At 50.2% G+C, this 143320-nt stretch overlaps 2 protein-coding genes across 6 annotated transcripts; one reads left to right on the forward strand and one right to left on the reverse strand.

Annotated features, from left to right (window-relative positions):
- Positions 1 to 1487: 1487 nt before the first annotated feature.
- On the reverse strand, positions 1488 to 114731 carry INSYN1 (inhibitory synaptic factor 1). Of its 5 annotated transcripts, none has more exons than XM_042851576.2 (4): positions 113860 to 114731; positions 112372 to 113320; positions 2803 to 9624; positions 1488 to 2138 (listed from the first exon to the last, which is right to left on the reverse strand). In XM_042851576.2, exons 2-3 carry the CDS (start codon positions 112648 to 112650, stop codon positions 8929 to 8931), a joined length of 975 nt encoding a protein of 324 aa, XP_042707510.2. In that variant the 5' UTR covers positions 112651 to 113320; positions 113860 to 114731; the 3' UTR covers positions 1488 to 2138; positions 2803 to 8928. The 5 variants fall into 5 exon arrangements, with proteins under 5 accessions (XP_042707510.2, XP_005312729.1, XP_065414675.1 ...); XM_005312672.4 differs by having other exon boundaries at positions 112492 to 113320; positions 113860 to 114693; XM_065558603.1 differs by lacking the exons at positions 1488 to 2138; positions 2803 to 9624; positions 113860 to 114731 and adding an exon at positions 39683 to 54087 and having other exon boundaries at positions 112492 to 112631.
- LOC135973784 (PAX-interacting protein 1-like) lies at positions 37890 to 39540 on the forward strand. The gene is made up of 2 exons (XM_065558606.1): positions 37890 to 38430; positions 39038 to 39540. The coding sequence occupies exons 1-2, from the start codon at positions 37890 to 37892 to the stop codon at positions 39538 to 39540; spliced, it is 1044 nt and encodes a 347-aa protein (XP_065414678.1).
- Positions 114732 to 143320: the final 28589 nt, after the last annotated feature.

Below are 143320 nucleotides of genomic sequence, written 5' to 3' on the forward strand. Positions count from 1 at the left end.
CATTCTGGGTCCTGTCCCAACGCCCCATGATGCATCGCTTCGCATCCCAGCAATCTCTGTGCTTCCGTCCACGTTTGGCGCTATCTTTCAATGTTTTTTGTACTGCACGCTCTGTCTTCCCTTTTGGTCTGCGGGAATGGAGCCCGAAGTGCTGAGGAATATGCTGATGAGTCTCAGCAGCACGTCATGTTTGGCAGTTGAGTTACTCCTTAAGCTACAAACTGACAGTGAGGAGTCCGACGATGATGTCAACTCACGTAACGCATATGACACGAGATTGCTTGTGGCATTCATGGACATGCTCACCACCATGGAACGCCGCTTTTGGGCTTGGGAAACAAGCACTGAGTGGTGGTATCGCATCGTTATGCAAGTCTAAGATGACAAGCAATGGCTGGAGAACGTTCGTATGAGAAAAGCCACTTTCATGGGACTGTGTGCTGAGCTTGCCCCCAAGGAGAAGGACACAAGATTGAGAGCTGCCCTGCCAGTGGAGAAGCGGGTGGCTATTGCAATCTGGAAGCTGGCAACGCAGGACAGCTACCGATCAGTCGCTAACCAGTTTGGAGTGGGAAAGTCGCCTGTTAGAATCGTGTTGATGCAAGTTTTCAGGACCATTAATCACATCCTGCTCAGAAGAACCATGACTCTGGGTAACGTGCATGAAATTGTGGTTGGCTTTGCACAAATGGGTTTCCCTAACTGCCGAGGGGTGATAGATGGGACAGATATTCCAATTCTGGCACCAGCCCACCTAGCCTCCGAGTACGTTAATCGGAAGGGGTATTTCTCTATGGTTCTCCAGGGGCTTGTGGATCACCGTGGGCATTTCATTGACATTAACACAGGCTGGCCCAGAAAGGTGCATGACGCACACACCTTTCAGAACACTGGCCTGTTCAGGAAGCTGCAATCCGGGACTTTCTTCCCAGACCAGAAGATCACCGTAAGGGAAATTGAAATGCCCATTGTGACCCTTGGAGACCCCGCTTACCCTTTAATGCCGTGGCTCATGAAACCCTACACAGGGAGCCTTGACAGCAGCAAGGAGCATTTCAACAACAGGCTGAGTCGGTGCAGAATGACTGTGGAGTGTTCCTTTAACCGTTTAAAGGGCCGCTGGTGCTGTCTGTATAGGAAGCTGGACCTGGCCGATGACAACATCCCCACGGTTATTTCTGTGTGCTGTACCCTCAATAACATTTGTGAAGGAAGGGTAAAAGATTCACTCAGACATGGAACTTGGAAGTTCAACACCTGGAGGCTGAATTTGAACAGCCAAAGAGCAGGGCTATTAGAGGGGCCCAGCGCGGGGCTGCAAGGAGCAATTTGAGGCTGAAAGCCACCAGTAATGTTTGGTGCCCTGCACGGGAGTGAAGAGTGGTGGTTCCAATGTTAGTAGGAATCTGTGTTTGCTACATTGACTTGCAGTGCCTGTTGCTTTCCTGGGCTAAGGTATCTTTTACTTAATGCAATAATAAAGAATGTTTTCAAAGCCAAAAAATCCATTTATTTAAAAGAAAATTCATTTATTGAAAAGAAACACAACTGCTTGGGAAACAGAAAGGGCAAGGGGGTGGAGTGGGGAACAGTTCAATCACAGATTTGGGTATGTCCTGTTATCATACTCTGCCTTCCTGTCTGGAGTGCTGTGCAATGAGTGCTGCACTTCAGGCTGGCTAAAATGCATGGTGATTGGGGTTGAGTGCAGTGGGTAAGGGTTGTAGTTTGCAGGTGAAGCTACAGGTGTTGGAGGCAGCTGGTGGCGATAAGAACCTGGATGTGGGGGAAAGTGGGTTGGAGGTGACATGGCGGCACAAGGGAAAGAGTTTTGGGACAAGGGCTGCAGGGGGAAGGGCGGGCGTGGTAGTGCTCCACCTGCATGGCTACGAGCACCTGTATCGAGTCCGCTTGGCATAATGCTTAGCAGCTGCTCTGTGCTTTGGTGCCGATGATCCGCATTCTTCTGGCAGATCCTCCTTTCACTCTCCTGCCACTCCTGTGCTTTTTGATTTTCATTAAGGGACTGCTGCATTACTTCATGCAGCATGTCCTCTTTGCTTGTACGTGGCCTCTTCCAATCCTTTGGAGTCTTTCGGCCGGTGATAACATGGATGGCTGAGATCTCAAGGTTGCATCTGTAAAGGCAAAATGCAACACTTAACAGAGGCAGCATTGTTCACACTATACAGAGCAATGATTCACCTGTACTTAAAGACAAGCACAGTCTACACAATAGCAGAATTTGCCATCCCAAAGCAAGCGTACATAAGCCACAGGAGCACCAAAATGGTGAGTAAGCACAGGGGCAAGGGGACTGATTGTTTCACAGCTGTACTGTCCTCTGGGGTTCTGTGCCTTGGAGAGAGCTAACAGCTGCAGGGGGCCCCTATACTGAACACTGTCCCCACATTTTCCACAGGAGTTCCACCTGGAAGATATCTCGCTGCTGAGGGTGACCTGGGAACCAAGGGAGGGTCTTCTACTGCAATGTGGCTTCTGCCCTGGGCCATATGCAGCTTGCCTGTGTGCAGCAATGGTCCCCCCACCCCTCACGGCACAGTGGCACAGACGTGTTAGCCTTACTGGGACAAGAAGCATGGTAGCTCTGCCAAGGAACCTGCACAAGCGCATTGCCCAGCTTCTGCATGAGACTTTTGAAGAGATCACTGAAGCCGATTACCGCGATGTGAGAGAGCACATCAATGCCTATTCCGCATCTAGGCATGCATGCAGCCCTAAACCTCCTTGCCCCAAGAGCCTGCACCGAACAACTTCCTTCCCAAAATAAAAGCCGCTTACCGGGCACCTCCTCTGGTGTTTTTCCTTCCCCAAGCACTGGCTGCTGCGACTGGCTACCGTCCTCCTGGCTTGAGAACAGCTCCTGGATGCATGCATCTAGGGATGCCGGGGTGTCTCCCTCCTCCTCAGCACCCTCGCTCCCTCTTTCCTCCTCCTCCTCCTCCTCCAGCCTTGTTGAATTAGGCTCTGAAGTGTCCATGGTGGTCCTCGGAGCAGAGGTGGGGTCACCCCCAAGTATTGCGTTCAGCTCTTTGTAGAAACAGCAGGTCGCGGGAGCAGCACCGGAGCGGCAGATTGCCTCGCAGGCTTTGTGGTAGGCATTCCGCAGCTCCTTCACTTTAACCCTGCACTGCAGTGCGTCCCGGTCATGGCCCCTTTCCATCATGTCCCTTGATATCTGCTCAAAGGTATCATAATTCCTATGGCTGAAGTGCAGCTGGGACTGGACAGCTACCTCCCCCCAAACACTGATGAGGTCCAGCACCTTGCCATTGCTCCATACTGGGGCTTGCCTGGTGCATGGAGGCATGGTCACCTGGAAAGATTCGCTGAGAACACTCCACGCCTTGCTGAGCAAACAGGAAGGGGATTTTCAAAATTCCCAGAGAATTTAAAGGGCAAGTCTTACGGTTGGTCACCTGAGGGCAGGGCAGTAGAGTTCAAAGTGATGACCAGAGTGGCTAGAACAGGCATTGTGGGACACTTCTGGAGGCTGATCAGAGCGCATTAACAGACCAGGGTGTCCACACTGGTGCTGCGGTGCTCCAGCCGGGGTGCAGCAAGCATTATGCCTCTGGTCGGGGTGGATTACCAGAAGCGCTCCAGCCGTGGAGTCGGGGCGCTCTACGTGCCTTTCCAGTGTGGATGCGTCGTGAGTTAGGGCACCCGGGGCTGCTTTAATGTGCTCTAACTCGCAAGTGTAGCCAAGCCCATAGTTTAGATGGCTGGCTGGGAAGGGCCCATTCAGCTTAAAGGGCCATTAGGAGAAAACAATAGTCCTTATAAGAAGCTTATCTCCTACCGGGGGTGGGGACGGGGTGTTCCTGAGGATGCTCCAAACAGCCAGTCGGCAATGGCTGCAGTGATACTACAGGGACATGTGACCAGGTCACCTGGTGCTGGATTCCATCTTGGGATACCAGTGTTTTTCCACTGACTGGTGTGCGAACCAAGCTTTGAAACAAAGGGTTCCCACCATATGCAAGAGCTATATAAGGCAGTGGAATGACATCATTGAAGTTCTTCCCTGACTCCCCACCCGAAGAGACTCCTGGGAACAACTGAGGAACAAAGGCTGAACCAGGGGAAGTGCTGGACCCAGGCTTAAGAGATTTTTAGCATGTGAATGAAACACCTGGGGATTTTAAGCTGTAAAACAGCATAGCTTGCCCCTTAAGAGCCTGAAGCCTGCTTCCACCAGCATTTAGGGTGAGAATTTGCTATTCATATCCAATCTATGTAGTATATTAAGCTTAGTTTCCGTGTTTTGTTTATTTGCAAGGTAATCTGCTTTGATCTGTTTGCTATTACTTATAATCACTTAAAATCTATCTTTTGTAGTTAGTAAATTTGTTTTTACTTTGTCTAAAACCAGTGTGTATGTAAATCATAACTAGGGGCAGAAAGCTATTGCATATCCTTCTCCACATTAAGGGAGAGGGCGAATTTCATGAGCTTACACTGTACAGTTCTTTGTGCAGTGCAAGATAGTATAATTTTGGGTTTACATTCCAGAGAGGAGGTGTGTGCCTTAGGAATTGGGAGGTGCCCTAACTGTGCCTCCCCGTGCAGAGCTGATCACCACATCTGTGTGTAACTGCAACTGGGTGTGTCCCTATCTGTATGTGTGCTGGTGAAAGTGCAGGCTGGAGCCTGAAAGAGGGATTGGCAGGCTGGTCACAGCAGTATATTAAGAGAGGGAACTCAGGCTGGTGGGTCAGGCAGTCAGGGAACCCTAATTCCAAGGTGGCATCCTGGGGGGAACCCATCCCACTGGGTATCTTAAACATTACAGCAGCAACCAGACAGAAATGTGGACACTTATTGCTTCCTTTCTCTTTTCAGATAGGAGCAGAGGGCCAAACTGGATTCCAAGTGAACAATAAGGGAAGGTCACCCCATGGATCGCCACTACCTCAGGTGGAGGGTGAGAGCAGGGTCACCACCCAAAGATGACATGCTGTTTGGTAGCAGGGGAGGAAAGCAGGGTCCCCAGAGCAGTTCCAGAGCCCCCACACAGATGGCCCAAACCTCCCGCAGAACTCTTGGGATCTGTGGGGTTAGAGTGGCCTGTCTTTTCCGATGTCCTGGAAGTTCTTCTCCCACCAGAGCCCTCATCCTGTGAGAGTGTTCGCTGGAGGAGACGGCCCCCTACCCTGAGAGACGCAGAGGGCCTCCAGCTTCTATTGATGTCAGTGTGAGCAGCTGGTGCTCAACACACCTCAGCCTTCAACTACAGCTCCGAGCCTTTGGAGGCAAGAACTCCCCGGGTCCCACGGCCAGGCCACATGGAGCAGCTGGGCAGCAGGGGATCTCTGGACAGCCACTCAGCTCCAGGCAGCACAACTTAGCCTAAGCACCACAGGATGCCCTTAGTAGTGAAAAAACAGTTTAAGGACTATTTAGAAAAGCTGGACATGCGCAAGTCCATGGGTCCAGATCTAATGCATCTGAGGGTGCTGAGGGAATTGGCTGATGTGATTGCAGAGCAATTGGCCATTATCTTTGAAAACTCATGGTGATCAGGGCAGTTCCCGGATGATTGGAAAAAGGCAAATATAGTGCCCATCTTTAAAAAAGGAAAGAAGGAGAACCCGGTCAGCCTCACCTCAGTCCCTGGAAAAATCATGGAGCAGGTCCTCAAGGCATCCGTTTTGAAGCACTTGGAGAAGAAGAAGGTGATCAGGAACAGTCAACATGGATTCACCAAGGGCAAGTCATGCCTGACAAACTTGACTGCCTTCTATGATGATATAACAGGCTCTGTGAATATGGGGAAAGCAGTGGATGTGATATATCTTGACTTTAGCAAAGCTTTTGATACAGTCTCCCACAGTATTCTTGCCAGCAAGTTAAAAAAGTATGGATTGGATGAATGGACTATAAGGTGGATAGAAAGCCGGCTAGATTGTTGGCTCCACGAGTAGTGATCAATGGCTCGATGTCTAGTTGGAAACTGATATCAAGCGGAGTGCCCCAGGGGTCGGTCCTGGGTCCGGTTTTGTTCAAAATCTTTATTAATGATCTGGATGATTGGATGAATTGCATCCTCAGTAAGTTTGCAGATAACACTAAGCTGGGGGGAGAGGTAGATACACTGAAGGGTAGGGATAGGGTCCAGAGTGACCTAGACAAATTGGAGGATTGGGCCAAAATAAATCTGATGAGGTTCAACAAGGACAAATGCAGAATCCTGCACTTAGGAAGGAAGAATCCCATGAACTGCTACAGGCTAGGGACTGACTGGCTAAGTAGTCAGTTCTGCAGAAAAGGACCTGGTGATTACAGTGGACGAGAAGCTGGATACAAGTCAGCAGTGTGCCATTGTTGCCAAAAAGGCCAATGGCATATTGGGCTGTATTAGTAGCAGCACTGCCAGCAGATCGAGGGAAGTGATTATTCCCCTCTATTCGGCACTGGTAAGGCCACACCTGGAATATTGTGTCCAGTTTTGGTCCCCCCCACTACAGAAGGGATGTGGACAAATTAGAGAGAGTCCAGTGGAGGGCAACAAAAATGATTAGGGGGCTGGGGCACATGATTTACGAGGAGAGGCTGAGGGAACTGGGCTTATTTAGTCCGCAGAAGAGAAGAGTGAGGGAGGTTTTGATAGAAGCCTTCAACTACCTGAAGAGGGGTTGCAAAGAGTATGGAGCTAGGCTGTTCTCAGTGGTGGTAGATGACAGAACAAGAAGCAATGGTCTCAAGTTGCAGTGGGGGAGATCTAGGTTGGATATTAGGAAAAACTATTTCACTAGAATGGTGGTGAAGCACTGGAATGGGTTACCTAGGGAGGTGGTGGAATCTCAATCCTTAGAGGTTTTTCAGGCCCGGCTTCACAAAGCCCTGGCTGGGATGATTTAGTTGGGGATTGGTCCTGCTTTGAGCAGGGGGTTGGACTAGATGATCTCCTGAGGTCTCTTCCAGCCCTAATATTCTATGATTCTAGGATTCAAGCAGACAGCCTCCAGCCCCTTCATCACAGCTTGTTGCGCTTCTTTCCAATTCCTGAAATTTAGCACCATACTCCTCGCACAGAGGTAGACATACTGGCAACATGGTTTATACACCCCAGGCCACATGCAATACAACAAACGAAAGCACATTGGCTTTTCTTGTTGTTGTTAAAGTGCATATACCAAGCTTTATTGTGCTGGGTAGCTAGTAATAGCTTTGCCAGTTCATCATTAACAAGATTAGTGTTTAACAAGATACTTGTTTTGGGGCTATGTTCGGTCAGGAGCCCAGGCTTCAGACAGGATTAAAAGAGCAGCTGGCTAAAGGTTAAGAACAGTTTTTTTTCCTTGTTTATTTCTTGGTTGGGAATGGACCACCAAGGTCATCCAGCTCATTCCCTGTGTTGTGATAGTTCAGAACCAGCTTGAGAAAGTGCTCTCATGCCACAAGGGGTCAGATTCTTGCTGCTAATGGCCACATTTTCACAAACCAAGGGGCTAAGTTGTGCTTGTCAGCTCTGCACAGAAAGCCCAGACAGGTGTGGCTGCAAACAGGTGACGGTGTGCAGCTGAAAACTCCGCACAATCACCAGTGTGCATGTGCCCCGGGGGCAGTGTAGGCACCTCTGTGTGAAAATTAAACCCCATGGACTAAATCCTGATGTCAGTTATCCCCTGTGTAAAGCTGGAGTGATGCCGTGAAAGTCTCCAGAACAACTCCAGATTTACACTGGTGTAATTGGATCATAATCTGGCCCTTCTAGGCCTGAGTTCAAGAAAGCACTTCAGCATGTGCTTAACTTTAAACACCTGCTTGGAATCAATGGGACTTAAGGATGTGCTTAAAATGAAGCCTGGGCTTCAGGAATTTCCTGATCAGAGCTGGGCTCCTGGCCTTAGATGCCAGGGTTTTGGTTGGAACTTTACTGAAATGCAAGGCCTGATTCTCTTCTCATTCCCCTGGGTGTAAATCAGGAATAGCACCATGGGAGTCAACTGGCATATTTTATACTGGTGTACAATTGGTGTGAGATGAGAATCAGGCACGAAGAATCAAAACCATTCCAGACATGTCTGGCAGTCAATCCTCCAATGCTATTTTCTTGCCGTAGCCACACCCATTCTGACTCTAGTCCCATTTGACCAAATGACTAGGAAAATCTAACCAGCATGAGTGGCATTTGACTGATGGAAAAGGAATCACTTGCTGACCCATGGCCGAAGACAAAAAAACATTGATTGGCCTAGAGAACTGATTTGCTCAGAGGTCCAGCCAATCTGAAACCAATTTGTTCATAAAAATAGAGCATACAAAAATTCATTGTTCTTTAATGAACAAGCAAGTTTCTAATTGGCTGATTTCTTTCAGAAGAGGGGTGAGGGCATGATCAAAACCCAGAGGTGGATCCAAATTCTGGGGCTCGGCCCCATCTCTGGAACATTGCGGGGAGGTGTAGGATACCAGCAGCACAAGGGGTTGACCTGACTTCCTTTTCCAGAGAGCTCTTTCAGTCTTATTTCACTTGGGCTCTCCCCCTGCCCCCCGAGCCTCATTTCCCCACAATCCCTATTTGGGGGAGACCCAAACGCCATCCACCCACAGACCAAGTTAGTGAACTGAGGTGCTCGGCTGGCATTTGGGGATGCCCCTGACCACATCTCTCTCCCATCCTCTGCTTCAGAGGTGGGGTCTATATGTATAGATATTATTTCCCTTGTTCCGCATGGTTATTTGATCTCTTTTGTTCAGTAAATAATTTCAAATTCCCTGAGCCTCAAAAATGATAGTTAGGTAGCTGGACATTATTGTTATTAGTTTTCCACCTTTTTTTTGTTTTTATTAGTAGTATTTTGATTTATTTAAATATATATATATATATATATATTTCTGCCCCTCCCCCTGCTCTGATCAGTCCCCATTGCTCCGATTCCTCCCCACCCCCTCCCCTGCTCAGTTTTTGCCTTTGATTTTCTGCTTGGCCGATACATAGGGAAGCACCGTCTGGGTGCTTTTGTCCGACACGGTCTGTGTGCTGCTGTTCCTCATCAGTTTCCGTTGCTGAGTGGCACTCAGGTGAGGAGAGTGCCGCTGCGGCGGCGGCAGATTGGCAGTGGGTCGAGCCGGCGGCTTGTGCCCCGCCTCGATGGGCTCCTCCGGTAGGTCCTCGGGCAGCGGCACCCTACCAGTGCCTTCCTGGCTGTTCCCGTCGTCATCGTCACAACACAAGGCGTGGTAGAGCACCTTGTCACTGAAGCGGACCCGCTCCCTTATGCCCGGCGTCCTCTGGTGCTGGGCTTTCAGGTTGGGGCCGGAGCTGAAGGCCTCCTCGCTGGAAGAGTCGGGCGTCTCCACCCGGGGTCCATTAGGGGTCAGCACCCCGCCGTTCATCAGCCGGTAGTCTGGCTGGCGGCCTGGCTGCTGCTCCGAGCCGTCCCCAGAGTCTGACGGGGTGGAAACCTCCAGGAAGGAGCAGAACTCCCAGCTGTCAGAGAGGATGTCTGAGGTCATGAAATCCAGCTGGCCGAGGTCAAACGTGCCACCCCCTTTCTCGCTGCTGGATGTGCTGCTCACTGTGGCTGTGGTCCAGTCGTCCGGCTCTAGCTCAAACTCAAAATCCGATGTCAGCTTGTCAATCTGGCTCACTACCTGCATGAAGACAGAGTGAGAGAGCAATCAGGGGGATGGCGGGACCACTCCACAGCAAGCAAGTGGGCCAGCCTTAATGTAACGCAGTCCCACTGGGTGGGCCAGCCCTAGGAGGGCTTGAACCTGGTGTGACGTTGCACTCCATATGTGTTATGGAAATATGCTTATAAGTGTGAATATAATGTAACTGGAATATGCTTTATGCAAAAGGTCTCTTGTAAGGTATCATTACAGAGCTTATAATCTACTAAGTGTGTTCATCCTATTTGTATGAATGTATCATTCTTGTATCTGAAGCTAGAAATATGAAGTATTACTCTGAAGTCCTATTGTAACTATGCAAAGTGTGGGCCATTAATGGTGGTTTAGAATCTTGATGGCGCCCATTAACCAGGACAATTGGTTGTAAATGGCTCTGTTTACTTGTAAGCCTTCCTGTGTTTATGTGAGTCAGGCTGGAACGAATGGAGGTTTGGGGTCTCACAGGACATGTGACCATGTCACCTGGTACTGGAATCCATCTTAAACCTGGTTCTTTTCCATTTAGAAGGAAGGATGGGAACCCAGAGAGAGACAAAGGATTCCCGCCTTGTGCCAAAGATATAAAAGGGGGTGAAACAGAACAAAGGGGGCTGCAGTCATGAGAAATCCCCTAGTTGCCACCTGAACTGTACCAGGGGAAAGGATTGGGCCTAGACTAAGAAGGAGTCTAGTCTGTGAAAGAAGCTTATTGGAACATCTCTGAGGGTGAGATTTACCTGTATTCAGTTTCTTAAACGTATTAGGCTTCGACTTGCGTGCTTTGTTTTATTTTGCTTGGTAATTATGTTCTGTCTGTTATTACTTGATACCACTTAAATCCTACTTTTGATATTTAATAAAGTCACTTTTGTTTATTAATTAACCCAGAGTAAGTGATTAATACCTGGGGGAGCAAACAGCTGTGCATATCTCTCTATCAGTATTATAGAGGGCGGACAATTTATGATTTTACTCTGTATAAGCTTTATACAGGGTAAAATGGATTTATTTGGGGTTTGGATCCCATTGGGTGCTGGGTGTCTGGGTGCTGGAGACAGGAGTACTTGTTGAGTGTTTTTTGGTTAAAGTCTGCAGCTTTGGGGGTGTGGACTAGACCTGGGTCTGTGTTGCAGCAGACTAGCGTGTCTGGCTCAACAAGACAGGGTTCTGGAGTCCCAAACTGGCAGGGAAAATGGGCTCAGCATGTCAGGTGACAGTCCCAAGGTGGTCTCTGTGCCCGAACCCGTCACACCTGGGACCATTGGATCTGAAAGCGAGAGACTCCATTGCCTGAGCTAAAAGACTCTGTGCTCTTAAAGCCATCAGCAGACTCAAACTGCTCTTTCTCCTGGCCCCGAGAGGGAGACAGAGCAGCACTGTGCAGGTGTGCGATGCACTGGCATTTCCTCTCCATCGCAGAGCTAGGTTTGTGCTGGATTGGAGGCCACAGGTGAGATGAATTTTGGTGGGACTCAGCCTAGTTTTTAGCAAAGGTGGGCAAAATGGGTCAGGAACTAATCTGCACACACCCTCAACTGTCAAACCCAAATAGAAATGTCACTGAAATTCCTGAAAGCTTCCAGCTAGTATTTTCAGCTGTCAGGCTGGGCCTGAAAGTATTGACATGCTAGGAACAAGGCAGTTCTCCAGGCTGTTTCCACTGGCCCAAGAGGCCTGTGTCATTAGAGAAGCTCCAGCTAATCAGCTGAATCATGCTTCTGCAACACTCCCCAGACTTGTTTGTGGCTCCCCCAGCATCTGCCTTCGGGGAAGGTTGCTCACATCCAGTTGAGCATGCAGGAGGAACTTTGCTTAGGCAAAGGCTCTGGGACTGGAAGGACACATGGTAGGGCAGCTTCTGATGGGCTGCAGCCACCTCTGAGTGGTAACGGGAGTCAGGAGAGAAAGTCAGTGGCAGATGCCCCTAAGTCCCTGACTGGCAGGGGCTGGAGGAGAGCTGCAGAGCAGGAGTGTGGCACATTGGAAGACCTTTTTCTGTAGAGCTTCACATATGCTGGGGGTCCAGAGCTCCCAGTGGTGTCCCGGTAGCAAGTTCCCACTGCCTAGGCTGGGGGTGGGGTTTATACTAGTGGGTGTGAACAGTGCTGCCTCCAGTACAAGTAATAAGACACGCCAGGGCGCTGCATCAGGGTGTGGGAATCCTGCTTGGTGTTTCCTTTGACGTGCCAATAATAGATGCTAACAACCACGCATCTCATGCTAAGCGTGTCTCTCCACCATACGGCACTACCCAGTGTGGTATAGGCAGAGTTAGGAGATTGCATGGGTCAAACTACTTCCTGTTCTGCTTCCCACTGGCACAAGGCCCCTGGCTGCCTCCCATGACTGTATCCAGGTCTGGCTGTTTCCCTTGCTCTGAGATACACTTAATTCCCCTGTTTCTCCCTCGCTGTCTTATGCTCTCCTACAATGGTTTTCTCTTCCGCTTGCATTCGTCTATCGGCTGCTCTCTGCCCCCTTGCTCCCAGTGTCTCTTCCTCTTTCCTCCAGCTCTCTCCTTCTGGCTCTGCCAGGCCTCACCTCTTTTACTCTCCCTCTCTGCCCCTTGTGGAGGAAGAACAAAGCCCGAGGCATTCAGACAGGTCAGGCTGCTGATTGGGCTGAGACAAGGCTGGGTCAGAAACGGGCAGATCAGAGAACAGCCGGCATGGGGAGACACAAACAGAGTTGCTGGAGGGGTGCGCTAGCCTGGAAGCCACTGTATTTAAACATGCTGGGTCCAATTCGCCTCTCATTTACAACAGTGTATAACTCTCCTGATGCCTGATTTACACCAGCAGCAAAGCCCAGCCTTCTCCTTCTCTCTGTCCTTGAGGAGGATTCCCAAGCCTGGCTGATGCCTACCCGGCATGCACTGCCCTGGCTGCATTCTGGTTAGATTTCTGTACAGGTGTAATCTACAGTCATCCGCTCTCCCTGCAGCTCGCTGCCTGGCTCGCCCTGCTGCTCAGCACGCCGCAGCTCAGCTCTCCCAAGAACCAGCACTTTGTACTGTTAAACTCATCCCGGGCCTGATGGCCATGGGGAGGAGAGCAGGCTGCACTGACAAGGAGCTTTGCTCGGCAGCTTGGCCTGGGTGAACCCAGAGCAACTTCCCGCCAGCTGAGTTGAAGTTCCTCCTCCCAAAAGGGCAGCATGCAGATCCAGTCTAGGGGGGCTCTGCACGCACCCAAACACTTTGCAGATTTACACCCATGGGGCCAGATCCTCACCATAGTTCCATCGGTACTCCGATTTACCCCAGCTGAGGCTCTGCCCAATACATTAATATGTAGGGGGCCCGTTTTACTCCAACCTCCCCAGATTGCAGACTGCTCTGGGGTGTAATGCAAAAGCCATGATGACACCATCTTGGTCCTTTCTTTGCCAGGGATTTTGTCCGGGAGAGGCTTACCTAGTGCAAGTCCCATCTGATAGCAGCCCGACCCATCTGCGCCGAGGCTTGTCACTGGTGCCACACTCCCTGTCCAGCCAAAGCCAGACACTGCACTGATGGAGGACACGAGAGATAGCTGGAGTGGGATGGGGACTTAGCATTTCATCGCCCAAGTGGAGTTTGGCCAGGACATCGTAGAAGCAGTCAGGGCTTCGGAATCCTCCCAAACCCAGCACCCCCAGCAGCACAGTGCCCCCTAGGCCCAGGAAGGAGCACCCAACCCCAAGCCAACTAGAGGTGTCGTGTTCAGGTCAGGTCGGGTATGAAAACCCCTCGGCACTCTGGGCCTCAGGTCAGGTTCCGCCTGGCTGTGGTATAGCAGGGTTTGGGTCAAGCTTTACAATTAGTCCCAAGCAGGAGCAGACTTTAAGCAGCTCCCTAAGGTATAGCCTCTTCGATGCCAGCCTCCCCTCCCCCGGGGGAGTGTGCTGGGAAAGGAGGGGGCCAAGCAGCCCCTCCAAAGGGACTTCCCAGAAGCCCCAGCTGCTGCACTGGCTGGCAGGAAAGGATTCACCTGCCAAGTGCGTCAAAGACCCACAAAGCAGAGTGGTTTCAGAGGAGGAGAGTGAGCCCCATGGCAGAGGGAGTAAGCAGCCCTGCAAATACAGCAGCATCGCACTAGTCCCTCCTGCCCTAGGGGTGCAAATCTTCACCCAACCATCTTCTTTGCAACCAGGGTCTCTGCAGGGGATGCATGGCAGGCACCGGCTCTGTGCACTCCCTAGGTCCTCCCTCTCTGTGCTCTGGCTTTGTGGCTCCATTGCATGTGATTTGCATCTGCCACCAGTGTGCTAATAGAGCACCGGGAGCATTGCAGGGGCCTGAGTTTTCCACCTGACTCGGTTTTGCTATCAGACCCTAACGCCATCACAGCCTGGGATGGGACGGCTTCACAGACCCAGCTCAGCTCTTCCAGCACCAGAGGCTGTCAAAGATTTTGCTCCTTCAAAACAAGGACATATTTTCAATTGAAAACTAAGTCCAGCTCAGGCTCCTCCTTTCCTGCCTGCTGGATCCAGGACCAGAGCCCGTTCCAGGTCGTGGCAGGAATCCACTCCCGGTCCTTCCCTTGGCCCGTGTTCTAAACACATGCATAGCTGCAAGGACTTCTACGTCTGCCTGATACTTGTGCATGCAGCTCCCAAGTCCTGCACATTGGATTCCTGTGTCCCCCAGGACCAGACACTGGCTAATCCCTGGCTTCTCTTTCTTTGGCTGGCAAGGGCCCTGTTAGCATACAGTCAGATAGCGAGGCAGCCCTGGGGCTCGGGGAAGGGGAATCGATACGTTGGTATGTCATCGGGATGCTGTGCCTTTCTCAGGCTACATCTACACTACGGGGGGGGGGGTTCGATTTAAGATACGCAAATTCAGCTACGTGAATAGCGTAGCTGAATTCGACGTATCGCAGCCGACTTACCCCGCTGTGAGGACGGCGGCAAAATCGACCTCTGCGGCTTCCCATCGACGGCGCTTACTCCCACCTCCGCTGGTGGAGTAAGAGCGTCGATTCTGGGATTGATTGTCGCGTCCCGATGGGACGCGATAAATCGATCCCCGAGAGGTCGATTTCTACCCGCCGATTCAGGTGGGTAGTGTAGACCCAGCCTCACAGTGCTTTGCAGACATTAACTGATCACATCCCAGTGACAGACAAAGGTCATTAGCCTCATTTTATGGACAGGGAAACAGAGGCACAGAGTGGGGCAATGACATGTCCAGCAGAGCCAGGAGTACAACCTAATTCTTCCCATTCCTAGTGCTGTACTTTTTCCCCAGCTCATCCTTCCCTAGGGAGGATAAGCAGAGCAGCGTCTCCCAGGACTTTTCCTACAGTCCCTATGCAAAGCAAAATCCTCATGGACTAAAATGGGATTTGTGCCTGTATGAGGACCAGTGTTGGCTGAGAAAGGAGACAGGTCTTAGGGGCTGGTAGAGGGCACTTAGTGGGCAAAGCAGGGAAGCTGGGGGATCAGGGGTCATGCACAGCTGAAAACCAGAAAGGCAGAACCCTTCGAGCTGCACAGGCCCGTGGGGAGACCTGCTGGGGAATGCAGGGCAGAGAGCAAGTCTGTCAGTAGACCCACATGTGCAGCAAGGGTGGCAGAAGGAAACAGCAGTCAGGAGGCGGTTTGCTGTGGCTGGGCTGGTCAGTTGGCCTGATCAGCCCCTGGGTGCGGGGGGACAAAGCTAGCCTGTGCAGGGCCTAAGGAGAAACAGATGCCACAGGCAGCATGCACTGGCTATGCAGGCAAGCAGAACTGATGCAGTGCTGAGTGAAACGGTGCAACCGGGACAAGTCAGCCAAAGCTAGGGGAAGGCAGTGCGGTCTGGAGCTAGGAGATCAGTCAGGAGACCTCAGGGCTACGCCCAGCTGTGCCACTGAGCTGCTGCATGACCATGGGCAAGTCACTTCCCCGCTTTGTGCCTCAGTTTCTCCTCCCATGCTTTGTATGCCTTAGCCTGGCAGCTCTGTGGGGAAGGGTCTATCTCTCACTATGCACTTGTACAGCACCTAGCACAATGGGGCCTACTATTGTGCAATACAGAGCTGCAGTGCAGTACAGAGTGGGGCCAGTGGGGCTGGCTCCTGGGAAGGGAGGGGTCTCAGGATCTGTAGTTATGGGAGAAGCTTGTGACAAAATCTGCCGGCCCCTTTCCCTCCTGCGGGAGGGAGCATGACCTTGCTCTTGTTTGGATCCTGGGCCTGCTGTCTCCTATTGGTTAGCTGAGCCACCTCAGCCCACTTCCTTGGTGCCAGATCATCCCAGGCGTGGCGTGGCCAGGAGGGGAGGCGCAACCACGTGGAGAAGGCAAGGGGAGGGAACAGGGAAGGTTGAGGCATGACTGGCAGGTGCTCCATCTGGCAGAGAGGCGTGGGGTAGAAGAAAATACTGACAACAGAACGAATCAATTTGGCCCATGAGCTTCCCCAGGCCCCCCTGCCTGCCTCACAGCCTCCCCCGCCCCACACACTCCTGTAAAGGAACCCGCTCTGGGATGCAGCCGCCTCCATTGTTTCCATCAAGGGAGCTCTAATGAGGCCCGACTGTGGGCGGCTTTTGTCCCTCTGCTCAGTAAGAAGATGGCTCTCTGTTCAGACACAAGAAGAGCTCTTGAGAAGCACAAAGGGCTGCCGAGGAGCCATCCACGGTGCTCAGAATGGGCTGGGGGCAGTCGTGCAAAATCAGCTGGCACATCCCCCATCCAGACCATTCAGAAACAAAATCCGGGAGTGGGGGCCCCGCGAGAGAAACCTGAGAAGCTGCGGCTGATGCTGAGGCAGAGAATGCGAGCCAGGAGATGTCAGGGAATGGAAAGCTCTGGCTTCGGCTGCCTCCCTCAGCTCGTGGGCTGGGGGTGCGTTTGTTTGTAGCAGCTTGTGGAGAAGATCTCACGGTCTTGTTTGTTTCAGGCATGTGTCTACAGAGGCAGGAGGCTCCGGTGACCTGGAGTGGGCCTCCGGCCTGGGGTCTATTCCTGCCTCTGCCCTGCTAGCTCCCTGGGGCAAATCACATCCCCTCCAACTCTTTGTCTCTCTTGGCTATTCTGGTTATAACCCATCAGACCAGGCACTGTCTCAGTGGCCTTGTGTCCAGAGGGAAGAGACCTTGGTGCAGTTATACAGGTATAGTCAGACAGTACTACCCCCCATGGGGTCTGGTATACGTTGCTTTCTCAGTTTAGCTTAAACTCCTTCCCAAGTGACACCTTCCCAAAAGGCCCTCTTGTCCCAGAGGAGAGCGTATCTAGAGGGGTTATTCACCTCTACCTCGATATAACGCTGTCCTCATGAGCCAAAAAAACTTACAGGTTATAGGTGAAACCGTGTTATATCGAACTTGCTTTGATCCGCCGGAGTGCGCAGCCCTGCCCCCCCGGAGCACTCCTTTACCACGTTATATCCAAATTCGTGTTATATTGGGTCGCGTTATATCAGGGTAGAGGTGTACTGGTGTAATGAGATCGCTTTCGATTCACACCTGAGGTTGTACAGGAATACCTTTCCCATGTGGCCAAGGCCATACTGTGTGTGTGCAGAGCCTAGCACAGTGGGTCCTGGATTGCTAGCTGGTCCTGTAAATACTAGCAAGGAGGAAGAGGTGAGAGGAGTTTAAGTGAAATTCATATCCTCTTGCACTTTTCTAAAGGTAAAGCAATGGGATTAGAGTGAGGACAGATGCTCATGTTGTGTTAGGGAAATTCCCAGCTCTGCCACAGATCCTCTGTGTGACCTTGGCCAAGTCCCTATGTCTTTCTGTATCACAGTTCCCCAGCTGTGAGATTGGATAAAGATACTCCCTGGCTCCCACCTCTTGTTTATTTAGCCTGGAAGGTCTTTGGGCAGGGACTGTCTCTCTGTATGAGTATGTACAACACCTAGTGCAATGGGGCCTCGATCATAACCAGTCACTAGATGCTACCATAATCTAATCCTGCCAATGATAATGGGACAGCTGTGAGGGGTCATAAAAGGAAGGAAGGCCTCAGGAGAGGTCCTGAAAGACTGGAGAAGGGCTAACGTAGTGCCAATCTTTAAAAAGGGAGGAAAGGAGGAGCCGGGGAACGAACTATAGACCAGTCAGCCTGACATCTGTACCTGGGAAGCTACTAGAGCAATGTAAAAAACATCCCATTTGTGAATACCTGGAGGATGGAGGGGTGATCATTACCAGCCAGCATGGATTTACCAAGAACAAATCATGCCAAACTAGCTTGATTTCCTTCTTTTGCAGGGTAACTTGTTTGGTGGATGGGGGAAAGTGGTGGACTAAATATACCTGGACTTCAGCAAGGCTTTTGTCAGTCTGACATGATATTCTGATAAGTAGGTTGGAGAATGCAGGCTCGACAGAACTACCATTAAGTGGATAGTTGGTTAAACAACTGCAAACAAAGAGTAACTGTTAATGGAATGATGTCAGATTGGAGGGAGGTCTCAAGTGACCTGGATGTAGGTATAGAGAGCATACTGATCAGATTTGCAGATGACACAAAGCTGGTGCTAATGCAGAGATATGCACATGTGCACATGACCCGAGAGCACCACAATCCCTCTGAGTGTGAGGCTTTTATGGTGTACTTATTAGGGATATCCATACTCAAAGAGCAGCGAGAATGCATAATGCAGTAGCTGCGTTTTAGGCATTAATAAAACAAGCCTTTTAAAAATTAAAACTAAAAGACCATAATGGCCTAGTTCACATTATGGCCAGAACAGAGCTGGTGGTATTATATTTTAAAATCACTGCGGGCTGAGGAATAAAGAGAAAACCCTGAAACTGATCAATCGATCTTTCTTTCTTTCTTTTCCATTGTAACACATTAGCAGAGTGCGCATCATGTCCCCCTCTAATGGCTGCTCTATTAGACAGTATTGGTCTACTACTGCTGCCAGCGAAGGAAGTGGTGAGATAGATATGGCAATTCCTGCACTATGCTTGGGAGCTCTTACTGAATTAAGTTTAAGTAGCTTTAGAGTCTGTTGTATTATAAATGAAAAATGTATGTCTTATTGTGGGACTGCATGTAACTTCTCTAAGGGGGAGATGTGAGCAATGGAAACCCTGGGAAGGGTTAGGGATGTCCAAGGACCATTTTAACCAGTGTACCAGACAAGAAGGAATTTTTGGGATAGACAAAGTTAGGTTGGGAGGAGGGAAAGGCAGATTCTCACCTCCGGACCCAACCTTTTGAAGCTATTCTCTGAGAAGAAACCTGCTGTCTGCTGATTACCTGTTCCTGGACCCTAAAGCGCAAAGGCCTGAGATGTCTGAAGGAGGGACTCCCAGAGTCAGGGGGGTGCTTGTTCTGAGCTAGCAGCTACTGTGCACTTGTAACCACAGAACCACTCCTTGATGGGGTTGGAAGGATAGTTCACTGCCCCGAGCCCTTGTTGGAGTTGCGGGGTGATCTTTGATCAGTTTAGCAGCAGGCGTGTAGGTTTCTGTATTGTTTTTAATGTGCTTTCTCTGTAATGCTTTCACCTTCAGAATAAATGGGCTTGCTTAGAAAGGGCAGGGTGGTAACTTGTCACTGTGGGTGATTACGTTGTTCAGAGCCTCTGAGGAGAAAGCAACAGGCAGACATAGGCCGTTGAGGCTGACTTGTTTTCAGGGATATCGCAGCATAGGCAGGGAGCTGTGTAGCCTGGAAGAACCCTGCTCAGGAAGGAGAGAGACACCGTCTCCACCCACGAGAGGTGACGGCTGTGGGGCCCTTGCTGGACCACAAGCAGGGAAATCCATGTGCAGTTGCCCTGAACTGTGACTAGCAGTTCCTGTAGTTCAAGCACTAGAGGGTGGTGCTGCGATGCCAAGGGCAAGCCCTGCTGAGGAAGAACCTACCCACATGCTGTGAATAGCCTGCCATGGCGATTGCTTAGGGAATTCATTGTCAAACAGAAAGGGCTTATGCCTGAGCCATGACCGAGACCCGGTGCCCTGCTGGCATTCTAGCACATGGCTTCTAGATCACTCCTGCCGCTTCAAGATGCCTCCTGCAGAGGGCCCAATCCTGCACTCATGGTGCACGCCCCTGAATGCCCATCACTGTCAGGGACAGCTTTAGGCAGGATCGGGGCCCCCACATATCATGCTGTGATGCCAAGGCCCAACGAGGCAGAATGTAGGGGACTGAGGGGAGGGAGTCTTGGCTCTCAATTTCTTCCATCTATGGCCTATGGAGACTTGGACCTCACTTGCCCACTTTCCTCCTGCCCTTTCCGCATATTCCCTCAGCCCAACTCTCTTCCCCACTCCACCAGGCCCATGGAGGGTGGGAGCAAAGGGGCTTCTCCTCAGGTTAGTGGTTCCCACACACTAGGCAGGAGAAGGCCCAGGGGCTTTCCTGGCACTTGCTACAGCAGAGCAGGGTCTGCAGCATGCTCCTGGCTCCAGCTAGTCTAAGGCAGAGCGTTCTGCCTTTACTCACTGCTGCTGAAGCCGAGTGGGCATGGTCCACAATGACAAAGCCCCATGGAGCATGGGAATGTGTCTGGGAGCCAGCTACCTTCCCAGGGAACCTCATGGCCGTGCCCTAGCAAGCTGGATACTATGCAGCTGGGGAAAAGGGACCTAGGTTTCCCTAAAACACAGAGGCTGGGGGGTCCCAAATCCCACCTGAACATAGAGAGAAGCACTGGATTCACCTCTGGAAATGTGGGATCAAATACAGGACAGGTCACCAGTGCCATGGGTTTGGTGGGTCTCACACTAGACCCTGGGGAGATTTGGTGACCTCATCAAACAAACCCACAGTCTAGTCTGATTGACAGTCTGGGCTTGAGAGAGGCTCAGAGGTTTAATAGCAGAAGGCAAAGCTACAAGTGAGGACAGAGGGGCATTGGCAGAGCCCTGAGGGGTCCCGGGCCTGGGAGAGCAGCAGGAGGTTGCAGGGAGGACAGAGGGGCATTGACAGAGCCCTGAGGGGTCCCGGGCCTGGGAGAGCAGCAGGGTGTTGCAGGGAGGATGGAGGGGCACTGGCAGAGCCATGAAGGGTCCCGGGCCTGGGAGAGCAGCAGGAGGTTGAAGGGAGGACGGAGGGGCATTGGCAGAGCCATGAGAGGAAAGCTGGCTCCGCACCGGTTTTGCTCTAAGCAGTGCTAAGAGTCCCATGCTCTCACTGGCCAAAACTACCCACGAGTTCAGTGAGGGCAGCCCCAGCTTCCCCATAGCCCATGGTGCTGGGCTGGCTAGGGTGGGGCAGGGCCTGGAAGAGACCTGCACTCTGCTCCCAGGTGCAAGGGGTGGCAGCCAGCCAGTTGCATCCAGCTGTGTCTCAGGGCAAAAGTGCACTTGTTACGCTGAATAAGTCATGCTGGCTTATATCCTGACACGTCAGGGATGTACGTGCTCCCATCCACTCCCTGTCTTGTTAATAGATAAGGGTGATTCCTCCTTGGGCAGCATGACCTCATGAGACCTCAGTCAGGAATTCCAGCTTTGTCATACGGCCAGGTCAACCAGGGTTGGGGCCATTAATAGATCAACACCAAAAGGTGGGGGCGGGGGAGAGAATGCTCTGCTGGGTTACAGCCTGAGCTCAGGGGAATAGTGGAAATTACAATAGGGCAGTCTGCTTCACCTCTGCAAAGGAGATCAGTTCCTAAGAAAGCTTCCTCTTCCACCTGCTCCTCTTCCTCACTCCACTGCCCCTCCCGCTTGCCCGCTGGGCTACAATCCAGTCTGCTGCTCATTTCCCTGCTGTATTTAAAGCTGCAGTCAGGTTCTGGTATCAGGGCCTTTCACTTGGAAAGCTGGCATGAAAACCTCACGGATCAGCCAATGAGTGTTCAGCCCAGGGAGTGGGAAGTGGGGAGAGGCTTGCTTTCCCTCAACTGCAGGATGGGGAAAGAGGAGAGCTGGCAGTACATTGGAGAGAATGCTCCTAGCTGCCCTGAGATATGGGCCCTGTCGTGTGCTCACTCAGAGAACTATTAACAGCCGTCAGATACCACCTGTGCTGTGTAAAGTGTTCCCCACATTGGCTTTCAGACAGGGTAAAGTGCAGGCGCTCTTCCTAACTGCAAAATCTTTGAGCACAAATCCACCCCATAGGCTGGACAAGGGGCATGCGCAGGATTTTGTTCCCACTGCACTCAGTGGCTGTTTACAAAATGGGATGGTTGTGAAGGCTAGGACTATAACAAGGTTTAAAAGAGAACTGGAGGTTATGTCCATTAATGGCTATTAGCCAGGATGGGTAAGGAGTGATGTCCCTAGCCTCTGTTTGTCAGAGGGTGGAGCCACTGTCGGTAGACAGGATACTGTGCTGGATGGACCTTTGGTCTGACCCAGTACAGCCGTTCTTATGTTCTTATGGGATAGTAGGCGATACTGCAACTCAGGACAAAGGTGCATTGGCAGAGCTGTGTGGAGCCCGAGCCTGGAATTGCAAAAGGGTGGGGAGCAGGACCGAGGTGCATTTTTTTTACTGGGTTGACTCCTCTCTCTACTCCCCTTGCAGGAGCAGCTGCTTAGCAAGCTTTCAACCGACAGTGATTGGCAGGCACTATGGCTAGCGGGGGAGGAGAGGTGATAGCTGCTTTGCCTGAGCAGTTTCTCAGAGTCATAAGACTTTCTTAGATCTGCAGTTGCACTTCCCTATGAAAGTGCCTGGGCCCTGGGGTCAGCTGCAAAACTAACTAGATGAAAAAGGAAATGAAATAACAACAATTTATAAATTAAGGATGTGATTTTCACATGTGCCTAGGGGATTTGGACATCCAGTTCCCACATAGTAAGGGAAGCTGGGTGTTCAGATCCCTTAGGCAGCTTTGAAAGTCTCAACCTATGATAACAATGGGAAGCCAACCTGTTTATACGTTATGCATTCAGACAACCTCACAGCCTTTTGGGCCCTCCCCTTCTCCTCCCCCAGTCTTGTGTCACCTCTCACTACATCTCACCCAGTCCCTCATGTCTTATCTAGATGGCAAGTTCCCAGGGCTGGACTCTGAGCTCAATTGAAGTGGTGCAACTGCAGAATCATTTTAAAGGAAGTAGATGGCATTTACTGTGGGTTGGCAGTGAGATCAGAACCCATCTCAGAAACGCTGTGCACCACTATGGAGGTGAAAAGGGAGGAGGGATGGTTTCATAGAATATCAGGGCTGGAAGGGACCTCAGGAGGTCATCTAGTCCATCCCCCTGCTCAAAGCAGGACCAATCCCCAGAAAGTTTTTTACCCCAGATCCCTCAATGGCCCCCTCAAGGATTAAACTCACAATCCTGGGTTTAACAGGCCAATGCTCAAACCACTGAGCTATCCCGCCCCCTAGTGATTAAACTCCTAGTTTAGGATTTAGGAGGATTCGGGTCAGGTCCCTGGTCTGCCACAAACTTCCTGGGGCACCTTGGGAAGGCCATTAGGTATCCCTGTGCCTCAGCTCCCCATCTGTACTATGGGGATAACAGCAGTGTCCTGCAGAGGATAAATGCATTGAAGTGCATGAGCTGCTCAGATGGGGATAAAAGCTAGGGCCTGTGCTACATAGGAGGATCACAGTGGTCCCATCCGGCCTTGGAATCTCTGAATTCCAGGGAGGGGAGGGTCCCTGACTGAGGTGTTGTGCTTCCACACAAGGGAGGTAAATGCTCCTTGGGGAGCAGGACATGTGGGCGACATCAGTGTGTAGTGAGCCCAGGGCGTGGGCACCGGAGTGGTGGAAGGAAACGGGGCCAATGAGGCCTGAGATCGGGACTCAGTTCCCAGCTCAGCACCTTTGTCCCCCGTGAGCTTGACTAAATCATTTGACCTCTCTGGGTCTCAGTTCCCCATCAGTTCAATGGCGGGAGAACAATCCTTCCTTTCTTCCCCCTCCCCCCCTTTGCTTCTCTTGTCTCGTAGCCTGGCAGCTCTTTGGGGCAGGGACTGTCTCTTACTCTGTGTTTGTACAGCACCCAGCACAGGCCTTTCCCTGGGGGAGAAGAGAAGCAGACATGACAAATACACTCGTGGAAGGTGCTCAGACACTGTGGTGAGGAGGGTAAGAGAAGAACCTGCATAGACTAGAGTAGGCTGCTGATCTCCCCTGGGGCCTTTGGGTGCTACCGTAATGCTGGGATGGCTGTAAGAGCTGGGAATGGGACTGAGCCTTCCAGCTCCATGGGTTGGGGCACAGTGGATAAGCCATGGAATGTCCTGCAGTGGCCAAGGGAAGGGGATGGATGAAACGGTCTTTTCCATTTTGGACGTCTACAGTCCAAGATTGGTTGATGAGAAGAGGGCAAGGTCTCTTCGTGGCTCTGATGCCGATGAAATGAAGCTGCCTGGCTCAGCTAACCAAAGAAATGAGGAATGTCATAAGACAGAGAGATGCAGCACAAGAACAGAGAAAGGCAGAAGCCCAAAGAGTTTGCCAAGCTGGACTCCAGAGCTCACGTCAGTGCTGCTAGCTCAAGGATGAGGACTCTATTTCAGCGCAGATATTTCCCAGTAGGGTCTAGGTGTCCCCCCAAATCCCATCCCCTGTTAGGGACGCCATCTTCCTAGAAGTCTGTGGGGATGGGGAAGGTCTGCAGTGGATGAACCAAAGCCGCTCAGTCTGGAGACTCCACCAGTGGGGTAATGTGGCCGGGCACAGGTGCTTGGTTCCATCAGGAAATGTTTGGATGGAGGGCTCAGGGCACTGTTAATGGGACCTGGTGCCTTTCCCTTATCTACCAGCCATTGCAGCCAATGCAAACCCCCTCCCACACACACACTTCGCTCAGCTCGTCACTGAATCAGGTCCTTGGTCACCAGCCTGACTCTGGCCCTGGCCAGCCGGGACTGACCAGCAGTTTCGTGATCAAATGTGCACAGAGTGGCTGGTCCCAGAGCAGCCTGCTTTACACAAACCACCCCCCAGGTGGCTCCCTCATTGCCAGAGAAACCAAGGGCTGCCTGGGCCTGAACCCGCCTCTCGCACTGCGGGAGGGGCCCTCCAGGGCCAGGCTGAGGCCTGTGAGGGAGGCTGCGCTGTCCAGGACATGCTCTATGTCTGCAGAGACGCCTTTGCTCCCAGGGCCTGCTGACCTGCAACTCATTTCCCCTGAGTATTGAAGTGAAACCACCAAATTCCACCCCCACCTCGCCTTGTGCCACCCAGACTGCAGCCCCTGTGCATATCAGAGAGGAGGCGAGTGGTGTTCGGGGGGAGCTCAGCTCCTCCTCCACGCTAGCCTGCTTCAGGAAAGGCAAGGAGGGTCCAGGGCCTGGCACTTGGCAGAACTGGGTTCTATTCACAGCCCTGCTACTGCCCTGTTGTGTGCCCATGCGCAAGTCCCCTTTGTCTCTTGCCCACCATGTCTGTCTAGATCAGGGGTTGGCAACCTACAGCACACATGCCAAACATGGCACGGAAGCCGATTTTGAGTGGCATGCAGCTCCCTGCCGCGGTCCCGGCCCTCAGCCCCCCTGCCCACTGCTCTCCCCTGCGGGGGCAGGAGGCAGAAGCTTGGTTCTGCGGCAGCCAAGGTTCCCCCCTCCCCCGCTTCTTCCCCCAGCATGGTGCTTTCCTGCCCCTCCTTCTCTCCTTCCCTGCGCCAATCAGCTGATGGCCCTAGCGAGGGGGAGGGGGAAGAGCGGGAGCGTGCACACAGCTCCGTAGAGGACGCAAAGAGAGGTAGGGACGGAGCCTGGGGGAAGGGGGTGGAACAGGGCATATCCCTTCCAGCCCCCTGCCATGAGCCGCTCAGGGCAGGGGGCTGGGAGCACCCCCACAAGCCGAGCACCCCAGCCTTCTGCCCTGCACCCCCCACCACTCTGCCCTGAACCTCCCCACCTCAACACACACCCATCCCTCTGACCTGCACCCCCACAGCCCCATCCCTCTGCCCTGAACCCCCCCCACACTCTCAGCCTTCTGCCCTGAACCCCCCACACCCCAACACACACCCAGCCTTCTGCCCTGCAGCCCCACACCCCCCAGCCCTCTGCCCTGAACCCCCCCACCCCAACACACACCCAGCCTTCTGCCCTGCACCCCCACAGCCCCATCCCTCTGCCCTGAACTCCCACACACACTCAGCCTTCTGCCCTGCACTCCCCATACCCCCAGCCCTCTGTCCTGACCCTTGAACCCCCCCACACCCCCAGCCCTCTGCCCTGACCCTTGAACCCCCCCACACCCAGCCTTCTGCCCTACACCCCCCAACCCTCTGCCCTGATCCCTGAACCCCCCCCCACACACCCCAGCCTTCTGCCCTGAACCCCCTCCCCCAGCCCTCTGCCCTGACCCCTGAAACACCCCCCCCCCGACGTCTGGGGTCCCGGCCATAGGCCCTGCTCAGCCCACTGCAGGCCTAGGTGAACAGAACCCCAGGCTGGCAGCAAGCTGAGCAGGCTGGTTGTGTAAGATCAGCATTTTAATTTAATTTTAAATGACGCTTCTTAAACATTTTGAAAATCTTGTTTACTTTACATACAACAGTTTAGTTATATAATATAGACTTATAGAAAGAGACCTTCTAAAAACGTTAAAATGTATTACCGGCACGCTAAACCTTAAATTAGAATGAATAAATGAAGACTCGGCACACCACTTCTGAAAGGTTGCCGACCCCTGGTCTAGATTGTGAGCTCTTCAGGGCAAGGCCTGCTTGCTACTCTGGGTATGTGGAACACCTGGGCCTTGGGGTTGGCTGAGACCCCTAGGTGCTTGTCCTGTTTCAGTCTCCTTCATCCCACCGGTAGGTTTCCAGACTGAGTTTTTGTCTTCGCTCTGGTTTTGGATCATTGACAGCGTCTCCTCCCTGTTATTTCAGCACAGCTCTGTGTGTGTGGGTGGCATTTCTCTGTCTCCTGGGTGGGAGGCAAAGCATGGAGCAAAATTTAAGATCAGCAGCATTTTTAAGTGCATATTTTTGGCAGGGAGGTTGGATTTCCTTCCCTCCTTCAGAGATCTCGCTGGCGGAGATTGGCAGAGGGCCCGTGGGAAGCCTTCCCTCCACAGAGTGCCCTGTACAACGGAAGGGGAGTTATGCACTGGGGAGGCTCAGATCCCCACACACAGGTGGAGGAAGGGCTCTGGGGTGCCTGGGAATATGCTGGCATGTAAGAAGGGAGTGGCCTGAGGAGAAGGGGCACTGAGGCTGGGACCAGAGGGAGCCTTAGGCAGGAGCCACTCTTCTAAGAGGCACTAGAAGGAGCTCACTGCGGCACTCTGGTCTGTCCTGGGGTAAGAGCTGGATTTTGTTCCTGAATCTCCTGGACTACTCGGCCTTCCTGCAGTTCAACCCATGTGCCCTGGGGAGGGAAGACTAATGTGTGCCATGCTGCCATCTACTGAGTACAATCAGAACTGCTCTGACGTGTGTCACAGGACTTTTAGTGCTAAAAGCTGAGGGAGATTCTCCAACACTCAGAGTGGGGACTCTTGGAGTAAGGAAGAGCCATGTTCTTTCCCTGTTGTTACCATGGGGTTTGGAATGGCACAGCACAGCACCACCCCAGCTAGCCAGGGATTTGCTATGATAGTCAACCACCATTCATAACATGTTGCCGGGGCTCTACCATGGATTCAGGGCAGGGCCGAGCAGGCTCACAAGGTAAATGCGAAGTGATGCTGAGTTGTTTTCCCAGCCAGATCTCTTTCCACCCCAGAAAGCGAGTGGTGGTAACAAGACCCTGGGCTTTGGCAGCAAAGGATCTGACAGTGCTTTCAAAACAGCCAGTGTTTACATGCCTAATTACACTGATGGAACACCTGGGTCTCAGGAACTCGACAAATACTCTGTAATTAGCCCTCCCAACCCCCCAAGATATTAGCATCACTGCTTTTAGAGAGGAGGGGATTGAGGCCCCTAGGCATGCCGTGACTCACCCAGGTGACACTGTGAATCTGTGGAAGAAGCAGGACCAGGATCCAGGTGTCCTGGTTCAGTCCCTTTCTCTAACTCTGGCACCTTGCTGCTGCCTATAGGGCACTATTCACCATGGGTCCTATCCAGCATAAATGTAACTGCACTATTACCAGCTACCACACCAGCCTCATGGCCATACCTTCTCCTGCCATCTGCACCCCAGGGAAGTCTCCCTGCCCACTCCACACACATTTCCTAGGAACCCCCTGCCATAGCCCCCTCCCCTGGGGCCAAGCTCTGGTTAGATCCAAGGAATGACAGCAGCCCTGTACACCCTACATACCAATGTAATAATCTTTGCACAAAATATGACTTGTGAGGTTTCATTTAGTAACTAACAACTTTCTGGTCAACAGTATCATGGTGAAATGTGTGTAGCAACATTACATGCAGAGCTATGAAATCCCCTCTGTGATGTTATGAGCACTTTAAAACCAAACAGCTCTGCCTAGACAAAAGTTGTTAAACGGGTCTGTCTTAATCACAGGAATGTGTGTTTACCTCTATTTACATGTACATAATGTAAACAGCGTACTCAGCCAGTGGGGAGGAGATGGCAAGAGACAAAGTAAATTTGCATTTCAGCAAACATGGGTGGGAAGAAAGAGCATGGAGCCTCTGAAGAATTCACGTGAAAGGTGCACTGGACTATAAAAGAAAGGGGCAGAACCCCAAGTTCTCTCTCTCTTTTACTTAAGAAGACAAAGATGCCAGCATGTTTAGGCTTTCGGGAGAGATCCTGACCAAGGGAAGGGTCAGTCACCATCTGGCTGAAAGAGGGGGGTGAGAAAGGCCATCCTGAACTAAAGCCTTGAACTAAAACTTGCTAGATTAAGTTTTAGGTGCATGTTTTCACTTTCATTTGGTTGTAACCATTTCTGGCTATCTCCTATACTTGAATTCACTTATAATCCTATCTTCTTTTGTTAATATACTTCTTTTATATTTAATCTAAACTAATCCAGTTCTGTGTTTAAATGGAACTGTTTAGTAACTCCAGTTAGAGTAGCAGCCTGTTGAATATTGACTCTTGATGGGGGCAACAAACCTTTAATACCTGGACTGTTCAGGAGAGGGCTGGACAGTGCAGAACACATGTTTTGGGGAGAATCCAGGACTGGGGGCGTGTTGGGGTGACCCTGTGAACAGTAACCAAGGCTGGTGGAAGCCAGAGAGTGGCTCGTCTGTTGCTGACAGGCTGCTGGGGTCAGAGTTGCTGGACCAGAGCTGTGACTATACATAGACACTCAGGTTATGACCTGCATGCTGTTTGGCTGTTTGTGAGCGGCACAGGTTGAGAGCTACAACAGCAAAGCACTGAGGCACCCGAGGCTGCAGGGTATGTGGTGACACAACCCTCCACTGGTCTGGATTGCATGCCAGAATGTGGCAGACCCACAGAGTGGTAGGTGTAATATGCAGAACCCAATAGCAGGTGAACTGAGAAAGCCCCCAATTTCCCCATCCACAGATAAACACATTGAAAACAATGTGATATAAACACTGCATACGATGGACTGGAGGTGAGCGATGTACAGACTCAAAAGGTTCCCACTGGGGGGGCGTGTCTTCTTTCTTGTCAATCTGTCACTCATGACTAGCCCCACCCCTTGATATCAAAGAGTAGGAACTGGTTGGAATGTGTTTGCTAAAACAATTTCCCTCCCCTCTCCCCCTCAAAAAACCAAAAAACCAGCTCTATCCGAAATTAACACATTTTCCTGGGCACATTTTTATTTTGCTCAACATTTTTCCATAAAAATGTTTTTTCTGTGTTCCCCCCTCCCCTTTTTTCTTCTTTTCTAGTGGGATGTGGGGGAGAGAAAGAGAAAAAACAGAAACATTTTCAAAACTTGTTTCATTTAATTTAGACAAAAAACAAAAAAAGGACAAAAATCAAAGGAAATTTTTGAACAAAGTGGACATTTTTTGTTTCTTTCAAAAATTTTCACAGAAAATTCTTATTTTGCAATTGGCCCTAATGAACAGAGCAATTGAATATGTTGTTTCATTGCAGTTTATTTCTCTGTCTATTGATTTCTCTGTCAATAATCTAGTTAGTTCTACTGTCCAACATAAGGGGCAGGATCTATCCTTGATTGTTCTACTGATATCACTTCTTGTGCATGTTGCTCCTAGGCACAAAGCAGCTCTCACAGAGAAACTGTTCTCACACCTGCAGAGTTAACCCAGGCTCTTGCCTGGCTTTTAGCCCTAACCCCATCTATTGACCATACATACACACACAACCCTTTTACCTGGGATTTAACCCAGACTTGCTTACCTGGCTGGCTGTATAGGTTAGACCCTGGGTTTCACTTTAACACAGGCTCTCACCCCCCTACTTTGCAGGGTAGATGCAGGCTGAGATACCCCGTAGAGTTGACTACACTGCAGCTGGGACAGACATGCACTAACTCTGCTTGAACTAGCAGGTTAAAAATATTGTGGCATGGATGATGGCACAGACTAGCCACCCAAGTCCAAGCCCCTTGACCCCTGGGGCCTAAACTCGGGTGGCTTGCTCCCAGCGGCAGTGTACATGTAAGCAGGTGACTTTCCTTTCAGTTCTCCCTCAACAAGAATGTATGACACCCCTCACTCCAATCATGGCCATGAGACCCTTCCCCCCCCCAGCCACTAGGCACCCCACTGCTGGCAGCATGGCTCTACAGCACAGGGATAACCTGGGCCTGGATCTATATAGCCTCATGACAGTTACAGTGTACACCAGTGCTTAATTTTTCCTGGGACTGAGCCCCGGCCCCTTCAGGCCTGGCAGTTCAGAGCCCCGGCCCCTCTGGGCTTGGCGCATCAGTTATGAAAGTAAAAAAAATTGCTTGAGCCCCGGCATCTCTTTCATTACAAATTAAGCACTGGTCAGACCTTATATTTCATTGTAAAAACCTACACTGCTGACAGGCACTGGCTTCCTCCGGGCCCTGGGGGGTGCTCAACCCCCCCGCCCCGCCTCATTCCCCCAAGCCCCTACCCCGCCTCTTCCTGCCCCTGCTTCACCCCCACCCAACTCCACTCCACCCCTTCTCCCAAGCCCCCACCCCCACCTTGCCTCTTCCCGTTCCTGCTCCACCCCTGCCCCATCTCTTCCTGCCCAGTTCCGTCCCCTCCCCTGAGTGCGCCCCATCCCTGCTCCTCCCCTTCCCCCCCACACCTCCTGCACGCTGCAGAACAGCTGATCATGGCAGGTGGGAGGTGCTGAGGGGTGGGGGAGGAGTTAATTGGCGGAGCTGCTGGCGGACGGGAGGCACTGCGGGGGAGGGGAGCTGGCTTCCGGTGGGTGCTCCAGCCCTGGAGCACTCATGGAGTCGGCACCTATGACACTGACATACCTTGGGCTGCGTACGTGAACACAAAGGCCAGAAATTGCAAAGATTCCCCCAGCAACACAGTCCCCACACATTGCACTTAGAGAACATTTTAGACTACCACCTAGACTGGCTTTTCCATAGGCAAATGTGCAACCTTAAAGTTACATTAATGTAATTTATTATCTTTTTATCTCTCTGCATATGCTCATTAGATAGAGCTGCCTACACATGATGCTGCCTGGGGGTGGGCCATCTGCAGGGACTGAACTCAAGGCCACTGGATCTAGAACAAGCCTCTACTGCAGGGGTAGGAAACCTATGGCACTCGTGCCGAATGCGGAACGTGAGCTGATTTTCAATGGCACTCACACTGCCCGGGTCCTGGCCACCTGTCAGGAGGGCTCTGCATTTTAATTTAATTTTAAATGAAGCTTCTTAAACATTTTAAAAACCTTATTTATTTTACATACAACAATAGTTTAGTTATATATTTGACTTATAGAAAGAGACCTTCTAAAAACGTTAAAATGTATTACTGGCACGCGAAACCTTAAATTAGAAATAAAAAAATGAAGACTCGGCACACCACTTCTGAAAGGTTGCCGAACCCTGCTCTACTGCTTCAGCCAAAGGATCAAGTCTTTTGATGTGTTAACAGATTCATAAACTTGTTACCTGGTCCAGACACTACAGGGGACGAAGAGACAGCTGGATAATGTGGGACAGATGAATGAACACATGCACACACTCTCTCTCTCAAGTTTGTTATGTGTCTCAATTATGGGGATATTAAGAATGCCCAAAGGCTTCTAATACAGGGGTCATTGTCAAGTCCAAGACTTTTACTGCAGACCTAAAGAGAGACTCACTTGCCAGATACAAATGGCTTGACCTTTACCTCCCAATAGCCTAGAAAGAACTCATGTCCAGCTACTCGTGCAAACGTGTTGTGTTATCTGACATACGTCATTATACAGCACACACAGAAATTACATAGCGCCATCTGCAGGTCAATTACACCAGTTCCACTGGCTTTAATTAACCACTGCTGATGAACAGATGGGAGACTCCAGCAGAGTGTAAATGGGTTTGGAAGAAGGAGGTGAAGAACTGGATTTTGGAGCCCACATTAACTGGATTCTGAGAGTAGTCACCATTGCAGTGCAGGCTGGATCTTTGAAAGATACCCAACTCTCTGACAATGCCCCTCACCCCAGCCCTGCAGCCCCATCCCTGCTCTTCCAATCCTTCCCCCTCCGGCCGAGCTCTGACAAGACATTGTAAGCTTGTCCTGAAGAACAGTCCTGGGTCCACCAACCACCTCTGCCAATGCTCCCGAGGCTTGCCTGATAGCACCCGTACAGGCCTGACATCCCACACAGCTCTCCTGATAAACTGCAGCCTTGATGGCAGGCACTTCCTGCCATTCCAGTCCTAGCGCCAGATTGCCCACTCCAGATTGTTCCCATGGGGGTCTGGTTGGCTCCCCCCCTCTCCAGCTCCATGCTTACCCTTGCTACCGTCCCTTGGCTCCCCCTGCCAGCAGGCCCCGCCCCATGCCCCATTCAGCTTCAAGATCTGTTGCCTTCTGAAGAAGGCCCCTCTGGCTGCCATTATTACAGTGCCCTTAGAACACCAAAACCCACACTTAGCCTTACCCAGCCTTACCCCATGGAGGGCTCTCCATGGGGCCAACATCCCCAGGGGATACTGGCCCCACTTGTGCATGGGCTCGGGGAGACCCTAGCCTTGAGGGGAGATTGCTATCCATGGCACATTCCACCCCACTCGCTAGACCTGGCGTAACTCATTGCGTGTGTGACCTGTGCTAGGTCTCTTCCCCCACCACGGCTCTCCAAATCCCTTAGTCAGACTCTCCCTGTCATAGAATCATAGAATATCAGGGTTTGAAGAGACCTCAGGAGGTCATCTAGTCCAATCCCCTGCTCAAAGCAGAACCACCACCAACTAAATCATCCCAGCCAGGGCTTTGTCAAGGTGGGCCTGAAAAACCTCTAAGGATGGAGATTCCACCACCTCCCTAGGTAACCCATTCCAGTGCTTTACCACCCTTCTAATGAAACAGTGTTTCCTAATATCCAACCTAGACCTCCCCCACTGCAACTTGAGACCATTGCTTCTTGTTCTGTCATCTTCCACCACTGAGAACAGCCTAGCTCCATTCTCTTTGGAACCCCACTTCAGATAGTTGAAGGTGCTATCAAATCCGCCCTCACTCTTCTCTTCTGCAGACTAAATAAGCCCACTTCCCTCAGCCTCTCCTCGTAAGTCATGTGCCCCAGCCCCCTAACCATTTTCGTTGTCCTCCGCTGGACTCTCTCAAATCTGTCTACATCCCTCCCGTAGTAGAGGGAACAAAACTGGACGCCATATTCCAGGTGTGGCCTCACCAGTGCTGAATAGAGAGGAATAATCAATTCCCTCGATCTGCTGGCAATGCTCCTACTAATATAGCCCAATATGCCATTGGCCTTCTTGGCAACAAGGGCACACTGCTGACTCATATCCAGCTTCTCATCCACTGTAATTCCCAGGTCCTTTTCTGCAGAACTGCTGCTTAGCCAGTCGGTCCCCAGGCTGTAGCGGTGCCTGGGATTCTTCCTTCCTACGTGCAGGACTCTGCACTTGTCCTTGTTGAACCCCATCAGATTTCTTTTAGCCCAATCCTCCAATTTGTCTAGGTCACTCTGGACCCTATCCCTACTCTCCAGGGTTTCTCCCCCCCCCCAGCTTAGTGTCATCTGCGAACTTGCTGAGGGTGCAATTCATCCCATCATCCAGATAATTAATAAAGATGCTGAACAAACTGGCCCCAGGACCGATCCCTGGGGCACTCCGTTTGATACTGGCTTCCAACTAGACATCGAGCCATTGATCACTACCTGTTGAGCCTGATGATCTAGCCAGCTTTCTATCTACCTTATAGTCCATTCATCCAATCCATACTTCTTTAACTTGCTGGCAAGAATACTGCGGGAGACCGTATCAAAAGCTTTGCTAAAGTCAAGGCATATTCACTGCTTTCCCCATATCCACAGAGCCAGTTATCTCATCATAGAAGGCAATCAGGCATGACTTGCCCTTGGTGAATCCATGTTGACTGTTCCTGATCACCTTCCTTTCCTCCAAGTGCTTCAAAATGGATCCCTTGAGTACCCGCTCCATGATTTTGCCAGGGACTGAAGTGAGGCTGACTGGTCTGTAGTTCCCCAGGTTCTCTTTCTTCCCTTTTTAAAATATGGGCGCTATATTTGCCTTTTTCCAATTGTCTGGAACCTCTCCCGATCGCCACAAATTTTCAAAGATAATGGCCAATGGATCTGCAATCACATCCGCAAACTCCCTCAGCACCCTTGAATGCATTAGATCTGGACCCATGGACTTGTGCATGTCCAGCTTTTCTAAATAGTCCTTAACCTGTTCTTTCACCACTGAGGGCTGCTCACTTCCTCCCCATACTGTGTTGCCCAGTGCAGCAGTGTGGGAGCTGACCTTGTCTGTGAAGATCGAGGCAAAAAAAGCATTGAGTACTTCAGCTTTTTCCACATCATCTGGCACTATGTTGCCTCCCCCATTCAGTAAGTGTCCCACACTTTCCCTGACTTTCTTCTTGTTGCTAACATACCTCTAGAAACCCTTCTTGTTACCCTTCACACCCCTTGCTAGCTGCAACTCCAATTGTGCCTTGGTCTTCCTGATTACACCCCTGCATGCTCTAGCAATATTTTTATACTCCTCCCTAGTCATCTGTCCAAATTTCCACTTCTTGTAAGCTTCCTTTTTGAGTTTAAGCTCTCTGAAGATTTCACTGTTACGCCAAGCTGGTCGCCTGCCATATTTGCTCTTCTTTCTGCCCATCTGGATGGTTTGTTCCTGCACCCTCCATAAGGCTTCTTTAAAATACAGCCAGCTCTCCTGGACTCCTTTCCCCCTCATATTAGCCTTCCAGGGGATCCTGCCCATCAGTTCCCTAAGGGAGTCTAAGTCTGCTTTTCTGAAGTCCAGGGTCCATATTTTGCTACTCTCCTTTCTTCCTTTTGTCAGGATCCTGAACTCAAACATCTCATGGACCCCACTGCCTAGGTTGCCACCCACTTCTACTTCCCCTACCAGTTCTTCCCTGTTCGTAAGCAGCAGGTCAAGAGGAGCACGGCCCCTAGTTGGTTCCTCCAGCACTTGTACCAGGAAGTTGTCCCCAACTCTCTCCAAAAACTTCCTGGATTGTCTGTGCACTGCTGTATTGCTCTCCCAGCAGATGTCAGGATGGTTGAAGTCTCCCATTAGAACCAGGGCCTGTGATCTGGAAACTTCAGTTAGTTGTCCGAAGAAAGCGTCGTCTACCTCATCCTTCTGATCTGGTGGTCTATAGCACACGCCCACCACGACATCACCCTTGTTGCTCTCGCCTCTAAACTTAACCCAAAGACTGTCAACAGGCTTTTCTCCAGTTTCATACTGGAGCTCTGAGCAATTATACCACTCTCTTACATACAATGCAACTCCTTCACCTTTCCTCCAGTACCTGTCCTTCCTGAACAGTTTATACCATCCACGACAGTTGTCATAACTATAAAGGGAAGGGTAACAGCTGTCCTGTGTACAGTACTATAAAATCCCTCCTGGCCAGAGACTCCAAAATCCTTTTCCCTGTAAAGGGTTAAGAAGCTCAGGTAACCTGGCTGGCATCTGACCTAAAGGACCAATAAGGGGACAAGATACTTTCAAATCTTGTGGGGGGGAAGGCTTTTGTTTGTGTTCTTTGTTTGTGAGTGTGTTCGCTCTCGGGACTGAGAGGGACCAGACATCAATCCAGGTTCTCCACATCTTTCTAAACAAGTCTCTCGTATTTCAAACTTGTAAGTAAATAGCCAGGCAAGGCGTCTTAGTTTTCCTTTGTTTTCTCAACTTGTAAATGTACCTTTTACTAGAGTGTTTATCTTTGTTTGCTGTACTTTGAACCTAAGACTAGAGGGGAGTCCTCTGAGCTCTTTAAGTTTGATTACCCTGTAAGGTTAATTTCCATACTGATTTTACAGAGATGATTTTTACCTTTTTCTTTAATTAAAAGCCTTCTTTTTAAGAACCTGATTGATTTTTCCTTGTTTTAGATCCAAGGGGGTTGGATCTGTATTCACCAGGAGTTGGTGGGAGAAAGAAGGGGGGATGGTTAATTTCTCCTTGTTTTAAGATCCCAGGGGGGTTGGAACTGTATTCACCAGGAGTTGGTGGGAGGAAGGAGGGGAATGGTTAATTTCTCCTTGTTTTAAGATCCAAGGGGTTTGGATCTGTATTCACCAGGGAATTGGTGAAGGTCTCTCAAGGCTACCCAGGGAAGGAAATTAGCCTTGGGATGGTGGCAGCGGACCAGAGCTAAGCTGGTAGTTAAGCTTAAAAGTTTTCATGCAGGCCCCTACATTTGTACCCTAAAGTTCAAAGTGGGGATACAGCCTTGACAACAGTATTCCAGTCATGTGAACTGCCCCACCAAGTTTCTGTTACTCCTCCTTGTGTTTCCTCCTGGTATTCCACTTCCCCACTTACCTCTGGGCTTAGGTCACCATCCCCCTGCGAACCTAGTTTAAAGCCCTCCTCACTAGGTTAGCAAGCCTGCCTGCGAAGATGTTCTTCCCTCTCTTCATTAGGTGGATCCCATTTCTTCCTAGCAATCCTTCTTCCCAGAACAACATCCCATGGTCAAAGAATCCAAAGCCCTCTCTCCGACACCATCTGCATAACCACACATTCACCTCCACAATTTGATGGTCCCTACCTGTCCTCTAGGGGAAAAGGCCACCGCCACAGCTGTTTGGACAACACTCCCCGGGGAAACCTTGTGTGATTCCTGATCACTGCCATGCTCAATGGTACTTCTTTTCCATCCTGTCAGCCCACCTGTAATTCACACACTGAAGCTCTGACCGCGAACTCCCATCTCTTAGTCCTTTCCATTTTTCTTCTTTAGGACTAGATTTCCTGTTTTGTTAGGGCCCTTCTCATCCCCCTTGCCCAATTTGAGAACAATGGCCGAGCTCACAACTGCTTTGCTTTCGATCTCCAGGGAGAGGCCTGTAATTTGCTATCATCACATCCTATGAGCCAATTTGCTCCTTATCGATTCAAGGAAGATTGCAGCTAGATCGGCTCCTCCTTAATTTATACTGCGGGGGCAGCACTAGCCCAAAGGCTTTGGAACAAATCTCCTCTCAGTATGGTCGTGGATATCAGAGAGTGAGTATTGATCTCTTAAATGGCAGAGATAAAAAGGATGGGTCCTATACCCTCACTAGTGTCTGGTCTACCGGCCAAATTACACAGTGATAGATGGGGGAGAGGGACGAGTTTTATGGTAGATAGCTATCATTATACACTGCATAGAGTTATTAATAATACCTAGCTTTTATAAGTATCAAAGGGGTAGCCGTGTTAGTCTGGATCTGTAAAAGCAGCAAAGAGTCCTATGGCACCTTATATACTAACAGACGTATTGGAGCATGAGCTTTCATGGGTGAATACCCACTTCGTTGGATGCATGTCAAAAGCTCATGCTCCAATACCTCTGTTAGTCTATAAGGTGCCACAGGACTCTTTGTAGCTTTTATAAAGCACTTTAGATCTCAAAGTGCTTTATAAAGGAGGTCAATATCATGATCCCCATTTCACAGACAGGGAAACTGAGGCAAAAGAAGGCAAAGTCACTAGCCTAAGGCCTGGTCTACACTACGGGTTTAGGTCGACTTTAGCAGCGTTAAACCGAATTAAGCCTGGACACGTCCACACAACGAAGCCCTTTCTTTCGACTTAAAGGGTCCTTTAAACCGGTTTCTTTACACCACCTCTGACGAGGGGATTAGCGATAAAACCGGTCTTTGCGGGTCGGAATTGGGGTAGTGTGGACGGAATTCGACGTTATTGGCCTCTGGGAGCTATCCCACAGTGCTTCATTGTGACCGCTCTGGACAGCACTCTCAACTCAGATGCACTGACCAGGTAGACAGGAAAAGACCCGCGAAGGTTTGAATTTCATTTCCTGTTTGTCCAGCGTGGAGAGCACAGGTGACCCCGCAGAGCTCATCAGCACAGGTAACCGTGATGGAGTCCTCCCAGGATCGCAAAAGAGCTCCAGCATGGACCGAACGGGAGGTACGAGATCTGCTCGCCATATGGGGAGATGAAGCAGTGATAGCTGAACTCCGTAGCAGTAAAAGAAATGGAAAAGTATTAGAAAAGATCTCCAAGGCCATGAAGGACCGAGGCCATAACAGGGACACACAGCAGTGCCGCGTGAAAATTAAGGAGCTACGGCAAGCTTACCACAAAGCCAGAGAAGCAAACGGAAGGTCCGGGGCAGAGCCGCAAACTTGCCGCTACTACGCGGAGCTGCATGCGATCCTAGGGGGTGCAGCCACCACTACCCCAACCGTGTGCTATGACTCTCTCACTGGAGAAACACACAGGGAAGACGGTTCGGGGAATGAGGAAGATGACGATGGAGGTACTGTAGGTAGCTCACAGCAGCAAGGAAGCGGAGAAACCGGTTTCCCCAACAGCCAGGATATGTTTGTGACCCTGGACCTGGAACCAGTAACCCCCGAACTCACCCAAGACCCTCAGGGCACACAGGAGACCTCTGGTGAGTGTAACTTTGTAACTATTTGTAAACATTACAAAAAAAAAGCAAGCGTGTTTAATGATTACTTTGCCCTGGCAATCGCGGCCAGTACATCTACTGGAAAAGTCTGTTAACGTGTATGGGGATGGAGCGGAAATCCTCCAGGGACATCTCCAGAAAGCTCTCCTGGTTGAAATGGGGTGATTTTATTAAGGGGACATTCAGAGGCGCCCGTTCCTGCTCTTCTGACCAGAAATGTTCCCCGCTGTTAACCACGCGGTGGGGGGAGGGGTGAAGTGATCATCCCAGAGAATCGTGTGTGTGTGTGGGGGGGGGGGGGGGGCGGGTGGTTTACTTGTGTTTGTGACGCATGTTAACCGGGAAACCGCAGCCCCCTCCTTTTACATTGAAACCCCATTTTAAATGGACAACCCAATTCATCCTTGATATGGGAAATGCGCTGCTGTTTGCAACCTTTCCCGCATGTTAAGAAGGTTAAAAAAGCCAAAACACTGTGGCCTACGATGGCTGCCTGCAAGCCGAAATATGCGACCTTGTAATGAAAGAGTGTACCCATTGTTCTCTAAAATGTGTCTTTTTTAACCACCTCTCCCTTCTCCTCCGCCAGCTGCAAATGTTTCTCCTTCGCAGAGGCTCATGAACATTAGAAAGAGAAAACGTAGGACGAGGGACGAGATGTTCACGGAGCTGCAGATGTCCGCCCAGGCTGATAGAGCACAGCAGAATGCGTGGAGGCAGTCAATGTCGGAGATGAGAAAAGCCCAATATGAACGAGAGGAGAGGCGGCGGGCTGAATCGCGGGAAGAACAGAGCAAGTGGCGGGCTGAAGACGATAGGTGGCGTCAGCTTGCAGACAGATGGCAAGAGGCAATGCTCCGTCTGCTGGAGCATCAAACTGATATGCTCGAGCGTATGGTTGAGTTGCAGGAAAGGCAGCAGGAGCAGAGACCGCCGCTACAGCCCCTGTGTAACCAACAGCCCTCCTCCCCAAGTTCCATAGCCTCCTCACCAAGACGCCCAAGAACACGGTGGGGGGGCCTCCGTCCACCCAGTCACTCCACCCCAGATGATCGCCCAAGCATCAGAAGGCTGGCCTTCAATAAGACTTAAAGTTTTAAAATGCAGTGTGTCCTTTTCCATCCCTCCTCCCCCACCCATCCCAGGCTACCTTGGCAATTATCCCCCTACCTCTGTAAGGAACTAATAAAGAATGCATGAATGTTAAAAAAAAATGACTTTATTGCCTCTGCAAGCGGGAGGGGAGGGTGGGGTGGGGTGGTTGGTTTACAGGGAAGTAGAGTGAACTGGGTCGGGGGGGGGGGGTTGGAGGGTTCATCAAGGAGAAACAAACAGAAGTTTCACACAGTAGCCTGGCCAGTCACAAAACTCGTTTTCAAAGCTTCTCTGATGCGCACCGCGCCCTGCTGTGCTCCTCTAACCGCCCTGGTGTCTGGCTGCGCGTAATCAGCGGCCAGGCGAGTTGCCTCAACCTCCCACCCCGCCATAAAGGTCTCCCCCTTACTCTCACAGATATTGTGGAGCGCACAGCAAGTAGCAATAACAATGGGGATATTCTTTTCGCTGAGGTCTGAGCGAGTCAGTAAGCTGCGCCAGCGCGCTTTTAAACGTCCAAATGCACATTCCACCACCATTCGGCACTTGCTCAGCCTGTAGTTGAACAGGTCCTGACTCCTGTCCAGGCTGCCTGTGTACGGCTTCATGAGCCATGGCATTAAGGGGTAGGCTGGGTCCCCAAGGATCACGATAGGCATTTCAACATCCCCAATGGTCACTTTCTGGTCCGGGAAGAAAGTCCCTTCCTCCAGCTTTCGAAACAGACCAGAGTTCCTGAAGACGCGAGCATCATGTACCTTTCCCGGCCATCCCACGTTGATGTTGGTGAAACGTCCCTTGTGATCCACCAGGGCTTGCAGCAGCATTGAAAAGTACCCCTTGCGGTTTACGTAGTCGGTGGCTTGGTGCTCCGGTGACAAGATAGGGATATGGGTTCCGTCTATGGCCCCACCACAGTTTGGGAATCCCATTTCAGCAAAACCATCCACTATTGACTGCACGTTGCCCAGAGTCACTACCCTTGCTATCACCAGGTCTTTCATTGCCCTGGCAAATTGGATCACAGCAGCCCCCACCGTAGATTTGCCCACTCCAAATTGATTCCCGACTGACCGGTAGCTGTCTGGCGTTGCAAGCTTCCACAGGGCTATCGCCACTCGCTTCTCAACTGTGAGGGCTGCTCTCATCTTGGTATCCTGGCGTTTCAGGGCAGGGGAAAGCAAGTCACAAAGTTCCATGAAAGTGCCCTTACGCATGCGAAAGTTTCGCAGCCACTGGGAATCGTCCCATACCTGCAGCACGATGCGGTCCCACCAGTCTGTGCTTGTTTCCCGGGCCCAGAATCGGCGTTCCACGGCATCAACCTGCCCCAGTGACACCATGATTTCCACATTGCTGGGGCCTGTGCCTTGTGAGAGGTCTATGTCCATGTCAATTTCCTCATCACTCTCGTCGCCGCGCTGCAATCGCCTCCTCGCCTGGTCCGGGTTTCGCCTTGGCATGTCCTGGCTCTGCATATACTCCAGGACAATGCGCGTGGTGTTCATAGTGCTCATAATTGCCGCGGTGATCTGAGCGGGCTCCATGATCCCAGTGCTAGCTATGGCGCCTGGTCAGAAAAAAGGCGCGAAAGTAGTATCTGATGGACCAGGAGAAGGAGGGAGGGCGGGAGGGAGGGAGGGCCGAGTGACGACATGGCATACAGGTACAGGAACAGGGAGAAACACAAACAACTGTCACACAGAATGGTCCCCCCAAAGATTAAACTGGAAACCCTGGGCTTAGCAGGCCATTGATTTCACGGAGGAAGGGGAAGCAAATGAATACAGAACAAATCTATTTTTTACATCTTAAGGTGGCAGCCGACGGTGCAGCATGAGTGATAGCCTCTCCAGTATGACGATGACGGATACCAGTCATAAAATACCATCATCTGCAAAAAGGCAAGGGGCTGCTGCTGTGTAGCAATGCAGCCCCACGTCTGCCAGCCCCACGTCCGCCAGCACCCAGCATCGCCCTCGGCCTCTTCTGGGTGCTTAGCAGACAATACTGGGCAATTGGCAGAAAATAGTATATTACGACTGGTAGCCATCATCATCGAAACAGTAGCATGTCTGCCCAGGTGGCCATGATTGACAGCCACACCAATACGATGACGACGGGTACCAGTCATAATATACCATCTCCTGGCAAGGGGCTGGTGCAATGCAGCCCTACGGCTGCCAGCCCCATGGCTATCACTCATGCTACACCGTCTACCGCCAAAAGGCAGTTAGCAGCTGCTGCTGTGTAGCAATGCAGTCCCACGTCTGCCAGCACCCAGAGGACATATGGTGACGGTGAGCTCAGTTGAGCTGAGCGGGCTCCATGCTTGCCGTGGTATGTTGTCTGCACAGGTAACCCAGGTAAAAAGGCGCGAATCTATTGTGTGCGTTGCTGTGACGAGGGGGGAGGGGCCTGACGACATGTACCCAGAACCGCCCGCGACACTGTTTTGCATCATCCGGGCATTGGAATCTCAACCCAGAATTCAAAGAAAAGGCGCGAACCGCTTCTCGGCTCTCTGAGCTGTGGCGCAAACGTAGTATCTGACGGACTAGGGGAAGGAGGGAGGGCGGGCTGAGTGATGACATGGCGTACAGGCACAGGGAATTAAAATCAAGAACGGTGGCTGTGCATCAGGGAGAAACACAAACAACTGTCACACAGAATGTTCCCCCCAAAGATTAAACTGAAAACCCTGGGCTTAGCAGTCCGTTGATTTGACGGAGGGAGGGGGAAGCAAATGAATACAGAGCAAATCTATTTTTTACATCTTAAGACGACGGTGCAGCGTGACTGATAGCCCTCGGCATCTTTCTGGGTGCTTGGCAGCAAATACGGGGCGGCGTATGACGATGGTCTTCAGGCCTATTGCACAATCAGCTGCTCGGGGAAGACTCTGCTAACATGCGATGACCCGACTTGTAATAGGACGGCTAATAGTCGTAATACACCATTTACTGCCAAAAGGCAAGCCCCACGGCTGCCAGCACCCAGATCGCCGATGAAGGCTACCAGTCTACTGCACCGTCTACCGCCAAAAGGCAGTTAGCAGCTGCTGCTGTGTAGCAATGCAGTCCCACGTCTGCCGGCACCCAGAGGACATATGGTGACGGTGAGCTCAGCTGAGCGGGCTCCATGTTGTCTGCACAGGTAACCCAGGTAACCCAGGTAAAGAGGCGCGAATCTATTGTCTGCCGTTGCTGTGACGGTGGAGGGAGGGGCCTGACGACATGTACCCAGAACCGCCCGCGACACTGTTTTGCATCATCCGGGCATTGGGATCTCAACCCAGAATTCAAAGGGGCGGCGGAGACTGCGGGAACTGTGGGATAGCTGTGGGATAGCTACCCATAGTGCAATGCTCCGGACGTCGACGCTAGCCTTGTACTGTGGACGTGGTCCGCCGACTAGAGCACCTAGAGCATTTTATTGTGTGGACACACACAATCGGCTGTATACAACCGATTTCAATAAAACCGGCTTCTATAAATTCGAACTAATTTCGTAGTGTAGACGTACCCTAAGATCACCCACCAGGCAAGAGGCAGAGCTGGGAATAAACCTCAGGTTTCCTAAGTCCCAGGCCTGTGCTCTATCCACTAGGCTACACGGCCTCCCAAATGGAAGACTGAGTTCTGCCTCAGTTACCCTGATGTAGATCCCCATTAACTCAATTGACTGAATTCAATGGGACTACTCTAGATTTACACCAGGTTAACTGTGAGCAGAGCTTGGCCCAGAGAGAAAGAGAAAGACATGGTCCTACCTCTCCCCCATAGTCCAGACCCCCTTACTCCTCCCTATCTTAATGCACCGAGCGGGGTAGACACTCCACCCCCTGCCACATTCTGCACCCCTCATTCAGCCATCTAGCACTGTGAGCTATGACACAGCCCCTATATCTATTCTTGTAGTAATGACACAGCAGTGGCACTGAGTTTTTGAAGTGGTGAGCAGCTGCAGCTCATCCTGGCCTTCACTGGGGTTGACTCTGAAAATGAAGCCCAAGGCTCCCATGCAAAATGTTTGGGGGTTGGCTAGGGGCAAAGTTAGGCCTCCACATCCATATTTAGATACCTGCATAAGTGGTCTGATTTTTCAGATATGCTGAAAGAGCCAGCAGGGCCCCTGGACTTCAATGGATGATACAGATCTAGCTCCGTGCATACTCAAGAGCATACCCCGCATAACGACGCATACATACAAGACACAGCTTCCTGCGTGCTGGCTACCCACAGGTCATTTAGACCCCTTTACCAGCGGGTTCAGCGGCACTAATAACACATCATTTCAGCCAGTGAATGTCTTTGAATATTTAAAGAGATAGTACTACTCTCTCTCTCTCTCTCTCTCTCTCTCTCTCTCTCTCTCTCTCACTCCCTGGTCGATGGGACCAAACCCCTATCCTTTGTGCTTAGCCCTCCCCCTCCTTGCAGTGGATTACCAAAATATTAGCATCTAACAAAAAGGCATTTCCCCCTCTCCAAGCAGGGCTCTTCCCACCCTGTCTGCTTGGGGATAGTGCCATTCAGAGTGGGTATCATCACATTCCCTTCCCTGGGAGAGCAGCAAAAGCAGTGGTGGAGGATGAGCCCATCCCAGAGTGGGTTGGCAAGGTCCCCTAGGGGATCAGTGCACTGTGTTACTATTATTACCAGTCAGTGATTGATGGGCCCTGTACCATGAAGCTGGGGAGGAGGGATGGCATCTTTGGATTAGGCCTGTTTCTACCTCTATTATCTGAGCAATCCATGGGTGCCTCAGTTACTTATGTCCCAGGGAAAAAACCTGCCCTAGTTAGCCCTGGGATGGGTGGAGCCAAGCAGTAACAGCTCAACAGAGAATCCAGATGGATCCTGCCCTCCTTTCAGTCCTATCTATTGTAGGTACTATTATGACCCCCATCTTCCTAAAATCTGAAAACCTCTCAATCTTCAATGTCTTTTCCCTCACACAGCCCTGTGGGCAGGGTAGAGCCATTATTCCCTGAGGCACAGACCAGCTCAGTGACTTACCTGAGATTACACAGGAGTCCATGGTAGAGACGTGAACCCAGAGCTCCTGACCACTATACTTACTTACATGCCTCCAGCTTCCATCCAGGACACACCACACGATCCATTGTCTACAGCCAAGCTCTAAGATACAACCACATTTGCTCCAATCCCTCAGACAGAGACAAACACCTACAAAATCTCTATCAAGCATTCTTAAACCTACAATACCCACCTGCTGAAGTGAAAAAACAGATTGACAGAGCCAGAAGAGTACCCCGAAATCACCTACTACAGGGCAGGCCCATCAAAGAAAATAACAGAATGCCACTAGCCATCACCTTCAGCCCCCAACTAAAACCTCTCCAGTGCATCATCAAAGGTCTACAACCTATCCTGAAAGATGATCCCTCACTCTCACAGATCTTGGGAGACAGGCCAGTCCTTGCTTACAGACAGCCTCCTAACCTGAAGCAAATACTCACCAGCAACCACACACCACACAACAAAAACACTAACCCAGGAACCTATCCTAGGAACAAAGCCCAATGCCAACTCTGTCTACATATTTATTCAAATGACACCATCATAGGACCTAATCGCATTAGCCACACCATCAGGGGTTCGTTCACCTGCACATCTACCAATGTAATATATGCCATCATGTGCCAACAATGCCCCTCTGCCATGTACATTGGCCAAACCAGTCTCTATGCAAAAAAATAAATGGACACAAATCTGACATCAGGAATCATAACATTCAAAAACCAGTAGGAGAACACTTCAACCTCTCTGGTCTCTCAGTAACAGACTTAAAGGTGGCAATTTTGCAACAGAAAAGCTTCAAAAACAGATTCCAACGAGAAACTGCTGAGCTTGAATTAATATGCAAACTAGATACCATTAACTTGGGTTTGAATAGAGACCAGGAGTGGCTGGGTCATTACACATATTGAATCAATTTCCCCATGTTAAGTATCCTCACACCTTCTTGTCAACTGTCTAAAATGGGCCATCTTGATTACACTGGTCTACAATTTTTGAGAAGTCGTCTGCTTCAGAGATAAAATGTGCTATTTATTATGTATTTTGATGTGCTGAATTCAAATATGACAATTAAAACAACTGATTGGCTACTGTTTCTAAGATATTTAAGTTTTTACATTTTATGTCTATGTATATTGTGTAGATAGTAGAGTTTTAATCATAAATTGTAAACCTAGGTCTTTTCATGTGTTTATGATTGCTTTACATGATAATATTTCACCTGTCCTGTTTATGTAACACTTTAAAAATCAGCAAAAGGGTTATATAAATAAAATTTATTATGAAACAAAAGGCAAAAAACTATTATGTACATAGTTTAGTCCTATTCAGTGTCTACTCGGCGCTTCTTGGCTTGTCTCTTGTATTCATTAAGTGGAGCATCTCTTGTCACTGTCCAGCAATAGTCTGCAAGAATTGATGGGCTCCATTTGCCCTGATAGCGTTTCTCCATTGTTGCAATGTCCTGGTGAAATCGCTCGCCATGCTCGTCGCTCACTGCTCCACAGTTCGGTGGAAAAAAATCTAGATGAGAGTGCAAAAAATGTATCTTTAGTGACATGTTGCAACCAAGGCTTTTGTATGCCTTGAGGAGGTTTTCCACCAACAACCTGTAGTTGTCTGCCTTGTTGTTTCCGAGAAAATTTATTGCCACTAACTGGAAGGCTTTCCATGCCGTCTTTTCCTTGCCACGCAGTGCATGGTCAAATGCATCATCTCGAAGAAGTTCACGAATCTGAGGACCAAGAAAGACACCTTCCTTTATCTTAGCTTCACTTAACCTTGGACATTTTCCACGGAGGTACTTGAAAGCTGCTTGTGTTTTGTCAATGGCCTTGACAAAGTTCTTCATCAGACCCAGCTTGATCTGCAAGGGTGGTAACAAAATCTTCATTGATTCAACAAGTGGTGGATGCTGAACACTTTTCCTCCCAGGCTCCAATGACTGTCGGAGTGGCCAATCTTTCTTGATGTAGTGGTAATTTCTTGCACGACTATCCCATTCGCAGAGAAAACAGCAGTACTTTGTGTATCCAGTCTGCAGACCAAGCAAGAGAGCAACAACCTTCAAATGGCCACAAAGCTGCCACTGATGTTAGTCATAGTTTATGCACCTCAAAAGTTGTTTCATGTTGTCATAGGTTTCCTTCACATGGACTGCATGACCAACTGGAATTGATGGCAAAACATTGCCATTATGCAGTAAAACAGCTTTAAGACTCGTCTTCGATGAATCAATGAACAGTCTCCACTCATCTGGATCGTGAACGATGTTGAGGGCTGCCATCACACCATCGAAGTTGTTGCAGGCTACAAGATCACCTTCCATGAAGAAGAATGGGACAAGATCCTTTTGACGGTCACGGAACATGGAAACCCTAACATCACCTGCCAGGAGATTCCACTGCTGTAGTCTGGAGCCCAACAGCTCTGTCTTACTCTTGGGTAGTTTCAAATCCCTGACAAAGTCATTCAGTTCACCTTGTGTTATGAGGTGTGGTTCAGAGGAGGAGGATGGGAGAAAATGTGGGTCCCATGACATTGATGGTTCAGGACCAGAAGTTTCATCCTCTTCCTCTTCCTCGTCTGACTCAAGTGAGAATGATTCTGGTGCATCAGGAACCGGCAGTCCTTCTCCGTGGGGTACTGGGCGTATATCTGATGGAATGTTTGGATAATGCACAGTCCACTTTTTCTTCTTTGACACACCTTTCCCAACTGGAGGCACCATGCAGAAGTAACAATTGCTGGTATGATCTGTTGGCTCTCTCCAAATCATTGGCACTGCAAAAGGGATAGATTTCCTTTTCCTGTTCAACCACTGGCAAAGATTTGTTGCACAAGTGTTGCAGCATATTTGTGGGGCCCACCTCTTGTCCTGATCTCCAATTTTGCAGCCAAAATAAAGGTGATAGGCTTTCTTAACCATAGTGGTTATACTGCGCTTTTGTGATGCAAAAGTCACTTCACCACAAACATAGCAGAAGTTATCTGCACTGTTTACACAAGTACGAGGCATCTCTGCTCACTTTGGCTAAACAGAAACGTGTCCCTCTGCAAAATCAAACACTGACAAATAAGAGAGCACGACACTGTATGATTTCTAGAGAGGATATAGGGCAATTTGTTCAGCAGAGTGATGTAAGCTTCGTTATGATTGCATCATCCATGACTTCTAGGAATAACATGATGCAATTCATATCATGTATGATGCAATACCAGCTTCAGATTGCATCATTCATTGTTTTGCCTAAAAAGCAAGTACTGTCCAAACCCAGTCACAGATTTATTCATAGATCCAGTCAAAGATGTATTTTAGTCATTCTGGTTTAAATTGAGATCCCTTCCCTTTATAACTCACTTATCCTCTGCCATTCCCAAGTCAAGGGTCATATATACTGACCCAATAGCATATCTTGAAAACTAGAGCCAATCAACAATTTTAAGCATCATTTTTGTTCTCAGTGACCCAGAATTAGTAAAGTTTGACTACATTTATTTCAGAATCATTTTGGCTGTAGAGCAGTGTTATCACTACAAAAGTTTTTTTCTCCTGCTGATAATAGCTCATCTTAATTAATTAGCCTCTTACAGTTGGTATGGCAACTCCCACCTTTTCATGTTCTCTTTATGTGTATATATTTCTTACTATATGTTCCATTCTATGCATCTGATGAAGTGGACTGTAGCCCATGAAAGCTTATGCTCAAATAAATTTGTTAGTCTCTAAGGTGCCACAAGAACTCCAATCCTAGGTGAGCGCCTTGCTCCCAATCTGCTCTGGTGGTTGGAGCCTGATTTTTGTCAATGTTTCTAACTGCTCCTAGGAGGGTTTCACAGCTGTGTTCTGCCATTTTTGGGTGGCCCCCTCCCCTCCAACTGGCTCTAGATCTTGTTCCCACCAGGCTCTGTGACCCTCTGCCAGCCAGGGGCCAGCTGCAGAGACACAGCACTGCAGACTCCAGTGGGGACCGGGGCAGCCCCTCAGCAAGAGGCTGCACACACAGCCAGCTTGACCTCACGATTTCAGGTTTCGGGTCCAAATGGACATTCTCGGGCTCGCTCTTCCTGACCAGAAGGCCCTTGCTTCACCTGACTTGGCTAGCACTGGCCTCCTTTTGGTCATTCCACAGGATCAGGCCACTGCGAGAGCCTTCTCCACTGCAGGCTGCAGCGCTCGGCACCAGGAACTGCTTCATAGAATCAGAAAATTAGGGTTGGAAGAGACCTCAGGAGGTCATCTAGTCCAACCCCCTGCTCAAAGCAGGACCAACACCAACTAAATCAAACTTCCCTGTGTCTCTCCACACAACTCTCCATTCTATTTCAGGTGTCGAGGCAAAACATACCTTTTTCTGCCCTTGCTCATGCCCATGCTAAATTTCTCCCTCCTGTCACCATTATTTCTGATCTTCTGGTATTTCCCGCTGTCCAAAGGGATGGACCATGCACTTTAAAGGCCCAGATCTTCAAAGATATTGAAGCTTCTAACTTCCTAATCAATGGAAGTTCAGACCCTAAGTACCTTTGAGGATCCAGGCCTTTATTCTTAAGCTAAAAGAATCCTAGCAGTACTGATCCTAGGACTACACAGCAGGGCAGCTCTGATTCCATCCAGCACAGGGCAGGGGAGCTCAAGCCAGTTCCTTTCAATCTGAAAGACACTATGCAAAGGGAAGTTCCCTTGGACTGACCACATCCACATCTGACACGGTACATAGTGGGCCGTGTGGCATGCGTGTACCTGAGTGTCTTGCCCCACCAACCGGCCCAGACCCTCCATTCCTGCAGACACCAACATGGCATATGGAAGAGCGACTCCTTGGTTCTGTGGTGTGAACGTAAGTGGTGGTTTTAATCAGAGCTGAGAGCTGCAGGTGAGGTCCCGTCAAGGGGTAGCAGATAGCTGCTATTACCTACGGCGAGGGGTTAAGGGTCAGTGCTGGCTGGGGCAGATCATTCGTTTTTTAAATACATGTATATAGTTTGCTTAGAACAACCTGTTGGACATCATTAACAAGCTCAGAGGACACAAAAGGCAATCAGAGCAGCCAGGCTGAGCAGGCAGCACGGTTCAACGGTTAGAGCAGCTGCACTGGATACCTGGATTCTCTTCTTGGCTCTGATGTTGACATATTATATGAGTGCAAATAATTTAACTGTTCTGTGCCTCTGCTTCCCCATCTGTATAATGGGGATAGTTGTAGCTGGCTTAATTCATTAGTGTCTATAAAATGCTTTGGGACCATTGGATGGAAAGTGCCAGGTCTAGTAGGAAACTCTTTAGTTTTGATCATTTGTAATATTCATTCTTTTAGATAAGAATATTGTATTGGCTGGTAGGTGTGTGCACCACTGCCCTCTGCTGCATGGAACCAGAACTGTTCAGCTATGTATCATAAGCCCTACGTTGCTTACAAGCAAGAGGTGATTCTCCTTCAGCTTGGGTGGAAGGGGTCACTGCTTCTAGAGCAGAAAAATGGGTGTTTTATCCCCACTGTCACTGAGAAGTTCTAAACAGCTGTGCCGAAGCACCTAGAGGCTCACTGACTTGTTGCAATAATGATCGCTGATCCTGCTCATTTCTTCTACCCAAGATCTCTTACCGGCATTAAGTATGCAACACCACCTCCTTGCGAAGTAGGAGGGGTATTTTATTATCCCCATTTTACCAATGGGAAACTGAGGCACAGAGCGGTGAAGGAACATCCAAGATCATGGGGCAAATCAGTGATGGGTCCTGCTCCGTGACTTAGGAGTTCTGGCTCTCAATTCCCTGCTCCTATCCACAGGCCATATATCCTCTCGGCCCACTTTTATACATTTCAGCCAACAATGGGCTCCAATCCCCGGCTTGTCCAAGTGAAATACAAGGCTAGAGGTTACAGCCAGCAAGCATCAGAGAGAGATGCTTACAACATTTCAGGCTTCTTGAAACCTCACACCCTGCCTTTCTTAAAGCCACAGCAGTCAGCAGAGCTGCAGAGCACACATTACAGCTGTCTCTGTCTGTAAGTGACAGGGGCTGTCCAGATTCCACTAGAGAAAGTGCTGCTAACCTCAGCATCAATTAACACCAGGGGAGCAATGGATGCACATACAGGAAGCAGGAACACAGCCACATCTCAGAATGCGCTGCCTCTTTAGTGAAAGGGACATGGACTGTCATCTGCTTTGTCTCTTCAAGAATGTTGTCTAGGGGATAGAATGGGACCAGAAGTCAGGACTCCTGGGTTCTAGTCCTAGCCAGGAGAGGCAGTGTAGTCTAGTGGTTTCAAATGGTCCATCGCTTGTTCCCTTGGTAGACATGAGCAAGTTACCGTGCCTCAGTTTCCCCATCTGTAAACAGATATACTAATCCTTGGCTGCCTCACACAGGGATTGTAAGGCTCAATTAATAAATTAACATGTTTGGAGACCCTCAAATGGACACCAGAAAGCCCAAGTTCTTATCTGGATTTCAAACCTTCAGGGACAGGAGGGTTTGGATCTGCGCTTCTGGTTTTGACCATTACAGGGCTGGGCAGATCAGATCTGGGGTTCCAGTTCAGACACATCTCTAATTCAAATGATGCAAATTTTGCAATTTTGACCCCTTCCCTCCACCCCCTAAAAAAGCTGAAAGTCATTGATTCACGCTGAATTTTGCTTTCAGTCTTTTGGGTTTGTTTGGACCTCACCTCAGAGCCAAACCCAGGAGCGGGGGCCATGAGGGTGTGTGAGATGTGGACTCACACACATGGAACCAAACAGAACGTTCCCATGAAGCTCAGCCAAGCAAAACAGCTGATCTCCTGAGTTATCAGCAAGGGCCTTTCACAAGCCAGAACATCCCATCCGAAGCACAAGTTCCGGACTGACCGTCCATCCTCTCCCATCATTCCCCTTTGCAAATGCTCTTGCTATTCACTTCTGCATTTGATCCTGCTCCCTTCACTCTCTTGGAAACTGCCATCCTCTCAGCAGGTCCAAGACTGGTAAATAGCATCTCCTGCTGGCAGCGTTCTGCGTTCTCCACCCCCACCTGTTCGTTTTGCGTACAATCAGCACATTTCACTCATCTACAGGCAGTCCTTTGGTGTAGGTCGGTGATGTGCAGGAGATGACAGCTCGGAACATCGGATCCCGAGGGACATCAGGTGACTGCGCCCTTCCACTGCAAGGAGCTGTGCTCCAAAGGCACTGGGGGGGAGGGATAGCTCTGTGATTTGAGCATTGGCCTGCTAAACCCAGGGTTGTGAGTTAGAGTCATAGAGTCATAGACTTTAAGATCAGAAGGGACCATTATGATCATCTAGTCTGACCTCCTGCACAACGCAGGACACAGAATCTCACCCCAATCCTTGAGGGGGCCATTTCAGGGTCTGGGGCAAAAATCTGTCTGGGGATTGGCCCTGCTTTGAGCAGGGGGTTGGACTAGATGACCTCCTGAGGTCCCTTCCAACCCTGATATTCTATGAGGAAATGTTTGTTTTTAACCCACATGATTGCAAATGCGCCCATGGCTGGATGCGTGTTTCACAACAGGCAGTTCCAGCTCCTGGCATCAAGGGGTTAACCTAGTCCTTTATGCGCACCTGTTTGTAAGCCCTTGGAGTAGTAGAATGGGCGGGTCCTAAATTATGTAGGGGGATTTTTCACCTCAAATGCAGGCTCCCACATGATCCCTTCTAAAGCCTTCTTGCTTAAGATGCTGATGTGTCACTCTGGATCTAGCTATTCCTGCCCAGGGCCACCACCAGCTCTACCAATGCCCCCTCCTGCTCCAATCCTGGACCCTCCCATATCTCTGTCACTGCTCCTCAGTCCTGGGTTCCCCCAACACCACCTTCTATTCTGGCTTTGTTTCTCTTGGGAGTATAATTCTTGGATGATTTTGCAAAGTAAATAAAGGCCGATCGGGGATAGACTCCCCGGTTTATTTCTCATTGTGCCTTAAGCGAGGGTTGATCTTACAGCCCCAATGGTGAAAGGACATCTCTCCACTCCCTGGTCCCACGTGCACATCCTCTCAGTGGAGTCATAGGCCTGGTCTACACTAGGAGGTTATGTCGAATTTAGCAGCGTTAAATCGAATTAACTCTGCACCCGTCCACACAACAAAGCTATTTAGTTCGACATAGAGGTCTCTTAAATTCGACTTCTGTACTCCTCCCCAACGAGGGGAGTAGTGCTAAATTCGACATGGCCTCCCCCGCCATGTCGAATTAGGGTAGGTGTGGATGGAAATCGACACTAATAGCTTCGGGAGCTATCCCACAGTGCACCACTCTGTTGACGCTCTGGACAGCAGTCCGAGCTCGGATGCTCTGACCAGCCACACAGGAAAAGCCCCGGGAAAATTTGAATTCCTTTTCCTGTCTGGGCAGTTTGAATCTCATTTCCTGTTTGGACATCGTGGCGAGCTCAGCAGCACTGGCAACGATGCAGAGCTCTCCAGCAGAGATGGCCATGCAATCTCAGAATAGAAAGAGGGCCCCAGCATGGACTGATTGGGAAGTCTTGGATCTGATCGCTGTGTGGGGCGATGAGTCCGTGCTTTCGGAGCTGCGATTGAAAAGACGGAATGCAAAGATCTACGAGAAGATCTCAAAAGCCATGTCAGAGAGAGGATACAGCCGGGATGCAACGCAGTGCCATGTGAAAATCAAGGAGCTGAGACAAGGGTACCAGAAGACCAAAGAGGCAAACGGACGCTCCGGATCCCAGCCCCAGACATGCCGTTTCTACGAGGCACTGCATTCCATCCTAAGTGCGACCGCCACCACTACCCCACCACTGACTGTGGACTCTGAGGATGGGATATTGTCGATGCCCGCTTCCTCGGAGATGTTAGCGGACGGGGAAGATGAGGAAGGAGATGAGGAGAATGAGGCAGTCGACAGCACTTACAACGCTGATTTCCCAGACAGCCAGGATCTCTTCATCACCCTCACCGAGATCCCCTACCAACCGTCCCCAGGTGTTAACCCGGACCCAGAATCAGGGGAAGGATCAGTCGGTAAGTGTTATAAACATGTAAAGATTTATTTTGAACAGAACATTAATATTAACAGTGGGTTTTTCATGATTAATTTGCCCTAGGCGCTTAAAGTTTTAGTCTTTGGTAGTGCAACTACTGCCAAAAAATCTAACAATGTCCGGTTTATCATGATTGGTTTGCCCTAGGTGCTCTACTGTTTAGTCCTTGCAAGTGCAGCTACAGTAAAATTCGGTCTATGTGTCCGGGGATAGAGCTGAAATCCTCATGGGACATCTCCATGAAGCTCTCCTGGAGGTAATTGGAAAGCCTTTGCATGAGGTTCCTTGGGAGAGCGGCCTTGTTGTGTCCTCCATAGTAGGAAACGTTCCCGCGCCAGGCTAGCAGCAAGTACTCCGGGATCATTGCCTTGCAGAGCATGGCGGCATACGGCCCTGGTCTTTGCAGGCTTTCACGAAGCATGCGTTCTCTGTCGCTCTCTGAAATCCGCATCAGAGTGATGTCGCTCATGGTGACCTGCTTTAAATTAGGGGAATGTTAGTATTGGGACTGCTTGCCTGTTCCTTTACAGAACTGTAACCGGCGGTTTACAGCCATGCGGTGGAGGCGGGAGAGGGGCAGCATACAGGGATCTTTCCCGGGGACAGCCGCGAGGGCGTGGGACAGGGGCAGAGTTCATGCTTGCCGGATTGCTGGCAGCAGGAACTGGCCAACGTTAGGAGCATTGCTTTGAACATGAAAGTAGGACAGTGCTATTATTACAGTTTTAAGCTGCCACAAGTCTACGGCTTACCATGTCAGCCTGCTACCCAAATTCCGCTGTCCGGCCGCGCTTGTCTGATCTGCACTGCAAGACCCCAGGCACTGAATGCGAAGGCCGAAAATTCGACCTTGTCCTGAGTGTGCATGTGATAGGTGGTGTGCATGGTCTTGTTCACACAGAAAGACTATGTTCTTTGTTCACCAAAAAAATTATCTTTCTGAGGAATTCACTCAGTTTTTCCAATCCCACAGTTGTGACTGTCTCCCGACCTATCCTGGCATCACACTCCCAGAGGCTGGCGCAGGTTAGGCGTAGAAAGAAAAGGACACGGGACGACATGTTCTCAGAACTTATGGGCTGCTCCCAAGCCGAGGCAACCCAGCAGACCCAGTGGAGGGAGAACATGTCGCAATACCAGCGAGTACACAGTGAACGGGAGGAGAGGTGGCGGCAGGAAGACCAGCAGGCGACTCAAACGCTGCTTGGACTAATGAGGGAGCAAACGGACACGCTCCGGCGCCTTGTGGATGTTCTGCAGGACCGGAGGCAGGAGGACAGAGCCCTGCTGCAGTCTATCTGTAACCACCCTCCCCCGCCACAAAGTCCCATACCCCCCTCACCCAAAGTACCAAGAAGGAAGGGCGGCAGAGTCCGTGAAAACTGTCACTCCACCCCTGCAGACTGCTCAAGTACCAGAAGGCTGTCATTCCCCAAAATTTGATAAGTCCTTTCCTTCCCGCCTCACCCAAGCCCCCATCCCAGTTTCATCCCCTAACTGTGTAATTGCTAATAAAAAAATACGTTTCTGTTAATTACTGTTTCCATCATGTTTTTTTAGAGGACAGTCTGTTTGAAGGGGGGGAAGGGAGTTGGTAGTTGGACAGGACAGTCACCTTTGCTAGGGTACAGACACGGGGGCAGGTTCAGCAGCAGGTCTCACACACACATTGCAGTCACTAGGCACCCTGGTCAGTCTGGGAGGTGGTTTTCATTTTCTGTGTGTGTGTGTGTGTGGCGGGGGAGGGCGGTTAGAGATCTTATGCAGCGGTCCTTATCCTGGATCACAGACCACGCAGCAGGGGATCTGTAACCGTCCTCCCCCTGCCAGAAAGTCACATAGCCCCCACACACAGAGTCCCGAACAGGAGGGGTGGCAGGCTCCGTTGAAACAACCAGTCCACCTGTGCGGACCACTCTAGAAGCAGGAGCATATCATTCCTCGAGTTTAGAAGCGTCCTTTGCATCACTACACTACACCCACTCCCCACCACAGTCTGCATCCCAGTTTCAACACTTTACCGCAAAAACAGTAATAAAGAAAACGGTGTTCATTAACAAATTTATTTTTAAACGTGTGTTGGAAGGGGGGGAAGGGGGTGAACGGGGTATGAAACTGGAGAGGATACTGAATATTCACTGGGTAAAGAAACGGGGGCAGGTTCAGCTTCTCTGTAAACAAACGTAATAGTCACAGGTTACCCTGCTCACTCAGGAACCTAGCTTTCAAAGCCTCCCGGATGCACAGCGTGTCCCGCTGGGCTCTTCTAATTGCACGGCTGTCTGGCTGGCCGTAATCAGCAGCCAGGCTATTCGCCTCAACCTCCCACCCCGCCATAAAGGTCTCCCCCTTGCTCTCACAGAGATTGTGGAGCACACAGCAAGCTGCAATAACAATGGGGATATTGGTTTCGCTGAGATCAGAGCGAGTCAGTAAGCTTCTCCATCTCCCCTTGAGACGTCCAAAAGCACACTCCACCACCATTCTGCATTTGCTCAGACGGTAGTTGAAGAGTTCTTTTTCACTGTCCAGGGCGCCTGTATAGGGCTTCATGAGCCAGGGCATTAGCGGGTAGGCTGGGTCCCCGAGGATCACTATAGGCATCTCCACATCCCCAACAGTTATTTTGTGGTCTGGGAAGTAAATACCATCCTGCAGCCGTCTAAACAGACCAGAGTTCCTGAAAACACGAGCGTCATGAACCTTGCCCAGCCATCCGACGTTGATGTTTGTAAAACGTCCCCCATGGTCCACCAGTGCTTGCAGCACCATTGAAAAGTAGCCCTTTCGGTTAATGTACTGGCTGGCCTGGTGGTCCGGTCCCAGGATAGGAATGTGAGTTCCATCTATAGCCCCACCGCAGTTTGGGAATCCCATCGCAGCAAAGCCATCTATGATGACCTCCACGTTTCCCAGGGTCACTACCTTTGACAGCAGTACCTCAACGATTGCGTTGGCTACTTGTATCACAACAACCCCCACGATAGATTTGCCCACACCAAAGTGGTTCGCGACTGACCGATAGCTGTCTGGCATTGCAAGCTTCCAGAGGGCTATGGCCACTCGCTTCTGGACAGTCAGGGCTGCTCGCATCCGGGTGTCCTTGTGCTTCAGGGCAGGGGACAGCAACTCACAAAGTTCCATGGAAGTTCCCTTCCGCATGCGAAAGTTTCGCAGCCACTGTGATTCATCCCAGACCTGCAGCACTATGCGGTCCCACCAGTCCGTGATTGTTTCCCATGCCCAGAATCGCCGTTCCACAGCATCAACATGACCCATTGCCACCATGATATCCACGGCGCGGGGTCCCGTGCTTTGTGACAGGTCTGTGCCACTCTCAGACTTCATGTCCTCACCGCGCTGCCGTAGCCTCCTTGCCCGATTTCTCAGCATCTGCCTCTGGAAAAGGTGGATGATAAGGTGCGAGGTGTTGACAACAGCCATAACTGCAGCGATGGTCGCAGCGGGCTCCATGCTCGCAGTGCTGTGGCGTCCGCGCTGTCACTCACCAGAAAAGTGCGCGAACTGATTGCCCGCCGGCGCTTTCATGGAGGGAGGGCGGGAGTGACGGTTGGATGACGACAGTTACCCAAAACCACCCTCGACACATTTTTTTCCCCAGCAGGCATTGGGGGCTCGACCCAGAATTCCAATGGGCAGCGGGGACTGCGGGAACTGTGGGATAGCTGCCCACAGTGCATCGCTTCCAATGTCGACGCTTGCCCCGTTAGTGTGGACTCACACAGTTGAATTACTGTCCTTAGTGTGGATACACACGTTCGACTTTGTACTATCGATTCCACATATTCGATTTAAGTAAAATCGAACTACTCTCGTAGTGTAGACATACCCATACAGGGGTTTAAAACTGAACACCGGGGCTTGGAGTCTGTGGTTGACATGGAAGATGAGACACTGGTGATATAATGACTAACCCTTGCTGCTTGGTTTGTCCTGGCCAAAAGCCCCCAGCTGCCCCTTTCCTGAGCGAACAGGGTGGAATAGGGATTGATACCAGCCCGGTCCCCAGAAGAAAGGAGGTTCCCTCTTCTGCTCTCTGAGCTGCTGCAGTCTGTCCACAAGCCATTGTTACACAACCAGCTCCTCAGCGCCGTGCTATAGCTGAGAAGCAGAAAAAGAAACCTCAGGTTGCAGTTTTTCTGACCTTGCTGCACACATCCAGCCTGTGTGTAATGTGAGGAGGGAGCGCCAGCTCCACAGCTTTCCTTGCCGCCCTTCCCTGGTGCCTCATCTCCTGGCACAGAAGGGCCAGTGCCACGTACCTGACCCTGGCACCTCTCCACCCATCTGGGACAGCTGCTCCAGCTGGCTGGGTTAAGGCAACAAGCAGCATAGATGGTGTGCTGGCTGTGGGGGAAGCACCCTGGGGAGGAGTAGCAAAGGGGGGCAGATGGCCCCAGGAGAGAGGCTTGGGGGGACCTCAAATCTTGACTGACCCTGATCAGATGATACCAACCTTCAGGCAGGTCTGTCACTCCCTGGGACAGCATTGCGCCCTGGAGCCTGCCAGTTGCCCAAGTGCTCTCAGGTGTGTGTGTGTGGGGGGGGGGGTATGGGTTTGCTGGAGTGCCTGGGGTGTAGAGAGCTCAGGTTGAACTGGCACCCTCAGATCCTGCTCAGAGGCAGGCTCCTTGGAGCCAGGGGATTGTGGACGCAGAGCCCAGTGCATCTACCCTGCAGCTTCCTCTGGATGCAATAGGGGCAGGGCTCAGGATGACATACGCCCCCAGTCTCCACACAGCTCCTCACATCCCTCTCCATTTCCGCCACCCTCCCCCAGGCAGCTGGCCACACTGGGAAAAGTGGGCACAAAATACTGGCCCATTAGCGTTCTCCAGTCCGAGCCCTGGCTGCTCTTTTCACCCCCGTTGCACTGCTGTAAGTGACTAACCATGGGGAGGACAGTGGGCACTGCAGCTCAGTGTCACAAACAGCACATGGGCCTCCTGACTGTCAGCCCACTACGCTGACCGCCAGGCCAGGCAGCCCGATGGGCAAGCAGGGGCTTTGCTGCAGCAGCGCATACCTGCCGCAGAGCCTTTGGGCCATCTGGTCTCTGATGCCCCAGAAGCAAGAGATGGCAGAGGCAGGGTGGCCTGGGGAGAGGGCACAGATTATGGGGGTGTCTTCCCAGCTGCCTGGTGTGACCTCGGGCAGATCACTTGCCCATCTATTTCCCCTGCTTCCCTTTGTCTGATTTGATGGTGAACTCTTTGGGGGAGGGATCTCACCACAGCAAGCTTCTCCTCATGTTCAGACTGGCGTTGTCCCATGCTCTGTCTCCCCCATCACCACTAGGTCCTGCCACACTAGGCTAACTTTCCCCTGACATTGCTGTCCTTGACATCTGCTCTGAGCAAGGGGGGGCACAAGATGGAGGTGAAAATACCCGCAGCACCCTAAGTCCTGCCGGCACTGCATCCCCCCGGAAGGAGCTGGCCATTGGAATGTAACCAGACCCTGCTTTTCACCAGGAGATCTCCAAGCACTTTATAAAGGAGGCCAGCACCATTTTACAGCTGGGGAAACTGAGGCACAGAGCAGTGAAGCAACTTGCCCAAGGTCACCCAGCAGAAGAGTTGAGACTAGACCCCCTATTCCTGAGACCAGAGCCAGTGCTCTATCCACTAGGCAACACTGCAGGTGGACTGTTACACCGGCTATCAGTCAGGGCTGTCCATGCACTCCCTCCCAGATCTCTGCTCCCCCGGGCCTACCTTCTTTCCTGAAGGACGGTCAAGCTTCTTCCTGCCATTCTCTTTCTGGGGCTCAGCTTTCCACAGATTCTTTCCAGGCTCTAGCCTCAGCCCCTGCGCTAACTCCCCCCATTTCCTCTCTGTGGCTTCCTCCTCATCCTCTGACTCAGGTGTCAGCTCATCCTTCATTAGGCCCAGCCTGGGAGTGCCTGGATCTGCTTCATTTAAAGGGGCTAGCCAGCCTCCAACGTACAGGGGAGGGATAGCTCAGTGCATTGGCTTGCTAAACTCAGGGTTGTGAGTTCAATCCTTGAGGGGCCATTTAGGGATCTGGGCAAAAATCTGTCTGGGGATTGGTCCTGCTTTGAGCAGGGGGTTGGACTAGATGACCTCCTGAGGTCTATTCCAACCCTAATCTTCTATGATTAACTTTCAAGCTCGGTCATGCAACTCCAGTTGACTCACAGCGTGGAGGGTCCAGAATCAAACCATGTTTGGAGGGTGTGAGTTTCTGACGTGTCCCGTGGGAGTGAGGATTACCAGCACAGGTGCCCTCCAGCATGCCAGTGATTGTTTAAAAAATAAAAAAAGTAAAGCAACTTTGCCATGCTGGGGCAGGCAAGAGAAGGAGAGTCGGGGAAGCTGAGATGATTACAAAGGATAGAGGAAGCCAAAAGGAATAAAGGCCAGCGGGTTAAGCACATGAAAACAAAGCAGCAAAGCATTTGACTGTGGTTCAAAACCTTGGAGCTATGTGGTGCCTTGCACTTTGGAAAGCTCAGGTGCAGGGCTAACAATCAGTTTAGGCTGAAACAGCCTCTTGACCATTTGCAAAGCCAAGAGAAATAGATGCTCTCTTCACACTGCAGTGGGGAGGGGCTTACAAGAGATAAACACACAAGGCAGGGGCACCCAGAGATGAACACTTGATTTGCACACCCAGAGCCACTAGGTGGTGTCGCTCAACTCAAGGCACCAATCACATACGTAACCTTACATTATAGGATGGGTCCTTTGCTGGGCTCAAATTCTCTTTCCTGCACAGCCTGAAGCAGGTTCTGAAGACTGCCTCTCTGACAAAAGATCTAATAAATTTAGTGGAGGAAATTGTGATCTGGTGGTTACAGCAGGAGTCTTAGAGTCCTGGCTTCTGCTCCTACCTCTGTACCTAAACTACTGACTTGTAGTGTATCCATGATCAAGTCCCTTAAGTGCCCTATGACCCAGCTATGTGTTTGGACAAATGATAATGAGCGATTTCATGACAGTTTGCAAAGTGCCTTGAGACAGAAAGGGAAGTGGGGGCAGCAGCAACCATGGAGCAGAGAATGGAAAGGCACTACTGGAGAGGTTCCATTCCAAATCCCTCTGCAGGTATCCCAAACATCCATGGATTTTTACATGCCTCGCTGAGCCCACTACCTGCTTTGGATGGGCACCAAACTCACATCTTCCTGACCCCAAAAGGATCACCCCTATAACCTGAACTGACAGAGAATCCCCAGGATATACTGTCTATGACACATAGTTGGGTGGTTCTGATTCCAGCCAGCAAAGACAGTGGAATGCAAACACACCCACATACACACATTTATAAGTTCCCTGGCTACTATAATAACAATGTTAATACTTAGGAAAGATCACAGCTCACGAAAGGGATAGCTGGAATATTACATGATAAGTGTCATACGATTGAGTTTCATAGGGGTTGGATTCTGGGCTCTCCTACACCATCATCAGTTTGTACTTAAATGATACTTTTATCCCCAGCCCAATAACTCAGAAAGTACTTTTTTAATAAAAAAATAATACAAGACAATAGCTCATTTCAATGACACTGAGAAGGGATGATATGTATACATAGGCTTGGCAGAATACGATGTTTACTTTGCATAATTACAATGGATAATATCAATGTTTATTTTTAAGATTTTTTTATTTTATCTATTTAAATTTTCACAGTTGTGGGAAATTAAAAGGGAGGCCAGACTATAGGGGAGTTAGACAATTATTTAACAGCAGTAGACACTGAGATTCGAAAAGGTAAAGCTTTATAACTGTTAAAACACAAATTGTCAACATCACATTTCAAAATACACCTCTACCTGTCCTCCGGAGCCAAAAAATCTTACCGTGTTATAGGTGAAACCGTGTTATATCAAACTTGCTTTGAACCTCCGGAGTGCAAAGCCCCGCCCCTCCAGAGCACTGCTTTACCGCATTATATCCTAATTCGTGTTATATCGGGTCGCGTTATATCGGGGTGGAGGTGTATACACAATAAATATCCTTAAGTCAAACTCTAATAAGTTCTCAAGTAGCATTTTTCTTATATTGCCCACCTGTAAATTTTGATTATTATTCAATGGAAATATCTTTAATCAGTTTGCGTGTATACAGTGAAATTAACATTTACCAATAAAAAAATCTAATCCTACCAAGCCTGTGTATAGCACCTTTGATCCAAAAGTAGAACAACACCTGGTTGACATTTTCCATTTTTTTTCATCAGAAAGGCAGTTTTTAAATAAAAATTTCACGCCCTAAATTGTTTATTTTTCTTGAGTGCAAACCAAAAGAGAAAAAAAGTTGCCATTTTTCCTTTTTCTCCCCACTTTTATTTTCTATCCTCCCAATTTTTTATGGACAAAAGAAATGAGGAACAACCTGAAATATTTCTATTATAAATCCATGAAAGATTTGAAATAAACCAAGAATGGTTCCAATTCAAAACCTGCAGAATGAAACAGATTTTGAAATTTTTCCTAAAAAATTCTTTCCAACCAGCTGTCATGCTGATAATAAGAACTTTGTGTGCATTTTGTACCATTCATCTAAAGATCTCCAAGTACGTTATCAGCTGAGTTAGTAGAGGAATCACCAACACATATGGGAGTACAGGGACTGCCAGACTGGATCCAGGGGTCCATCTAGCTCAGTATCCCGTCTCCCAAAATGGCCAGCACTAGAGACTTGTGAGGCAGGTGCAACAATCCCCACAGTTATGGGATAACCTGCCCCCAGGGGAAATTACTTCCTAGCTCTCATTAATTAAGGATTGATTTATGCCCAGAAGCAGGAGTGGAGCTGGCACTGTGGGGCTACAGGTTGCAATGGGGCTCAGGCTCGAGCCTGGCCTCTGAAACCCAGAGAAAAGGGAGGGTCTTGGACCCAGGAACATCTCCACTGCTATTTTCAGCCCCGCAGCCTGAGCCTCATAGCCCAAATCCACTGAGCCAAGCTCTGAGACTTGACACTGTGGATTTTTCTTTGCAGATGTCCCCCCCAGATTCCTCTGAGATGGCAGGGGAATTGAAGGAGGCAGAATACAATCCTTCCTGCTGGGCTCTGGCCAGGATGCTGGGCTCAGCACTGTTTCTCTCACAGAAAGTGCCATGGGATCCGTAATGGGTCTGAGTGCCTGATATCACCTTCCATTGGGAAATCCCAGGGACTTTTGCTCCCCTAATGTCCCAAGGCAAGCCCTTCTGTCCCTGGCCAGCATCAGGCATGGGCGTGAGCACTTCCAGCCCTGCGCGCCTGGCAGCACCCAAGGATTAGTGCTGAGCTAAGGCAACTGAGCTGGAGCTATTTTTAGATATGCGCTCTTGGCTTTTTTTTATTTAAAAGGGGGACGAGGCTAAATGCGGCTAGAGCTGTGACCCAGCAGCAGCGGGGAGCTGGATTTAAATATGAAGTAGGATTTGGCTTTTTTACTTTACTGAAGCAGATTGTCAGAGTGTCTTAGCCCAGATGATCACTGACACAGAGAGAGCGAGAATATGAATGAGATGGGGTGAGCGAGAGAGAGGGATGGGGGTAGGGGAGAAACCGGCCAGGAACACAATGCCCTTAGGTCTCTTAGCGCCCCTGGAGAAGACCAAGGCCACAGGAAGGAATGCTGCATGGGGATTACATAGCATGGATGCTCCTCTTCCATGAGCCACCTCTGGGCCAGGGGCTGTAGCCAGGGAGCAAAGGGAGGAGGTGGGTGCCAGCTTTCCCCTCCCCCCCACTGTACAAGGAGTGAAATCCGCAGAGGATGCACAAGGTGCACTGATGCTGCTTGAAGCCCCACTAGTTAATTCTCTCATGTGCGGAGATCCTCCCTGGAGTCCCTAAGCATGGCCCTGAGCAGGAGCTGTTTGGGCTGCCATGGCAGGGGTGGGGGACACCATGAAGGGGCCTTCAGCGGTCTGAGCAGGGATCCCTGGGGCTGAGGAGGGCTCTATGGCCTTTTGTGGCTCTGCTTCACTTCCTGCCCTGCACGGCTGTAGGCCCAAGAGGAGGAGGAGGAGGTGGAGAAGGGGGAGACAGTCCATCCCCGAGTGCACTGGCCTCCCATCCTAGGGCTGCTGCTCTGAGGAGGTACCAGGATTCTGGGAATGAAAGCATCAGACTCTGCAGCAGGGAGAAGGGCACTGAGCCAGCTCCCCAACCAAAACCGGAGTTGGATTTCTGTCTCCACCTGGATCATGCTGTGGGTGAAATTCCTAGGAGGCACAGAATCTGAATTGGACTCTTGAGCCCACCTGGAACAGATGCCAGGTCTGCTACTGGCTTGTCCTCTTTGCTGACAGGTGACAGAGAGGCCATGCAGTGATCTCAGCCTGGAGATTTAAGGCAACAAACCAAGGGTTCCCGTTACTGTAAAAGATACCAGTGAGCCAGGAGCTGTGCTGGGCCTGCCATCCTTTTAGACAGAATCTGAGCCCACACTGGCACTTTATTCCTTTAATTAAAAAACAGCTTTAAAGCTGATTGCACAGCATAATATTACCAGTCAACCAGGCACAGGCGGGGCTGCTGTACCATGGTCAGAGCTTAGCCACAGGATTCCTGGCGCGAAGGGAGAACCCACTGTCACAGTCTCCCTGCCCCGTTCCGGCTGGCATCCCTAACACACTGCAAGGAGCTGATGGAGACCTGGCCATGTGTTATAGTCCAAGAAAAATTCCTGGCCTTCCATTAGCCAGATAGACACTGGATAGTTGGGCAAGAATTTCCTGCCCACATTTCACTGCTCCCGGTGCCCAGCGCTCAGCAAGTATGGCAATGAGGTACGTGTGAATTCACAGATGGATGCAAAGATCTGGCACTGTTTCCCTATAAGGACTACACACACTGTGAGTGTAGGCATAGTGTGGGGATCAGAGCCCCGACAGAGGCCAGCACCAGCTGCTGCAGAGAAAGAGGATAGAACCCTGTAGTGGGATAATCAGTCCCCTTTGGTCTCATCCTGATTTCTAGTAAATCGGCTTAAGCTCTGAAGCACCAGGTTTTATCTTCCTTCCATAACTTCTCTTAGCCTCAACTCATTATCCATGTAAATAGCCAATCCCTCTCTGACTCCTACTAAACTCAGTGAGCTCCCTGGTCTAATTATGCATTGTGTGAACATGTGTTTCCTTTCATCAGCTTTGAATCTGCCACCGTTTCATTTCATTGAATGCCACAGAGTGTGCCTGGGGAATGCCAGGAGTTGCTGCACCCAGAACTGGGCAGAAGGTATGACCAGCACCACTGCCTCTGGGATGGGCAGAGGGCATCCCAACCATGCATGGAATGGGGCTGCAGCTGAACAGCCTAGGGTACGGGGTGGGAAGAAATTGGGCACTCTCCTGTGCAGCTGTGAGCACAGACCCATCCCACAGGGGGTGGGGGTGCTATTGTTCCTGAGTGGAGTGTACCACCTGATCGGCAGGGGGAGGGTAGAAAATTATTACTACTGAATCTGTGATCCCAGTAGCGCCTAGCAGCCCCAAGTGAGTTCAGGGCCTTGTTGTGCTGGGCGCTGTACAGACACATAGTATGAAACGGCCCCGGCCTAGTGAGCCTACAATCTAATACACAAGCACCCTTATTTTACAGATGGGGAGTTGAGATGCAGAGGGATTAGGTGACTTGCATCAGACAGGGATCTTGTAGCAGAGCGGGGAACTGAAGCTAGCTCTGGAATCCCTTAACCACAAGAACATCTTTCCTCTCTGGCTTTCACATCTCTAGAATTCTCCAGTGAGCCACAAACATTTCACCAATTTCTACCCCCAGAGTTTGCAAATTCACTGTGCGACAATGGGGCAAAAAAGAGCAGGGCTTAGGGCACATCTATCTACACCTGGAGTTCTTGCTGTGCTTTAACACATGCTCATTGACTAGAACAACTACAAATTCAAGAACAAATGAGACCAAAATATTTGTGGCTAGTCACATTTAATCCTGGGTTGCAGCTTAGAGTTAAAGATAACAAATAGCAAATTCAGGGTTAAACACAACCAACATTTGTGTCCTGGAACAAGTATTTGCGCAGTGTTGACACTTGGTGTTATAATTATACCCCCAGAGTACAGCTTCATTTCGAGCTCTGACACGGATTAATTCTGCAGCCTTGCATCAGTGTCTCTTGCCTCAGTGTCCGCGCCTGCAAAATGGGGATGATGCTACCTGCCTGTCAGGCTGGGAGGCTTAGTTCACTTACGTTTCTGAGATCTTCAGGTAGAATTGCCAAGCATCACAATGGCTCATTCAGTGTCACCAGCACACTGAATTCTCTGAGATTTCTGAAGGCTTCATGCTGCTCGTACATGCTCACAAAAGCCTGCTTGGCATGAAACCCACTGTGTGGCTCAGCACACAGGTGTGAGTACGGATGTAAAGAAGAGAGGGGAACACACCCTTGTGAGCCCAGTACAATATTATTGTCTAGTGTGCTGTTCCTACACTTCTCTCTGCACATGCAGCAGCAACAGCATGTTGAGAGGGGGAGGGGAAGGTGGGTAATCGGGCGGGCGAGGAATAGCACTCATGACATAACAAGGAGATGTGCAATTATTTAGGCGAATAAAACCAACCCCAAACCCCAAAACCTGAAGAGCTTTGCCAGTGAGAGCATTAGAATCAGAGTGAGAGAGAGATTCCAAGTAATTTGTGAAAAGCCCAGGTGCTGTAATTGCTAAAGCATAATATTGTGTCTCACCAAGAAAGTACCGGCGTAATGAGTGCACTAAACCAAACAACTTTTTGCTGATCCCTTGGCAAAGAGAAAAGTATTCCATCATTAAATTAATCACTAAATTACTGCACATCTCAAAGTGTGAAGGTAGGGAAAGGGCTAATGTGCTCATACCCAGTTCCCATCCCTACCTCCAAACTCCTGCTTTCAGCATGAAATTAATCACCGATTTGCCATTTAGATCAAGCAGCATGCTAAACTGATCATGCGAAAACCCAAGAGCTTCCTGCCACATCTGGAAGGTATTTCAAAGCGCAGGTGGACTCGTGCTCTAGTTAGCAAGGTCATTTCATGGCTGTATTTCATGGGCCATTAAAGGGAAGCTGCTGGGTGGAACAGACGTGGCTCTGGAAGGTTAGCCAAAGTTAGTGGGAAGAGTGTGGCCTAATGGCCAGAACTGGTAGCCCAGAGACTTAACATTCTATTCCCAGCTCTCTGTGTGATCGTGGGTAAGTCACTTCCTGGCTCAGTGCCTCAGTTTCCCTATCTGTAACATGCAGATGATGATACTTGGTAACCTACAGATCAGTGGTTATATAAGTGCTAACTGAGTTATGTGGCGGAGAGCCATTCACTACCTGTCAAGTCTCAGAGCATGTCTGGAGCTGAGTGAGCACGGATGCCTTCAAGGACGCAGCTTGGTGGTGCTTGGTTTTTCGCTTTGAGAAATCCCTAGCATTGTTCATGCACTACTCAGCATCTGCCCTTCTGACTCCCTGTCTGGTGTGGTGACAATGTTAAGTAATAATTTTACAGTGCCTATCTGGGGCTTTGCAGCTGGCACTGTGCCACCTGGAACCTCATGGTAGCAGTGGGTCTTGAATTCAGATCTTCCTGCTACAAACCATCAGGGACAAACCCCATGAGTTAAAAGAAGATCTTCCTTAGAGGCCAGCAGTACAGTATCTATGATACAGAGTTGAGCAGTTCCAATCCTGTTCAGCGGAGGGCAGTATGCACATACTAATTAAGCCATTGTCGTCTTAAAGTGTATCTTTACAGCACCTTTCACCAATGATCAAAACCCACCTTGCAAACATTATTTCACTCAGCCTCCCAACCCTGCTCTGAAGTGCATAAATGATATTATCTCCATTTCATAGACAGGGAGACATAAGAACCAAGGTCAGTGACAGATATGGGTAAAGAACCTAGGCACCCAGGTTTTCACTCCTGTGTTCTAAGCACAAGAAAAAAAAACTACAACACTGATCAGTTACCCTATTTTAAATATACAGGAATACGTTATGCATACCTATAAACTAGTCAACTGGCATCACTGCAAAGAATCATTGTAAAATCAACACCTCAGTGAAAAGGGCCTGGGAAGAAAATTCATGTCAGATTAGGGTTCTCAGTATTCTACTTCTAAGGACTCTGGCATTGCACATGTGGAAAAATACCAATTATTTTTTGAGAGACATTTCTTTAAAAAAAAAAAAAAAAAAAAGATTTTTTTTCTAAATTCCCCACAAAAATATTTTGGGGTTTTTTAAAATGAAAAAAAAAAACCACCCCAAAATCCCTCTTCCCCAGATTTGTTTATTGAAAACCCTTTTTAGGAAATATTTTTTTTTATTTTATTTTTTTCAGTATTTTTGGGATAAAATTTTGGTTTTCAAAAACTGTTTTGGGTAAAACAAAATCTGAAAATTGTTCCTGAAAAATTATCAGTTTCCAGATTTTCATTAAAAACAATGGTGCAAAATGAAAAATTTCCATTGAAAAGCCATTTTCTGCAGGGGAGGGAGCTTCAAAGAAAAATTTCAACCATCTGAAGCTATTTTGCAAATGTTTCTGCCATCCCAATGGCAAACGGGCTGATGTAGCGCAGGTGAAAGGAAGCTCCTGGTGCATGCCATTGAGGGAATGAAGTCACTTTGCAGAGTTCCTGTCCCTGAAAAGATGCTAGACATTGCAGCGTGGGCTACTTTTACTTTCACAGCATAGCACTGCCCAACGTAGATGGGGATCACTCACACACAAGTTAGCACTGCAGTGTCTAGAGAGAAGAGCAGGTGGATATAACAGGATACTGCACTGTACAATAGAAAGACACACAGAATTAACATGGCACTGCTCAAATGGAAAAGCACAGCATGACCCTATCTGGAGAGGACTTGGTACAACAGCACACAGCAGGACTGGACACTATCACTCAGACACTGCCCAGCACGGAGCTGTCTGGAGCCCGATCAGATCCAGAACAACATAGCAGGGCCAGATGTTGCCTAGTGCTGTTCTTTCCAGATACAATACAACTCAGACAATGTGCCAGTTGTGCAATGCTGCACAGTGTGGAGGGGATGCAAATCCTGCCCAGCATTGCTCTGTCTGGATACAAAACCACTGGGATATTGCTCAGCACTGCCGAAGTGAGATGCAAAAATACTTGAAAACAGCTCCAGAGGTTCCAAATGCAATAGCCCCATTCAAATAGAGCACAGCACCAGGCTGTCCAGGTCCAGGGACCAGAGCGGACTTAGAGATGACGCTGCACCGTCCGGAGGGGAAGTCGCCCAGATACAGCCCAGCACTGCGCTGCCTGGCTGGGAGATCACCCCAATACAGCCCAGCACTCTTCAAAGAGCAGGGCACTGGGTATCATTGTGGAACGGTCTGTCAAGTTTGGGGAAGTCAGTGGGTCTCTGTTCTACAGTATTAGGCAGGACCCAATGCACAAGATGCAAGCTAGGGAGCCAGGAGGCCCCGGTCAATTCCCAGCTGTGCCACCTATTCTCTGTGTGAGTTTGGGTAAGTCATGTCTCTCTCTGGGCCTCAGTTTCCCATCTGCGTCATGGGGTGATCACTCCTCCAGCTCTGAGGTCTGTGGGTGAAAAACACTGCCACATGCTGGCACACTGCATCAGACACTGCCCTGCCTTCGTCCTCATACCAGGACGCCAGACTGCGTGCATCTCTGACAGTGTCCTGCCCCCACCACGTTGCCTTAGTTATCAGGGTTCCCAGCAGCAGCACCAGGGAACTGTCCCCCATGCTGTCCAGCTGGGGCTGGGGGTGAAAAGCCCTACCAATGGGCAGCAACAAACTCTCCTGGACTCCCTTAGCTGTTCTCCGGTTAATCTCCCCAATTCCATTCCATTCAAGGAATGAATTCAGGGCCGGCTCCAGGCACCAGCTTACCAAGCAGGTGCTTGGGGCAGCCACTTCGGAGAGGGGCGGCACGTCCAGCTGTTTGGCGGCAATTCAGTGGACGGTCCCTCAGTCCTGCTCGGAGCGAAGGACCTCCCGCCGAATTGCCGCCCCAGATCGCGATCGTGGCTTTTTTTTTGTTTTTTTGTTTGTTTGGCTGCTTGGGGCAGCCAAAACCCTGGAGCTGGCCCTGATTACATTTAAAAGGCCCTGAAGGCGCTATGGCAGAGATACCGATTGGGAGCCACAGGGAAGCTCAGCTTCCACGTAGGACTGGGGTCAGCCAGCTTGGCACACGGCAGGGCACTGGGACGGTGGGTTTCTGTTTGGAGGGAATTCAGGGCTCGTGAGAGGGAGGGACTGAGAGCACTAGCACAGACCAGAGCCAGGCAGAGGCTCACAGGCCAGAGCTGTGCACTTCCACATGTAGATCTGCCAATGCACCTCGGGCAATGGCTCACTGCACACCCCCTGTGTTCCAGCCCTGGGCTCCCCACGCAGCTCTGTCAATGCACCTAGAGCCTGACCTTGTGCACCCCCTGCCATTGCAGCCCTGGGCTCCCCACAGCTGTGTCCATGCAGCCCAGTCCTGACCCACAGCACATTCTGCTGCTCTACTTTTGGACCCCCCCATAGCTGTCCCAATGCACCACCATCCTGACCTGCAGATCTGTCCCCCACTTCACTTTGCCAAAGTCCCTGCATCCTGACCCAGCTAGACCCAAAGCCCACACCCAAACCATGGGAGATGCACTTAGGGTGAAGTGCTCCTGCTGCTTATCCCTCCCCTCCATTACTTATACAGCAGTCAACAGACCTTCAGCCACAGGTCCAGCTCCAGCTTTGGGAAATGGGGTGAGGAGGAGCTGGGCATTGATGACTGCTCCTGAGGCAGGAGCAATGCCCTGGGGTGCTGGGGCAGTGTGAGGCTGAGCAGTACAATGCCGCAGTACATGATTCCCGCAACCAGGCTGACCCAGCTGCACTGACCAGTGTATGTGCCACAGCCCTTTCGCACCCCTTTGGGGAAGCTAGTGTCATGGGCATTACCAAGCCTCCCTTCTCCTCCTACCCCGAGGCTGCCATCCTCCTGCGGGATATGAGGAACTCCCCTTGAAACCAATGTGTGTGTGGGTCTTATACTGTGAGGGGCCCAGGTACAATTCCTGCCTGAGCCTACCGCCCTGAAGCATGAGAGCTGCTTCCCCTTGGGTTAGCACAAAAAACACCCAACATCAGGGGCCATCAGATTTTCCAGTCTCAGTGGATGCCACTCTATAAACACAGTGTAATGTGTTTAATTGTCTCTACAATACCCTCCCGTTGCCGCTGTATCCTACAGCCTCTCCGGGTGGCGCTCTGTCCCCCGCAGTGGTGGCAGGGCCATAAACAGAGGATGATGAAGCTGCTACAGCCTTGCCTAACAGAGCTAGGTCTTTTCAGTCAGGCAGTAGAGGTCATGCTCTTAGATCCAGAGGTCCCAGCTCAACCCTCATTGCTGCCATCCAGCCAGGGCCTGGCATAACACTGCTACATGGAGCCCTCTGGCTCACCCATGGCTTGACATGGTGGAAGGGAGGTGCTGAGCAGCTTTCACTGCACATGGCCAGTTCTGGGCTTCTCAGCCCAACCCCAGGGATGGGGCAGTTCACCCCTTAATCCTTGGAGGGAACATGGCATGGTTTGATTTACTCTCCAGGGGGCAGGAAGAAGGACCCTTCCGGGCCCTCGCCTCCCCATCATGGGTTCAGAACGGACTCGTCTCTCCTGCTCTGGGCAGGGCCGGCTCCAGATAAAGCGGTGATCGGCGGCACTTCGGTGGCAGCTCTACTGTGCCACTTCATTTTTCGGCAGCAATTCAGCGGCCGGTCCTTCCCTCCAAGAGGGACTGAGGGACCTGCCGCCGAATTGTCGCCTATGACCTGGACATGCCAGTCCCCTCCATTGGCTGCCCCAAGCACCTGCTTCCTGCGCTGGTGCCTGGAGCCAGCCCTGGCTCTGGGAGCCCTGTTCTCGTGTGTGTGAGAGCATGAGAGGGGACGTGATTGGAATGGAGGATGGAAGGTGCTTTCCCTTCCCTTGATCACTGCAGCATCCCTTTACATCCCTTCCCTTTACAATCAGCCTTGCCTTTACCCTGGCTGAGAGGCTCAGTGATCAGCTCAGCCAAGCCTGCCCCCACCCCACCCTTTAGTGGCTCCCATCTTGTCTGGCCATGGTTACAGATGCTGCTTTCACCAGTGTGCAAATGGCAGTGAGGTCCCCAGAGGGTGCCTGGCTCTGCTCAGCAGGGCACTCTTCCCTTGGCCAGCCGAGGGAGTGGGAGCAGTCACGGGAATGGCAGGAAGTAGCTGGCAGGGACTGAAGCAGTGGCTAAGCCCCTGACCTATGGCCAGGATTTCACTCCAGCTATGAACACCAAGGAAGCCAGATGGTCCAAGAGCTCCAGGAGCAGAAGGAACAGCCAGCCCAGATCAGACCCGGGCTGATCTAGTCCAGTGTTCTGTCTCTGATAGTAGCTGCTTCAGAGGAATGTGCAAGAGCCCCACAGTAGTAGATGTGGGATAATCTGCCCCCCCACCCCCCATATTAGATCTCCTCCGATCTCTAATAGTGAGAGATTGGCTTAAGTCCAGGGCCATGAGGTTTAATATCTCTCCCAGAATTTTTGTTATCATTAAGGCTGATAATTCTGGATGGTCTTGATCATAGAATCATCATAGAATAGCCATGGAACGCTCCAGTCTGCTTTGAATCTTGTTAAATTCTTGGCCTCATGACTTCCTGTGGCAGTAAGTTCCACAGTCGAATCACACTTTGCGTGCAAAAGTATTCTTTTCATTGTTATCCTGGACTTTGGTGGCCGGGAAGCTGTGGCCCAGCCTGATTTCATTTCTCAAAGGTGAAGGAAGGTTTTAATCTTAGGAGCCTTCAATTACTGATATTGCGAGAGCCATCTTGTCATAAATTTCACCCCACCCACCAGCCTTTCCCCACCTTAATTCATCTCCTTTATGGACTAAAGAATCCTATCCATTACAAGGGCAATTTATAAATCAGTGCTACCTCCTCAGCCACAACAGGGCATTAAGTCCAGGTCTCTTCCCCTTTGAGATCACACAGTGGAAATAAAGTTCCAGAGAAGGGCAGCAAGCACAAGGAAGGGCAACCCCATTGACCGTATCAGTCATTGAGTCATTTGTCCTCTCAATATCCCTGTTGTTGTTTCCACGGGGCACTGAGACACAGAAATTTAGTCATTCATCCAACTTACACAGAAAAGGTAGGGCAGAACTGGGAGTTAAACACACATCTTGTGGTTCCCAGTCCAGACCATCCTTCCTCCCATTTGCGAGCTGAAGGCTAGGATCTGCTAGAAGTGTATAAAAATAGTCCAGGCGACCAGCTGGGGTCCTTTGTATACCAAATCCCCTGATGATGTTACACATCCCCTAACACAAACACCAGGAAAGTAAAGGGCAAAGTCCTGCTCCCCCAGAGGTCAATGGGAGCTTTAGCATTGTCCTCAATAGGGGCAGGTCTTATCCCTTAATACGCCCTAAAGGGAATGGTTCTGTGTAAGCAGCTGTCCTCTCCTGAATGAGAGAGACCTGGGCAAGGCCCCTCCCCCCAGATGATCCGTGCATCTGTACCAGGCAAGAATGTGGATGATGAAAAGTCCATTCAGAGGCGTTCTGCTCACCCTTGACATCTTGGGCAGGGGTCTCCATAGTGGATCACGTGGGTGTTACCTCCACAAACAGGGGCATGGTCATTGCATGGCTTGGATTCATACAGCCAAAACAGCACATGGTGGGGAGCAGCAGGCTCTGCTTCCCAGTATAAGGCAGTAGCCAGCAGCGGGCAGCCATGTGGGTGCCACAGAGTGGGGCTAAGAACTGACTCCCAATACCCCATTGTGTTTCAGCACTTTTGCAAAAGAGTGAAGCCTTTTATGTCTCAGAGCAGGTCCCATGGGATTCACCTCTGGAACTCCCTGCCACAAGATAATGTTGATGCAAATAGTTGACTGAGCTTTGTTTTAAAGGATCTGATGCTTATTAGAATACACTCTGCTGTCACACGAGCAAAGATAGGGCCTGTCACTTCTCATACTTAAGAGCATGGCTCAATCACTAGGAGAAGTTAGAAGAGAATTCCTCTAGAGTATGGGACTGCCGAACTAGACAAATGCTTGACTGGTAGAGAGGATGTCTGCCTCTGAATCTATAGCCAAAGGCCATTCTCCGAGACAATGAGCCAGACTCAATGGACCATTGAGCTGCTCTACCATGCTAAGTCGGATGTTCCTGTGCACTCTTATAGCAAATGGGGCCATCCTGCTAGCCACTTCTGCTACCTTTCCCTGGCCCTTTTCAATGTTAACAAGCTTTCCTTCAGGAAGGAAGATGATGCAGGCAGCTGTTCTGCAGCTAAGGAGAAGCTGTTGGTCTCTGTAATGACTGTATTTCCTGAACTAGTGGACAGAATGTTGTGCAATTTTTAATTAAGCAATCTTCTTTTTCATAATTCTTACCAAAAGAAGAAAATTTGATGTCCCCCCACCACACACACCAAAATTTTGGTGTTTTCATTCATCAGGTTTTGCTTTTCCCCCCTTTCTCTCCATTTTTTTCTTTTTCTGCCATTTTCAATGGCAAAACATTTAGTTTGACATGAAACAAGGGTTTTCAACTTTCTGAGTCACTGAGAATTTAACTACCACAATACAAATAAATAACAGTGTCATCAGCAAAATACTCTAGCCACTCATTGGCCACCTGCCCTTTGGCAAGTCCTGTAACCCACAGTTTGCTTATTTTTAGGTTTTTAATCAAGGTTTTATTGTCTGCCTCTCAAATCTGCTTGGGCTTTAGTCACAAGCCCATGCTGGTCACTGGCCTACTGGAGCCACAATTTCCCCCGACAACCCATGCTGGTTTGCCTCTATTAGGCTATGCAGTACTCATCCCAATGGATTGCTACCATCACATCTTTCTTCACAGTTGTCACTTAACCAGTGATTTCTTGGCTAACATTTTCAAAATCTGGCTGCCTAAAGATGGACAGCTAACTCCTCAGTAAGAAGCCACCTTGTGATAAATAAGGGGGGAGGGGGGAGCGCTCCATTTTATGGACACCCAGCCAGCCAGTTAGCTATAAAATCCCTCATAGTAGCGGTTCTTTACTTGCTTTACCTGTAAAGGGTTAAAAAGTCCATAGGTAAAAGGAAGGGAGTGGGCACCTGATGAAAAGAGCCAATGGGAAGGCTAGAACTTTAAAACTGGGAAAAAAATTCCCCTTTGTTTGTCTGTGTTGTCCTCCCAGAGAGTGGAGACAGGGCTGGAACTATGCTGTAAGAGCTTGGGCCAGGTAACAAAAATCATCAGATCATACCTATGAACTATTCATTTGGAACCCCAGATATGCAAGTAGTTCAGGAAATGTCTAGGAATTTTGGACTCCTCTGTGCTAACCCCAGGTGCTTTTGTTTTGCTTGTAACCTGTAAGCTGGACCTCAAGAAAGCCAAAGCTTCTTAATTTTTGTATTTGCTCTTTTTAAATCTAGCCATAGCCTGAGTTTTTAGATGTATTTTTTCTCTCTCTCTTTTTTTTTTAAATAAAGCTTACCTTTTTTAAGAACAGGATTGGAGTTTTGTGTCTTAAGAGGTTGTTTGCACGTGTTGTCTAATTAGCTGGTGTCAACAGCTGATTTTCTTTGTTTTCTTTCTCAGCTCTTCCCCGGAGGGGGCAGGGCGGTGAAAGGGCTTGAGGGCACCCCAAAGGAAGGAATTCCTAAGTGCGCCTTCCTGGGTTCTCAAAGGGGTTTTTACACTTTGGTGGTGGGAAGCTGTAACCTTGGGAGTTTAATACAAGCCTGGACTGGCCAGTATTAATTTTTAGAATCCTTGCAGGCCCTCACCTTCTGCACTCAAAGTGACAGAAGGGGGAAATGAACCTTCACCTGGTGGCAGAGCAGTGGGATCATTTTGAACCAGAAGCACAGACCTCAGCATTTTAAAAGGACATATTTTTCCTTTTGGCAGCCTGCAAAGCCAGCGAGTTTTTTCTTTTCTTTCTTTTCTTTTTTTGCTTCCTGAGGGGGAACAGGCATGAAAAGGGTTCAGCCTGAAAAGCCAGGGAGTCCAACAAGCAATTTATTTTTTTTCCTAGCTTCGTGGCAATGAAATAGCTAGGCTAGAGTAGGGCAGCCCTGTGCATGAGGTTGTGGTCGGGCACCGAAATCCTAGAGCAACCAGTCTTCCCAAAGCGGCACGCCACGGAGAAGACAGACCCAGATCAAGCCCAGACATCCAGCTCCATGACAGAAATGCAGGGAGGGGATGGGAGGACCAGAGACTTCCCAGGAGAGAAGGGTCAGCCCTCCCCCACCCGAATTCCAGGGCCAAGATGGAGGGATGTCCTTAACCCAGGCCGAGTTCTAACTGCGGAAGACAGTAATTTCTTCCTAGAGATGAAGCGGAGGAGAAGCACTTGGAGGAGGAAGCAGAGGAGAGGAGAGAGGCGAAGAGCTTTGAGATGAAGCGCTTGAGGCGGAAATGGAGCTGAAGCGCTTAGAGCTGGAAAAGGTTAAGCTGGATCAATCAGGTAGCCCTAACAGTCCTTCTCCAGGTACCATTCCCCATTCCAAGAAATTCCCCACATACAAGGTAGGTGATGATACAGAGGCCTTCTTAGAAAATTTTGAAAGAGCCTGCCTTGGGTACAGCCTCCCTCCAGACCAGTATATGGTGAAGCTGGGGCCACAACTCAGTGGACCCTTAGGAGAGGTGGCAGCTGAAATGCCTAAAGAACACGTGAACAAGTACAAGCTTTTTAAACAGGCCAGAATTAGGATGGGGCTAACACCTGAGCATGCCCGTCAGCGGTTCAGAGTCCTAAGGTGGAAACCAGATGTGGCATTTTCCCGACACGCCTACCACATTGTTAAAAATTGGGATGCCTGAATATCAGGAGCAAATGTTAAGTCTCTGGAAGATCTGTCTCTCCTAATACAAATGGAGCAGGTCTTAGAGGGTGTTCCTGAGGAAATAGAAAGGTACATCCCAGATGGGAAGCCTAAAACTGTAATTGAAGTGGGAGAGAATGGAGCCAAATGGGTGGAGGTGGCGGAGAAGAAGAAAGCTAGTAACAGTCGGTGGGGATACCAGAAGAGGCAACCCAAGATGACACCCTACCATCGGAGTCAGCCCAAGGCCTCACCTTGCAAGGAGGAGCCCTCCACACAGCCAGGGAGATCCAGATCCCCTTTCGTCCCACCATACCACTCTTCAACCATCCACCTCACCCCAGCCCATAGTCAGCTGGGCGATGCTTTAAATGTAATGAGCTGGGGCAGGTGAAAACCAAGTGCCCCAAGAGCACCAGACAACTGCAACTCATCACCCCAGGGTCCCAACAAGAGCCTTCAGGCCCAGATGCCTTGCAAATACTCCCAGAGTGAAGGGAAACTGTGAGTGTGGGCGGGAAGAAGACTACTGCGTGGAGAGACACTGGAGCACAGGTGTCAGCTATCCACCAATCCCTGGTGGACTCCAAATTCATCAACCCAGAGGCCCAAGTGGTGGTGCAACCCTTTAAGGCCAACTCTTTTAACTTGCTTACAGCCAAGTTGCCTGTCCAGTACAAGGGCTGGTCAGGAATATGGACTTTTGCAGTCTACGACACTTATCTCATTCCCATGCTGCTGGGAGAAGACTTAGCCACCATGTAAGGCTAACAGAAAGGGTGGGGATGGTCACCTGCAGCCAGGCTAAACAGGCCTCCACACCTACCTCCATTCCTGAGCCTCCTCCAAGAACTCAGTCTGTGTCCTCTGATACCAAAGGGTGGGGGACCCAGCCAGAGGTGGTGGAACCAGACCCCAGACCAAAGTCTGTGGCAGTGGTTGTAGATCCAGGCCCTGGGACCCAGGCAGAACCAGCCCAAGGATCAGAACTGGCGGAGCAGTCAGCACCAGAGCCCCTGCTTGCAACCCCACCAGAGTTAGGGGAGCCAGCACCAAAGGGTGCCACAGAGCCTGCACCTGCAGCAGCATCAGCAAAACCATCACAAGAAGCTCAACCGGAGCCTGAAATACAACCTAGTGCACCAGTGGAAAGCGGTTCACAATCGACGGAGACACTCCCATCACCTGCATCGCTTCCAGTGGGACTGTAGAGATGTGGGACTCACCCCTGCGGCGCCTCCTGCTGGTCATCTCAGGAATTAGCTCATTTCCAGACTTGGAGAGCCCTCTGCAGGCCAGTGTCCCACTGCCGCTAGGCCCTCATGTCCCTCCCTGGACTCTGGTACCCTGTTATCTGGGGTGCTGCCCCCTGGCAGTAACCCCTCACTCTCAGGGTCTTCCCTCCCCAGGGAACCCCCACCCACTATCCCCACCTCACCTCAGTATAAGGCTATTGCCAGTCATCATCTAGCCCCTACGCCCTGGGGCAGACTGCAGTATCAGCCTACTCATCACCGGCAAGGTTGGGTTTGGACCTGCTGCCTTTGCCTACCCCTGGGCTGCCCTCTGCAACCCCCAGTACCTATTTGCCTTATGCAAGGCCACAATCTGGGGCTTTCCAGGCTGGAGCTCCCCGGCTCCTCTGCCTTTCCCCAGCCCTGCTCCACTCAGGTACCCTGTCTCTAGCTCCCTGCAGCCAGGCCCGTCTCCCTCTACAACTAGAGAGAGACTACTGAGCTCCTGGCTCCCAGCCTCTTATATAGGTCCAGCTGAGGCCTGATTAGGGCGTGGTCCAGCTGTGGCTGCTTCCCCAATCAACCTAGTAGCTTTTCCCCTGCCACAGCCCTCTCCCAGGACTGTCTTTAAACCCCTCAGGGCAGGAGCAGGTGACCACCCTGCTACAGGGATCAAGTCCAAGTCCACAACCCAGCGAGGAACTAATGTCTCTAGTATCAAGGGAGAAGTTCCAGGCAGAGCAGGAAGTGGATGAAAGGCTCCAGGAAGCTTGGATGGCAGAATGGAGTGACCCACTGCCTCTCAGCTCTTCCAAGAGGTCCAGGTTTGTTGTAGAAGGAGGGCTCTTATACAAAGAAACCCTTTCAGGTATGTACAAAGAGAACTGGCATCCTCAGAGACAGTTGGTAGTTCCAACTAAGTATAGGGAAAAGCTCTTGAGCTTAGCCCACGATCACCCTAGTGGCCATGCTGGGGTCAACAGGACCAAGGACCATTTGGGGAAGTCATTCCACTGGGAGGGAATGGGCAAGGATGTTTCTACCTATGTCTGGTCTTGTGAGCTGTGCTAGTGGGTGAGAAAGCCTCAAGACCAGGTCAAGGACCCTGTCCAGCCACTCCCCATAACTGAGGTTCCATTTCAGCATGTAGATATGGATATTCTGGGTCTTTTCCCTAAGAAGACAGCAAGAGGAAAGCAGTACATACTGACTTTCATGGATTTTGCCACCCAATGGCCAGAAACAGTAGCTCTAAGCAACACCAGGGCTAAAAGTGTGAGTTAAGGAGCAATTACAGTTGGTGAAGCAGCAACGGGAGAGGGTTACATCTTCTCCAGGAACTAACATTTTGGATTTTGTAACCAACCTGCAAAACACCCTCAAAGACTTTCTAGCTCTTGCTCGAGAAAACTTACAGGATGCTCAACAAGAGCAAAAAGCCTTGTATGATAAACATGCCAGAGAGCGTTCCTTCAGAGTAAGTGACCAAGTCATGGTCCTGAAAGTGCTCCAGGCCAATAAGATGGAATTTATGGTCCGAGAGTGCCCGGGAACCGTTAATTACCTCATAGCATTCCCAGACCCTATCCTAAAACCTAAAGTATACCATGTTTATTCTCTAAAGCCCTTTTATTCCTGAGAAATCAAGGTTCTCCAGTTTACAGCCCAGGAGAGAGACGACTCTGAGTGGCCTGAAGGAGTCTACTTTGAAGAAAAAAGCAACAGTGGCGCAGAAGAGGTGAGCCTTTCCATAACCCTTGGGTGTAAGCAGTGACAGCAAATCCAGGAGCTGTGCACCAGCTTCGCGCCAGTGTTTTCAGCTACCCCAGGATGGACAGAATGGGTGTACCACTCCATTGACACAGGTGATGCTTGCCCAATTAGAGTCTAACCCTACCAGATGGCTCCTCAAGCCAAAATTGTGATAGAAAGGGAGATCAAGGACCTGTTACAGATGGGTGTAATCTACCCCTCTGAGAGTGCATGGGCCTCTCCAGTGGTTCTGGTTGCCAAACCAGATGGGGAAAGCAGCGTGGACTACCGTAAGCTAAATGCTGTAACTCACCCAGAAAACTATCCAATGCCATACACAGATGAGCTATTGGAGAAACTGGGACCTTAGACTTAACAAAGGGGTACTGGCAAGTGCCACTAGATGACTCAGCCAAGGAAAGGGCAGCCTTCCACACCCGTGTAGGGCTGTATGAATTTAATGTGCTCCCTTTCGGACGGCAAAATGCACCTGCCACCTTCCAGAGATTGGTAGATAACCTTCTGGCTGGATTTGGGGAATTTGCAGTCGCCTACCTTGACAATGTGGCTATATTCCAAAATTTATGGGCAGAACACGTGGAACACCTCCAAGCTGTCTTCTAGCACATAAGGGAGGCAGGATTAACTGTTAAGGCCAAGAAATGTCAAATAGGCCTAAACAGGGTTCAGTACCTTGAACACCAGGTGGGTAAAGGAACTATCAACAGGCTAAAGTAAATGCTATCCAAAATTGGCCTGTCCCTAAGTCAAAGAAGCAGGTCCAATCCTTCTTGGGCTTGGCCGGGTATTACAGACGATTTGTACCACACTACAGCCAAATTGCCATCCCACTAACAGACATAAGCCAGAAAAAACAGCCAAATGCAGTTCAGTGGACTGAGAAGTGTCAGGAAGCCTTTAACCAGCTTAAGGCAGCCCTTACGTCTGACCCTGTACTAAGGGCCCCAGACTTCAATCAACCTTTCGTCGTAACCACAGATGTGTCCGAGCGTGATGTAGGAGCAGTTTTAATGCAGAAAGGACCAGATCAACAATTCCATCCTGTCGTGTTCCTCAGAAAAAAACGTAGAGCGGGAAAGCCACTGGTTAATCTCAGAAAAAGAATGTTATGCCATTTTGTATGCTCCGGAGATGCTACGCCCATACATTTGGGGATGGCATTTCCATCTGAAACTGACCATGCTGCATTGAAGTGGCTTCACAGAGTCCAAGAAACTAACAAAAAACTTCTTTGGTGGAGTTTAGCTCTTCAAGCCTTTGATTTTGAAATACAACACATTTCAGGAGCCTCTAACAAAGTGGCTGATGCACTCTCCCGGGAAGAAAAAAAAATGGAGATCTACCTATCTCATAGAACTGGAAAGGGACCCTGAAAGGTCATGGAGTCCAGTCCCCTGCCTTCACTAGCAGGATCAAGTACTGATTTTGCCCCAGATCACTAAGTGGCCCCCTCAAGGATTGAATTTACAATCCTGGGTTTATGAGGCCAATGCTCAAACCACTGAGCTATCCCTCCCCCCAGAATAAGCCAGGTAAAAATGTCCCTGTATTCTAAGTCATTGTACTCCTTGAAATGTGAAAAATACTGTTTAGTTCTTCATGTAATTATTAGTAAAATTAGAGGTGTATGTATCTTATTAACTCTGTTTCCTAAACCTCCCGGAAGAAATCCCAGCCGGTGTGGACCCAACCTGAACCAGGCTGGCCAGCACCATCTGTGATTTGGAGTGTGTGTAATAAATGAAGGGGTAGCTCCTTTTTATGGACACCCAGCCAACCAGTTAGCTATAAAATCCCTCTTAATAGCTGTTCTCTATTTGCTTTACCTGTAAAGGGTTAAAAAGTCCATAGGTAAAAGGAAGAGAGTGGGCACCTGACCAAAAGAGCCAATGGGAAGGCTAGAACTTTTTAAAATTGGGAAAAAAAGTCCCCTTTGTCTGTTTGTGTTGTTCTCCCGGAGACCAGAGACAGGGCTGGAACTATGCTGTAAAAAAAATCATCAAATCATACCTAGAAACTACTCATTTGGAACCCCAGATATGTAAATAGATCAGGAAATGTCTAGGTTTATCTCTTATTTCTTTATGGCTTGTGGCTAGCTCCTCTGTGCTAACCCCAGGTGCTTTTGTTTTGCTTGTAAGCTGGACCTCCAGAAAGTTAAAGCTTTGTAATTTTTGTATTTGCTTTTTTTAAATCTAGCAATAGCCTGAGTTTTTAGATGTATTTTTATCTTTTTTTTTTTTTTAATAAAGTTTACCTTTAAGAACAGGATTGGAGTTTTGTGTTTTAAGAGGTTTGTGCACATGTTGTCTAAGTAGCTGGTGGCCACAGCTGATTTCCTTTGTTTTTCTTTCTCAGCTCTTCCCCGGAGAGGGGGTGAAAGGGCTTGAGGGTACCCCACAGGAAGGAATTCCCAAGTGCGCCTTCCTGCGTTCTCAAAGGGTTTTTTCCACTTGGGTGGTGGCAGCATCTACCCATCCAAGGTCAGAGAAAAGGTGTAACCTTGGAAGTTTAATACAAGCCTGGAAAGGCCAGTATTAATTTTTAGAATACTTGCATGTCCCCACCTTCTGCACTCGAAGTGCCAGAGTGGGGAATCAGACTTTACACGCCTGTACTGCAGACATAAGGCATGTGCATCATTCTCTTCTCCTGTTGTTTGAGGTAATCAGCACTTCTGAAAATCAAGCTGTTTTATTCAGCTGCCTCTCTCTGCAGTTAGGTGGCTGATTTGAGGATCAATGCCCCCAGTTTCAACATTTGGCCATTATGATTATTATTGAGCCTAGCCCATTCAGTTCTTTGCCTTAGGGAGAGTCATCAATGGACAAAGGACAAGGACAAAAAGTACTTCAAAGGCTCCCATTTGAGTGGGCTGTGTGGATTCCTTAGCTAATAGTAAGGACAGAGGTCTGGTCTGTAATTGAGGATGCATCTATTTCTGAAAACAGCAGAGGTGGGATGGGAGAAGGAACAGACTGAGAAGCAAATAGAAGATGCTCACAATCACCGCATTGTGAGCTGACTACTTCCTCACAATGAAGTCACTGAAGCAAGTTTGCCCTGCTCCAGCAATGCAGCTCTGTGTTTCCTGAAAGCAAACCATTTGGGAAGGAGGGTTATTTATTTAGATGCAGAGGATCAAAGCCAGGGTCCCTGAAATGTGGAGCCAGGGAGCTCTGGAGAGAAGTGGAAACAGGGGCGGGCTCAGGTCAGATCTTGCAACCCAGGGCTGGGCTTGGCTGAGAACCCTTTGAGTATTGCAGGAAGCAATGTTGGTGATGTAGGACACATCCCTTGGAGGAACCACGACATGGCTCTAGGGGGCACTGTGCTACTCGCACATGTCATCTTTCAGCGGTACTGACCACACATGCTCATTACAGACCTCATGCAGGAGCAGGTAATCCTCTCTAGTGTCTCCAAGGCAGAACTCCAAGGTGAGCAACTGCCTTCCACTTACTTCATTGCCCTTGGACACAGAATCCTTCACTTCCTGTGCTAAACTGCTGCATGGTGTTAAGTAGCTACCAAGTTCCACCTGTGTGGTAAGTGAAGTGATTCCTGGATCTAGACACTCAGCAAAGTGCTTTGGACTCTGGGAGCACAAGGCTCTTCTCTGGACTTTCTCCAAGATGTGGGCAAGTTGGAGATCCAGAGAAGAGCAACAAAAATGATTAAAGGTCTAGAAAATGTGACCTATGAGAGAAGATTGAAAAAACTGGGTTTGTTTAGTTTGGAAAAGAGAAGGCCGAGTTAATAATAGTTTTCAAGTACATAAAAGGTTGTTACAAGGAGGAGGAAGAAATTTTTTTCTCCTTAACCTCTGAGGATAGGACAAGAAGCAATGGGCTTAAATTGCAGCAAGGGAGGTTTAGGCTGGACATTAGGAAAAACTCCCTAACTGTCAGGATGGTTAAGCACTGGAATAAACTGCCTACAGACAGGGCTGGCTCTAGCTTTTTTGCTGCCCCAAGCAGCAAAAAAAAAAGCGCCGCCCCCCCCAGCCGAGCGCCGCGCCGCCCCCCCCCAGCCGAGCGCCGCTGGAACCCCCCCAGAGCGCCGCCCCCCGCGTGCCGGAGCCAACCTCCCCCCTGCGCCGAGCGCCGCCAGAATCCGCACCGAGCGCCGCGCCCTGCGCCGCTGGACCCCGCCCCCTGCCAAGTGCCGCCGGCAGCCCCCCTCCAGCGCCGCGCCTGCGCCGCACCCCCCCCGAGCGCCGCGCGCCGCACCCCCCCCCGAGCGCCGCGCGCCGAACCCCCCCGAGCGCCGAGCCCCGCGCTGCCCCCCCCCGCCGAGCGCCGCGCCGCCAGAGCCCGCCCCCGCCCCCCCCGCCGAGCGCCGCCGGAACCCCCTTCCAGCGCCGCGCCCGCGCCGCCCCCTCACCAAGCTCCGCGCAACCGGAGCCCGCCCCCCCCCCGTAGAATGCCGCGCCGCGCTCCCCCCGCCGCCCCTTACCAGGTGCCGCCCCAAGCACGTGCTTGGGTGCCTGGTGCCGGCCCTGCCTACGGAGGTTGTGGAATCTCCGTCACTGGAGATTTTTAAGAGCAGGAATGGCCTAGATAATATTTAGTCCGGCCATGAGTGCAGAGGACTGGACGAGATGACCTCTTGAGGTCCCTTCCAGTCCTACACATCTATGGTTCTACGAGTCTATAAATATAAGCTATGACACCAGAGTTCCAAGACTGCTGTAGGGGGACTGGACTCTGTCCAATTCAGTGAGATATCTTGCTCAATATTTCTGGTTACAAAACATTGCAGAAAGAGCTATTGAAGGCTTGCGAATGAGACTCACGTAGCTGAGTTTATATTACAATCTTATTTGCACTGTGTACTGAGTCTATTGCATGCTTTAGACATAGATGCTTGGGTTATAGCTGTGAATCTACTCGAGGTATTTCTAAGCCATAAAGTAAGCCGGATCTGCTCTAAGTTACAGCGGTGCCAACCTAAAGCACCAACAGATGGATCCACGAACATCCAAAATGGAGCTTCATCTACTTTAAAGGAAGCTGCCCCATCTATCTGTGGGGTGTCAGCTGCTCCCCAGCATTATTTGTCCCCCAGTAGCACTGAGAGAACCCATTGTGCTAGGCGCTGTACAGACATAGAGCCAGGCCCAGAGCTCACACAACAGTCACTACTCTCATGGCTACTTTCCTGATGGAGAACTGAGGCCCAGTGAGAAGAAGTGACTTGTCCAAGTAGTTTGTAGCGGAGTCAGGAGCTGAACCGAGGCCAGTGCTGCAACAACAACAGCTAGGTCTTGCATAGTGCTTTTAAAACACTTTGCAAGGAGAGCAATACCAGTGGGGAAACTGAGCCACAAAAAGATGAAAGGCACTGTCCAAGCTCACATGGCAGAAGTGGGACTAGAACCTCTGTTATCAGAGTCGTAGTCTAATACTTAGATACTGGGTGCATTCCCCATGTATACAACCAGTCTTCCTAGCTGTACTGTTCAAACCAGCATTATAATCAGACCTAACAATGTAACCTGGAAAATTCATTCATAGATGCTCACCTCCACCAACCAACAGGGAGTAAACAAGATCCAACTTTTCGGGGAGGGGCCCTCCCTGTCTGCATTTCCCAAAATCCTTCCACATGAGGCGAGGCATGGAAACAATTAATGACGGGTAAATCATAGAATATCAGGGTTGGAAGGGACCTCAGGAGGTCATCTAGTCCAGGCCCCTGCTCAAAGCAGGACATATCCCCAGACAGATTTTTGCCCCAGATCCCTAAATGGCCCTCTCAGGGATTGAACTCTCAACCCTGGGTTTAGCAGGCCAATTCTCAAACCACTGATTAATCGGAGCTTGTTTCTGAGTGAATGGTGAGAAGATGGGTTTCAGTTACACTGTCTCGCAGCATGATTGTGCTGTCTTGTCTATTCCAGTGTATCAGAGTGCACCGGATCATTTGCGATATCAGCAGCTGTTACGCAGTTTAACATCATTTACCCAGCTCTCTATAACATGCGATTAGAACAATAAGCCATCTTCTCACCCTTTACTTTTCAAAGCAATTTCTATTCATCAGCTATTGATTGCAATATTATTACAGGATTTATTATAATAACAGTAACATTTCTGGAGCGCCTGTCAGCCAAGGATCTTGAAAAGCTTAGGAACAGTAAATAGTTCTCCCAGCATACCAGAGAGGTAAGGAAAGTATTAAAGTCAGTTCACAGATGGGTAAAACACAGCCAAATTGTGAGCACCCGGAGCAGTGCCTGGGAAAATCATACTGATTACATAGCGAGGTGCCCCTCAGCATTAGTAAGGATCAGAATCTGCCCCACAGAGATTAAGAGATTTGGTTGCCAGGGGCCAGATCCTCAAAGGTATTTATCTGCCTAATTCCCACTGGTTTCTAGGAGAGTTAGGCACTTAAACACCCATGACGATCTGGGCCCACATGTCTTTCCATTAACTTGTCAGTGGTTTTTGTGCCATTCTTCCCCTCTCTGGCTACACTGCACATCAATGCAGTGCAGGTTTGAGGGGCCTCCAGGTGCTCCGAGCCCCCAGTTGCCCCCAGAGTACAGGACATGGGTAACAATATATCCTAGAGGCACCCTACCCCAGAGGTCATGCTGATGGTATCTAAGAGGTGCAAACAGTCACTCAGTCATGGTAAAGGAAGGCTCTGCAATGAAGAGCACTAAAAAGATCTATTAACCAGATCCAGTTCAGCAATAAAAGTAGAGCCAATAGATAAACCATGAAACAAGGCGGCCCTGGTATTATGTGCATAACAACAGCTCCTATCATCTCCAAAGAGTGGGGAGATCTGATCCAGATGTCAACTTTGCGATAAGTTAATTAGCTAAGCCCCATAAAGCCCCCCTGTGAGACAAGCATGACTGTGTCAGAGCTGATGGGTAAACTGAGGCACGGAGCATTTAAGGGTGTGACCCAAAGTCACACTCTGCGGCAGTGACGGAGTCAAGAATGGAGCACTGCTGTGCTGACACCAAAGGCCCCATATGTTGGGTGCTGAGCACAGACAACGAAGAAACACTCCTTCCCTAACAGAGCAAAGTCAGGGGGCTAGGTGGAAATTGGAACAGCAGGCAGGGGGTGTGAAAAGGAGCTTAGAGTACCTACGTGGAGCCTGGAGGAGCCAAGCGACTGGGGAGGGCAGAAGGACTGGGTGAGGTGAGTTGTGCTTCCAGGGCCAGTCAAGTGTGCAGGGATCTCTCCTTCCTCTCAGTGTGTGTCAGCAGCACAGCTGCTGAGAAGGAAGCTCTCTAGCACCATGAGAGACCATAGCCAGCCCCTGACCTCCCCCTCACTGGGTTCTGGACAGGGCAGAGGACACTGGGAGCCCCATTCAAATCCTATTCAAAACACAAACTAAAGGAGCTTGGGGTAGAGGGAACCATCATGCTACTTCCTAATGGGGCAGCTTTCTGTGCAGGAGAAGCCAGGCTGGAACAGCAGAGACTGCTGCAAGTGAGGACTGATGGTCATCAGCGGAGCTGGGTGGGATCTACAGTGATGGAGCAGCGGGATAGCCAGGCGCTGTGGGTGTGGGACTGAGGGGCATCTGCAAAGCAGGGTGGAGAATCCAGGACTTGAATACCAGAGGGTGCAGTGGGCAGAGACCAACTTGCGCTATGCCCAGGCTTACAATCCCACATCACTGAACAGCCACCTTATCTGGAACAGCTCAAAATGAAGTTAAAAGGATGTGGGATTGATGGACTAAATGCCTTTGCCTGGGTTTCCTCTGGATTTTTGTTGCCAGTTGTGGAGAAGGTAATTGGAAGCTCACAAACAGCTTTTAAGGCATGTCGCTACCATTCTCATGGTGCTGACACATGGCACTGCCGCCCTGACAGGGCCCGGAGGGGCACCACGTAGATGAGGGTTAGTCAATTTGGAAATGCCAGTATGGAAGCCCATTCATTACCTGCCTCCCGGCTTTATTTTTTTTCAATTGTGTGATTTCAGTCAAAGATTTAATAATCATTTTCCCTACACATAATACAGCCCTATCTTGGAGTTCTGGGGAATAATTATATACACAAAAGGAGAGAGGGAAAGAAAGGAGAGGAGGGGAGGGGAAGGGGAGAAAAAAGACGGTTAAAATATAATCAGGAATAAAATGGACACCTAAAACTGCATGGGAAATTTACCAAGATTAATATATGAGTGGCTAGGTATAAGAAGGTGGCACCTCCCTTTTGGATAATACTGTTATAAGTCAATGGATAAAACTGGGAGGGATTTTATAGAGATGGGCCTGAACTACAATCCTACATCTGAACACCCCTGAACCCTGGTGAAATGCAGATCTAGGTCTAGACTTCACAGCTGCCTTGTGTCTCTGTAACAGGCTGAACTAATCAACAGACCTGAATGCAAAAAGGCTGTTAGGAAGGCAGCATGGTCCAATGGATAGCTACCAGGCCAAGCTGCTAAGCAGTGGGTTCTAACCCTGGTCTGGCCACTGATGGGCTTTGACTCCTTGAGTGAGCCATCTCTGTCTGGCTTGCTTAAAAGACTGAAAGCTCATCAGCAGGGCCAGCTCCAGCTTTTTTGCTGCCCAAGTGGCAAAAAAGAAAAAAAAAGAGAAAAAAAGAAAAAACCGATTGAGCCGCTGCTGAATTTCTGCCGAAGGCTGAAGCGGAGCAACTGAGCTGCTGCTGAAGTGCCGCCGACGACTAGAGGCGTTCCGATTGAGCTGCCGCCGAAGAGGGAGAGAGGGGCAGAAGGACTCACTGCCGAATTGCCGCCACAGACCTGGACGTGCCGCCCCAATCACGGATGGAGTGCCGCCCCCTTTCTATTGGCCGCCCCAGGCACCTGCTTCTTTCACTGGTGCCTGGAGCCGGCCCTGCTCATCAGCACAGGATCTGTTTTTCACCATGTGTTTGTACAGCATCTACCATGCTCAGGCCTGTTGGTGCTACCATAGTACAAATAAAGATGTTGACATCCAGGACTGAAGCATGTGACTCAGACTCATTTCTAATTTACAAAATAGAGATGGGCCAAAACTGGACCCATTTATCCCAGCCTGCCCATGCAGTGCGGGGGGAACAAGTGAACATGATCCAGAACCAGACTCATCTCTGGATTTACAAAACCAAAACCCAGCTAGCACATTTTTCATGAAATCAAAGCCAAAAGCCACCCCCCATCTATTGCAGAAAGGTTGTCTGTTTCTGTAGAATTCTAAAGCACTCCACTGTCCTAGGGTAAGGACAAAAACAACAAGGAGTCTGGTGGCACCTTAAAGGAGTTTCACAGATCTTCTTGTGACCTGTACAGGAAATATCATGGAGCACAAAATGCCTCTTCATATCACCCAAATACTGAGTGAAGGTGCTCCGAGTACCAGAGAGACAATTTCATGGGTCACTCTCACGTTAAAAATCCCAGGACAGATTTTCAGCTGACATAAATTGGCCTAGCTTTAACTTCAATGGATCTATGCTGCTTTGCAACAGCTGATGCCAGCAAACAAAAAAACAACCAAACAAGAAAACATAATACATTATATTATGGCAACAGAAATAATTTTTAAGATCAGATTTTTTGCAGTGCACATAATCTTGAAATCACTTTCTGCACTGCACTCCTCTTGGAAAATGAAATAGTCAATGTCACAGGTTTTTGTAGCCAGTTTGGCTTTCTTGCAGGCAATGTTTGGGTTGCAAACTCAGGGCTGCCAAGTGCCAGGCATCTCATGTAACACTCACACCTCGGCAGCCTGGCCATGCTTTCCCGTAGCCTCGCTGAGATGCCATGCGGCTAGCCAGACTGCAGCCCGTAGCTGTGATGGCTCATCTGGGCCACCATGGCATCTGCTCTGGATGCAGCCATGCACCTCCCCCTCACAGCATTCCTCCTGCTGGAATCGGGTGGTGAATCTAAGCAGGGAAGGAGCAACGGAGAGGAATGGGTGGAGGCGGCACCGGCATCAGACTCCTACAGCCCCCAGTGAGACCCCTGCTACCCACCCACTCCAGGGCTCCCAGCCACCATGTGACCCATTCACCCATCCAGTAGCACCCAACTAGCACTGAGCACCCACCCACCCAGCACCCATCAGACACCGTCCAGCACCCACTGAGCCATCCATGTAACCCAATACTGCAACACACCCTCCCCCATGCCTTCCCTAATGCCCCGCTCACCTCCCGATAAAGCTGCCACATTTTGTGCATCTATGAGTTGTACCCCCATCACTGTTGGAGGCAGGTGTGCTGGCAATAAGCTAAAGCCTAATTATATTCAAAGTATTTGCAAATATGCAAATTAGGCCATGAAATAAATGTGCAGAAAATATCACACCTCAGGCTCCTGCAGGGAAGGGTCAAATCCAAATAAAAGTTATTTTCTTAGACATTTTAATTAAAGAAAAGAAACATGACAGGCCAACAAAGCGCTGCTCAGCTCCAGACTAGGGCTCGGCTGAGGTGCACACTTCGGGTTAGAGGTCGATCACAGTTCTCCGGGTCTGAAATCCTGGATGCCAGGCCCCTGAGGTTGCCATCAGCTGATCTTCCTTGGTTTCTGCCATATTGGGTCATAACAAAAAAACAAGCCCATTCCACTTAAGGGGTGCAAGTCCTCCAGGGATGCAAGTCGGACTCAGCACTCCCTGAAACTGAAGGGGAGATAGAGGGGCCAAGGGTGGATCTGAGTTTCTTAGGCCCATCTTTAATTACTACCGATCTTCGGTCTTGCCTTGATTTTACAAGGGCATGAATCCACTTGACAGTGCCTCTTCACAGACAAAAAACCAAATGTTTCCCTGCCCTCACCCCTCGCAGGACAAGGGAACGATCTGGGGGAAGCTCCATGACACAAGACATCTCCTCCATTAAAACACCCAAAAAACCTTCGAGGGGTTCAGATTTATACCAGAGCAAATCAGCGGCCACCTAGCCACTTGACCAGCACCGCTGTGCTGCACATCAGGGCTATTCAGATCTTCTCGTACCAGCTGGGACAGAGCTGAGATCCTGCACTGCAGAAGCACAGAACCTGAGCTAGAGCAACAGTACCGAGCTGCTAGGGCTTATGTCACACAGTTGAGCAGTTCTGATTCTATACATGAGAGCAGCACACACAGCTCATTACATTAGACCAGGGGTGGCCAACCTGTGGCTCCGGAGCCACATGCAGCTCTTCAGAGGTTAATATGCAGCTCCTTGCATAGGCACCGACTCCAGGGCTGGAGGTACAGGCACCAACTTTCCAATGTGCTACAGGGTGCTCACTGCTCAACCCCTGGCTCTGCCCCAGGCCCCAGCCCCACTCCACTCCTTCCCCCAAGGCCCCCACCCCTTCCCCTGAGTCTGCCATGCCCTTGCTCCTCCTCCTCCCCCCCCAAGTCTCCTGCACACCACAAAACAGCTGATCACAGCAGGCGGGAGGCACAAGGATGGAGGGTTAGGTGCTGATTGGTGGTGCTGCTGGTGGGTGGGAGACACTGGGGGCAGGGGGGAGTTGATGGGGGGCTGCTGACATGTTACAGTGTCTCTTTGGCAATGCACATTGGTAAATTCTGGCTCCTTCTCGGGCTCAGGTTGGCCACCCCTGAATTAGACAGTGTCCATTCTACTTGCCTACTGACTGAGCCCACCAACTCAACACAGCTGTGATGGTGTGGCACTGTAGCAGTCATTCCTAAAGGCCCAGCTGGCATTTCACTCCACCCGCGCCACTGATAGGACCTGGTTTATGCTGTTGCATTCAGTGGGAACTTTCAGGCTCAGCACATATAATTTCATTGTAACTAAGACTTACCTTGAACGGAAGTGAGCCCCTAGGACTGCAGAAGCTTCTGCATTCTTAGCAGCCTCCCTGGGTTTGGTAAGTGATGTGTGCTGCTTGGAGCAGAGCCCAGCTAACTACGCTACAGAGAGATCAGCAAGATCTGCTGCCTTAGATCCAGCAGTGCTGCTGCAGCAAGCCCAGGAGAGACAGCATGGGATCCAGCCTTTCCGTCCCCTTCCTAACCTCCCTGCGTCACCATCTCTGCCACAGCTGCCTGCTTCTCAACTACCAGCCACATCAGGGATGGCTCATGGCCTCGGAGCACATTCAGCTATCGCCTTCACCAATTTGCTCGATGGGAAGCAACAAGTCATGACTGGGGCTTGGGTGGTCAGACCTAGTGGTTGGAGCAGGAGTCAGAGTCAGTAACCCAATCCAAGGATTAGAGCCAGAACCAGTCAGTTAGGGGCAGGAACCAGGAACAGGTCAGGGAAGCAGGAACCAGGAATCAGGTGAGAGGGCAGGGAGCACAGTAGCAGCCAGCCAGGAATTCACCAGTTACACAGAAAATGTCCTGTACCCAGGGCCGGCTCCAGGCACCAGCCAAGCAAGCTCGTGCGTGGGGCGGCAGATTCTAAGGTGCGGCATTCCGTCCAATCCTAGGGTGGCACAGACGCCTTTTTTTTTTTTTTTTTGGTTCGCTGCTCCAGCCGCCCTGTGCCCTGGTGTTTTTTTGTTTTTCTTTTGTTTCGCCGACGCCTTTCAGTGCACCACTGTAGGGGGCAGTGGCGCGGAGGGGAGCGCCCTGCTGGGAGGAGGCTGCGTGCTCCATCTGGCCCAGCCAGTGCCAGTCTGCAGCAAGCCCAGCAGCCCACGTCCTTCCCTCCCCGCCAACTGACGCCTTTCAATTCACCTGCAGGCTGGAGCAGTGCAGAGCCCTCCCGGCAGGTGGCGTGGCAGGAGGGGCCGAGTGGTGAGCGCCCCGGCTGAAGGAAGCCCTGGCTGCCCCCTTCTCTCTCTCCCCCCCGCTAGCCGAGGTGTGCACTCCGCTGCCCCGGTCATGTCTGCAGCGCAGGGAGTCCCGCTAGCCAGAGTGCAGCCACCGCCCACCCAGAGGCTCGCCAGTGCAGCCGGGGGAGGCAGCCGCGAGCCGCCAAGTAAGTGGCACTGAAAATTTGCACCCTGTTTTTTTTTTCTCTTGGGGCGGCAAAAAAGCCAGAGCCGGCCCTGCCTGTACCTTCTTCATGCTTAAATAGCACTCCTGGACCAATTGGTGGGGCCAGGCGCTCCTCCAGTCAGGACTCACATGGGTGGTGCCTCTGTGGGGGCGAGGGCTCCATTAGCCACTCAGCCCACCAGTTAATAGCAAGCCTCCAGATCCGGCCAGGCTGCAAAGGCTGCCTGGGGACCCACTGATCTGAGTTCCAGTCCTGTGGCTCCTCCTGCAGCTGGCTCTGGCTCTTTTCAGAGCTCTGAGAACCTCCCTCTTACCCCTGCCACCAGATCGTCACCCTCCCTGCTGTTCGCAGACAATTCTGTGATTCCATTAGCCTGTCATTTTGTGTAATCTCTAAGGATTATCACAGCACGGCTTTCCTGCTGGGACTCCATTCTCAGCGCTGTCCCTACAACTTTGCTCTGAGTCAAGCTCTGAGCTAGCTGGCTCTTGAGGATAATTCTGAATTAGAACATTGTGAACCAAACTCTGGGTAAACTCAGGTCTGGATGAGAGTCTCAGCTCTGCAGCATGGACCCATCTCTAGCATTCCTTCTAGATGCCCAGCTTAATGGTCTAGGCCACAGCTAGCTGGAATCTTCAGCTGGCAGAAAGCAACATAGCTCTAACTGAAGTTGAGGAGCTAAGGATTGGCCCTGCCGTGTCAGTTGCATGCATAGCTCCCATTGACATTAACCAATGGAATGAAGAGGCTCCTAAGGTCAGGTCAATTTAAGGTCAGCTTGGATCAATTCAGCCCTTCATTGTTCTGAGATAAAGGATGGTGCAACAAGGTGCAGTTTTATTGAAGTTAGCAGCACCGATGAAAATCAGTCTATTTAGGTGCCTACATGTGGAAGTGGATGCCTAAAGTTATGCTCCCAAGTCTGAGATAATATGTAAATACACACAAAGCTAGATTAAGAGAATGTTCAGGTTGCAAAGTCAAGCACTCAAAAATTAGGAAATGCCAGCATGAAGACTGCCTCTGCAATCTCAGTTCAGTCCCCTGGAGTGTGTTCATATGCTACAGTCTTTACTCCTGGGGGAATTTTGCGCCACTGCGTGTGCGCAAAATTCATGTCCCCCACAGATTTCTTTGCTTCCCTGCAGAAAAATAACTTTCTGAAAGGGAAGCAAAGGGAAGCTGCAAGAGCAGTCACGCACCACTCCCTACCAGAGCAGATACATTGTTTCAGGCACCTACAGCAGCCGGCAGAGAGGTAAATCACCGCGGGGCTGGGGACACCCCAGCCAGTGGCTCCTACCCTGAGCCAGGATCAGCTGCTTGTCCTGGCTGGCTGGAGGCAGGAGAGGATGGGACTTCCTCTTCCCCTGCAATGAGTAGCTGGGGCTGTGGCAGACCCACCCCCAGAAACCTCCCCAGGCTGCAGGAAGCTCAGCATCCTCCCCTGCTTCCTGCCCCCATCACTCTTCACTTGTGGGGGGGAAGGGTCACTGTATGGGAAGCTGCTCCCCCATCCATCCAACCCCCATGCATCCGAACCTACCATTCCCAGACACCCCTGCAAAGCCTCACCTGGTACATCCAGAACCCCCCAAGCCATCCATACCTGAACCCTACCCCACTGAACCTCAACCCCTGCATCTGGAGCCCCCCTGCACTCAGTCCCGAGGCCTCTGGACCCCCCCCTGCACCCAGACCCCCCCCCGAGCTCCCTGCACTCAAACCCCCACCCTGAGGCCCCACCCCGTGCACCACCCTGAGCCCCCACATCCAGACCCCCATGCCACTGACCCCCAACTAGCTGCAACCAGACCCCCACCCCACCAAGCCCCATTCCCCCACACCCAGACCCCTCTGCTGAGCCCCAACCACCTTCACCTGGAAACCCCTGCAGAGTCCCATTGCCCCTGCAACTGGATTCCCCACACCTAAACCCCCCACTGAGCTGCATGCAACCAGATTGTCCCACACAGAATCCTCTCACCCCACACCTGGATCCCTCCACACTGAGCCCCTCTACACTTGGATCTTGTCTGGCTGAGTATGCCTGCCCCACACCTGGTGTGCCTGGCACAGAGGTGCAGGGCTCCAGGGTGTTTCTGGGGCAGGCCCAGGCCTTGTGCTATGTCAGGGTCGGGTGCAGCCTCACTGCTGACTACATGTCCCAGGGGTGTGGGGGCTGCAGGGTGATCTCCCATCTTCATGCAGCCAATAGTCTGTGCTCCCCACTGCCATTCTAGAGCTTCTGCATTTATTTATTGACAAATAAAAACTTACAGAATTTTAAAATATTGTGCACAGAATTTTTAAATTTTTGGTACAGAATGCCCCCAGGAGTAAGTCTTTAATTACATGGTTTCAGAATTTTATTTCCTCAGGACCCCTGCCTCATTCGCTGTACAGAATGGACACCGCTCACTGAATGAGCTACTGTTCAATATTTTGTTTTCTCCTCATTGTTTGGTGTGTGGTCCAGGCCTTATTTACCATCCACTAGTCAAACCTTGCTCTGAGACAGGATTATTAATTTCCTTATGGAGCTCATCACTGTAGTACCTGAGTGTGTCACAAAACCTTATTGAATGTATTTTCCCAACTCCCCGTGTGGTGAGCAGCAATGTTTTCCCCTTTCACACATGGGGAGCTGGGACAGAGACATTAACAGCAAAAGTTTCCACTAAGTCTAATTTGATACATGTGGGGCCTGATTTTTCAGAGTGCTTGGCATGATGTAGCACCTTCTGTGTTCAAAGCCCAGCTCCCATTGACTACAGACACCTCTGGGAGTATTCGGAGCTCCTGCAAATCAGAGCCAAGTGTCTCAAGCTGGACACCCAGAAAATGAGGAACACAGTTAGGGACCACCCGTGACATTGCAAAATCTTGTAACAGTTTTTGTGTATAATTTCCTAGGGTTTTAAAAGAACGAAATTGGAAAAACAAACATGCAAACACACCAAACAAACCTTCCCCTTCCCTGCTGAAATTCCATCATAGGGAACCACATTGACACCTACATGGATCATCAGCAGGGCTGGAAATTTTAGATTCACACAGATCTCTGCCACTTGAGTTAACCAATAGCAATAGCAGCAGTGGAAAACTGGGAAGCGTTAACTACTAGTGTTGTGACCTGCGTGGCCTGTGTAACACACACAACCCATGTGCTGCCATAACTCTGACCAAACACAGCGCTCCCTTTCCACATGAAACATAAGAGAGTTAGAACAAAGCTGCTAACAGCACAGCTCTCCCTGTCACATGACTTCTCTATAATGTCCCAGGCGAAGCATCTCACCGCCACTTCAAACACCAATAGGTACAGAACTACACAACCTATTGCTGATGCTTCAAATATTTTTGCTTTCAAATATTTAAGGAACTGGATTTGAAACAGTCTCAGATTACACCTGAAACCTACAAGATTAAATTCAGGAGCCTTAAGAGGGGAACTGGATTAAGTAATGTGATTTATGTAAATGAAATGAGGAATTTGTAGACAAGTGGGTGAGGGGAAAAGGCATTACAGGCTTTGAAGAATTGTGTGATTTGGTTGCTCAGGAGCAGTTCCTGAATATGTGCAGTGATGATGTAAAACAGTATTTGTGGGACAAAAAGGCAGATGCAGTGGGTGAATTCGCTGGAAGAAAGAAGAACAGGAGTACTTGTGGCATATATGCATATATGCATCCGAAGAAGTGGGCTGTAGTCCACGAAAGCTTATGCTCTAATAAATTTGTTAGTCTCTAAGGTGCCACAAGTACTCCTGTTCTTCTTTTTGCGGATACAGACTAACACGGCTGCTACTCTGAAACCTGAATTCGCTGGGTTTGCAGACTCTTATGAGCAATCACAAACTGCAATTAAACATAAACCACTGGCAGAGGGTTACAGGGTTGGTGGAAAGCAGAATCACCGTTTTACCCCGGGAAAAAGGAGGCTGGGCGTTCACCTCCCCATTCCCGTTACTCATCCCAAATCTCCTGTACAAGCAGAGGAGCCCAGAAGGTGCTATCATTGTAATTCCACTGAGCACCTGAGGAATAAATGTCCTGGGCTGAGTGGGAACAGGCAGCAGGTAACACATGGAACTGCTGCTTCTCAGAGCACAGGGGTATCCCAGGCTACTGCCTATTACGACACAGGATTTGTAAAGGTTGCTTCTACACAACCAAGCAGTGAGCATATGCATGCTGTTAAGCTTAATGGCAGAGTGCTCTAAGGTTGGAGGGATACTGGTGCAGAGATTTCTGTGGTCAGGAGAGACCTGATCCATGAGAAGGATTTATTACCAAGAAAAATGGCAGAATTAGAATTGGTGGGAGGTTACAAAGTCCTCGCACCTTTAGCTAAGGTACACGGGGAAACTAGTGATTTGCAGGCTGAACTAACTGTTGCAGCGGTGGTACACAATTTTGCACTATTTCTACTGGGGAATGATTTTTTTGATGTGGCAGAATCTGTCCCAGGGTTTGTTAGTAGCAAGAAGGAATCTTGTGCTGAAAGCCCCATGGGGGAGGGTGAAGTCACATGTGCTGCTGGGGAAATAGGGCCCTTGGGGACAGGGATGGTCAAGACCAGTTCCTGTAGCCTCAGGGCTCAAGGCAGGTCCCTGCAGGAGGGGGTGGATAGAGCCAGCTCCTGTCCTGTGATCATCTCCCTGGGGGAGGGGGATGTTCCACCTTGTAACAGGGAGGTCTTCCCAGCTGCTGACTGCCATGTAGTTGCAGGTCAGCAGGGGACAGGCTCTGCCCTAGGGTGCACAGGGACATGCATCCCAGAGTTGGAAGTTGGGGTCCTGGTGATGGTGACTGCTGTGGTGGGAACAGGCCCCAAGACCTCTGTAGCTGGAAGCAAGCCCAAGCTGAATGAAAGAGGGGCGGGAATTTGCTGGCCAGTGAAGGGTCTGTCACAGCTAGTAGCTGTGAGCCCACAACTGGATCAGGGTCACATTCCCTTTTGGGGGACAGAGGGGTGTCTGCCTCAGAGGGGAGCCCAGAGAGGGAAGTCCAGACAGAAGGTGATGGGGACAGGAGGGTCTGCCCACCTTTTGTAGAAAGGCTTTTCCCCAGGAGGAGGGTGAAGGATCTGCATCTGAAATGCCAGACCTCTCACCTCTGGATCAGGTTTTAAGGGAAGACTGGGGTTCAGATCTCCTGAAGGGGAGAGTCCACCTAGCTGACCTTTTGGGAACAGAGAGTGGGGTGTCCAAGGGGATCTTACCAACCCAAAGAACTCCACTGAAAGATGTTGTTCCTGCTATGCTTGTAGAAACTAATGTTGTCTCTTTAAGGCAGGAGAAGGAAAAACTTTGTATTTGGGAAGCTTCACAAGCTCCTGGGGCCCAACACAAAGAGATTCCAGAGGGAGGGGCTAAGGGCAGGCATGGTTGCAGTGCACCCTTTCCTAGCCAAAATGCCAAACATATACCTGAATTGAAAACCTTCTCCAAAGAAACAGGAGAATCTGTATCTGAACACCTGCCATGGTACACTAAGGGACTGGGAAATGCAATAGACCCAGAACAAGCCAAACTGTGTGAACAGAGTCTGTCTGTGATAAATTGGCTGTTAATCTTGCATCTTTTGCTGCTTCATCTAGGGGTCAAGACAATGGAGTTGATGCTATAGACAAACCCTGTGAAAATGTGTAACATACCTGATTTGGGGGGAAAACTTTTGTATATTCTAGGGATAGTAGCAAGACAGTCCTACAAACATGATGCTTCTCAGCTAATACCTGTAAACAGGCTTAGAGCTCGGCACAGCAGCAAGAGCACTGCTGTGTGGAAGGGGAAACTGAGGCATACCGCCTCATGGCATTGGTGGCTAAATGCCAAGACACCTACACTTTAACAGATATTGCTATCTGCATACTGTTAGCAATACTACACCCCAACATGTTTTCAGGCACCCAGGGACCAGGAACCCAGAACTTTGCTAGAACACCTATAGAATCATAGAATATCAGGGTTGGAAGGGACCTCAAGAGGTCATCTAGTCCAACCCCCTGCTCAAAGCAGGACCAATTCCCAACTAAATCATCCCAGCCAGGGCTTTGTCAAGCCAGGCCTTAAAAACCTCTAAGGAAGGAGAGTCCACCACCTTCCTAGGTAATGCATTCCAGTGCTTCACCACCCTCCTAATGAAATACTGTTTCCTAATATCCAACCTGGACCTCCCCCACTGCAACTCGAGACCATTGCTCCTTGTTCTGTCATCTGTCACCACTGAGAACAACCGAGCTCCATCCTCTTTGGAACCCCGCTTCAGGTAGTTGAAGGCTGCTATCAAATCCCCCCTCATTCTTCTCTTCTGGAGACTAAACAATCCTAGTTCCCTCAGCCTCTCCTCATAAGTCATGTGCTCCAGACCCCTAATCATTTTTGTTGCCCTCCGCTGGACTCTTTCCAATTTTTCCACATCCTTCTTGTAGTTGGGGCCCAAAATTGGACACAGTATTCTAGATGAGGCCTCACCAATGTCCAATAAAGGGGAACGATCACGTTCCTCGATCTGCTGGCAATGTCCCTACTTATACAGCCCAAAATGCCGTTAGCCTTCTTGGCAACAACAGCACACTGTTGACTCATATCCAGCTTCTCGTCCACTGTGACCCCTAGGTCCTTTTCTGCAGAACTGCTACCTAGCCATTCGGTCCCTAGTCTGTAGCAGTGCATGGAATTCTTCCGTCCTAAGTGCAGGACTCTGCACTTGTCCTTGTTGAACCTCATCAGGTTTTTTTTGGCCCAATCCTCTAATTTGTCTAGGTCCCTCTGTATCCGCTCCCTACCCTCTAGTGTATCTACCACGCCTCCTAGTTTAATGTCATCTGCAAACTTGCTGAGAGTGCAGTCCACACCATCCTCCAGATCATTAATAAAGATATTAAACAAAACCGGCCCCAGGACCGACCCTTGGGGCAATCCGCTTGAAACCGGCTGCCAACTAGACATGGAGCCATTGATCACTACATGAATGACATTTTAGGGTTTAAAGGTACTGGAAGGGGGTGTGACCAGAGACAACAGGGATTTTACATGTACTGCCTCCACCATGGACAGTGTCCAAGACTATGGCAGTAAGTTGAGGAGGAGGGTGTGACGTGGCACTCTATATGTTTTATGGACATATGCCTATGAGTGTGAATATGATGTAAGTGGAATATGCTTTATGCAAAAGGTCTCTTGTAAGGTATCATAACAAAGGTTATAACCTACAGAATATAGTCCTCCTATTTGTATGCATGTATCATTCTTGTATTTGAAGCTAGAAATATGAAGTATAACTCTGAGGTCCAATTGTAATTATGCAAAGTGTGGGCCATTAATGGTGGTTTAGAATCTTGATGGCTCCCATTGACTAGGACAATTGACTGTATATGGTTTATTTACCTACATGCCTTGCTGTGTATGTGTGGGCTGACCCAGGAAGAATGGAGACTGTCACATGATACTGGAATCCATCTTAATCCTTGTACTTTTCCATTGATGAGGTGGGGGTGGGGACAAGCACAGACAAGAGATTCCCTCCTTGTGCCAAAGCTATAAAAGGGGGTGGAGCAGGACAAAAGAGGTGGCCAGTCATGAAAAAAGACCTTGCTTACCACCTGAGATTTCTGTTGGAACTAACAAGGACTGTACCAGGGGAAAGGATTGGGCCCAGACTAGGAAGGAGTCTAGTCTGTGAAAGAAGCTTATTGGAACATCTTTAAGGGTGAGATATATTACCTGTAATCAGTTTCTTAATGTATTAGGCTTCAACTTGCAAATTTGTTTTATTTTGCTTTTGTGACTTACTTTGTTCTGGCTGTTATTACTTGAAACCACTTAAATCCTATTTTTATACTTAATAAAATCACTTTTGTTTATTAATAAACCCAGAGTAAGTGATTAATACCTGGGGGAGAAAACAGCAGTGCATATATCTCTATCAGTGATATAGAGGGTGAACAATTTATGAATTTACCTGTATAAGCTTTATACAGAGTAAAATGGATTAATTTGGGGTTTGGATCCAATTGGCAGCTAGGTGTTTGGGTGCTGGAGACAGGTAACCTGCTGAGCTCTTTTTAGTTAAAGTCTGCAGCTCTGTGGCTATGGCCCAGACCCTGGGTCTGTGTTGCAGCAGGCTAGCGTGTCTGGCTCAACAAGGCAGGGTTCTGGAGTCCCAAGCTGGCAGGGAAAATGGGCTCAGAGGTAATTTCAGCACATCAGGTGACAGTCCCAAGGGGATCTCTGTGACCGAACCCATCACAGTCACACTGCTAACGTAAAGTTTTCTGTATGGGGGCATTCATTCTCTCTCTCTCACACACACACACACACACACACACACACACTTTGGACCTGGATTTCAAACGCCCCCAGATCAAGCTCTGGGGTTTTGGATTAGCTGATCATTTTAAAAAACGGTTAGCTGCAAATATTTGAATCTGATCGTAGGTTCCAGCCCCTCCTCGCTAGATGGTTTCCATATTGATACCAAGGTGCAGACTCAGGCCCCTTTCTTCAGTTTCTTTACATAGAGGCTCGTGCAATTCTTTAACTTGCGTTCAGCCCCCAAGTTCCACTTTGAATTTCACGTTCAGGAGAAACAGAACTGAAGCCAAGGAATTTCACCCCCTCTGCTAGTGCCCCCTGGTGGACTCTCTCAGTGGTGGCTTAGTTGCATGATGTTACCTTCATGTCCTGGCTTCCTGGGCCAGCACGTTTCCTACAAGCCATTTCACAGCTTCTCCGCCTCAGGGCACAGCAGGGCTCTGGTCTGTTCCTAGCTCCAGCTGGCTGCTTGGCGAGTCTTCGTGCCTGGATGCTGTGCTGCCAGCTCATGCATTTGGATAGGATTTTATGCATTGTTGTATCAATGCTATACATTTCCATTCAGTTATATGGGCATGTTGTAAAACAGTTCCACATTAGGGCCTCTCTCCTGCCGAGGGCCCTGTGTTGGCAGATAAGCAGCTTGTGCATTTGTGAATCCTGTGTGGTTCTTTTAGGGCAACCAAGGGCTGATTTGGGAAGGACTTCCAGGGAGTTGATATCTAATAATGGTGCCACAGGTTCATGGCAAATATACCATGGGCTAGCCCACTTCCTGGGGAGCCCCACTGGACCAGCCTGGCCCCTGAAGTTTTTCCTGACCTGCAGGAAGTGAGGTTTACAAGACCTCAGTATTATTCATGGACCCATTTCCCAGCATGGGTCAGCAGTGATTACAGTGCACCTTCTGAGAAGGTTCAAGCACCTGAACGTAGGAATGGACAAACTGGATCAGACCCAAAGTCCATCTGGGTTAGCAGCCTGTCTTTGACAGGGGCCAGCATCAACTGCTTCAGAGGAAGGCACAAGAACCCCACACTAGACAGATGGGGATAATCTGCCCCCACTGAAGATCTCACCCTGCTCTCCAGTAGCTAAGGGTTGGTTTAAACTTGGAAGCATGAGGTTTAATATCCCTGCCAAAACATTTTTATTGTCACTGATTATAACTCCGGGTATTTTCCATCTCCATATGAGCCCTACCACCTGCTATCCTGTTATAAATCCTTGCTGTGACTATAATGGGTCTTGCAAAACCGCTGTATAAAAACCCCTCTTAGCCTGAATTTTGTAGGTTGGGCCAGGACCGGCTCTAGCGTTTTTGCCGCCCCAAGCAGCAAAAAAAAAAAAAAAAAAAAAAAGCCACGATCGCAATCGGTGGCAATTCGGCGGCAGGTCCTTCGCTCCGAGAGGGAGTGATGGCCCCTCCACCAAATTGCCGCCGAACGGCCGGACGTGCCGCCCCCCCCGCTTCACTGGCCGCCCCAGGCACCTGCTTGTTACGCTGGTGCCTGGAGCCGGCCCTGGGTTGGGCTCATCTCTAGCTAGGGCATTTATTGTCTCATGCTGACATTACATGCTGCTGGCCAGTTGCTGCTCATTCATCTGGCATTTGTAATATGCCCCCCGGGACAGAAACAACACCACATGGAGTGAGAACTTTGCCTCCCACACCCAACAAAATCTTAACACTGGTAAGAGTAATGACGTTTCACCCTTCTTCAGCACCTTGCAGGGCAGATCTCTGCCTGCTTTGCTCACCATTCACTAATGAAGCCTCACAATTACTTACGAATTATTCCAGGCTAAGGGCACCCTGAGTCAAAGCGGACAATGGAACCCAGGTCCCCTGATGCCAGGGTCCCATTTCTAGGGGTGAGAAAACAATGTCAAATTAATGGGGTGGGGTAGTGGGTGGGACAGGGAATCACTTCTATTTTCAGGCCTTTGTTTTCCTTTCCCAAAAGTCAGTTTCCACAGATGGATCCACTGTCATTTCACACATGGCCGTGGACCAAGATAAACATGGTGTGAAGGGCCCCACTCACCACAGGTGTGCATCTTTGTGGTTAGGGCAGGAAATTAGCTCCCTCCCCGTCTAGCACTGCTTGCCATTGGTTATTCATGCTGTGACACCCCTCCACCCCCCACCCCCTTTGCAACTCAACTCTCTGGCCAGGTCACTACGCAGTCCCCCATCCTGGGATGACAGAGTCCCACTGGACCAGCTGTCCGCATGCCACCTCAGGCAGCCTTCCGTTCCACCTCCAGATCCTGGGCCACATCCCAGTGGCTAGCAGGGGAACCCAGGCCCACCCACTACTGTGAGCTCCAACCCAGGGACCTCTTGACTAGTAATCCAGCTCTGCTCACTCTCAAGTCCCGGTTGCGGATTCCCTGGGCTCCTTCCTACTCAGCCTCTATCTCCTTCCCGATCTCTGAATTTGCAACTGGAGCTTCCTCTGCTCCCCATGGCTACTTCACCCCTGTAGGCCTCTTGTAAGACTCCCTAGACCTGGCAGGACCTCAGGGCTCACTCACCCCCTGGATCCTCTCCTTGCCTGTGACAAACACCCTTTCCCTCCAGGAAGTGATCACAGGCATCCTCTCTGCAGCCTCCTCCTGCTCTGCCTTCCTGGCTTTACATGCCTATCCCAGCTCCTCTCAGCTGGGCTTCCTCTGCCTTTAGGCCCTGTCAGGCCCTGTTTCCCCTCCAGGTGCAGTGTCTAAAGTTAATTGGCCCCCAACCCCCATTAACCCACTCAGGGCTTGTGTGAGGTGGACAGGCCGTCACACATGGTTGAACAGTGCGTGCCACTGCTTATCTGGGAAATCTGGAGTTTATTCACATTTTCTTTTATTTACAAATCTATCCAAATCATTAAATAAGGATTAAAACACAGCATGGTCACTTGTATATGAAAGTGAGTTCCCAAAAAGCAGTCTAATGGCTCTTCTGGCTTTTGCCTGATGTTATCCTAGCCTAAATCCAAATCCAAATCAGAATAAGGGCATCTTGGCTCACCCACAATGTCTGCCAGGCTACTGCTTAGCCTGGAATACCAAAACAGTTAGTTTACCCAGTGCTTTTTTTTACCACTACTCCAGTGATTTCACAGCTTTCTTTGCAGTGAAACATGGGGATGTTTCTCTGAGAAAAATGACTGCTTCCTACCACAAGGCCCAGCTGTGATTTTTCATGGCATCGGCTGTTCCAGGTAGGAAAGTGTGTGCAACTGCACTGTTCGAGCTACATGACGACATAATTGCTGGCAGAGAGAACACATTTTCTCTGGATCATTTTTGGGGGAGCGGAGGGCGGATCGGGGAAGAATCAGGCTTTGAGTGCGAATATTGGCAAAGCAAACTGTGGTGCAGAGGTTTCACCCAGCTCAGTTCATAACTTGGGCCAGATTCCCAGCATGTGTGAATTGATGCAGATCCACTGAAGTCAATGGACCTACCCCATAAATACACCAGTTGAGAATCTCATTTGTCTTTCACCCTGAGGGAAGAGACTTATGTAATTTTCAGCCCTGGAGCCTTAAAGGGACATCAGGGCCTTAAAAATTACCCTTATCTGAAATTATTGCACTTGTTACAGCTGTAACACCTACAATTCATGTAACAGAGATGGAGGAAATATACTCTCCCCCTCCCCGGTTTATTTGCTTTGTACATTTGACTGTACTTTTTGTAGAGTCAATTTCCCTGCTTCTTCTGTGCAATCAGTTAGTCAGTTTCCCCACTTGTCTGCATGGGTCTTTCAGGCAGCAACAAGGGAGAAACAAATATTATTAAACTAGAAAACTGTGACTATAAAAGCAGGAGAATGGGCAGGGGACTACCAGGCAGATTAAGGGTTTGGAAGCAGTTCAACAGATTTTTTTTTTTTAAAGAAATAGACTGCACTTCAAGTGGATGGAGTCCCTTTAAACTGTGACTTTTCCTGCTCTATATTTCTCATCCTGTGGGATGAATTGCATTGAATAGCACTGAATTCCTGTACAAGACATCCCTCCATCCTGCGGGATAGGATATTTGAAGGCCTTGAGGTTGTACTTTGAGCTAGTTACAAGAACGCTTGGGGTTGTGTCTATACCATGAAAAGGAAAGGTGGTGTTCCATAGATAGTGTATAACCCTCCCCACCCTTCCCCACACACATCCTAGCTTTCTTCCATGTGGCTCTGATCCAAATGTCACTGGAAAGCCTCCCACCGACGTCAGAAGGCTCTGGATCAGGCCCAGCTGTTGTACCAGTGTGGATAGTCAGTTAAATGCCCATTGCACTAAAGAAAGGGCCAAATTCATTCTCAGTTGAGTCACACCAGGCATGAATCTGGCCCAGCCGTCCACCATGGCTTGGTACAATGTGAGTTAATGTTGATTGACCCTGCCAGCAGGACTCCTTTTTCTATCCCTGATTCTTATCCAGTCCATTCCTGCACTTGGAACAGGGCACAGGAAGTGGTGGCAAAGATTGCTTCAAGCCACCTTTGCACTGCCCATATATTGAGGCTGTTTGGAGTCCAGCACAATGCCTGACATCAGTTAGAGCAGCCTCAGGGCTGCTCTTACTTATGCTGTGCTTTCCATGACTCCTATAGGTGCTGGGAAGCAGTGAATAGGTGGAGAATAGAGTGCTCCCATCAGCTCCCATCCCTGCCCGGGCACATCCCTTCCCTCCCACCCCCCACCTTGCTCCCCTACCCAGAGGGATATGCCACTAGGCCTGTGGAACCATTACCAGAGTGGTAACAGGTTTCAGAGTGGTAGCCGTGTTAGTCTGTATCAGCAAAAAGAACAAGGAGTACTTTTGGCACCTTAGAGACTAACAAATTTATTTGAGCATAAGCTTTCGTGGGCTAAAACCCACTTCATCGGATGCATGCAGTGAAAAATACAGTAGGAAGATATATATATACACAAAGGACATGAAAAAATGGGTGTTGCCATACTAACTATAACGAGAGTAATCAGTTAAGGTGGGCTATAATCAGCAGGAGAAAAAAAACTTTTGTAGTGATAACCAGCGTGGCCCATTTCCAACAATTGACAAGAAGGTGTGAGTAACAGTAGGGGAAAAATTAGCTTGGGGAAATAGGTTTTACTTTGTGTAATGACCCATCCACTCCCAGTCTTTATTCAAGCCCAATTTAATGGTGTCCAGTTTGCAAATTAATTCCAATTCTGCAGTTTCTCGTTGGAGTCTGTTTTTGAAGTTTTTTTGTTGGAGTATTGCGACCTTGAGTGACCAGGTAATCGAGTGACCAGGGAGGTTGAAGTGTTCTCCGACTGTTTTTTGAATGTTTTAATTCTTGACGTCTGATTTATGTCTATTTATTCCTTTGCATAGAGACTGTCTGGTTTGGCCAATGTACATGGCAGAGGGGCATTCCTGGCACATGATGGCATATATCACATTGGTAGATGTGCAGGTGAACGAGCCTGAATAGATATGTGGACAGAGTTGGCAACGGACTTTGTTGCAAGGATAGGTTTCTGGGTTAGAGTTTTTGTTGTGCGGTGTGTGGTTGCTGGTGAGAATTTGCTTTAGGTTGGGGGGCTGTTTGTAAGCGAGGACTGGCCTGTCTCCCAAGATCTGTGAGAGTGAGGTGATGGTTAGTGGCATTCTTCAGCCCCCAACTAAAACCTCTCCAGCACATCATCAAGGATTTATAACTTATCCTGAAGGGGGAGGGATAGCTCAGTGGTTTGCGCATTGGCCTGCTAAACCCTGGGTTGGGAGTTCAATCCTTGAAGGGGTCATTTAGGGATCTGGAGCAAAAATCTGTCTGGGGATTGGTCCTGCTTTGAGCAGGGGGTTGGACTAGAAGTCTTCCAATTCTGATTCTTGTCAACTGTTGGAAATGGGCCATCCTGATTATCATTACAAAAGGTTTTTTTTTCTCCTGCTGCTTATAGCCCACCTTAACTGATTACTCTTGTTATAGTTAGTATGGCAACACGCATTTTTTCATGTCCTTTGTGTGTGTGTGTGTGTATATATCTTCCTACTGTATTTTCCACTGCATGCATCCAATGAAGTGGGTTTTAGCCCACAAAAGCTTATGCTCAAATAAATTTGTTAGTCTCTAAGGTGCCATAAGTACTCATTCTTTTTACCAGAGAGGTATGAAGAGGCCTTAGTGAAGTTTTCTGCAATTTACTCATTACTCAGAATGCTTTCTGCAAATAATAGTTAGCTTGTACCTCACGCATGAGCAGTTTGCTGTGGCCAGTGTGTAGTCAAAATTCTAGCTGTTTTGACTGGCCACATAAGTCATATGGTATGGTAGGGAGCTCTGATTTCACAAACTTTATTCTAAACTCATGTTTGTGGTTTTATTACAAAAGTGAAAGTCACTTTATAGAAATATTTTGCACTATTTGTTCAATATTAGCTGTTCCCGCAAATCTCCCAACTGCTTGAAGGCACTGTGGTCTAGTAGACAGGGCACTGGACTGGGACTCAAGAGACATGGGGTTTATTCCTAGTTCTACCACTGAGCTGCTGTGAGAGTTTGGTCAAGTCACTTCCTCTCTTTGTGACTCAGTTTCCCTTCTTACCTTTTGTCTCTGTTTAAATTGCAAACTCTTTGGCAGGGGGCTATCTTTCACTAGGTGTCTGTACAATATCTACCACAAAGCCACCTAACACAATTTCCAGTCTCACTTGAGGCCTCTAGGTGCTAATGTAATATAAATAATACAGCAACTGGCTGCAATTTTGGGACAACACCACAAAAGGGTCACAAACACAGGGAAAAGGTTAAAAATTTCAATGCAGAGTCTCAAGAAAGATTTTGCCCAATTCAAATACTGTTGTTTATGACATGGCAGGGGTGAACTGGTGGGCGGAGTCCGTGAGTGGGTGATCAAGTGTTCTTCTCCAACGGAACACCATCCATCTGATTTTTTTTTTAAATCAGTAATTCCAGTTGAACCCCCCTCCCCCGAGTTTGATTCTGCGAGTGCACCCTTTAAACAGCATGGCCCAGATTGTCCTTTACCTTCAGTCCTCTTTACACTGCTCTGGCCACGTTATGCAGGAAGTCAGACATGATCAGAATGGTCCCACTAGGCCTTAAATATCTATGAATCTATAAATATCTATGAAAGTGGGCCATAAAGTGAGTCCACTCTCATTGTAAGCCTCCTTTAAGCTGCTGGGGCTGTGTACAGAGATCTCAGTGTAGATGAAAAACCAGCTTCAAGTTCTGATTATTTTTTTTAATCCTTTACAAGATTTTTATAAGGGTTTTTCAGCTCCTTTGCGGATGTTTAGAAGGGTCTTTTCTCCAAGGGAGATAACGACTGATGGAGTACACCGTGGAATCAGTGAAACTGATTCTACACCAAGTGGGTTCAAGTACACGAAGAAAACAAATGGAAGAAAAATTCTCCCTTGTATTCCTTTCAGATTCAGCAATCATAGGTGTGCCTTGGCTTCCATGGTCAGGCACAAATGTGCTTTTTCAAACTGCCCTTTCAAAACACTGCTTCCAGTGCCGAGGGTAGCCCCTGTCAGAGCACAGCCGTTCAGAAGTAGGTCAAGCTGTGGATCTCAGGTGGGAGCCAGTGCCACTTCAAGCTTTGCTTAATGGACACTGACCATGTCCCCTATTTTAACCATAAAGCACTTTCCCTGGTGGGGATTCACATTGGGAAGGCAATGACCAACCTGCTGGCAAAACTGGGGTGCTAGGTGTGGATAAGGAAGGCTTATCTCAGCTCTTGGGGGGTCAGCTTGGAACAGGCAGCTTCTTTGAAACTTTGCGTGCTAATAAATAATGACAACTGGCTCTTACCGAGCACTTTTCCCCACGGATCTTGCTGCCTTCCAGTCTGAAGGATCTCAAAACACGTTACAGATTAATACATACAGCAAACACTTCAGCAGCCCCTGACATTCTCTCTCTTCCGGGCTGAGGCTGGGCAGCTGCGTTATTTGTGACAGCTTGGAGCAACAATGAGCCAGGAAGCGAAGAAGAAAAATGCATCTGATTGAAATGGCAGTGGTTGGGTATAATTAGCCATAGTGGCATTTGGCCAGGAGGTTGGCCATAAGGCCCTTTGCTGTTGTGAAAAGTTCCAACAGGCCTTGAAAGTGCATAAGTGCTCAGGATTTCCATATAACATCTCACCCATTAAACATTGCAACCGCGTTGGTTCAGTCCTGACTTAGATGGAAGAGGGTTGGCTTCTGCCCCTCAGCTCACATGTGCATTCTCTCAGAATCACGACCTGGCAGAATCAGGGCAACTCAGGCACTGAATCATCCAACCCCACCTCTAGGCTTTTCCCTGGAGGTCTTCATTCCAGCACTGACCTGGCCTCATCCCTGCACTGACCTGACCTCATCCCACTCTGTTTATCAGTTCAGACAGGATCCCACAGGAGTCTCAGTTGCAGAGTCAAAAACACACAGGTGCCAAGAATCCAGCCTCGAGATGAAGGACTCCAACTAAGCAAGAGCATCTGATCATCTCCAGTGGGCACTCTTCATTTGACATCACCTAAAGCGCAAAGGTGCCCCGTTTTAGGCGCTTTCCCAGCTCAGCCTCCATTACTAGAGCTTTCTGTCTGAATCACTCTGCTAGGCCGATTCTCAGGATTTGTTACAAGAACAATGCTTCACCCTTCCCTCTGAGGATCTCAAAGCACATTAGGGACATGACAGGATTTAGCCTGGTGAGGCAGATAAATATCACTCTCCCTGTTTTACAGGGGAGGAAATTGAGGCATGGAAAGGCCAAGTGACTTGCTGAAGGTCACAGAGCCAGGACTAGGCCAGAACACCTTCCTATGCCTTAACCACATGGCCCAGCCTCCTTTCCGGGGAGCTGAAAGACCCTTCTCTTCTAGAGCTATTATTGTGTTTCCAGCCACAGGACAGCAGCTACCAACACTCCTGCTTTCTCTCTCTTCTTCCCACCAAGCCCTAGCTCTGCTCCCTAGTCTAGTGTTATCATTTCTAATCTTCCCCTTTGGCAGGTATCGATCACTCTCCAAAGGGGAGAAGGATTAGCTGTTAGTCACATAACACATGGCTAGCTGGTTGGCCTTTTCCTTCCATCAAGCCACCCATGATTCTGGCCAACTGCATCTCCGCAGCAGGGCTACAAGTTTGCCTAAAGGCCCCCCAACAAACCAAATGTGACCCCATAGGCAAATACCAACCAGATGGTCCTGATGGTGCATGATGCCTTCTAGGCTCCAAAGTGGCCCTTAGGGCAAAGAGGGGACTGCCTGTGTTTCACTGACTCTCTGGTGCTGAAAGCAGTAATTCAAGAAGGGTTTGATCATTGCTCAGACACGCAGAGTTTCTCCTGCTGCCTGCACCTCCCACAGCACAGGCTGGGCTGAGTCAGGAGAGAGATGCAAAGCAACAAGCCACAATAAGCAACCTGCCCCTCTGTCCTCTGCAAACCCTTTTCAACCTTCATGCCCACAGATTCTTCGCCCTGAAGGAATTCCAATGAGCCAAGAGATAAGTGCAGCAGGATTTACCCCACAGATTCCTATGCAATTGCTGCTTGCATCTCCCCACCCAGTCACTGATCCTTGGCTATTTTTTTAAAGCTCTGTGCTATTATTTTCCAAGATGGGTTATTTTGGGCAAGGCACCAGAGCTGGATTGTGGCTGTGAGCTCTGGCCAAGAAGAGGCACGGAGAGGTATACGGCTTCCAGTGCCAAGTGGGGATCTGGCTAGCTCAATCAGCTCCTCCCCACTTTGACTGCGTGTCATGTGCACTCCCCTTTGCATCCATGCCCCTGCCTTTGCCACATCACTAGTGTTGCCAGCAGTGCTAAGATGGGGTCTGATCCAAGGCTTACTAGAGACAATGGAAAGACTCCCGTTGACTCCAAGGGTTTGGATCAGGTCCCTGGAGCAGCAGCTCTGCTTCCCAGCCATTCTATGCATTTCCCCTGCACAGGGGTGCAAGGTTTGGGAGGGGAATTCCTTGCGATGCTGCCCACCACACAGGCCCAGGCACAATCCAGCCTTGGGAGGAGCGATGGAGGGGCAGCAAGAGCAAAGAAAGATACCCTTGGAGCTCAGCCACAGTTGAATGTGGCTTAGTATGTTTTCTCATGGACACATTATAGAGAAAGCTAGTCATGCCCAAATGATTCCCAGTAGGAGCTTCTATTTTCACACAGGGAAATGTCCCAAATTTCTGCCCACAGCTGGTGCCACACCCTTTGGAAAAGCTGAGCCAGCCCCTTCAGCTACTGCTGCTTCATGGCTGGGGGAATGGAACAAAAACCCTGGAGCATGCTCATTCACCATCTAAGGGCCAGATCCTCAGCTGGTGTAAACCAGCAAAGGGCTGTGGGAATCAACGGAGCCACATTGATTTACACTAGCTGAGAATCTGGCCTTGAGATTTTAGCAGACCCTGTTGATGCACCACCCAGTTTGTGACATCACAGCACTTGCTCCCTGCCTGGTCTGATAGATGCAGGCCTGCCACTTGGACAAACCAGCCAAGGGAGGTTGGAAATAACTTGCTTCCATGGCAAAATTCACTCGTATAGGGGACAGGAGAATTGTTGACCTGAGGGTTAGGTGTGAGCCTCCTGGATCCTTTGATTTCAGGGTTTCTCGGTGAGATTTGCTGCATTCTACAATTTTATGCCAACTCCCAATTAACTCTCCCTCCCCCCAAATCATTAAGTTTCTCTCTTTCTGCTGCAAAGATCCAATCTTCACAATGCCAAACTGGAAGGCTGCTACTCTTGTCACCCAGCCAGGGCAGCATGCACCAAACTGTAGCTAAACATTCAATTGGATTCATCAGATCAACCTTAAGGAAGCAATGCCTATTTGGTATCATTTAAGAACAGGCATGTGTCTCCTTTCTCCACCCCCTTTTCTTTAAAGAAGGGAAGGAAATTAAATGTAAAAAAACGACCTGACTGCAGCACTTTACAGTCCAAAGCACAGCAAGTCATAATAGCCAATGGGGAACCCAAACAACACTAGCTCTACTACACTGTTCACACAGGTGGAATGTCTAGGTTACTTCTGTGATTCACAGGCACAGCTTGGTATATTAGGTCCTGATCCACGTGGGGGCCTACTGGACCCAATCCACCAGGGGTCAGATGCCCTTAGCTCTACACTGGGCCTGATCCAGTGTGGAGTTGGACAGCCCATGGCATTGAAATCAATGGAGTCAAGGGCAATCGGGAGCTCTTCTTGCTTCTTGGAAATCATCCACCATAAAAACAAAACAGGCACAGGTGGCCGTGCTAAGGGCACTGCTGGGACTGAGCTATTGCATTCGCTCATTTGGGGGGCATCACCTCTCTCCTGTGAAAGGCTATCCTGAACCTGGAGATAGAGGAAGGCATAGAAATGGGGGCTGGATTTTCCACTGACATGGTGGGGGAGGGGGGTGTCAGCAGTCAGGATATGCACTGGTGACTTGACTGTCTGGGTTTCAGGGCAATAGGGGAATCTAATTTGCCCCCTACACACACACACACACACACAGAGGCTGTGCCCACAATAGGGAACTGGGATAGAGGGAGGAACTGACACACACACACTGCACCCACAATAGGGGCTGGGGAGACAGCAGACAGACACACAGTATCCACAATAGAGGACACACACACACACAGGCTGTACCCACAACAGTTTGCTCCTCCGAGCCAGCCCTGCTCCATGAGGGGAATTCTTTAGGCATGGCAAAGCCTGGAAGTTTGGCCCGCTTTGGGGCTCCCCATGGCGTTCCCGCCCCAGCGGCGCTCACCTCCCGGAGCTCCTTGGCTACCTCCTTGAGCTCCTGCAGGATCCCCTCCAGCTGCCCGATCACCATTTTCATGCGGCACCTGATCTGCTCCCTCTCCTTGCTGCTGCCGCCAGCGGGATCTTCACTGGGCTGCGTGTCCTGCGAGTCCCCGGAGCTCATCCTTCATAAGCTGCCTGGGCGCTCGGCGCTGTCCATGCTGCTCTCCCCCAGCCCGGCCTTGCCTCCGCGGAGCCCCTCTAGCCCGGGGAGAACTCACCATCTTAACGTCCCACGCGCCAGAGAGCCGCAGCCGCGCTCTGCCTCCCGCCGCTCTTCGCCCCGGCCGCTCACAGCAGCGGGTCGCGGGCCAAGATTAACCGAGCTCCGCGCCCGGGACCCAGCCGCACGCCCATGGGACCGGAGCGCTGCCCGGGCGCAGGGAGCCGCCTTCAGCAGATGGCCGGGGGAGATCCACTGGCAGACGGGCCCAGAGCGATCGTTTCCCTGCTCCCGGCTAGCGAGAGAGGGCGGGCACTGCCCCTCTGCCAGGGGCTCGCCGGCTCGCCAGAGAGGGCATCGCTCCGGATGTCCCGCAGAGGCTGGAAGCAGCGCCGCCTCTTCCACCTGCTCAGCCTCCCAGCCTCGCTTGTGCCGCGCACGGAGCCCCCATGGGCCGGCTCCGGGCACAGCGGCCACCTGTCCGGGCGAGCCTCGCCCACTTGGCTCAAGGGCAGCGAACGATGCTCCTGGGATATTCGCAGAGGGGCGAGCTCGGAAAACGCCTCGCAAGATCCACGGCGACTTCCAGGGCTGGGGCGGGTGTCCTGGGGCTCGGGGGTCCGCCGGCCTGCTGCGGAGAGAGACCAGCAGCGCGTCACGATGCGAGCCGGGCAGGGGCCCCGAAGGCCGGACTAGCCCTTGGCTGTGCGGGGCGGGACAGCTTCGCCCCATCCATCCCTGCCAGGGCCAGCGGAGCGCCCGGAGCCCAGCCCCCGAGCCAGGACCCCGGGGCGCCAACCTCCGAGCCAGGATCGCAAGGGTCCCCCCTCCCATCCCCGACCCTTTCTTTCCTGGGAGGGGGGAGGTGACCCAGATTTGGAGCCGGCTCCGCGGGGATTGTTCGTGTCAGCAAAAGGAACCAGTCCCCCCTCTCCCCCCCGGACTCCCTCTATGCCCAGTCCCTCCCGGCGCAGTAGCCAGCCACGAGTCCCCATCGCTAGGGGAGGTTAAACGAGGAGGCTGCACCCCAGCTTCTGGCTGCCGGCTCTGCGCGCAGCTGGGGCGCCGCACCGGCCTGTCAAAAGTCGCCGGGCCGGCGGCTCTGCTACCGCAAAGTTTATTTACCAGCCACCCCGCGAGAGCCACAAGCCACGGAAACCAGCCACTTACTACCCAGCAGCGAGCAAAACCGATCCGGCTCTCCGTTTCCAGCGCAAGGGTTCCGGCTGCGGCTGCCCTGGGGTCACGAGGGCCAGCTCCGCGGCTCTTCCTGGCTGCTGCTCCCGGGAGATGCCATCCTGATCTGTCCCCGCCTCGCCCCTTGGAGCAGAGCCTGCCGGCGGGCAGGAAGCGCGGAGAGGGGAGACGGGCGGGGGAGGGGGAGCGCCCTGTTGTTATTCTGGCTGGATCGCCGCGAGTGGAGGAGCGGAACCTGCTCACAGGAGGAGGGGAGCTGCCGCGCCGTGTGCGGGGGAGGCGGCCGCGCTCCCCCCGTCGCCAGCGCCGCGGTGCAGTGCCACTCGTTCGCCTTCGCTCCGGTGGCCCATCGTGCGAATGGAGCCCGTGGGCCGCTCCACAGGTGCCAGGGTCTCCGGCCGACACACAGCCCTCCTGGGGGTCCCGCAGGTCGCCGGGCGGGCTCTGCCACCGGCCGCGCCGGAGCTAGTGGGCTGGGCACTGCAACCGGGACGGCTACCGCTGCAGCGGCCGCTCCTTGGGCGCGGGGCTCGGCCCCAGGCTGGGCTGCTGGCGGGGGTGCGCCGGAGTTGCCCACATGGCGGGGGGCCCAGCGGCGAGCGGCTCAGATCCCGCCCTCTCGCCCGCCCCGGGAGGCTGGTGCCCGGCCCCTGGCGCCCAGCTCCGCGCGGGCAGGGGCGGCCATGGAGAGAGCTGCAGTGGGAGCGCGCCGCGCGTCCTGCCTGGAGCCGGGCTGGTGCCGCCCGCGGCCGGGGCTCCGCGCACAGGCGTGTGGCTGGTGCTGTCAGCGAGGGGGCAGAGCCAGGCAAAGCAGCCGGCGCTTAAAGGGGCAGAGCGCGCTGGGCCGCCTGCGACGGAGGGGGGGGGGGGCAGCGCCCGACTCTGCCCGGCGAGAACCCCTCCCGCCCCCGGCTGACTGCAGGGCTGGTCAGCTCCAGCTGGGCCCGTGCGCAACGGAGGGCGGTGGCATTTGACAGGCAGGAAACTGAGGCATACAGAGGGGCAGAACCATGCCGCGTCCCCCAGTGGCCAATGGTAGAGCTGGGACTAGAGCCCCTGTCTGCGCTGCCCCATGGTCTATCTCCTCGGTCACTGGGAAGGCATCTTGGCTGGTGGTCTGCACACAGGCCTGCTGGCCAGGAATACCTGGAGCCTAATTCTGCCTCTGCTACAAACTGGTAGCATGGCCTTTGGGCAAGTCACATTCTCTGCCTCTGTTTCCCCATGTGTACCACGGGACCCAACTCACCAGTTACATGGTGCTTCATGAATGAGTCAACAGTGTGATGCTGTTGCAAAAAAAGCAAACATGATTCTGGGATGTATTAACAGGTGTGTTGTGAGCAAGACACGAGAAGTCATTCTTCCGCTCTACTCTGCTCTGGTTAGGCCTCAGCTGGAGTACTGTGTCCAGTTCTGGGCACCGCATTTTAAAAAAGATGTGGAGAAATTGGAAAGGGTCCAGAGAAGAGCAACAAGAATGATTAAAGGTCTTGAGAACATGACCTATGAAGGAAGGCTGAAAGAATTGGGTTTGTTTAGTTTGGAAAAGAGAAGACTGAGAGGGGACATGATAGCAGTTTTCAGGTATTTAAAAGGGTGTCATAAGGAGGAGGGAGAAAACTTGTTTACCTTAGCCTCTAAGGATAGAACCAGAAGCAATGGGTTTAAACTGCAGCAAGGGAGGTCTAGGTTGGACATTAGGAAAAAGTTCCTAACTGTCAGGGTGGTTAAACACTGGAATAAATTGCCTAGGGAGGTTGTGGAATCTCCATCTCTGGAGATATTTAAGAGTAGGTTAGATAAATGTCTATCAGGGATGGTCTAGACAGTATTTGGTCCTGCCATGCGGGCAGGGGACTGGACTCGATGACCTCTCGAGGTCCCTTCCAGTCCTAGAATCTATGAATCTATGAATTAATGAACATTCCCAGGGCAAATCCCCACCCTGCTGTGGCCACCCAAGGCCTTGCTCTTCCCCTGCAAAGAAGCCACATAACTGCAGTCAGCAGCCTCTTGTGGCCACCGCAAAAGTGCAGGGGAGGGAGGGGCCTGTGTGGCGCTCCAGAGAGAGGCCAGTAGATTTGATACTTAGCCCTGAACACACCTACCTACCATGGACTGTAAGGCAGCTACATCCCTGCTGCACAGGTGCCCATGCCCTTTCTTCAGGCAGTGGTTCCCAACATGTGGCCCACGGGCTGCTTGCAGCCCAATCAGCACAGAGCGGCGGCCCATATGACATCCCCAGGGCCATACAGGTAGTATTGGATGCAGCCCACAATGGTAAGTAGGTTGAGAACCACTGCTTCAGGGGAAGGGATGGTCCTGCCCTCCCATGGGTCCTCTCTCCCATGTCCATGTGCTGCAGTCACAGAGGGGTAAGAATCTCCTCTCCCACCACGTTGGTTGTAGGCTGCTCTGATTTACACTGCTGGGAGTAAGAGGAGACTCAGGCCATGTGGCACACTGCACAAAGCAGAACCTCAGAGCTGCTGGGCTCAAGGAGGCAATCAGCCCTTTACTTCCAAGCCCTTCATCTGTGAAAACACACAGCACTGAGCCCTCCAGCTGCAAGGAGCTGGGGTACCCAGAGGCAGCTCCCAGGAAGGGTAACCGTAGTAGTGTGATTCAGAACAAGGTAGGCGCATGCGTCCACCAGGGAGCCACCACTGCAGCTGGGAGCGTGCGGCCAGCTTGGGTTGGCAGGCACACAGTAGCTCTGTTCTAGCTGCATATCAGGGGGTAACATGGGCAGTGGCTCAGGTTAGATACCCAAGTATTCACTGGTCCAGCTGGATTGGAGGCTGGTGGCTAGCCCAAGCCCTGCCCATGCTACTCTTGGTTACAGCTAGCCTAAGCAGAGGGAGTGTGTCTCTCTGCTGGAGTTGGGAAGCACTGTCGCAGCTGCAGTGTAGATGCACCCTCAGAGGAGCCTCTCTTTATTAGTTTCACTGTCCTGCTTTCAGATGCCCCCAGCCTCCCCTGGAAGTAGGGTGACCAGACAAGAAGTATGAAAAATCGGGACAGGGGGTGGGGGGTAATAGGAGCCTATATAAGAAAAAGACCCAAAAATCAGGACTGTCCCTATAAAATCGGGACATCTGGTCACCCTACCTGGAAGATTTCTGTAAAATAAGGGCCAGGTCAGGAAAGAGCAAGGCATACCAATGGACAAGCTCAGTGAAAGGCAGCTCCTCCCTGCAGGGGGAAGGAGGGGTCGCCTAGCTTGTCTCTAGTCTCTCTGGAGGTTCATAATGCTGCTCATCAGTGGTAGTTGAGGGCTAATCCCTGAGCCTGTCCACCACACAACCTGCATCCTTCCTCTGAATCCCACCTCCAAACCCTACTTCTTTCTCACAGTGACCCTGGCCCAATGTCATCTAGCCTCTTTGCATCACCTCTTGCTGCACCTCCCTTCGACTGCAGCTTCTTAAAGCATGGACCAGGCTTTCATTCTCTCTGTAGTGTGCTATACATACCTGGAATGCTGTGAGCTATATAATTACATCCCCCAAAACGCTATGTTAAAAGAACACTAAGGTTTCACATTTCAGCAATCAAAAGTTAGGAAATGCCAGAATTAAGGCTGCCTGTGTCACCTTAATCCAGCCCCTTGGCCTCACGCCATGATCACATACCACTTCCTCCACAGGACCCTTGCCGCCTTCAGTGAATGAGGAATTCTTCAATATTTCTTTTAATCCTCCTCATTCAGTGTGTGGCCCACATGCCATCCAAATCCTGCAATGAATACAGAATTACTAATTTCCTTTCACAATAGTATCTGAGCACTCCCCAAACATTAATGAATGTATCTTTACAACATTCCTGTGTGATTAGGTGGTTTTATTATTCCCATTTTAAGGCTGGGCAACTGAAACACAGAGTAAAGGTCAAAATTGCTAACAATGGCCACTAATTGTTGGTGCCCAACTGGAGACACCATGGGCCTGAGTCTTCAGAATAGCTCACATTTTTATTGCACTTTAGATGTCCAAAGCTCAGTTCCCAGACTTCAGCACCTCCATGGCCATCTCACCTTGAACACCCAGAAAACAAGCCATACGCAACTAGTGGCCACTTGTGAACATTTTGGTTTAGGTGATTTGCCTCTGCCACAGGAACAGGAATGTACAGAGTCAGGAAGCCTGGGTTCAAATCCAGGTTCAGGAGGGAAATGTGCTTTAGAGATTGTAGACCCATCAGCCTGGTTCCCCCTCCCATGTATCTACCCTGAACTCCCACTCCTTGTAACAGGTTTGCCTGAGCCAAGCATCCCATGGAGCAGGCTTAATTCATTTTCCATAAAATTAAGGTAACACTTCACATGGACATTAAATTCCAAAATGCAGATCAGGGAGGCAGGAGCTGGGAGTGGACAGGAGTGTTATAGGGTGCACCAGGCATTTGCAGACCCTGATCCAACCCAAATACCATCAGAGCTGGGCACTGGACCAGGGTGAGTTCCTGAGGCTTTAGAAAAGGCCCAGCCTCCCACCCCAGCCACAGCATCACCCACAACTGGCATTTGAAAGCAGCAGCCAGTTCTTTTTATCTGGCCTTTGGGGCCCTGACTAGCATGTCCCTGCCCTTCTAGCCACTGGAAGATCAAGACTCACTGGTTCCACCAGCAGCTGATCCTGGGAGGCCTCTCTCTCTTGCTGGTCCTCTCTTTCACAAGGAGAGTTTCATAGGGCAGAGTGCCCCAGGGCATCTGCCATGGGGCAGCAGATGCCTGCTGCTCCCCATCACACTCTTATCCCCCCAACTTCTGCCTCTACCCCTTCTGCTCCTATCCACATATCCCACACCCCAGCTCCTGCCTTCCCTCTCTCTGCACCTATTCACCCCTCCCCCTAGTCCCATCCATCCCTCCACCAACTCCTGTCCCCCTCCCCCTCTGCTCATCCCCGCCCTCCAGACCCTGCAACCTCCTGCACCATTCTTCCCCCCTCTGTGTGTCAGTCAGGTGGCTTTCTCCTTCTCCACCTTGCTGCCAGGGTAGAGCATCAAGAGCCCAGGACAAACAGACTCCCTGCTCTCAGTTCCTGTGGCCCGGAGAAGCAATTCCGTGGAGTCCCACTCAGCTACTGCAGCCTCAGGATGGAGTGTGCTCAGTCATTCTCAGAGGATGCTAGATGTGTCATGCCACTAGCACACAGGATCTGGGAGAGGGTGGAGCATGCTCAGTGCAAACAACTTTCAGAGATTTTAGCTGCTAAACTAGATTTTGCAGAGGCTCAGAACTTGGCCAAAATTTGGCCACCTTTCATGGGGATGGCAAAAGGCACATCCGTGGCACCAGGGCAGCTCCTCTGCCAAATCTGAGTCCCTGCTTCAGCTGTATTTTTTGTTTTTACCATGGACAAAACAGTGTATTTCCCCCTAACCTTGTTCTTGGAAATAGCTGAACCATTTTAGCTGAAACTTAAAAAAAACAAAAAAACCCAACAACATAACCAGCCTGAGGCAGACATCTGGCATGGGGAATTTCAGCCCAAACTGTTAAAGTTTGCCCAAGTGATAAGAAACCAAAACCAAGGTTTTATAATGGGAAATGTTGGGCAACCTTACCTATAAATGCTGCTACCTGCTGTCTATAATTAAGTGGCTAGTGTATGTGCACACAACATACTGGATGGAATCAAATTGCTCAACAATGTGTCATACACCCTACACTGCTAACAGATTAGCCTCTGACTCCTGTTATAGGCACCTGTATGGGTCCGGATCCTGCTGATCCTCCTGTTATAGGCACCTTTGTTTTTGGAGCAGGAATATCTGAGGCCTTGCCTTACTGTTGCAATGATGATCTAGAGGGCCACAGCGGGACAGCACTGTGGATATAGCCTGTCTGTATCAGGATGTGCAGAGGCAGGAGAAGTGAGCTGGAGAGCAGCGTGGAGGATAGACAGAAAGTAGGTTTTTAGGAATGCAAGAGTGATGCTGTGTGTTAACACACTGACCATAACAAAGCTCTGGGTAGCCAAGCACATGGTGCATTTTATGGTGTAGCACAGCTGATGTGATGTTTTCACAATGAAACCTGAAACCCAAAAAGGAAACTCACCTGGTCTTAGGTTTTGTTGCAGACCTGAGCCTTAGACCAGAATAACTGAAATTTCATGAAGGTTTCTGAACACAGGACCAGCTGGGATAACAAATCCACAGCTCCTTAAGGGTGTGACTTAAACCCAGGTAATGTTCAGCCATTTCAGATGATCATTTTCATGTATTTGTACCCAAACCTCAACTGGTCCAAACCCCAAATGAACACACGAATACCCCCAACTAAAAAAGCCATCTGCACTCAGCCCTGATGCAGATGTTTGCTTTAGTAGCAGGTTATTGTGAGCTTCCTATGTGCCCCCTCATGACCTCAGGGTGGTCCCGCAAGCAGTCCCTGCCTTAGTTTCTCCTTTCAACGGGCTTCTTCAATAATCCAGATCATTTTGTCCATTCTCACCCCTTTTTGGGTGTGGCTTATTCAAATAACAAACATCCAAAATAAAGTTCTCAAGTCCAGCCACTCACCCCCTTACCAGGTCACTCCCAGGCCTTTCCTGCCTGTAGCCTCACTCCCTGAACCGGGCTGTCTGCTGGAGCCTACTCTTCCTGATGGCTCAGGGTTCTCCCTGCAGCAGCTATCATCTCTCTCACTACACTGTGGGCTCCCTAGAGAGTCCCTCTCTGCCACTTCCTTCTGCTCTTCAGGGGGCATCATCTGATCCCTGCTCAGGTGTGTCTAGTTAGTAACTAGAGTTGGCTGCCATCTGGCCTTTAAAAGGCAGGCCACCTTGTTAATCGAGTGAATGTTTGATCTCTGCACTGGCTCCAATCCAATTCAGGGATGGATAGCATAGGGAAGTAGCTAGATGATTCTTCTAACGCTAATCCATTGGTTCCCATTCAATAGTACGATGGTACCACTTGAAAATTACCCCATCAGGTGTCTGTCTGTTCAGTGATGTAGGTGAAGTGGATTGGTGGATCTCAAAGTCAGTTCCTAGAAGGCAAGTGTCTACATCACATAAATACATCCCTGCAACTGGCTCCACTGTTGGCAGTCTCTGCAGAAAGCCCAAGGACTGAAATCGCCGGCCAAACACTCATTGACGTCCATGGGAGCAGGATCGGGCCCATGAGCTACCATAGGAATAGGATCAGGTCCCTGCGCATTTAGGGATGCACACAGATTATTCTGCAGAGGCAGGAGCTGTGGGCAGCAGAGAATTGTAATTTAGAGGACACTATATTGCAGCCAGTAGCGTAGCTAGAAGGGTGCAGGGGAAGCAGCCGCTTCCCCTCAGCACATTTTTCAAAAGCGGCGCCTGCCAGGCCAGCGCTGGGCTCCTGCAGGCAAGGGGGGACAGCACGGCCGGAGGAGCCATGGGGGGCGGGGGGCAGGCGCGGCCAGAGGAGCGAAGGGGCCGGCTCCTCGGCCATCGCGCCCCACGCTCAGGGTGGCCCCAACATCGCCGTGGCCGCCTCCTGCGGCAGCTCAGGACTCGGCGGTCGAGCGCTCCCTGCCCCTGGATGCGGCAGCAGCAGCATCTCCCAGCAGCAGCTCGCGGCCGCCAGCCTCGCCACGCCGTAGGTCAGGCCCGGGCCAAGGGAAGCAGGAAGCTGCCGGAGGGGGGGGGGGATCTGCCCGCCCGCCAGCTGCTGCCCGTCCCACTGCTCCGCTCCCCCCAGCCCCCAGGAGAAGCGAGCAGCGCCCGCCCGCCACCCCTTCCCCATGCCCGCAGCCTCCAGCCCGGCCTCAGGGCAGGGGGGCAGCCCACACCACCTGGAGCTTCCCGTGAGCCTCTCCCCTCCCCCTCCTGCGGCGGCTGCCCGGCGCGGTGTCATGGCTTCCTCCGAGTCTGAGGTCGCTCGGCAGCTGGTGAGTCCCGCCCGGGGGGCGTGTGAAACTTTCTCACCTCTTCTCCCCCCCCCTTCTCCGACCGCACCCTAAAAACTTCCTCGGCCGTGCTGTGCCGTGCCCGGCCCCCTCTCCCCGGACCGAGCCCCTCCAAGGCGGGGCGCAGCATGGCCACAGGAGCCTGGGGGGGGGCATGGTGCGGCTGGAGGAGCCAGCCAAGGGGGGAGGGCACGCGAAGTGGCTGGAGGAGCCAAGGGGGGGCGTGGCTGGAGGAGGAGCCAAGGGGGGGCCCTTTTATGTTTGCTCCCCCTGCACTTAGAACCTGGCTATGCCACTGATTGCAGCTGATGCTGTGGCGGCCAAGGGTGACCATCTATCTGGAGATCCCTCCTGCCCCCCTGCCTGTGACAGGCCAGTGACCTGTGAAAGCAGCTCCCTGACTTGCATCCGAAGAAGTGAGGTTTTTACTCACGAAAGCTTATGCCCAAATAAATCTGTTAGTCTTTAAGGTGCCACCAGACTCCTTGTTGTTCCTGCACACACTGCGGCTGCCCCCTCCCTACTCCTCTGGGAGCACACTGTGCCCCCCAGGGAGGGGAGATGGGCAGGGGAGTGATAGGGCCCTGACTCTGCCCCCCAGCACCAGCCCATGGATCTGGCTGGCTGCATGGTTGCATGGGGAGCAGGTGATGTGCCACAGAGGGGCACAGGGGCAGCATGGCTCTGGCCTCTACAGTCTTGGGAGCACAAGCTTTTGGGGGCAGGGCCCTTGCAATGTGGGATTTGTATCAGGCCCCAGGTCTCTTTCTGTGACCAGCACAGCCTGTTGGTGCATCACAAATCAACTCAGTAATAAGAGCCCTAACCCTGCGCCCTTGTGGAAGAGCCTTCTCCAGTGCACTAGGGGCCTAGAGCGATGGTGATAACCGTTACTGGGGAGCAAGAGCCTTTCTGTAGGTGTGTGGAGCCACCTTAACACCAGGCTTAGTGTTCTCCAGGTCCCCCTAGGGTTGCCAACTTTCGAATCGCACAAAACCGAACACCCTAGCCCCACTCCTTCCCCGAGGCCCTGTCCCCGCTCACTACACTCCTCCTCTCTCAGTGGCTCGCGATCCCCCACCCTCACTCACTTTCACTGGGCTTGGGCATGTGGTTGAGGTGTGGGAGAGGGTGAGGGCTCTAACTGGGGATGTGGGCTCTGGGGTGGGGCCAGAAATGAGGGGTTCAGGGTATGTGTGGACTCTGGGCTGGGGCAGGGGGTTGGGGTCCAGGAGGGGGTGAGGGCTCATTCTGGGGGTGTGAGCTCTGGAGTGGGGCCAAGGATGAGGGGTTTGGGGTGCAGGAGGGGGCTGAGGCAGGGGGTTGGGTTGTGGGAGAGGGTTCTGGGAGGGAGTTTGGATGTGGGAGGGGACTCTGGGCTGTGGCAGGGGGTTGGATTGCAGGAGAGGGTTCGTGGTGCGGGGTCCCTGCAGCGCTTTCCGCGGTTCCCAGGAAGCAGCCGCTAGGTCCCTGCCCCTAGATGCATCTGTGGCCAGGGAGGCCTCCCATGCTGCCCTCGCACCTGCAGGCGCCGCCCCTGCAGCTCCCATTGGTCTTGGCTCCCGGCCAATGGGAGCTGTGGAGCTGGTACTCAGGGCAGGGGCAGCGTGTAGAACCTCCCTGGCCACCTATGTGTCTAGGGGCTGCAGGGACCTGGTGGCAGCTTCCAAAAGCCATGTGGAACTAGGGCAGGCAGGGAACCTGCCTTAGCCCCAGGCCCCTGCTGCGCTGCTGACCGGACTTTTAATGGTCTGGTCGGCAGTGCCGACATGAGCTGCCAGGGTCCTTTTTCAACTGGGCGTTCCGGTCAAAAACCGGATGTCTGGCAACCCTACCTCCTGCATGTGGGTGCAACCCACAGTTGGAAGGTGGACGTGACCGCACCCTGCAGGCTGCAAGGCAAACTACAGGGTAGACTCAAGCAGGGGTCAGATTCAAAAGCCTCCCGAGTTTATTCCTGTCGCCCCCTGGGCTAGGAAAGGGGTTCCCTGCCCTAGTCTCATTAGGCCCCTCAAGCCTCGGCTAGCGTTGCTAACCCTCTAAGCTTTGCCTGGAGTCTCCAGGAATTAAAGATTGTCATGTGATGAAATCTCCAGGAATATGTCCAACCAAAATTGGCAACACTAAGCATTGCCCAGTGAGCACAGCCCACCCAGTACTCACTTCATAATAAACCACAGGAAGAGCCCTAGGATGGAAACAAACACTATGGTCCTCTGCCCTCTCCTCCAGCAGTCTCTTGCAGTGGGCAGCCCCTGCAGAAGGGTCATCTTTCTCCATAGCCAACCTACTTTTTAAGCAGCCCATTCATTACCTGCCAGGAGGGCAGGGCTGAGCAGCTCATTAACCCTTGCTGGCTCAGGCCCTGTCCACACTGGCAAGTTTCTGCGCAGTAAAGCAGCTTTCTGCGCTGTAATTCCCGAGGTGTACACACTGTCAAGCCACTTAGTGCGCAGAAACTGCGCAGTTGCAGCGCTGTAAAAAACCCCACCCCAACAAAAGGCGAACAGCTTTTACAGCACCGCAGTGCCAGTGTAGACACCCTGGTCAATTACAGTGCTGCGACTGGCCTCCGGGAGGTGTCCCACAATGCCTGTTCTTGCCTCTCTGGTCATTGGTTTGAATTCTACTGCTCTGCCCTCAGGTGACCAACCGTCAACCCCACTCCATAAATTCCTTTGGAATTTTGAAAGTCCCATCCTGTTTGCTCAGTGATCCGTGCAGTGGTCTCAGCACATCTTTCCAGGTGGCCATGCCTGCTCCACGCACCAGGCAATCCCCCGCTTGGAGCAATGCTGAGCTGCTGGACCTCATCAGCATTTGGGGAGAGGAGGCTGTCCAGTCCCAGCTGCACTCCAGCGGTAGGAATTATGATACCTATGGACAGATTTCACGATGCATGATAGAAAGGGGCCATGACTGGGACACACTGCAGTGGAGGGTCAAAGTGAAGGAGCTGTGGACTGCCTACCACAAGGCGCAGGAGGCAAACCGCTGCTCCAGTGCTGCACCCACGAGCTGCTAGTTCTATAAAGAGCTGGACGCGATACTTGGTGGTGACCCCACCTCCACTGCGAAGGCCACCGTGGATACTTTGGTGGCTCGCTTGCCAGTCGAGAGTGGACCAAGCCAGGAGGAAGAAATCTTGGAGGGGGAGGGGGACCCAGAGGCAGAGGATGAGGATGACTCAGAGGTCAGAAATGCATGCAGCCAGGAGCTCTTTTCTACCCCAGAGGAGGCTAATCAATCACAGCTGTCGGATTTTGGCAAAGCGCAAACAGGAGAGGAGGCCCCTGGTAAGTGGATTTGATTTTGGGAATCGCTGAGGTGAGTTGTTGTGGGCAGGAGGGTTGCAGAAAGCAGGCTTGTCTCTGTATGATGCAGGTACCACATGCCTAGTTTGAGAGGCAGAACAGGCTGTTGATTGACTCCTTCACTTCAGGGGAATCTGCCTCAGAGATCTCCAGGAAACTCTCATGGAGTTACTGGGCAATCTGCTACCTCAGGTTCTTTGGAGAGCTGCTTTGTTTCTTGCCCCATTAACGGTAACTTTCCTGTGCTGCACACAGGCAAGCTGCGTGAGGGCCAGGGTGAAAGCAGCAGTCTTGGAGATAGGGTGACCAGATGTCCCGATTTTATAGGGACAGTCCTGATATTTGGGGCTTTTTCTTATATAGGCTCCTATTACCCCCCACCCCCATCCCGATTTTTCACACTTGCTATCTGGTCACCCTACTTGGAGAAGACCCTGTGACAATGCGGTTCTGGCGGAACCCAACTGAGAGTGCCAACTCAGGACAAATTGCTCAAATAGGGCAGTTACAGCCCAAGGCTGGGGTTTTTTCCACCTCTAAGGCAAACCACCAGCCAGACTAAGAGGACTCCAGTCTCACCCCACTGGCTAACTGCAAGTCTCACAAGCAATCTCCTTAGATACTCCAGTTTCCCAGTATTACCACCAGTACCACTCGTTATGGGGACAAATGGTTATGAAAACCAATACCCCAGTAAAAGAAAAAGGTTCTCCTGATCCCAAAGGACCAAGCCCCAGACCCAGGTCAATATACAAATCAGATCTTACCCACAAATCACGCTGTTGCCGATCCTTTAGAATCTAAAATCTAAAGGTTTATTCATAAAAGGAAAAAGATAGAGATGAGAGTTAGAATTGGTTAAATGGAATCAATTACATACAGTAATGGCAAAGTTCCTGGTTCAGGCTTGCAGCAGCGATGGAATAAACTGCAGGTTCAAATCAAGTCTCTGGAATACATCCCCCGCTGGGATGGGTCCTCAGTCCTTTGTTCAAAGCTTCAGCTTGTAGCAAAGTTCCTCCAGAGGTAAGAAGCAGGATTGAAGACAAGATGGAGATCAGGCATCAGCCTTATATAGTCTTTTCCAGGTGTAAGATCACCTCTTTGTTCTTACTGTGGAAGATTACAGCAACATGGAGTCTGGAGTCACATGGGCCAGTCCCTGCATACTTTGCTGAGGTACAAGGCGTATCTGCCTTCTCTCAATGGGTCCATTGTATAGCTGATGGTCCTTAATGGGCCATCAAGCAGGCTAGGCAGAGCTAATCTCAGCTTGTCTGGGATGTCACCCAGAAGCATAGCATAAGTTTGCCATACAGACAGTATAGAGCCAATATTCATAACTTCAACTACAAAACTGATACACACATCTAGACAGCATAATCATAACCAGTAAACCATAACCTTGTCCTAGACACCCCATTTGACCCCCTTTATACAAGATTTGGGTGCCACTACAGGACCTTGGTTGCAACAATGATCTATACGGTCCCAGTTTATGTCAATAACGTCACAGACCCTCCCTTGATTCCCTGCTCACCCTCAGCAGCAAGATATCTTCCACAATGATCACATTCTGTGGAAAATGTGGGGACATGAATGATTATCAGGCCTCTCTACAGTGCTGGCTTTCCCCAAGAGTCACATGCCCAGTGTACAGCAGATTCTGGGAAGAGTGATTTACTCTTCCCCGGTAGCTACTCACCATTTTGGGGCTCTTGTGGCTCATGTGTGCTTGCCTGGGGTCAGCCAGTTAGTGGCAGATGTGTGAATACTGGTTGTGTTTTAAATCACTGAATCAGTGTTCTCTGTGTTGCAAACAATACTGCTTCTGTAAAATGTTGTGTTTAAACTTCACGGAGATGACCTTGGGATCCCAGCCTCCCTCTTTGTTATCGCCGGCTGAACGGCTGCGCAGAATTAGAAAGCAGCCATGAAGAACTAAGGAGGACTTTCTGCGTGACGTTATGAAACACTCCGCAGCCGAAGAACAGGAATTGAAGGAGTGGCGGGACAGGGAGAAGAGGGACCGAAAGGAGAACACAGCACACCAGAATGAAGCCACGGAGCAGCTCTTAAATGTTATGGAGCACCAAGTGGACACACTCCAGATGATACTTGCACTGCAAACGAAGCAGCTCTGCTCCCACCCTCCCCTGCAGGCGCTGTTGCAAAACTCTTTCCCATGCACCCCCAGACACTGCCAACACACTCTTACCAACCTCCTGGCTCCAGTCTGTACCCACGGCATTCCACTCCTCCCCCCTCACAGTCCAGCACTGTGGACTTTCAGTACCCACTGCACTCAAGACCTATCCCTCTGCAGTTTGGCCCTGCTGAAGTACAGTACCCACTGCATTGTACTCCAAAGGAGAAGGTTGGATATGATCCTGGGACATACACAAATCTTTAGCCATCCTGGGACCCCACCTCCTCCTGGGACCTTTCCCATCCCCCTTAGTGCTGATGTGGTTTTTTGTTTGACTCTCTCCTCCGGTTGTTGTTTTTTAATTTAAAAAAAGGTATTGGTTTGAAAGCAATCTTTATTCTATCAATTGAAAGCAAAAAGAGCCCTGCAAAGCAATGGACAATTATGTTAAACCTTCATATTGCATCGTCTGCACCAATCACAATCACCTCCTAACATTACAAGCACTGCACTCCTGAGTATAGCAACAAATATTAGTGGCTTTCAGCTTCAAATTGCTGCCTGAAGGTATCATTCTTGTGTCCTTGCACCACAGGGCTGGGGCAAATTCATCACATAGTCCTATGAATGTGGCTTTCCTCATCCGAAAGTTCTGCAGCCACTGCTTGTCATCCCAGACGTGCATGACAATGTGATCCCACCACTCAGTACTTGTTTCCTGAGCCCCAAAGTGGTGTTCCACTGTGGTCAGCACCTCCGTGAATGCCACAAGCAATCTCGTGTCGTAGCGAGTACACATGGCGAGATCAATGTCACACACCTCTTGCCTTTGTAGTTTAAGGAATAACTCCACTGCCACTCATGACATGTTGGTCAGAGCGAGCAGCATACTGGTCAACAGTTTGGGATCCATTTCTGCAGACCAAAGAGGCAGGGCACACAGTACACAAACCATTGAAAGATGGCGCCAAATGTGGACGGAAGCACAGGGATTGCTGGGATGTGAAGCAATGCATCACGGGTTATTAGTACTGGACCCAGGATGCCCCATGACTCCCTTTGTCTTCCCACAATTCTTAGCGGCAGAAGAGGATGAGATGCTCTGTGGGATAGCTACCCAGAGTGCACCTCTCCAAATACCGTTGCAAGTGCTGCAAGTGTGAACACACTATTGCGCAGGCAGCTGATAGTGTGAACACACAACAACAGTTTCCCTTCAACACTTTCTGATCGGTGCTGTAACTCTTGGTGCTGTAACTCTGCCACTGTAGACATACCCTCAGTGTGGGGCTGCTCTACACCCCCCAACCCCACCGGCTCAGTTTGTATTCCGTCCTCTAGGACTTTCTGGCTAGGCAGGGTCTATTTTACATGAAAGAAAAGGAAGGTGCCAAAGCCACTCCAAGGCCAGACATGCAAATGAGCGATGATCAATCTCCTCCCTGCCTTTGCTCTTCTGTTCAAGTGGCCAGGGAAGGAGCCAGGTGAGAGCTTGGCTAGGTGACTGACTGCAGGGTTGCTTAAAAAGCAGGATCACTTGGCCCTGGAAGAGAGAGAATGAAACACACACACATAGAGATACATAAAATTGCACCTACAAATATACGCAGACAATACGATCTCCCCCGTGAACACACACCCAAATATACATGTACATATAACCCCCACATGTGCACATTCCAACACACAAACAAATATGCACACACATACAATAATACACAAATAGTACAGACACCCATGTGCACGCAGCCCCACTCCACACACTCCCACAAATACTCACTCTTACCTCCATGCCTCCCCTCCACCCAGAGATCAGTTCTGTGCCCCAGCAGGCCTAGCTATACCTTTAAGATGTAGGGGTCAAAAACGCCATGGTACCTGTAGCACCCCTGCCACGCCCCCAACTCTGATTACTATTAGATTAGCACCTATGGGTCCCTACTGAGATCAGGACTAATTAGGGGACCTATTAAGACAGTCCCTGCAGTCTAAAAAAAAGGGTGGAAGGGAAAACTGAGGCACAGAGAGAGGAAGTGAGTTGCCCACAGTCAGCAAGCACAGCTGGAAAAAGAACACAGGTTTGCAGGGTGTGATAAATGAAGGGAAGGGGTTGTCTCTGTAAGCAGAGTCAGGATGAGCTCTACCCTGACATCTGGTGGTGAATTATGGCGAGTGTGGAAAAGAACTCCAGGGGCTGATCTTGTTTGCATAGGCACACCCACTCGCCTGGCATGAAACCACAGCAACTCAAAGTGGTTACTTTGGCTGGTGTGGGATCCCCAGTTTCTCTGTTATTGGGGCAGGAAGAATAAAGTTTTGTTACCCTGATTCTGTGAATCAAGGCCAGTGGAACTGTTGTATGACAGAAGGACTGAGTGAGTCATTCACCATTACCTAAGTAGCATTTGCTTGTCAGGGGGCATGGGTTACAAAACCCAGTGAATTGAGAGAGGATGGGGACAGGTATTTGTACCTGATGGTATGGCCCCCCCTCCCTGAGGGGGTTGAAACACCAATTGCACTACCTCCTCTCTCCACTGTTGAATGTCAGAGCTAACTTTGATTCCCTTAGGAGTCTAGTTACAGACTGCTGAGCTGAGTTCACTTTGGGCCAATAGTGCACCAGCACTGGGGCTCCCCTACTACTAGCTGAAATCACGAAGAGCTGAAATCACAAAAGAGCTAAAGCTATTTAAGAGCTGAGATCACTGAGGCTGTGTTAACTAGTGGGGGAGCCTGAAACTATATTGCTAAGCTGACTTAGCTTAGCGGGGGGTGAGCGGAGCGGAGCGGCTCACAGGTCGGTGAGCGGAGCGGCTGGAGGAGCAGCTAGCAGAGCAGAGCCTTGTGGGAGCGGCCCAAGGGACGGCTGGAGCGGAGCGGCTCACAGGTTGGGGAGCGGAGCGGAGCGGAGCAGCTGCCGGAGCAGTTCGTGGGACGGCAGGAGTGGGACTGCGGGTGGAGTGGAGCAGTTCGTGGTGAAGGCCGCGGTGGAACCCCACGGAGAAGCAGCCGGTTGGCCTCGGATCACGTAAGGTGCCCCTTAACACCCTGCTCACCCCCCCCCCCTTTGAACTCTGGGGCTGCACTGATCATGGACAGAGACTTTGGGATTGGTGGACTTTTGGGACTTTGGTGATTCTTGGGTCGCTGGTTTCAAGAACCAGCGGGAGAGGACACGGCCCAATTTGCTGGGGTGGGTCTTCGCTCATGGTTTGGTCTAAGAACTCTAGTTGTGGTGTTTTTCCAATGTAATGCTGATGTTGTTTACCTCATGTTATTAAACATTTTCTGTTACACTCAGACTCCGTGCTTGCGAGAGGGGAAGTATTGCCTCTTAGAGGTGTCCAGGGGGTGGTATGTAATTGTCCCAGGTCACTGGGTGGGGGCTCGAGCCGGTTTTGCATCGCGTTATTGAAACGGAACCCCTAGATACAGAACCCGGCCCTTGTTGCTGCCAACTTAGATGGGCAGAAGGGTTACATCTCCCTTTTATGGACACCCAGCCAGCCAGTAGCTATAAAATCCCTCTTAGTAGCTGTTCCCTAATTGCTCTACCTGTAAAGAGTTAAAAAGTCTCACTGCTATGCATAGGTAAAAGAAAGTGAGTGGGTGCCTGGCCAAAAGAGTCAATGGGAAGGCTAGAACTTTTTAAAATTGAAAAAAAGACTCCCCTTTTGTCTGTCTGTTGTTGTTCTCCCAGGAAGAGGTGGACAGGGCAGCAGCTATGCGGTAAAAAGCTTGGGCCAGGTATGAAAAAATCATCACTATCATACCTAGAAACTACTCATTTAAAATCCCAGATATGTAAGTAGATCAGGAATGTCTAGGAAGATGTGACTAGCTTTATCCCTTTTATTTTGTTATGGCTTGTGGATTCCTCTGTGCTAACCCCAGGTGCTTTTGTTCTGCTTGTAACCTTTAAGCTGCACCCATGAGCTGCTGGTTCTACAAAAAGCTGGATGTGATACTCGGTGGCAACCCCACCTCCACTGCGAAGGCCACTGTGGATACTTTGGTGGCTTGCATGCCAGTTGAGAGTGGACCAAGCCAGGAGGAAGAAATCTTGGACGAGGACGTGGAGTGGGAGGGGAACCCAGAGGCAGAGGATGACTCGGAGGTCAGAGATGCATGCAGCCATTTGCTTGTAACCTCAAGAAAGTTTTTTTGGTGCTTAATCCTTGTAGTTGCTCTTTTAAAATCTAGCAATAGCTTGAGTTCCCAGATGTATTTTCTTTCTTTTTTTATTAATAAAATTTACCTTTTTAAAGAACAGAATTGGATTTTTGTATCTTAAGAGGTTTGTGCACATGTTGTTTAATTAGCTGGTGGCAACAGCTGATTTCCTTTTTTTTTTTCTTTCTTGGTTCTTCCCTGGATGTGGGGGTGAAAGGGCTTGAGGGTACCCCACAATAAGGAATTCCCAAGTGTGCCTTCTTGGGTTCTCAAAGGGGTTCTGCACTTGGGTGGTGGCAGCATTTACCAATCCAAAGTCAGAGAAAAGCTGTAACCATGGGAGTTTAATTCAAGCCTGGAGTGGCCAGTATTAATTTTTAGAATCCTTGCAGGCCCCCACCTTCTGCACTCGAAGTGCCAGAGTGGGGAATTAGCCTTGACATGGGGGCAGAGCAGTAGGATCATTTTGAACCAGAGGCACAGGCCTCAGGATTTTACAAGGACACACTTTTCCTTTTGGCAGCCTGTAAAGCCAGGGAGGTTTTTTTTCCCCTTTTCTTTTTTCTTTTCTTTTCTTTTCTTTTCTTTTCTTTTCTTTTCTTTTCTTTTCTTTTCTTTTCTTTGTTCCCTGAGGGGGAACAGGCACGCAAAGGGTTCAGCCTGCAAAGCCAGGGAATCCAACAAGCAGTTTATTTTTTTTTCTAGCTTCATGGCAATAAAATAGCTAGGCTAGAGTATGGCAGCCCTGTTCATGAGACACCGAAACCCTAGAGCAACCAGACTTCCCAAAGCGGCATGACACGGAGAAGATAGATCCAGATCAAGCTCAGATATCCAGCTCCATGACAGAAATGCAGGGAGGGGATGGGGAACTGGATATTTCCCTGGAGGGAATGGTCAGCCCTCCCCAACCCGAGATCCAGGTGCCAAGATGGAGGGATGCCCTTAACCCAGACCGAGTTCTAACTGCAGAAGACAGGAATTTCTTCCTACAGATGAAGTGCTTGGAGGTGGAAGCAGAGGAAAAGCATTTGAAGGTGGAGGAGAGGAGAAAGGTGAAGTGCTTGGAGGCAGAAATGGAGGAGAAGTGCTTAGAAGCAGAGACAGAGCTGAAGCGCTTAGAGCTGGAAAGGGCTAAGCTGGGTCAGCCAGGTAGCCCTAAAAGTCCTCCTCAGGTACCTCTCCCCATTCCAAGAAATTCCCCACATACAAAGTAGGCGATGATACAAAGGCCTTCTTAGAAAATTTGGAAAGGGCCTGCCTTGGGTACAACATCCTTACAGACCAATATATGGTGGAACTGAGGCCACAACTCAGTGGACCCTTAGCAAAGGTGGCAGCTGAAATGCCTAAAGAACACATGAATGAGTGAAAACTTTTTAAACACAAGGCCAGAATTAGGATGGGGCTAACACCCGAGCATGCCCATCAGCGGTTCAGAGCCCTAAGGTGGAAACCAGACGTGGCATTTTCCCAACACACCTACCACATTGTAAAAAATTGGGATGCCTGGATATCAGGAGCAAATGTTAAGTCTCTGGAAGATCTGTTTCTCCTAATACAAATGGAGTAGTCCTTAGAGTGTGTTCCTGAGGAAATAGAACGGTACATCCTAGTTGGGAAGCATAAAACTGTAATCAAAGCGGGGGAGATCGGAGCCAAATGGGTGGAGGTGGCGGAGAAGAAGAAAGCTAGTAGCAGTTGGTGGGGATACCAGAAGGTGCAACCCGAGATGACACCCCACCATTGGAGTAATCCCAAGGCCCCACCGCACAAGGAGGAGCCCTCCACACAGCCAGGGAGACCCCAGATGCCCTCTCATCCCACCACCCCACTCTCCAACCACTCACCTCGCCCCAGCCCACAGTCAGCTGGGCGATGCTTTAAATGTAATGAGTTGGGGCATGTGAAGGCCAGCTGCCCCAAGAGCACCAGCCGACTGCAACTCATCACCCCAGGATCCCACAGAAAGCCTTGAGGCCCAGATACTTCGCAAATACCCCCAGAGTGAAGGGAAACTGTGAGTGTGGGCGGGAGGAAGATTACAGCGTGGAGAGACATTGGAGCACAGGTGTCAGCTATCCACCAATCCCTGGTGGACTCCAAATTCACGAACCGAGAGGCCAACTCTTTTAACTTGCTTACATGCAGGTTGCCTGTCCAGTACAAGAACTGGTCAGGAATATGGACTTTTGCAGTCTATGACGATTATTCCATTCCCATGCTTCTGGGAGAAGACTTAGCCAACCATGTGAGGCTAACAAAAAAGGTGGGGATGGTCACCCGCAGTCAGGCTAAACAGGCCTCCACACCTATCTCCATTCCTGAGCCTCCTACAAGGACCCAGTCTGTCCCCCCTGTTACCACAGGGCCGGGGATCTAGCCAGAGGTGGTGGAACCAGACCCCAGACCAAAGTCTATGGCAGCAGTTAGAATATCATAGAAACATAGAATATCAGGGTTGGAAGAGACCTCAGGAGGTCATCTAGTCCAACCCCCTAGTCAAAGCACGACCAATCCCCAACTAAATCATCCCAGCCAGGGCTTTGTCAAGCCTGACCTTAAAAATCTCTAAGGAAGGAGATTCCACCACCTCCCTAGGTAACCCATTCCAGTGCTTCATCACCCTCCTAGTGAAAAAGTTCTTCCTATTATCCAACCTAAACCTCCCCCACTGCAACTTGAGACCATTACTCCTTGTTCTGTCAGCTGGTACCACTGAGAACAGTCTAGATCCATCCTCTTTGGAACCCCCTTTCAGGAAGTTGAAAGCAGCTATCAAATCCCCCCTCATTCTTCTCTTCTGCAGACTAAATAATCCAGGTTCCCTCAGCCTCTCCTCATAAGTCATGTGTTCCAGCCCCCTAATCATTTTTGTTGTCCTCCACTGGATTCCTTCCAATTTTTCCACATCCTTGTTGTAGTGTGGGGCTCAAAACTCGACACAGTACTCCAGATGAGGCCTCACCAATGCCGAATAGAGGGGAATGATCACATCCCTCAGTCTGCTGGCAATGCCCCTACTTATACAGCCCAAAATGCTGTTAGCCTTCTTGGCAACAAGGGCACACTGTTGACTCATATCCAGCTTCTCATCCACTGTAACCCCTAGGTCCTTTTCTGCAGAACTGCTGACTAGCCATTCGGTCCCTAGTCTGTAGCAGTGCATGGGATTCTTCTGTCCTAAGTGCAGGACTCTGTACTTGTCCTTGTTGAACCTCATCAGATTTCTTTTGGCCCAATCCTCTCATTTGTCTAGGTCTAGGTTATAGATCCAGGTCCTGGGACCCAGGTAGAACCAGCCCAAGGATCGGAACTGGCGGAGCAGTCAGCACCAGAGCCCATGCTTGCAACCCCACCAGAGTCAGGGGAGCCAGCACCAAGGGGCGCCACAGAGCCTGCGCCTGCAGCAGCAGCTAAACCAGCGCAAGAAGCTCAACCGGAGCCTGAAATACAATTTAGTGCACCAATGGAGAGCGGTTTACAATCGACGGAGACACCCCCATCACCTGCATCGCTTCCAGTGGGACCAAGCCCAAGTCCATAACCCAGTGAGGAACTAATGGCTCCAGCGTCAAGGGAGCAGTTCCAGGCAGATTAAGAAGCGGATGAAAGCCTCAAGGGAGCTTGGACAGCAGCATGGAGCGACCCACCACCTTTCAGCTCTTCTGATAAGTCCAGGATTGTTGTAGAAGGAGAATCTTATACAAGGAAACCCTTTCTGGTGGGCACAAGGAGGACTGGCATCCTCAGAGACAGTTGGTAGTTCCAACTAAGTATAGGGAAAAGCTCTTGAACTTAGCCCATGATCACCCTAGTGGCCATGCTGGGGTGAACAGGACCAAAGATTGTTTGGGAAAGTCATTCCACTGGGAGGGAATGGGCAAGGATGTTTCTACCTATTCCAGTCTTGTGTGGAGTGCCAGTGGGTGGGAAAGCCCCAAGACTAGGTCAAGGCCCCTCTCCAGCCACTCCCCATAATTGAGGTTCCATTTCAATGTGTAGCTGTGGATATTCTGGGTCCTTTCCCTAAGAAGACACCCAGAGGAAAGCTGTACATACTGACCTTCATGGATTTTGCCACCCGATGGCCGGAAGCTGTAGCTCTAAGCAATACCAGGGCTAAAAGCATGAGCCAGGCATTGGCAGACATTTTTGCCAGGGTAGGTTGGCCCTCAGACATCCTTATGGATTTGGGAACTAACTTCCTGGAAGGGACCATGAAACATCTTTGGGAAGCTCATGGGGTGAACCACTTGGTTGCCACCCCTTACCACCATCAAACAAATGGTCTAGTTGAGAAGTTTAATGGAACTTTGGTGGCCATGATACATAAAATCGTGAATAAGCACTCCAATGATTGGGACCTAGTGTTGCACCAGTTGCTCTTTGCCTATAGGGCTATACCACATCCCAGTTTGGGGTTTTCACGCTTTGAACTTGTTTATGGCCATGAAGTAAAGGGGCCATTACAATTGGTGAAGCAGCAATGGGAGGGGGTTATATCTTTCTCCAGGAACTAACATTTTGGACTTTGTAACCAACCTGCAAAACACCCTCAAGGACTCTCTAGCTCTTGCTTGAGAAAACCTAGAGGATGCTCAACAAAAGCAAAAGGCCTGGTCTGATAAACATGCCAGAAAGCGTTCCTTCAGAGTAGGTGACCAAGTCATGGTCCTGAAAGTGCTCCAGTCCCATAAGATGGAAGCGCTGTGGGAGGGGCCATTTATGGTCCGAGAGTGCCTGGGAGCTGTTAATTACCTCATAGCATTCCCAGACCCTACCCTAAAATCTAAAGTATACCATGTTAATTCTCTAAAGCCCTTTTATTCCTGAGAACTCAAGGTTCTCCAGTTTACAGCCCAGGAGAGAGATGGGGGGATAGCTCAGTGGTTTGAGCATTGGCCTGCTAAACCCAGGGTTGTGAGTTCAATCCTTGAGGGTGCCATTTAGGGAACTGGGGTAAAAATCTGTCTGGGGATTGGTCCTGCTTTGAGCAGGGGGTTGGACTAGATGACCTTCTGAGGTCCCTTTCAACCCTGATATTCTACGATTCTATGACTCTGAGTGGCCTGAAGGAGTCTACTTTGAAGAAAAAAACAAGAGTGGCCTAGAAGAAGTGAGCCTTTCCATAACCCTTGGGTGTAAACAGTGACAGCAAATCCAGGAGCTGTGCACCAGCTTCGTGCCAATGTTTTCAGCCACCCCAGGATGGACAGAATGTGCATCCCACACCATTGACACAGGTGATGCTTGCCCAATTAGAGTCCAACCCTACCGGATGGCTCCTCAAGCCAAAATTGCGATAGAAAGGGAGATCAAGGGCATGTTACAGATGGGTGTAATCTGCCCTTCTGAGAGCACATGGGCCTCTCCAGTGGTTCTGGGTCCCAAACCAGATGGGAAAATCTGCTTTCGCGTGGACTACTGTAAGCTCAATGCTGTAACTCACCCAGAGAACTATCCAATGCCATGCACAGATGAGCTATTGGAGAAACTGGGATATGCCCAATTCATCTCCACCTTAGACTTAACTAAGGGGTACTGGCAAGTGCTGCTTGATGACCCCGCCAAGGAAAGGTCAGCCTTCATCACCCATGTGGAGCTGTATGAATTTAATGTGCTCCCTTTCGGACTGCAAAATGCACCCACCACCTTCCAGATGGATAGGTGGATAAACTTCTGGCTGGATTTTGGGAATTTACAGTCGCCTACCTTGACAATGTGGCTATATTCCAAAATTTATGGGCAGAACACCTGGAACACCTCTAAGCTGTCTTCCAGAGCATAAGGGAGGCAGGATTAAACGTCGAGGCCAAAAAATGTCAAACAGGCCTAAACAAGGTAACATACCTTGGGCACCAGGTGGGTCAAAGAACTATCAACGCCCTACAGAATAAAGTAAATGCTATCCAAAATTGGCCTGTCCCTAAGTCAAAGAAGCAGGTCCAATCCTTCCTGGGCTTGGCCGGGTATTACAGATGATTTGTACCACACTACAGCCAAATTGCCACCCCACGGACCGACTTAACCAGGAAAAAACAGCCAAATGCAGTTCAGTGGACTGAGAAGTGTCAGGAAGCCTTTAACCAACTTAAGGCGGCCCTTACATCTGACCCTGTACTAAGGGCCCTGGACTCTGACCAATCTTTCGTTGTAACCACAGATGCGTCTGAGCGTGGTGTAGGAGCAGTTTTAATGCAGGAAGGACCAGATCAACAATTCCATCCTGTTGTGTTTCTTAGCAAAAAACTTTCTGAGAGGGAAAGCCACTGGTCAGTCTCAGAAAAATAATGTTATGCCATTGTGTATGCTCTGGAGAAATTACACCCATACATTTGGGGATAGCGGTTCCACCTGCAGACTGACCATGCTGCACTGAAGTGGCTTCACACAGTCAAAATGACTCACAAAAAAATTCTGTGGTGGAGTTTAGCTCTTCAAGCCTTTGATTTTGAAATACAACACATTTCAGGAGCCTCTAACAAAGTGGCTGATGCACTCTCCCGGGAAGGTTTCCCAGAATCAGCCAGGTAAAAATGTCCCTGTATTCTAAGTCATTGTAGTCCTTAAAATGTGGAAAATACTGTTTAGTTCTTCATGTAATTAGTAGTAAAATTAGAGGTGCATGTATCTTATTAACTCTGTTTTCCTAAACCTCCAGGAAGAAATCCCAGGCGGTGAGGACCCGACCTGAACCAGGCTGGCCAACACCGTCTGTGATTTGGGGGGCGTGTGATAAATGAAGGGAGTGGGGTAGCTCTCTTTTATGGACACCCAACCAGCCAGTAGCTGTAAAATCCCTCTTAGTAGCTGTTCTTTAATTGTTCTAACTGTAAAGGGTTAAAAAGTCTCACTGCTATGCATAGGTAAAAGGAAGTGAGTGGGTGCCTGGCCAAAAGAGCCAATGGGAAGGCTAGAACTTTTTAAAATTGTAAAAAGACTCCCCTTTTGTCTGTTTGTTGTTCTCCTGAGGAGAGGCAGACAGGGCGACAGCTATGCTGTAAGAAGCTTGGGCCAGGTATGAAAAAATCATCACTATCATGCCTAGAAACTACTCATTTAAAACCCCAGATAAGTAAGTAGATCAGGAATGTCTAGGAAGACGCGATTAGGTTTATCCCTTTTAATTCGTTACTGCTTGTGGATTCCTCTGTGCTAACCCCACGTGCTTTTTTTTGCTTGTAACCTTTAAGTTGGACCTCAAGAAAGCTATTCTTGGTGCTTAATCCTTGTGATTGCTCTTTTAAAATCTAGCAATAGCCTGAGTTCCCAGATGTATTTTCTTTCTTTTTTTTATTAATAAAATTTACCTTTTTAAAGAACAGAATTGGATTTTTGTATCTTAAGAGGTTTGTGCACACGTTGTTTAATTAGCTGGTGGCAACAGCTGATTTCCTTTTTTTTTTCTTTCTCGGTTCTTCCCTGGATGGGGGGATGAAAGGGCTTGAGGGTACCCCACAATAAGGAATTCCCAAGTGTGCCTTCCTGGGCTCTCAAAGGGGTTCTGCACTTAGGTGGGTCAGAGAAAAGCTGTAACTTTGGGAGTTTAATTCAAGCTTGGAGTGGCCAGTATTAATTTTGAGAATCCTTGCGCTCAAAGTGCCAGAGTGGGGAATTAGCCTTGACACAGGGTCCCATCTAGCACCATGTCTGTTAGGCTGCACTGCCACACCCAGGAAAAAGCCATGCCCGTGATGACAGCAGTCCTGCTGCTAGGAACACCTTTGGGCTTTCCAGTGCTGCATGGGTCTGTCCTGGCTCCATTGGCTACGCAGCGGAAGAGCCCAGCTGCTCATGGGTTCATCATTTGTGGAGATAGAATAGAAGGATGGGATTTTACACTGGCAAAGCTGTAGCTTTACAAACCCACGTCTCTCCTCTGAATGACAGACTTACCTTAAAGAATCCTGACATTTCCAGTGCCGTGCCTGTCCTGGGAGCGTGAGTGTGACACCCCCCCACACACACTTCTTTTGAGCTTAGCTATCAATATAATAAACGTGCTGCTTTCTGCCAAACTCTGGTGGGTTATTAGTCCTCCCTAAGCTTACTAGCTGCCCCAGTTTTGGGTAACAGGGCAGGGCTGCCATGCAGATACCCTATGAGTCGATGTGCTCCAGGAACACCCCAGCCCCTGGGCTGCTGGCACTATACATCAGGGTGACATGGATTGGCTCTCGTAAATGCCCTCTGCACAGGAGAGCCTGGGCTGGGCAGGCACCCTGTGATAGGCTGTCTGCCAGCATCACACACCACTTCACAACAGTGTGGGGGCAGAGGCTCCCCACTGGCTGCTGCTCTTGCAGTGTCCCAGCTCAGGACCAACGTGGTGCAGGTCAGGGGGTTTGTACTGAGTTTGTGCACTGGGCTGAGGCTCCCCCGATTCCTTTACTGCAATTCAAAAGTGGCCAGTAGACAAATCCAAACCAACCCCTGCGTCAGGTCCCCTTTCCCACCTGAGCTGCAGGAGAACTGAGCTGTGCCTAAAATCCACAGCTGACCCCATCTCTGTAACAGGGATAAACTGCACGCTCCATATCTGGGCACTATCGAACTTTGGGAAAGTCGGACTCCGGCTGTGGATCCAGCCTCTGTCGCTCGGGCCCACCTCTAAATGAATCACTCTGGACTGTAATGAGAGGCGCATTTTTACTACATCCCTGCACAGGATCTCACTCTCTCTTTCCATGCCGCAGCGTTTATTTATGATTTTCGTTAGCTCTGATTTATTGGAGATTTTCCCTTTACAGGAGAGATGCTTCTCAGATGAGATCTCACCTTCCCGGTTTTAGACTGGGAGACTTTTTATTTATTGTTGGGTAGGAAGAGGGTGATATCAGAGGAAATGCAGCCAACTGGCATGCAATTCACATGGGGTCATTTGGTCACTGTGATAAATGAAGGGGGCGGGTAGCTACCTTTTAAGGACACCCAGCCAGCCAGTTAGCTACAAAATCCTTGTTAGTAGCTGTTCTCTATTTGCTTTACCTGTAAAGGGTTAAAAAAGCCCATAGGTAAAATGAAGGGAGTGGGCACATGAGAAAGCTAGAACCAATGAGAATGAGCCAATGAGAAAGCTAGAACTTTTTAAAATTGGAAAAAAACTTTCCCTTTGTCTATCTGTTGTTGTTCTCTCCAGAGAGGAGACACAGAGCAGCAATGCTGTAAGAAGCTTGCACCAGGTATGAAAAATCATCAAATCATACCTAGAACTACTTATTTGAAACCCCAGATATGTAAGTAGATCAGGAAATGTCTAGGCAGGCATGATTAGGTTAATCTCTTTTATTTCTGTAAGGCTTGTGGACTCCTCTGTGCTAACCCCAGGTGGTTTTGTTTTCCTTGTAACCTTTAAGCTGGACCTCAAGAAAGTTATTTTGATGCTTAATCCGTATAAGTAGTTATTTTTAAAATCTAGCAATAGTCTGAGTTTTTAGATGTATTTTCTTTCTTTTTGTTTTTATTAAGAACAGGATTAGATTTTTGTGTCCTAAGAGGTTTGTGCACATGTTGTTTAATTAGCTGGTGCAACAGCTGATTTTCTTTGTTTTCTTTCTCAGCTCTTCCCTGGGGGGGAGGGGGTGGGGGGGGGGGAGAGTGAAGGGCTTGAGGATACGCCACAGGGAGGAATTCCCAAGTGTGCCTTCCTGGGTCCAAAGGGTTGGTTCTTTTTTGCACTTGGGTGGTGGCAGCATCTACCCATCAAAGGTCAGAGTGAAGCTGTAACCTTGGGAGTTTAACACAAGCCTGGAGTGGCCAGTATTAATTTTTAGAATCCTTGTGGCCCCCACCTTCTGCACTCGAAGTGCCAGAGTGGGGAATCAGCCTTGACAGCCACAAACCTTGCTCTTTGGGCATCAGGTTTTCTTTGGCTCTGGTTTGGAAGTACCAGTTTTTGCCACCCTGTTGCTGGCTTGTTTAAATCAGTGTCAGTGTTAATGGATTCTTAAGCTGTAAATTTTAACACCATTCTCTCCTGCCTGTTACCAGGGGGTTCTAGGAACCTGGAGCCCTCCACTGTCATGTTCTGGGTGACCTTTGTCTTCCTGTATTGAGAGTGGCAGTCAGACGAGGCCTGTAGTGAATTCCTTACTCTGCATAGTGACAGCCTAGGAAAGAGCACACAGTGTTGGTGTTGGCTAGTCCAGAACTCTGTGGGATTAGCATTCCATGCATCCTGGACCTTCCAGATGTCTTAGACACCTGAGGCCCAATCCTATGAGGTGCTTAGTGCCTCCTGTTGAGTACTAAGAACTCAGCTCTCCTTTGGAGTTGTGGATCTATCCACCTCCAAATCAGCCATCACCTTGCAGGCCCTCGTATTGCAAGATTGCCCAGGTATACAGGGAACTGGGAAGCCCAGCAGAGGATCCTGTCAGCTTCTAAAAGCTGTCAATGGCTTTGACTTCTTGATCCCTAATGAGCTGATCTGGATTCAAATCAAGGACTCTAGCCCAGTGTATGAAAACAATGAATGCACTCTGGGTTCTGGTGACAGCATGTGCACCATGCAGCATGGAGCTGGCCCAGGAAGCTGCTAGGAATTTTGTTCTCCTGCATAGTTATGCAATTTATTATCATTGCAAAGTCAAGCCTGCAGGCCAGGAAAATGCCCCCAGTTCATTCTGGGCATTGGAATGTGATGGAATTCAGGTGTTACCCATGACATCACACACTGACACATTGAGGCAGAAGCCCTGGAGAACTAGGATCAGTGGATGGGAACCTGGGAGGCAGTGACCATGAGATGGTCGAGTTCAGGATCCTGACACAAGGAAGAAAGGAGAGCAGGAGAATACGGACCCTGGACTTCAGAAAAGCAGACTTTGACTCCCTCAGGGAACCGACTGGCAGGATCCCCTGGGAGAATAACATGAGGAGGAAAGGAGTCCAGGAGAGCTGGCTGTATTTTAAAGAATCCTTATTGACATTGCAGGAACAAACCATCCCGATGTGTAGAAAGAATAGTAAATATGGCAGGTGACCAGCTTGGCTTAACAGTGAAATCCTTGCTGATCTTAAACACAAAAAAGAAGCTTACAAGAAGTGAAAGCTTGGACAAATGACTAGGGAGGAGTATAAAAATATTGCTCAGGCATGCAGGAGTGAAATCAGGAAGGCCAAATCACACTTGGAGTTGCAGCTAGCAAAAGATGTTAAGAGTAACAAGAAGGGTTTCTTCAGGTATGTTAGAAACAAGAAGAAAGTCAAGGAAAGTGTGGGCCCCTTACTGAATGAGGGAGGCAACCTAGTGACAGAGGATGTGGAAAAAGCTAATGTACTCAATGCTTTTTTTGTCTCTGTCTTCACGAAGAAGGTCAGCTCCCAGATTGCTGCACTGGGCAGCACAGCATGGGAAGGAGGTGACCAACCCTCTGTGGAGGAAGAAGTGGTTCAGGACTATTTAGAAAAGCTGGATGAGCACAAGTCCATGGGGCTGGATGCGCTGCATCCAAGGGTGCTAAAGGAGTTGGTGGATGTGACTGCAGAGCCATTGGCCATTATCGTTGAAAACTCATGGCGATTGTGGGAGGTCCTGGATGACTGGAAAAAGGCTAATGTTGTGTCCATTTTTAAAAAAGGAAAGAAGGAGGATCCAGGGAAACTACAGGCCAGTCAGCCTCACCTCAGTCCTTGGAAAAATCATGGAGCAGGTCCTCAAGGAAACAATTCTGAAGCACTTAGAGGGGAGGAAAGTGATCAGGAACAGTCAGCATGGATTCACCAAGGGCAAGTCATGCCTGACTAACCTAATTGCCTTCTATGATGAGATAACTGGCTCTGTGGATGAGGGGAAAGCAGTGGACGTGTTATTCCTTGACTTTACCAAAGCTTTTGATAGGTATTCTTTGATAAGTATTCTTGCCGGCAAGTTAAAGAAGTATG

This window comes from Chrysemys picta, chromosome 10 (genome assembly GCF_011386835.1).
Source record: "Chrysemys picta bellii isolate R12L10 chromosome 10, ASM1138683v2, whole genome shotgun sequence".
Taxonomy (NCBI): Eukaryota; Metazoa; Chordata; order Testudines; family Emydidae; genus Chrysemys; species Chrysemys picta.

Bases quoted from the DNA above. Each gene is read 5' to 3' on its own strand.
- LOC135973784 (XM_065558606.1), top strand. From the start codon at position 37,890: ATGGAGTCCTCCCAGGATCGCAAAAGAGCTCCAGCATGGACCGAACGG. The intron at 38,431-39,037 runs GTGAGTGTAACT...CTCCTCCGCCAG, and splicing joins GGGCACACAGGAGACCTCTG to CTGCAAATGTTTCTCCTTCG.
- INSYN1 (XM_065558603.1), bottom strand. From the start codon at position 41,090: ATGGAGCCCGCTCAGATCACCGCGGCAATTATGAGCACTATGAACACC.